This window comes from Leiobunum rupestre, chromosome 1 (assembly GCF_980474605.1).
Source record: "Leiobunum rupestre chromosome 1, qqLeiRupe1.1.hap1, whole genome shotgun sequence".
NCBI classification, from domain to species: domain Eukaryota; kingdom Metazoa; phylum Arthropoda; class Arachnida; order Opiliones; family Sclerosomatidae; genus Leiobunum; species Leiobunum rupestre.
This window is the reverse complement of record NC_143384.1, coordinates 59,188,191-59,332,369: the sequence shown is the minus strand read 5'-3', so window position 1 is coordinate 59,332,369 and position 144,179 is coordinate 59,188,191. Positions and strand designations below refer to the sequence as shown.

The 144,179-nt window shown below is 35.0% G+C and overlaps 3 protein-coding genes across 3 annotated transcripts; all 3 read right to left on the bottom strand.

Annotated features, from left to right (window-relative positions):
* Positions 1-34,099: 34,099 nt before the first annotated feature.
* LOC149963393 (uncharacterized protein F54H12.2-like) lies at positions 34,100-35,436 on the bottom strand. Its single transcript, XM_090166798.1, has 3 exons — positions 35,286-35,436; positions 34,768-35,232; positions 34,100-34,608 (listed from the first exon to the last, which is right to left on the bottom strand). The coding sequence occupies exons 1-3, from the start codon at positions 35,434-35,436 to the stop codon at positions 34,100-34,102; spliced, it is 1,125 nt and encodes a 374-aa protein (XP_090022924.1).
* An 8,007-nt stretch (positions 35,437-43,443) lies between these two features.
* Positions 43,444-103,980, bottom strand: LOC149963391 (ATP-binding cassette sub-family C member 1-like). The gene is made up of 25 exons (XM_090166788.1): positions 103,882-103,980; positions 100,575-100,751; positions 98,389-98,502; positions 97,718-97,855; positions 96,627-96,767; positions 95,635-95,696; positions 95,016-95,156; positions 88,334-88,483; positions 86,074-86,248; positions 84,707-84,961; positions 84,209-84,412; positions 81,844-81,990; positions 81,680-81,776; positions 80,844-81,031; positions 78,911-79,087; positions 63,586-63,753; positions 62,875-63,101; positions 61,366-61,633; positions 56,800-56,999; positions 56,163-56,289; positions 54,644-54,745; positions 49,422-49,568; positions 48,763-49,088; positions 47,503-47,697; positions 43,444-43,765 (listed from the first exon to the last, which is right to left on the bottom strand). The coding sequence occupies exons 1-25, from the start codon at positions 103,927-103,929 to the stop codon at positions 43,645-43,647; spliced, it is 4,095 nt and encodes a 1,364-aa protein (XP_090022914.1). The 5' UTR covers positions 103,930-103,980; the 3' UTR covers positions 43,444-43,644.
* On the bottom strand, positions 71,033-71,719 carry LOC149963392 (uncharacterized). Its single transcript, XM_090180487.1, has 3 exons — positions 71,470-71,719; positions 71,303-71,399; positions 71,033-71,246 (listed from the first exon to the last, which is right to left on the bottom strand). Exons 1-3 carry the CDS (start codon positions 71,592-71,594, stop codon positions 71,061-71,063), a joined length of 408 nt encoding a protein of 135 aa, XP_090036613.1. The 5' UTR covers positions 71,595-71,719; the 3' UTR covers positions 71,033-71,060.
* Positions 103,981-144,179: the final 40,199 nt, after the last annotated feature.

The following is a 144,179-nucleotide window of genomic DNA, read 5'->3' as shown; positions in this document are numbered from 1 at the left end:
GTTATAGTTTAAACAAACAAACATTTTAATACACTATAAGTTCCATTATTTTCCGACACATTTTAGAATTTATCCATTAAATATCTTAATATTAGTTAGTAATTAAAAAAAAACAGTTTATTCTCCATTAAAAGGCGAAGGTTAACTTCAGATGGTTGTAAAATATTTTCATTATTTTAAAAGAATGAAACAGTTGAGTGATCAATATGTTTTTCCTATAACAGACCTCACTCCCTCTTCAATCATCCTGTCACAATCCCACGATATTTTTTGTGTTAACTATGACTATTTTATTTTGTTTGTTTCACTTTTATTAATAAGGTTTTAAATATCACTTTACCTAAAAGAAATTTAGGATTTTGAGGGGTATGTTAATTTCGTGATAAAGCTTAGTTTTCTACAAAGCCTTGCCTATATAACATTATGCTCTTAAAAGGTAGACCGGTACACATTAACGTGTTTAAATAAAATATGTAAAAACGTTGTTAACTTACTTTATATTCCGCACATTTCTTTTCAATAAATGTGACACGTGATTCATATAGCTGGAAAAAAATCGAACCATGAAATTTGTGGTTGCAAACTTATTGTTACCCGTCGTCACCAAGAATTACCTTTTGGCAATCTTCGGGATAACTGCTTGGGATACCTTATTTTTAATATTAAATCATTTGAAAAATTATAAATATATTTAAACGTAATTTGACCACTAATCTATCTGTGTTTCTGAACCACAAATTGTTCAATAATAGAGAGTTTCAGCAACCCATTTGCAGGCGGAAACACGAACGTCTCTCTCCGACGTGTGGGTCAAAAATTTGTTCAGAAAATATGGTTTAACCTTTTTTACGTCAAGTGAAGTGAAATACAGAGCCATATTGGTTTCAAATAGGATACAGATAAGGCCACGTTACCACATGCGCCGGAAACATCTGTATAATTTTGAAAAATGGTAAGAAGGCCACGATTGCATATGCACCCAATAAAACATCATTTAGAAAAAAGTGACATAACATTGTGTTTGCTGTTCGTTCTAATTACTTAAAAAAAGGGATATTTGTTGTTAGTTTCACTCGTCGTCGGCTTTTTCAAAAGCCGGATTCCTGTGTTCCCGACGTATCTCAGATTAATTTCTTGCTTATCGCTAAACGTTCGCGTTTACGCCTAGAAATGGGTTGCTGAAACTCTCTAATATGACGTCCGTTACGAGGGCAGATCACTTTTTTAATTATAAGGCTACTCTTAATTTGATTATATAACGATTAAAAATAATTAAATTTTAATTTAATTTTCAATTATAATTTAAAGACACCCTTTACAAGAGTGAGCTGCCCCTCATTTCGCTTTTATAGTTACATAAATTAATTTCGTTATTTTAAAAAAACGTAATGATTTAAATGTCTATATACGAAAAAAAATGATTGCCTTCAAACTAGTTTGAAAACCTAATGTGTTTGGTACAATTTTTAACTTTACCTTAGTGGTGATAAAACTGATCGTATTAACACTATAACTAAAGACTGGCACCTACTTGTATTATTTAATTCTGAAAAACAGTAAGATTTCTTTGTTTTTTTGACGCAAACAAGGTTGAGATATTTTTCACGGCAATTTAGCTAGAAATTACAATTGCTTCATTGGCGTTTACTTTTTTTTAATTATTTCTTCTTATTCAACACGACACTTACTCTAGCAGATTCTGCCTCAAATGTTTTGCCAATCTAAAAATGATTCAAAGCAATTAAAGGTTTATCGAAAGCCCCATTGAAAAAAATATTTAATGCCACACATTTTAAGAAATCGAGTAGCTCAATATTGTCAATTTCAGAAAGCACTACAAAAATTGTCTTTTTTTTTGAACTGCTATTGGAAATTTTAATTTTCATAAAATATGAATTTTTTTGTCGTTTTTGGGATCATTTGCTGTCAACCTTTTCAACACACAACCGATCCGATCCATACTTAAGTTTACAAAATTTATCCAATTTTATGTACAGGGTGTTTCAAATGTTATGCAAATATTTGAAGGAGTTGAAGGGGGGGAGTTGAGAAGTATACCTGTTTTTCCCCCATTTTCCTACGATGAGTTAAAGAGCGCCAGAGAGCTTCAAAGAGTGACCTACTAACCCCTGGAAGTAGGCTGCAACAAGAGCAAAACCCAGCAGCAGGGAAATGCGAACATTAAGGTTTGGGTTCGTGTGATAGGTAAAAAAAGACTTTGTAAACCAATCGAGGTAACCCGCGTAAAAAAAGTAAACTTAAACCGTATTTAAAAACCCTGCTGCTTGGTTTTGCGCTAGTTGCAGCCTACTTCCAGGGGCTAGTAGGCCACACTTTGAAGCTCTCTGGCGCTCTTTTAACTCATCGTAGGAAAATGGGGGAAAAACAGGTATACTTCTCAACTCAACCCCCCTTCAACTCCTTCAAATATTTGCATAACCTTTTGAAACACCCTGTTTTTAAATATCAATAGTAATATTTTAGAAGCAGTTTTCATTCTTTTAAGTACTCTACTTACCTTCTTATATTCTTCGCAACACTGTAAAATAAAAATTCTTTAAAAATGTATTTCTTATTAAACAAATGAAGATGAAATATCCGTAGCAAATATGAGTTATATTTTTGAAAGTGTTTAATGCCGTAGGTAGTATTTGAGACTACTTTGGGCAAAAGAAGATAAAAATATACAGACTCAAAAGGTTTCTAAGGTTGCGACTTGATTTTTCATCCTCTACCTAACGTCATCCAACTGTTAAAAACATACTTTTTCTTCATCTTTGGAAGTCTAGATAATAAAAGCAATCAATGTTAAAGATATTCTTATTTAAACACGAAAAAATGATCACGTGAGAAGTGGAACGTTGTTTAAAATCACACAAGATCTGACGGTTTCTCAACTATTTACGTCTACGGTTAAAATTCAGAGAAGTTTTGAACACGGTTCATTACTAATCTAATTATGACAAAACTCTTTTTAATCAAATTGACGATAATTCACATTTCCTGAGCAGCCTGTTGCGTCGCGTATTACAAAGCATTAACTACAATAGAGTAACTTTTATCACACAGTCACCTCTTCTCCAAATGCCAAATATATATTTTGATAGAGTGAGTGGTATGTTCACTTTGACATATTTAAAACAAATATCAATCAATTTAGAAATGAACTATTGAAAAAACTGCGAAATTTATTACTATGTGTATAACTTTTATTTTATATGTTTAATATATAAAATGAATAAGACTACTATTAACAAATCCCAATTTTGCAATATCTAACACTCATGCTAGAAATAAACGCGTACGTACCTGGAATGCTTTGCAATTTATATCATCCTTTTCGAAAATCATTTGGTAAACCTAGAAAAAAAAATGGAAATGATATATAATTTTTATTTTATTCAACACAGTCGCGCAATTTAAGATTTGTTTTACTTTCTTGCACTCTGCTTCATACCCTGATTGTTTAAATGATTCTATAAAATAAAAAATAAACAATATAATTTTTGTATATAGAGACAGCTTGTGAATTGTTGGTCAGCATTTGACTTTGTACGTATCTCCAATTTTGATTTTGATTAGTTATCACTGTTTTATACATACAGGGTGTTAACTAAAAAACGATACAGAGCTAATTACTCAAAATGTTTTTTTATGTAATAATTTGAAATTTGCAGGTTACATAGAGGGTGCAGGGGGACAAATGACAATGGAAATTTCAATGACCTTGAACCAGGTCTTCAAGGTCATTCAAATTTTACCTCGAGAACCGTTAGGATTAGAAGAATGGTTCCAATTAGAAATGTGTTCTGCGTTTCATTTTACGTCTAACCAGCTTTGACCCGATCTAAATTGACCAATGGGAAGCCGAGCAATGTAAGACCAAAAACCATAAGGTCGTGTGTGATATTCTTATCATGACACGACATTTAAGGGCTTATAAATATAAAACTACCAGATCTAACGGATCAAAATAGTCGTGACACTCTAAACTGAGTGGGGGAGTTAGAAATTTGTAGCTTATGATGACCTTGAAACATTAGTTCAAGGTCATAAAAAATTTATCTCGAGAACCATTAGGATTAGGAGAATGGTTCCAATTAGAAAAATGCCCGCCAAGGTTTTAAGTCAAATTACCTTTTACCCGAGGTAAGTAAACCAATAAGACTCCAAAATAAACGTTAAATAATTGATTTAAAACGTACCAAGTATTTTTATTAACTTTTTTGAGTTTAAATGTTTTAAACACAAAATAATCTAACTAGTAATTGAAATAAATTGAATGACCTTGAACTAATTAAGGTCATTACGAACTCTACCCCTCAGTTTAGAATGTCACGACTATTTTTATCCGTTAAATCTGGTAGTTTTAGATTTATAAGCCCTTAAATGTCGTGTCATTATTAGAATATCACACACGACCTTATGGTTTTTAGTCTAACATTTCTCGGCTTCCCATTGGTCAAATTAGATTGGGTCAAAGCTGGTTAGACTTAAAATTAAACGTAGAACACATTTCTAATTGGAACCATTTTTCTAATCCTAACGGTTCTCGAAGTAAAATTTGAATGACCTTGAAGACCTGGTTCAAGGTCATTGAAATTTCCATTGTCATTTGTCCCCCTGCACCCTCTATGTAACCTGAAAATTTCAAATTCTTACATAAAACACATTTTGAGTAATTAGCTCTGTATCGTTTTTTAGTTAACACCCTGATATTCCTTTTATTTAGGGGTTAGCGATTGTCTTGCGCAAAATATAAATAATTAAAACTTCGTTTTCAATTTTTTTGTTAAATATACATTTATTTCCTATTTATACGTTAGGGTGAGTTTGTTCAGTTTTCTTTTTGGCCAACACGAACTATATCAGCGGGTCTTAAATGTAGAGTTATTATTTAAAATGATCTATTCCTTGACTGTCCACTGATTATTTAAACGCTTCAACCCTTTTACAGCAATTTGTGTAAAACAAAGGAACTACGACTTTATACGATTGAAATTTTGTTAATATGTTTACGCTCTATTTTCTAATTAATTTAATAAGTGTTTATGAGTATGTTAACGAAATGTAAAGAAGCCTTTCAAAAATTAAACTATCATGTATCGCCGATTAAAAAAAAAATTCAAAGAATGCCATATTTATCAATTACTAATTATGTGCAAAAATGTATAATTAATGAAAAATTCTGCAGTTGGTCATAACAACTGATTAATCACTTAATACATTTAACTCATCAGTATCAAACTATTTCGTATTCAGTATAAAATATTTGTTGGCTATCATCAAATTTAATTTAACATTGCACTAAGATGATAATAATAACAGTACCATTTAAATCAATTTAAAACTTTTACATTGATTAAATATTGTTTAAATATTAGAGTGAATTAAAGGAATTGTGTTTGTTTACCAAAAGGTAGCTTCGAGTTAAGGAGGTGCAATAATAGTTCTGTCAACTTGAAAGTTGAAATTAGCGACATGAAGAATTAGCAAATCGTCCAACCAAATTAAAAGTCCCCAAATAAAAGTAAAAAGATGGAACTAGAACCAATCTAATGACGCCCAATTAATGTCAAGTAACGTTAAAGAGAAATTGATGTAATCAAAAGGATCCCAAAAAACCTGTTATATTATTCTAATCAAAGGGATCCTCAATAACCATTATTATTTTCCAATTCAAAATTATCCAAATAATTTGATTTTATTCCTATCGAAGAGATGCCAAATAACCTGTAATATTATTATTCTTAACAAAAAGATCCCAAATAACCAGTATTATTATTCTGATAATAAAGTCAAAAAAACTGTTATATTATTCTTATCAAAAGGAACCCAAATAATCAGAATTTATATTATAATCAAAAGGACCCCAATTAAGCAGTATTATAATTCTAATGAAATGTATCCCAAATGACCAGTTATATAATTCTTCTAATAAAGTTAAAAAAAACTGTTATATTATTCTAATCAAAAGGATCCCAAATAATCAGAATTTATATAATAATCAAAAGGACCCCAATTAACCAGTATTATAATTCTAATGAATGTGATCCCAAATGACCAGTTATATTATTCTGATAATAAAGTCCCCAAAAAACTGTTATTTATTCTAATCAAAGTATCCCAAATAATCAGAATTTATATAATAATCAAAAGGACCCCAATTAACCAGTATTATAATTCTAATGAATGTGATCCCAAATGACCAGTTATATTATTCTGATAATAAAGTCCCCAAAAAACTGTTATTTATTCTAATCAAAGTATCCCAAATGATCAGAATTTATATAATAATCAAAAGAACCCCAATTAATCAGTATTATAATTCTAATGAATGTGATCCCAAATGACCAGTTATATTATTCTGATAATAAAGTCCCCAAAAAACTGTTATTTATTCTAATCAAAGTATCCCAAATAATCAGAATTTATATAATAATCAAAAGGACCCCAATTAACCAGTATTATAATTCTAATGAATGTGATCCCAAATGACCAGTTATATTATTCTGATAATAAAGTCCCCAAAAAACTGTTATTTATTCTAATCAAAGTATCCCAAATAATCAGAATTTATATAATAATCAAAAGGACCCCAATTAACCAGTATTATAATTCTAATGAATGTGATCCCAAATGACCAGTTATATTATTCTGATAATAAAGTCCCCAAAAAACTGTTATTTATTCTAATCAAAGTATCCCAAATAATCAGAATTTATATAATAATCAAAAGAACCCCAATTAATCAGTATTATAATTCTAATGAATGTGATCCCAAATGACCAGTTATATTATTCTGATTAAAAAGTCCCCAAAAAACTGTTATTTATTCTAATCAAAGTATCCCAAATAATCAGAATTTATATAATAATCAAAAGGACCCCAATTAACCAGTTATATTATTCTGATAATAAAGTCCCCAAAAAACTGTTATTTATTCTAATCAAAGTATCCCAAATAATCATAATTTATATAATAATCAAAAGGACCCCAATTAACCAGTATTATAATTCTAATGAATGTGATCCCAAATGACCAGTTATATTATTCTGATAATAAAGTCCCCAAAAAACTGTTATTTATTCTAATCAAAGTATCCCAAATAATCAGAATTTATATAATAATCAAAAGGACCCCAATTAATCAGTATTATAATTCTAATGAATGTGATCCCAAATGACCAGTTATATTATTCTGATTATAAAGTCCCCAAAAAACTGTTATTTATTCTAATCAAAGTATCCCAAATAATCAGAATTTATATAATAATCAAAAGGACCCCAATTAATCAGTATTATAATTCTAATGAATGTGATCCCAAATGACCAGTTATATTATTCTGATAATAAAGTCCCCAAAAAACTGTTATTTATTCTAATCAAAGTATCCCAAATAATCAGAATTTATATAATAATCAAAAGGACCCCAATTAACCAGTATTATAATTCTAATGAATGTGATCCCAAATGACCAGTTATATTATTCTGATAATAAAGTCCCCAAAAAACTGTTATTTATTCTAATCAAAGTATCCCAAATGATCAGAATTTATATAATAATCAAAAGAACCCCAATTAATCAGTATTATAATTCTAATGAATGTGATCCCAAATGACCAGTTATATTATTCTGATAATAAAGTCCCCAAAAAACTGTTATTTATTCTAATCAAAGTATCCCAAATAATCAGAATTTATATAATAATCAAAAGGACCCCAATTAACCAGTATTATAATTCTAATGAATGTGATCCCAAATGACCAGTTATATTATTCTGATAATAAAGTCCCCAAAAAACTGTTATTTATTCTAATCAAAGTATCCCAAATAATCAGAATTTATATAATAATCAAAAGGACCCCAATTAACCAGTATTATAATTCTAATGAATGTGATCCCAAATGACCAGTTATATTATTCTGATAATAAAGTCCCCAAAAAACTGTTATTTATTCTAATCAAAGTATCCCAAATAATCAGAATTTATATAATAATCAAAAGAACCCCAATTAATCAGTATTATAATTCTAATGAATGTGATCCCAAATGACCAGTTATATTATTCTGATTAAAAAGTCCCCAAAAAACTGTTATTTATTCTAATCAAAGTATCCCAAATAATCAGAATTTATATAATAATCAAAAGGACCCCAATTAACCAGTTATATTATTCTGATAATAAAGTCCCCAAAAAACTGTTATTTATTCTAATCAAAGTATCCCAAATAATCATAATTTATATAATAATCAAAAGGACCCCAATTAACCAGTATTATAATTCTAATGAATGTGATCCCAAATGACCAGTTATATTATTCTGATAATAAAGTCCCCAAAAAACTGTTATTTATTCTAATCAAAGTATCCCAAATAATCAGAATTTATATAATAATCAAAAGGACCCCAATTAATCAGTATTATAATTCTAATGAATGTGATCCCAAATGACCAGTTATATTATTCTGATTATAAAGTCCCCAAAAAACTGTTATTTATTCTAATCAAAGTATCCCAAATAATCAGAATTTATATAATAATCAAAAGGACCCCAATTAATCAGTATTATAATTCTAATGAATGTGATCCCAAATGACCAGTTATATTATTCTGATAATAAAGTCCCCAAAAAACTGTTATTTATTCTAATCAAAGTATCCCAAATAATCAGAATTTATATAATAATCAAAAGGACCCCAATTAATCAGTATTATAATTCTAATGAATGTGATCCCAAATGACCAGTTATATTATTCTGATTATAAAGTCCCCAAAAAACTGTTATTTATTCTAATCAAAGTATCCCAAATAATCAGAATTTATATAATAATCAAAAGGACCCCAATTAATCAGTATTATAATTCTAATGAATATGATCCCAAATGACCAGTTATATTATTCTGATAATAAAGTCCCCAAAAAACTGTTATTTATTCTAATCAAAGTATCCCAAATAATCAGAATTTATATAATAATCAAAAGGACCCCAATTAACCAGTATTATAATTCTAATGAATGTGATCCCAAATGACCAGTTATATTATTCTGATAATAAAGTCCCCAAAAAACTGTTATTTATTCTAATCAAAGTATCCCAAATAATCAGAATTTATATAATAATCAAAAGGACCCCAATTAACCAGTATTATAATTCTAATGAATGTGATCCCAAATGACCAGTTATATTATTCTGATAATAAAGTCCCCAAAAACTGTTATTTATTCTAATCAAAGTATCCCAAATAATCAGAATTTATATAATAATCAAAAGGACCCCAATTAATCAGTATTATAATTCTAATGAATGTGATCCCAAATGACCAGTTATATTATTCTGATAATAAAGTCCCCAAAAAACTTATTTATTCTAATCAAAGTATCCCAAATAATCAGAATTTATATAATAATCAAAAGGACCCCAATTAACCAGTATTATAATTCTAATGAATGTGATCCCAAATGACCAGTTATATTATTCTGATAATAAAGTCCCCAAAAAACTGTTATTTATTCTAATCAAAGTATCCCAAATAATCAGAATTTATATAATAATCAAAAGGACCCCAATTAACCAGTATTATAATTCTAATGAATGTGATCCCAAATGACCAGTTATATTATTCTGATAATAAAGTCCCCAAAAAACTGTTATTTATTCTAATCAAAGTATCCCAAATAATCAGAATTTATATAATAATCAAAAGAACCCCAATTAATCAGTATTATAATTCTAATGAATGTGATCCCAAATGACCAGTTATATTATTCTGATTAAAAAGTCCCCAAAAAACTGTTATTTATTCTAATCAAAGTATCCCAAATAATCAGAATTTATATAATAATCAAAAGGACCCCAATTAACCAGTTATATTATTCTGATAATAAAGTCCCCAAAAAACTGTTATTTATTCTAATCAAAGTATCCCAAATAATCATAATTTATATAATAATCAAAAGGACCCCAATTAACCAGTATTATAATTCTAATGAATGTGATCCCAAATGACCAGTTATATTATTCTGATAATAAAGTCCCCAAAAAACTGTTATTTATTCTAATCAAAGTATCCCAAATAATCAGAATTTATATAATAATCAAAAGGACCCCAATTAATCAGTATTATAATTCTAATGAATGTGATCCCAAATGACCAGTTATATTATTCTGATTATAAAGTCCCCAAAAAACTGTTATTTATTCTAATCAAAGTATCCCAAATAATCAGAATTTATATAATAATCAAAAGGACCCCAATTAACCAGTATTATAATTCTAATGAATGTGATCCCAAATGACCAGTTATATTATTCTGATAATAAAGTCCCCAAAAAACTGTTATTTATTCTAATCAAAGTATCCCAAATAATCAGAATTTATATAATAATCAAAAGGACCCCAATTAATCAGTATTATAATTCTAATGAATGTGATCCCAAATGACCAGTTATATTATTCTGATTATAAAGTCCCCAAAAAACTGTTATTTATTCTAATCAAAGTATCCCAAATAATCAGAATTTATATAATAATCAAAAGGACCCCAATTAATCAGTATTATAATTCTAATGAATATGATCCCAAATGACCAGTTATATTATTCTGATAATAAAGTCCCCAAAAAACTGTTATTTATTCTAATCAAAGTATCCCAAATAATCAGAATTTATATAATAATCAAAAGGACCCCAATTAACCAGTATTATAATTCTAATGAATGTGATCCCAAATGACCAGTTATATTATTCTGATAATAAAGTCCCCAAAAAACTTATTTATTCTAATCAAAGTATCCCAAATAATCAGAATTTATATAATAATCAAAAGGACCCCAATTAACCAGTATTATAATTCTAATGAATGTGATCCCAAATGACCAGTTATATTATTCTGATAATAAAGTCCCCAAAAAACTGTTATTTATTCTAATCAAAGTATCCCAAATAATCAGAATTTATATAATAATCAAAAGGACCCCAATTAATCAGTATTATAATTCTAATGAATGTGATCCCAAATGACCAGTTATATTATTCTGATAATAAAGTCCCCAAAAAACTTATTTATTCTAATCAAAGTATCCCAAATAATCAGAATTTATATAATAATCAAAAGGACCCCAATTAACCAGTATTATAATTCTAATGAATGTGATCCCAAATGACCAGTTATATTATTCTGATAATAAAGACCCCAAAAAACTGTTATTTATTCTAATCAAAGAAACCCAAATAATCAGAATTTATATTATTATCAGAAGGACCCCAAATAACCAGTATTTATTTAAATAAATTTACATAAATTCAAATCAAATGGATTCCTCATAGCAATTTATATTTTTATAATTAAAGAAAATCCTAAATAACCCGTAATATTGATCTTATCAAAATGATCCAAAATAACCAGTAATATTACACTAATCAAAAGGATCACAAATAGCATGTTATATTGTTTTGGATAAGTTTTACGTTATGTTATCGGTGTTTTTCGTTGTATTCAATAGCTTTTGCACATATATATAGTTTGTTTCGGCGTTTTGGATAGGTTTCGCGTTAATATAAAAACCTCTTTCGGTATTTTAACATAGTTACGGAGAATTTCTTGGCTAATTTTAGGGAAGTTTAACCTTGTGGCGTTCTTAAACCCAAGGCGGGTTTGGCATATTGGTAGACTGACCGACCCGGTTAAAAGGTTATACACTCCTTAAGCTTATGACGCTGTATTAAATCGCGGTTTTCGGTATTTTAAGAGAGTTTCGCGATATATTATTAGTATTTAAGACAATTTTTTAGTATTAGAAAAACTAAATAGTAACTAATTTATATAAATATATTACATTTTTGATTGGCGTGGATATGAATCCAATTGAAAACGTGTCGGCGGAATTGGTCAAAGTCTTTGATCAAACTAATGTCCGCAATCAAAATAGGCTTTGGCCAAAACTGCACGAGTCCTTGACGAGGAGAATCTAAAAAGTGCATGGAAAACCTATCCAAAACGCCCAAAAAAAACCGATATAGTAACTCGAACCCTATTCAAAATGCCAAAAACCATGGTTTTAATAACGCGAAACCTATTCAAAATGCCAAAAATCATTGTTTTAATAACGCGAAACCCACCCAAAACACCGATTTAATAACAAAATCTATCCAAAATATCGCAAAAATCTATATATGCGAAAGCTATTGAATACACCGAAAACGCCGATATAGTAACGCGAAAATAATTCAAATATCCAAACGCCGATATAATAGCTCGTATCTGATTACAAACGCCAAAAGACGCCGACATTACTCAAAATTAAAAATGTCCAAAAGCGCCGACATATTACCCCGAAACTAATTAAAAACGTCAAAAACGCCGATATAATAGCTCGTATCTGATTCAAGTGCATTCAACACGCGAAAATGGTGATAAAATACAGCGCAACGTTTCCTAAAATACCGAAAAAGCTATAAAATATGATTTCAGTATCCTGAAATTCCGGAAAAACTACGAAGAAATATCATAAAACACCATCAAAAACTGAAAATAGTCGTCTAGCCTAGCGTCGGCCGATTCATCGCTGCCAACTAAAACAGACTTAATTTGAAATTAATTTGTATTAGGCTTAAAAAACTCGTTTTTTGGTTTGGGTTTTTACTCAATATTTACGGAACCACTGGTCCAATTTTGAAACCGAAACGGATTCTGGAAAGGAAACAATTCCGCATCTATTGTTGTTTGTCACGGGTGCGAATTTCTCGAATTTCTTTTAGTGGAAAAGGTGATGTTTTACTTTAAGTCTCGGTCTAATTAAGAATTGAAACTTTCCAAAAGTTTGACCGTTTTTTAACCTTTTCAAAAAGGTATCATTCGTTTTCCTACTATAAACGGTTTTAGAAGAATTTGAAAAACTGGGTGTCCAGAAACTTTTGTCCGAGACTTAACCAAAATTACCAATAATACTATTCTAATAAAAAGGATCGCGAATAACCAGTTATTTTATTTTTATCATAAAGATCCAAAATAACCTGTAATATTTTTCAAATCAAAAGGCCACAGAAATGGTACGTGTAAGCATTCCATTTAGCATCGACGCCGATAATCAAAAATATCCAGAACATTCAAAACCAGTTTTACTACTTGGAAATTTTTTAGATTCCAGCTTAACATATGGGAAGAGTAATCAATCTTAAACGCGATAAACTTAATATAAGTCATTCTGTCTTTTCAATTTTATGAAAAATAAACCGTTTTTCGAGCGAAGACACGAAGACCAACATCGCAGATTTTATATATACTTTACGTTACTTTATCTTAAACTTCACAGCCTTTTAAACTTATAATTTAATTATTTCGTAAATATTTATGAAGCCACAATATACATAAGTTATATCGTATTTATCTCCAATTAAGTAGAATTACTAAAACCATAGTTTGATCAAATTTGGCTACATTTTAGATTTTGTGGCTTTCGGACAGACCATAAATAGCAAGTTACTCGTTGCATATTAGTTAAAATGAATCTCCATACCTTTTAATGCTGTAAAATTTTGTTCACAATATTTTGACAAAATGTTTTTATTGCACATTGCATTAGAACTTTTTATAGTTAGGAGAATTAAAAAAAATCCAAAAAGCATTCCCGTTTTCCATACGGACATTTTAAACACTCGTTACTTTTGGAATCAGAGAATAAATGAATACATTAAAATCGAGTTCATTTATATTGCCTATTTTTGTGGGTGTTTAGCAAAGACTATATATACGCTTCGCTTACTAGACAGGCGTCTCCATACAAAAAACCTGTTAACACTTTCGAAACAGGGGAAAAGCCTTTGACCAGCCATTAGAGGCACCGCTAGTAGCACTGCTGAAGCGCGGGGGAAATTTTGACCAGCGTCTGCTATCGTATGCAAGCTGAGCCATTGAACACGCCAGTCTATTTTGCGAAGCGTATGTATAGTCTTTGGTGTTAAGGTAGAAATAACAATATAAAACTCCATAACGTGGCTTAATGAGTGCTTGTATTTCTTCACCTGTTTCTTTGACCTAAATCAACTTTTACTCGCGTGACATGTATCATTTCCTTAACATTGGTGTTTTAAATGTTTAAAAGTCGCCGAAATCGAAGTATTAAAGTTTTCATCTAAATCAAGACTTTAAAAACTAGATCTAACAGGGCTTTGTTTTCCTATAAAATTTCAGTTATTTTCAGTAAACTTTAAATTATATGATCATTATAATTAAATATATTCTAGTAAATATATCGTTTTTTTATAAAAATTGTCCTGTAAAAATATTTTGGTCTTCTTTATTTTTAATGTGCATATGAAAATGTAGAGTATAAGTACTAAATATTTATTCAGTAAAATATTTAAATTTGCTGTAAGATTTATATATTTTCGGAATTTTTATTTTACTCCAGTTAATTAATTATAATTCAGTATTAAGGTTACCTTCCTGTTAATATATATTATATCAGTAATTGGATATTCTGCCAGTTAATTGATATTTTGGCAATTAATTGATATACGGCCAGTAAATGGATATTTTGGGTTAGACACATATGATTGAATTCCAAACGATCGACAGAGGGTCACTTTGATAGAAGTTCGTTTGATCGTAAGTGAAGTTCATTTGATCGAAAGTGTAGTTCATTTGATCGAAATTGAAGTTCATTTCATCGAACGTGAAGTTCATTTGATCGAAAGATTTTCAAGCGTAATCGTTTGATCGACAAGAGTGACATCATCCGTAGAATAATTTTTTAATCAGAAGATTTTTTTCTAAAATGTTTGAGAAAAATTCAAAGGTTGCAGAATAGGTTAGGTTGACTAAAGAAATATTTAATTAGTTTGTGTTCACCTATTGAATAAAAAAGTGGTTAAATATCTTTTGGTCCAATAATTGTGGTTCTGGGTTAAAAAACAATCATATATTACAGTATTAAGTTGGTTGAATAAAATTTTTCATCTGCTACCATACCCAATGGTGACACATAGACTAACAAAGATAATTTTTAACTATATTTAAAGGCAACTTCCCTTACATGTCACTGTTAAAACATTGAAACTTCCTTCACTGCCATAACTTTATTATATGCAGTTTTATTTTCCAGAATCACAAATATTGAAGAAAAAAAAATACGTAACCACCTTAAAATTACCCAACACAGGTATTCAGACTTAGGCAAGGTTGTTTCTAAGTGATGGTGTTCAATTTAAAAAAAATTACTTCAGCTTTTAAATAAGATTTTTTTTATCCACCCTATATCATTTATATAAAACCTGAAATAATTTTTTTTGATTATAATTTAACCATCAATTTAAAAACCTTGTGCAAGTCAGAATAGTTGTGTAGAGTACTAATAACGTAGATAAATATTTCTTTGTTCAGTTATGTAGCTTGTTTTAAGATTTGGTTAAAATGAATTTGGAAAAAAAATGCTTGTGCATTTAAATATATGATACAGGGTGGATACCAAAATTTCAAAATAGAATTTAATAAAAGCTTGCTAAATGAAATTTTTTCACTTCCTAACATATTCATTGGGTGAACAGACTTAAAAAGATAATTTTCAACTATATTTAACTTCCCTTAAATTTCACCCTGAAAACACTAAAGTTTCCTGCAATCCAATAACTTTGACTTATGCAAATTTTTCACTCCGAATCATCACTTTAAATGTGATCCAATTTGTATCGTAAATTTAAAAGCTCAAGCAATTTTTTTTTCCAAATTAATTTTTAACTTATCTTAAAACAAGCTTCCCTAAGTCTGACTAGCTCTGTAGGGTAATAATAAAATAGCTAAGTATTTTTTGGATTCAATAATTTTGATTCTGAGTGAAAACTTTGCATATATTACAGTATTAGTTTGGCTAATTATTTTTTTTTCATCTGCTACCATACTTAATGGGTGAACATAGAATAACAAAGGTAATCTTCCATAGTTATATTTAAAGCCAACTTCCCTTACATTTCACTATGAAAACACTATAATTTATATAAAAGCTGAAGTCATTTATCCATTCAATTCAACAAGCATTAAAAAACCAGGTTCAAGTTAGAATAGCTGTGCAAAGTACTAATGACGTAGAAAATGTTTTTGGTTCAATTAACCTGATGAAAAATTTGCATATGGTAAAGTTACTGAACTGATGGAAGCTTCAGTGTTTTCAGAGCGAAGTCTTCTGTTCACCCACTGAATAGGTTAACGAGTGAAAAAATTTCATTTAGCAAGCTTTTACTAAATTTAAGTTTGAAATTTTGGTATCCATCATCGTGTAAAATATACTTAAAAGCTATAGCAAATTTTTTCCAAATTCATTTGAATCATAACTTAAAACAACCTTCCCAAAGTCTGACTAGGGTAATAATATAATATAATATAATAGCTATGCTAAATATTTTTAGTTTCAATAATTGAGATTCTAGGTGAAATATTTGTATATATTACAGTATTAAGTTGGCTAAGTGTTTTTTAACTGCTATTTTCCTTCAAAGTGATAACTATAATATATTCAAATTTATCACTCAGAATCATAATTATTGAACCCAAAAATTAAAGTTTTAAATTATAGCGTTTAACGGGATAATTTAAAAATTGACGCGTTATTGAGTTAAGCCTAGGTGGTTTGTTTATACCAATCAAGCATTAATAAATACATTCTTGACCCAATACATAATACAAATATCTACTTAACTAATTATTACTTTAAAATAATGAAATTTAAAATTCTACTCACTATTTTGTATTTGATGATAATTTGTGGGCCGTGATACGATCATCTTCAATTGCACCACAGCAAAGCCGTTACAATTTGAAACTAGAGAAAACTGCAACCTCCACAAGATGGCGGGCTCAAGACGTCGGTTACACGGTATTACCGAAAATTTACTGTTAATATAATGGTTAATCGACGAACAGGACTATAGCTGTTGCGTACAGCAACTATCTAGTAACTCTAACGGTAAAAGTTGGTACTGGAATTTACCTGTTAAAATTTTACAGGAATTTAACAGGAAGCTACAGTAAAGATCTATTTGGTCCGAGTTTCGAGTCTTTTCGTTTGCTCGAAGACCTATCGGTACGAGCTATTAGTAAGTTTTTAAATGTCTTCAAATTTTTTTAGTGTTTAGCTTTATTATCCCTTTTCATTATGGACTTATCAAGTTATTCTTTACTCAAACGTGTACCACAAAATCGTTCCTAGAGTAAAGTATAAACATTTTATATTACTACGTCGAAAATTCATAGTACCATTTGGTGAAAGGTTTATTTAAATCTAGGACTCGTTTATATCATTCAGAGGCCAGATATATCTTAAATAAATATACATATAGTTAGCTCTCCTTTTTATTTAATGCAGAAGTTTAAATCTTTAAGACGATAAGGATACGTGGTGTAAGAGTATATTTTCTTATTATTCAACTTTCTCGTGTTATGTTTTGCGAGAGTTTGGTTTCTAGGCATTTTAATCATATAAAGAGTTTATTTGGCTTAAAGATTATTTTTACTCTAAGATCGTTATCTGTTCAGAATAAGGAATAATTTAAGTTATAAGACGCCAGTGCGCCGTCGCTAGTCAAAGTGGCAAATAAGAGTACATACCCTTCTGAAAAAAACCGTGAAATATAAGTTTATAAAGGTTTTGCGAAAATTCCCCAAAACCAAAATTTAGCTTTTTCGACTCGATATTATGAATCTCATATATTTTTCACGTTTAACCTATTTATGTAAAGGAAGCGAAATAATTTTTATATTTATTTAAAATTATATGGAAATTTATTAAAAAGAAGTTTTTAAACTTCTTGAAATATAATATTATCATATATTTTAATATAATATATATTACAATAATAATGTTGAAACACAAATCTTGAAATTATTGGCATGGGTTAGATTAATTTTTATTTCGATGAAATGAAAGTTTATCTATTTCTTTTCAGATTGGTTGATCTGATGTATTGCAATTCAACTGGAACCTTGAAATAAAACTAACAATATGAATGAAAACATTGGATATTACATCTCTGAAGTTAGCATTTTTTATGTTAAAAGTAGATTCTTACATTAAATTGTATTTTTAAATTAAATTTTTCTTTAATTGTATTTTTTATGTTACTATCAGGATTACTTTATAACGAAAACATAACTTTGGAAGTCAAAAAAGCCTTTTTATTGACCTTAAGAAGTCGAAATCGAATGATGTTGTACAATAAGATAACGATGATTTTTTTTAATATATTCAAGTTTAAATTTTAATGTTATATTTTGTTAATAAATCCCGTCATTCGAAAAATCGTGACAGTGTTTATTTTCAAAAGTTGAAATGAAAATAAGTTGTTTTAAATAATATTCAGAAAAATTTTATAACATGAAAATCGTTCTAAGTTTTTTATAAGTGGTATGTTTCGAGTAAGAAAGTATAACATTGATAATATAAAATGTTATAAAAATTACATTTGCATGTTTTCCACACTTTGCGTAGTTATTTTTTTACAATCATCACTGTTTTGGAAACGCTTCTTAAAGCAGGGAAAAACTATTTTTCCCCTGCAAATTAGTTTATCCTTTTAATTAATAAAGCATTTATATATTTTAAGTCACTACCGTGGATAAACGTACCTTTCTTTGTATTCGACGATTTAAAAATGGGTGGCGCTGCCAAAATTGTTTTAACGGTTTCATAAAGAAAATGAATATTAAGTAAGTAAATATCATTTCCCTTGTTAATATGACCTCTAATACCCACAAATTTAATGGGACGCTGTCCTCAATTACTCATGAAATCCTGTCTTGGACGAAAGTATTCCATGATTGAAAACTAGATGCTTATTTCGTCCTACATTATAAGCAGACGACCTTCAGGTGAAACTCAGTAATCCCCTCCTCAGTCCTTAACTGGAATTTATCACTATATCATCGAAAATGCTCCCCGAACCGCACCGAACTTAGTGGTGAAAAAATTTCCATCTTGATCAGCTATAAGCTAGTCCCTACGGTTTTTATCACAGGGATATACTGTTTTCCGGTTTACACTAACTTAGAACTTAAGAACTTAATAATATAAAACTTTAATTAATATGACGTGGTACTTCCATAAGTTAAATTTAAAATTTCAGCCAGTCAAAGAGGAGCTGATCAAATTCACTTAAAATATGTGGGTTAATCGATAAATTAACCACCAATAGTTAAACGTTTTTCCTTATTTGAATAATTATAGAAAGCTCGTTAAAGATGTTTAACAAACCGATAAAACCTACGCCGTGGGTAAAATAACAGAATTAAATAACGGCACAGGCCCGATAGGGTTTCTGGATAGGAATGTAAGTTACCTTTACTCACAATTTTATCAGGTTCTGTATTTTCCAATTATCAGATTTTTGTATGCTCAGCGTTTAAAAACATCTAACATTTGCAGACAATAGGTTTTTGTCCCTTTTTAAGAAAGATTTTGTTTGGTAGGGTGTGTTAAGACTCTACCGAGTAGCTTCCACAAGCCTTCCTAGCGGGAGGCAGTTTGTTCGAGGAGTAAGTTTAATCGGGTTTAACCCCTCAATTCCGAAAACAATTGCACACCCTTACTAAACTAACTCCTTACCCCTCCCCTCGTTAGGAAGGCTTGTGGAAGCTACTCGGTATAGTCTTAGCGGACCCTACCCAACCAGAGGGGTTATACACCCTTTTATTAAATAAAAATTTAAAGAAATATAAATTAATATGATTTGCTGATAAATTAGCCCTACATTTGACGTTCATAGCAATTAAATAAATATTCATTTTTGGAGCCTTAGATAATTTTAAATTAAAATGCACTTAATACGCCAATGCATTTTAAAATTGTAAATCGTATAAAACCCAAAAAAAATCAGGAAAATTACGCTTATTTCATCTTCGGCGAAACTGATTTTTCCCCATCGTGAAATATTAACAAACTCATATGGTCAACTCATATGGTACTTAAAAAAGTACATATTTTACACAAATTAAAAACTCCATGCTGATTATTCCTCAAGGCAAACGTTTCACTCGACAACCAAACGGTAAAGCATATAAATTATGGTACGCTTTAATATTCTCGACCTTTAAAAGGTAAACAGGTAGAAATATAACTAACTGACTAATATATTACAAGTTTTAAATAGTGGTTCCAAAATGTTTTTTGAAATCCTTAAACAAAAGTAATTGTTTACCCTTTGGGGGCCATGAAAAGAGGTGTGTCATTTTATTTAATGTTTGGTTTTCAGGAGTGTGATGTCACTTTCTTATCAATTCATATAAGATATAACATCACCTTTGCTGGATTATGTTGACTTTTCAGTACCAGTCTGGACGTTTAATTGCAAAATAATTCATTTTAAAGCAATTGGATGAGACAATAATGAATTTGGTAATTTAAATATATTTTCAACAATCGTGAGTTTTTATTTCATAAAAACCGTTTTTTTCACAAAATTTAGTCATTTTTATTATGTCTTTATAGACTTGGCTCTTAACTCTACTAGCTTTAATCCTGTTGGCGCTTATGCTGTTACTCAAAGATTACCACTTTGCCAAAAACGATTTCCTGGTTTGCATATTGATCGATTTAACTCAAAGTGTTAGGATTGCTTTTATTGAAAGGTGTTTTGGTTACAACAATCATAATTTTCGGTCTCGCAGAACGCTACTATACTATTTATGTAATTGGCAGAAGTTAAATATGCTGTGTAATCAAATAGCTATCCATTTTCCCTAAAACCAGCACCCTGTATAGTCCGTGCCTCCTGCAGGTAGGTTAAATGAAAACAAATCTCGTATATTCTCAATGCTGAGAGAAAACCTTCAACTCCTCGCACAATCAAAGAGATTGGTTTTTATCATGCAAGGAGAGGAAACTGATCCGGGCTAAACGTCTTGTTGAAGATAAACCGATGGTTTTCGTGAGAGATTTTGAAACGTCGTGGAAAGACTCTGAGACTATTTCTATGAAAAATAGTTGTTTTTTAAATCAAGGTGATTATTTCGCATGCACAGAAAATACACGAACACATGCTGGGATTAATATTTTTTACTATAAGTTACTTGAAAATAGCAAGTATTACTGCCTTTAACTTAATTATCAATAGATTCGACCATTGAGCAACGCCATTAGTCGTTAAATGAAAAGCAGCGTTCACACTAGGCACTTTGGAAACGTTTTAAAATGGTTCCGAAAGATGGTATTGTAAAATTTCCTAAAGTGTCTAGTGTGAGCGCGGCTAAAAGAATTTTTTGAGGTAATAAGCGTCGCTATTTGGAAACAAATAAAGAAGAAATTTCGAGGAGCTTTAGAGACAAAGATTAGAACAATTTTTAAAAACCTATTTTAAACAATCGACAGGTTAAACAAAGCGCACTCAAAATTTAAAAGACAACGTCGAAAGTTACGGAATCATTTTCAACGTTTTTAGTTTTGCCTTATATAATTTGGAGCTTAAAATTTCAAACATCAAGACGGCACTTTGTTCCTATTTTTATTATATGGTTGAGTTTAATATTTAGCAATTTTATTAAAAGTTTTCCAGCTCGACAAACCAAGAAAAAGGGAGTTGTGGTAATTTTTTCTTCTGCCAACAGAATGCTTGTTAGAAATTGTAAATTCTGGTTTAAATTAAAATTCGCCTTATCTTTCGACAATTAAGGCGAAACCAGTTCGAGTAACAAATATATTCGTTTTAAGGATATAAGGATACATGAAAAATCATTTATGTTTTGACAATACTCTATACGTATGGCAGGTTTAGTATTATTTAAAGATATTTTTTCGTCGTGTACCCTGGTTTAGCGAATATGTCTTAAATAAGATGAAATATAATAACAGGCATACTCGTTTTGTTTGGCCGTCAGTCTTAAAATTCGTTTAAGTTATTTAACTTAAAAATGTTAAATATTTCGCGGTTGAAGGGCAGTTGAAAAGAGTTTAAGAGTTAAAATAGTAAAACATTGTATTACGAGAAATATGCAATAAAAAATATATAATAATTACGCAATCAAACAACAAGGTAATTCAAATACTTAGAAATCCAGAAAATGTCAATCCATATACCCACGGTGAAAATAGTAAAAAAAAAAAAAAAAAACACCTTCCCGTTAACAATTCCCGGCTTATAACGCACACAAAAAACCTTAACTGAATAGTGTAGGCTTAACAACAGTATATATCTCAAAATATAAAACCAACGTAACCACATTAATGAAAGTGTATCACACATTTAAAGCCGATAAGAAAACACATAAAATTAATTAATTAGAAAAACGAAAAAAGCGTGTTGTATACCACTTGAAATTGTATTCATAAAAGACCGTTAACGGTTCAAAGGTACCGATAGACAAAAAACTCAGTGGACGCCCACGGGTTCTACCCTTAAACCCTCTTTATTTCTACTGACTGCTCTTAAACAAGATTGGACCTTCAAAATTTAAGACTTTAAAAACTATTAATATACTCTTCCACTTAAGCAGTGCTGGGCTTATAATTTTCAATAAATCGTAACGTGTATAGGTGGTTCTGTGGTAGAACAATCGCCTGTCGTGCAGGAGGGCTCGGGTTCGAATCCCGCCCGATTCGATCGCAAAATGATACTATGACGTATGCCGTCACAAGTAGACTTTCACAGCGCCTCGCTGCAGGGGAAGATCTCCTTTTTGTGATGACTTCACTCCGTTACTAGCTCTCAATAAAATATTCCCCCAAGTGTCAAACTTTTGGGGAAGTATAATAGACTTATGGTACTAACTACTGATGTAATTTTCAAACAAGTCAGTCTTAGTTAAAAAAAGGATGTATATTTCAAGTCGGATATCGCCAAAAGCACTTAGATGGGAAATTACCAACTTGTGGGACCTGATCCACCAACTTGCAGGCCCCCAATCCCCCAAAAGTCATAACGAGCTACCGAGGGCATGAAATTTATTTTCGAATAAGATATCCCAGGCCCTTCTAAATCTAATTCTAAGAGAGTTACAGTATGTGGAATACGGCAGCATCGACTACACTGTACGTGGGCTCAGAATACCCAAATCCTTTAGGATTTTTATAAATAAATTTTTCCATTAAACCTAAGACCATTTGTAACTAGATTGATATCTAGTGTGGCTTTTTCTGTTTTTTACAATTGCTCACCTGGAGTATCCAAAATAAATGGACCTTTTAAATTGCAAACATATGTGCTGTCATTGAACATTAATCCATTATATTTAAGTTCTTCTATTTCGTGAACAAAATTATTTCAGGTTTTTGTCACCATAAAATACTGCTAAAAATAAATGTTTTTCCTAGTATTCCCTCAGAGAAGTTACAAACTGCAGGAAGAATGGCCCCAAAAAGGAACTTTTATGCATATGAAGTTCATCAATGTTTACCGCAAAGGTAATTCAAAATCATTATCGGGATTGATTAGAATAAAGTCCGTTATTCCATCTTGAAACCCTGCATAACGAAATTCACTATACTTGCTATAATTGTAACATTTGTTTTTCTGGTTTTTTAAATATGGTTCTTCGTTGAGCGGGTAAATCATGTCCACTATTTCGAAGTATGCCAAGAAGGTTATTTATCATTACAGCATTTACGTTACACTTCAGAGCCCAGTTTCTAATATCGGGAGTAATGTTTGCGGGAGTGATGCTACTATCAGAACTGGCTGGATAGCTGATTTATTCAAGACCAGAGTCCTAGGCAGGTTGTCCATAATCTAAAAAGTCCTCGTTCTTCTCGGGAATTTCCTCACTGGCCTAAGACAATTCTGCAAGTTCTTCTTATTCAGAAGCTACTGAACTTACATTTCCAGTTTAATTTCCTGATCAATAAAAAATTTAACAAACTCCGACCCTAAAACGACTTTATGTGCTACAGGGGAAATGTTTCGATCACTTATTTGACGTCATAAATTTGATGATATCGAGCTTCAGCAGCAGCCGGATCTATGGGGCTATAGGCCTACAACATACAAAAAATGTGTTTCTTAATTTTTTTAGTTTTTTATTAAAAAATAAATAACTGATACTTTATATATAATGATTCGCTAATTAAAATGAGGGAAACTTTCACGCATTGTCCTTCGGCAGCCAAAATCTAAACCGAATTTATTTTCTTAATATTTCAAATTGAAAATAGATTTGGAAACTGAAAATTTAGATTTTCGATTTAAGATGTATAGGAAAAACAAGATTGAAATAACAGTATATCGGAATGTTCGGAGTTAACTAGTTCACACGGATTTTTGAAATATTTGTTCAAATAAGATTTAGATGGACTTAAAAGACTTGCTTGGAACGCCTAGATAGACAAAATATCAACTTTAAGAATACGCTTAGTTATTTAAGGCTTTCGAGCATTGCACCCGGATATAAAATAATTTTTTTTTAATTTTTAGTTTTTTTCCATGTTTGATAATGATATATACACCGAAGATAGTCTGTACAGACATTTAAGTGACATGATCGATTAAAACCAAAAAAATCCTATTTAATGATCTATGGTGCAGATATAGTTAAGACTACAGTAATACAATTTATCTCTCTGATTAAGTTCATAAGCGTAGGTGGTTTACCATTGACGTACATGGTAAGCTATTAACTGTTTATTTTTTATTAAAGGCTGAAGCAATATATATCAACCATCTGAGGGTTTTGTTTCCGAGTACAATTTCATTCGCTCTCTTTTTCATGTTTCCGATTGGAACTGTCCTTAAACACAATTGTTTTCGAAAGACCCTCAATGTCAAATAAATCCACGGTAGTAGGGTCAACATGCCGGTCCCATAGAGTATACAGTATAAGGTCACCAAATTGTATTGTGCTACACCGAGTGGAGACTACTCTACCCGGTGGAGGCCGCTCCACCGAGTAGTAAACATACAAAGGCAGGGTGGAGCTGGTTGAAGGCCTCCGCACGATACCAAAACATACAGTGGAAGGTATGAGTGGTGAACAGCCAAAGGTAGGGGTGATGATGAAGGGTAAATACTTAGTTGGTGAACGTTTAACGCTATAGAGAGTGTTGCATAAGAAAACGTAAAGACTGTACCCCGCTAAAATGAAAGGTTTATAGAAGGTAGCAGCCTTTCTCTGTATTATTGAATCCCTACCGAAAAGAAGAGTTTTAATCCTGATTGACAATCCCCGCTTTTTCATCACCGATATGAAACGCGTACGTTTCTCCAATACTATTGTACGCGTTCTACCGTAAGATGACCGTGTAAATTAGGAATTAAGAAATAAACATAATTTGAATATGCAAATTAGATTTTAATTTGAACCGCTGGTTTCCCCGGTATTCTTATCCTAGTGAGAGTTCTCTCTCAGAAATACTTCATGTACCCAAAATTGGACCGCAAGTTTTTTCTTTTTAGGGGAATCTCTATGGGAGTTTAACATTACAATAAAGCTAAGGGTACTTTTGATCCGAAATAGGGTACATAGGGCCGGTAATGGTGACTTTGATCGCTTTTAGGGTACTTTTGGTCCATTTTTAGTAGAAAAGCAGTTAGAAAAACAAAGGACCGTAATTTTACCACTCCTCCAACCCAATTATCATTTCGCTTAAAAGACTTTACGCAAACGGAACATGATAAATTTATATTACCGTGCATAGAATTAACATGGTGAACTAGACTTGGATTATGGTTGAAAACAGCAGAGCAAAATGTAAAGGAAAACATCTAGAGGTCGAATGTGTCCTTAACATTACATTCTGACCCTTTTTATACAACATGATACAATTTTTGGATACATAGTTTTTCTAAACTCTCATTTTGTTAAGCTTACGTATACCTAAAATTTGACATGATCAGTGAGTCTCGGAAAAAAGGCGTAAGGTGTCGCAACACAGTGGAGTTAAGTCCCCGATTTCCCCAAGTAGTCCATGTTGCGCAATTTACCGTTGAAAATAGTATTTCCCATTGACAATAACGCGAAGGTTCTTAAAATACCCCGATTTATATACTATAAAATAATTCTTATATTTCATGTACAGAATATTTATATAACATTCTTATATTTAAAAAAATTAGCGTAACAATATTTTTTGTTGTATATTTGGAAATAACATTTTATTATCTGTGAAATCGCACACTGTGTGATGTTAGTTGATTGATATGTTTTCGAAGAATGAGAAAAAAATTTCCCCGTTTTTAGAGATTCTGTAATTCAGGTTACCCATAGTACGTATAAGTAGAAGTTTTCTCGATGAATATTTTCTAACCCGGGCGACAAAGTTTATTTGAATATAATTTAGTAATAAATATTTTTTGAAGTACAAACAAGAATAGTAACCTAAGCCTACACACAAGAAACATCTTAACTCTACTTTAAATCCAATAAAATCTATTTCCGATATGTAAATAGGTAGAAACATATCACAAAAAATCTCTTTTTCTACTTTTAATATGGTAAAATACAATTACAATATGTAAATATAAGTATAAAAATACGACAAAAACAACTTACCTATATTTTAAATATGGTAAAATACAATTCTTATACACAAATATAGCCAGAAAGATACTAAAAAAAACAAAAAAATGAAAATAAAATAAAATTAGTGTGGATAAGATTTGTAAAGATCATTTTGAAACTAACAATTTTCACGCTTTATTTAAGTTAAGCAATTACATTTATAAAAATGAAAGACGTTAAACAAAATAAAATTTGTAAATATTGTAAATATTTTAAGACAATAAAGAAATTAAGAAATGTTTTTATTAAAATATCTTTTATTTTCCAGAATAGTTACCTTTTATTACTATAAATATTCCAACGTTCAATGGAAACCGCTGCCCTAGAAGAAGTGCATTCGGAAAAATTTTAAATATTGTAAATTTGTACAGAAATTATCTCCAATTGGCTTTAGACAGAATATTTCACCCAGCGAGGAATTGTTCACTAACTCATATACAAACTAAGACGTTAAACAAAATAATATTTCAAGTCAATAAAGAAATTAAGAAATGTTTTAAATAAGATATCTTTTTTTTCTACAATAGTCACCTTTTATATTTATAAATATTTCAATATTGATATATTATTATTATTGTTATTATGTTAATATTAAATCGCACAATTTTAACAGGAGTTAAGCCAGCCAATGGTATACAACATAACAAAAAGTTCTAATGGTACTGATTCACGATGTCAATTATTCTAGATTTCGTTTCGAACTGAGAGACTGTTTGCATGTTTTACTTTTTCTTTCTAGTTTTCTGCTCTCTTCCAACTATCTTGCAATATTCTCAATCCAATTATATCGGTTTTTATATCTTTAACTTTATTTCCCAGTACCATTTCTCTTTGACTAGCTTCATCTAGCTTAAATTTCCACTCTTCAATATGCTTTTCCATTTCTTGCACATCTATAGCCACGTCACATTATACTCTTCCACTATTTAACTCGCTTCTTCAAATGTATTGAAATCCATATGGTTATAAGGAACAAAACATAATGAATATAAAAGTTCAGAAATTTAGAATATATATATATACTTGACGTTCAGTAGTAAAATACAAAAAAACCTCTTACTCTACGTTAAAATAGATTTCAATACGCAAATGTAGGTGGAAAAATACTACAAAAACAACTTAACTTGGCGTTCAATTCGTTAAAATACTTTTCCGATACGTAAATATAGGTAGAAAGATAATATTAATACATCTAGGCATTACTTTTAATACAACAAAATACATTTCCGATATTCAAATATTTCATGTACTGAGTTCCGTTTAAAAGAACTTTTTGTAACACGAATTCATCCAAGTGTTAAACATAAATTACATATTAGATGGTGTATGTACATAATTGGTAAGACCCTTATGAGAAAGATGAATTCTTATGCATCTTTTATTTTTCTTTTAATACGGTAAAATACATTTCCAATATGAAAATATAGATAGAAAATTACTACTAAAATCCCTTTCCGATATGTTAATAGGTAGCATAATACTATAAAATTCCGGTACGCAAATATAGACAGAAAACAGTAGGGTCTTCGAGCCGGTCCCAAAACATACAGTGGAAAGTCTCCACCCGTCCCGCCCGCGAGTACAGTGGTGGTGAACAGCCAAAGGTAGGGTGAACTAGCAAAGTTATGTTTAACGAAAGAGTGACGTAATACTTAGGTGGTGAACGTACAAAGGCAGAGCGGTGTCGGCAGTGAACAGCCAAAGCTACAGTTGAATGGTGAACGTGTAAAGGCAGCAGCCTTTTGTGTATTAATGGTTGACGCTCATCCCTTTACCCCCTCGTCGAAAAGAAGGGTTATAATCCTGACTGACAGACCCCGCTTCCGTTGGGTGGTGAACTTGTAACGCTATAGAGAGTGGTGCATAAGAAAACGTACAGACTGTACCCCGCTAAAATGAAAGGTTTATAGAAGGTAGCAGCCTTTCTCTGTATTATTGAATTCCTACCTAAAAGAAGGGTTTAAATCCTGATTGACAGTCCCCGCTTTTCGTTGGGTGGAGAACGAGTAAAGATAAGACATCAGAGGTGGTGAACGTGTAAAGCTATAGAGAGTCCCAAAGTGTCTGGAAGAAACCCATTATCCTAACTGGACACCTTAATTTGGAATACGTCACTTTCAGCCAATAGGGAAAAAGAGAGATGCTCCTCAAAAATTGCTCAATATTGTGTTTGGGGTAAACATAGAATGCACCGCCCTCTCGGACACCGTTTAGGCATACGTCATTTTTAACCAATGAGAATCTTGGTGGCGAACTGGTGGTGAACGCGCAAAGGCGGGGTGAGGGTGAAGTTTTCAAATCTAAAAAGGGTATAAAAAGTCCTGGTACGAGGTGAAAAAGGTATATTCAAGATGTATTCGTGTAGTATTTGTTCAACCGTTTTCTCCCAAAAGGGTAAAATCAACCGTCATATGATATCAGTTCATGGTAATACCAGGTTAAAATGTCCCGTGTGTGATAAGTCATTTTCGAGACGAGACGTTTTAAATCGTCACCAACGTAATTTTAATCACGGGGCGGTCCCCGTTACGGTACCGAATTCTCCGCATCCACCGCCGCCGATGACGTTTCTCCAACCCGGACCGTCTTCGAGGACTCAACCGTCCCCGAGATCCGAAACGTTTTCCCGGTCCGATCTGACACCTCGTATCGTTGCCAGCCCATCATTCACTCGTTCAGGCACACCACATGAATTACCACCACCAAACTCGCCTGTAAAAAGGGTCTCATCACCAGACTCTTTTTATCGTAAACGAGTTAAAAATGGTAAGTTTCTTCAAGAAAATTTTATTATTTGTTACATAAAGTTTATTTTTTCTATAAATGGTCAAGAAGACAAAGTGATTCAACAATCGGATCCCTTAAACAATCTATTAGAGTCTCAAGCGGATGACGAGTGGCTTGGTGAGCATTGGGATAATATTCAAGCCCAACACCAACAACCAATCGCAGTTGGTTCAGCCGTTGTTGACCAGCAAGCCGTCGACGCTCCTAACCCATTCACTAACCCATCCGCTAACCCACCCGCTAACTTACCCGTTGCCCTTCCAGTTGGTCAACAACCACCAGTGCTACCAGCTACTCCACCAGCAGTGCTACCAGCCATCCATCCATTTCAAATAGAGGAGGTTAACGCGCTTGGTGACGCAATTTTTTCAGCTAGGATAACGGCACCAGACGGGGTTACCGACCCTGTGTTATTTATAAATGAACACCATGCTAAGGTAGAAACGTATCTTAAAAACAAACTAAATACCAATAAAGGTATAAAATGGTATATGGTGGTGCGGGCACGATATACCCGTGAACTTGGCAACTCTGGTACGGACGTTGAGGCAATGCCGTATTTCAGGGGATTTACACACGCGACGCTGTCACCCGAGGTAATACCCGAACAAATAAACTCTAGTCGAAACAAAATTGCCAACTCTATGAACAATTATGTAGGGTTAGGAAGTGGTTGGGTTTTGGATAAAATTTTGTATTTACAAATTAACATTATCCAATATTTACCTCTGGTAGGCGGTACATATTTTCAATTACCACCTGTAATTGAAAATAAACGTGCCACAGTAAATGTTGACCCTGAAGACCCAAGTGACAATAAATGTTTCCTGTGGTCAATCTTGGCTAAACTAAACCCAACCACTAATAATCCCAGTCGTATTTTACATTATAAACGATACGAGAACGAACTCGATTTGTGCGGTATTACTTCCCCCTTCGAACTGGATGCTTATAAACTTAAAAAGCTCGAAGAGGCGAATAACCTATCAATTAACATTTTCGCGTACGAAAAGGGTTATTTCCCGCGTTATGTAAGTGAAAAACGTGTACCCGAGTCTAGGGCAATTGATTTACTTTTGGTGACAAACGGTAAAAATAAACATTACGTCTTGATCCGCCACCTAAGACGTTTGTTCAGCGGATTCTCCAAACATGATCACAAAACCTTCTATTGTCGACGGTGCTTAAAAAGGAGTAATTCCGAAGACATTATCAAAAACCACATGCGTGACTGTAATGTTCACCAACCACAGCGCGTGGAGATGCCAACCAAAGAACCAATTTTAAAATTCAAAAATTTTGGTTGGTCTCAAATGGAAAATAATTTAATACTTCTTTTAAATTCGAAATATTTATTTATTTGTTTCATATAGGTTCCTTACACCATTTTCGCCGATTTCGAATCGATAATGTCCAAAATAGCGACATGTTTGCCAGACGCAACATTGTCATCGACCACGACCCTAGCCGTACATGTCACGTGTGGATTTTCATACGCAATTGTCAGTCCCACTGGTACGTTTGATCACTTGAAATTCTTTTAATTCTTTATCTAATATTTATTTACTATGTAGGAAATCTCGTAAAGCACGAGACCTACAGGGGCCAAGACGGTGCGTTGAAGTTTTTGAATATGCTTTTGGACGAGTCTACGGCTATATCGGAAGCGTTGAAGGAAAACATCCCTATGCAACTTTCCGTAGCTGAAGAAACCGACTATCAATCTGCGACTCATTGTTACGTCTGCGAAGAAGCGTTCACGAAAACTTCAATTAAAACACGTGACCATGACCATAATACAGGAGCGTATAGGGGTTGTGCGTGTCAGAACTGCAATTTGAAAATGAAGGCGCCAAAATTCATCCCGGTTTTCCTTCATAATCTGAGCAGGTAAATTAATTGACTATATTTTTTATAGGTATTTTTACTTATGATATAAAGCATTTGTAGATATGACGCCCACCTCATTATGCAACAAATTGCAAAGATCAAAAATAAGAATATAGACTGTATCGCTACCAACAGCGAAACATACATTTCTTTCACCTTGGGTAAACTACGGTTTGTTGACAGCATCCGATTCTTGCCAGCTTCTCTCGAGACCCTCGTTGGAAATTTATCGAAAGGTGGGACTGACAAGTTTCCGCTCTTAAACTCGGTTTTCACGTCGAAAGAGGTTAATTTACTCCTGCGAAAAGGAGTTTATCCGTATTCATATATGGATTCGGAAGATCGTTTTAAAGAAACACAACTACCACCTATCGAGTGTTTCTTCAACGATTTAACCGATGAGCCTCTGAGTGAAGCCGACTACGTGCATGCGCGAAACGTCTGGAAAACTTTCAACATCGGAAATTTGGGTATGAACACTATTAAATTAATAAATACGAATAATCTTTAATTGAAACTTTTATTTTTAAAGGACGTTATCACGATATTTATGTTTTGTCTGACACATTACTTCTGGCAGTCGTCTTTCAAAGTTTCCGTCGTATGTGCATGACGTATTACCGACTAGACCCCGCACATTCGTACACAGGCCCGGGTTTCGCGTGGCAGGCGGCTCTATGTATGACTAAGGTGCGTCTTGACCTTTCTCTGGATGAGGACATGCATCTTTTCATAGAAAAAGGGATACGAGGTGGGGTTTCAATGATCAGCCATCGTCTCGCACAGGGTAATAACAAGTACCTGGAAACACACGACCGTTCCAAACCAGATAGTTACATCTGTTATCTCGGTAAGAATAATCAAAATTTTAATAATAAATTTAATTATACAAAAAAAAATTATAATAAATTTAAAAAAAATATATATATATATATATTTTAAAAATTGTATAATTTTTTTAAATTTTATAAAAAAAAATATATTTTAAAAATTTTATTAAAAAAATATTTTAAAAAAATATTTAAAAAATATAAAAAAAAATTAAAAAATTTTATTAAAAAAATGATTTAAAAATTAATTTTAATGATGTTATTTTAAACAGATTGTAACAATTTGTACGGTACTGTCATGTGCGACGCGTTACCAATGAAAGGTTTTGAGTGGATTGAACCCACCCCTGACTGTCAACGCGAAATTCTAAGTTGCCCCGACGACGCCGCTGAGGGATTTATTTTGGAAGTGGATTTGGAATATCCGGACGCATTACACGACGAGCATAACTGCTACCCGTTAGCTCCAGAGTCCATGTCCATTAAACCGGAAATGCTTTCCGAGTATTCCAAAACCCAGATGACTGAACTGAAAATCCCTGTTAAAGAGAGTCTACCGAAACTGGTGCCCAACCTAAACAACAAAGAACGATACGTTGTACACCATCGCAATCTCAAGTATTACCTGGAAAAGGGCTAAAAATCACGAAAATCCACCGAATAATGAAATTCGAACAAGGTGCCTGGTTAAAGTCATATATTGACTTTAATACGGATAAAAGGAAGATGGCCGCCAACGATTTTGAAAAGGACTTTTTCAAATTAATGAACAACGCTGTCTTCGGTAAATAATTAAAAATTAAAATTAAAAATTTAAATTTTAAATTAATTTTTTTTTTCAGGTAAAACCATGGAAAACTTACGTTTACGTAAGGATTTTAAATTGGTTACGACGCCAGAAAAGGCTGTTAAAAAAGCTAGCTCGCCCGCGTTCGAAAAGTTCACCATCTTTCAAAACGACCTTGTTGGAATTCATTCCGCCAAGAAAAAGCTTATTCTAAACCGGCCCATCTATACAGGTTTCGCCATTTTGGATCTATCGAAACTTATAATGTATAGATTTCACTATGACGTCATAAAGCCGCAGTACGGAGAAAAGGTCAAACTTCTTTTCACCGATACTGGTACGTATACTCTCTTGTATATAGTATAGCTCATTTCTAATGATTGTTTGTAATTTACAGACAGTCTCACGTATCAAATCCAAACACCGGATTTATACGAGGATTTCGCCCAACAGAAGGAAATGTATGATTTTTCTGGATACCCCAAAAATAATCCACTGTTTGACGAAACCAATAAAAAGAGACTCGGAAAGTTTAAAGATGAAATGGACGGTACACCTATTGAAGAATTTTGCGGACTGAGACCCAAAATGTACTCTATATTGTCCGCCAAAGGTGAGAAAAAGACTTGCAAGGGTGTGTGTAAACGTGTTGTGCAAAAGCGCGTCCGTCACGCGGAATATCGCGAGTGTCTTCTGAACCGTAAGTTAACTATCGCGGAGATGAAGCGCATAGTGAGTAATAAGCGTATTGTGACGACTGTGCGACAAAACAAATTGTGTTTAAACCCGTGCGATGATAAACGTTATATTTTAGACGATGGTATATCAACGCTCGCGCATGGACATTATAAAACGAAACAATAAAATATTTTTATGACAAATTTATTGAGTATTTCTTATACATAAATTCTACAATCATACGATCATTAACATTTTTGTTTTTTGAAAATCTTCGCAATACGTTAAACATTTTTATTCCCTGACACAAATTAATTGCAAAATATATACAGTAACCACCGCAAGCTTTACTAGAATTTCCTTGCAATTGAACAGAATTATACGTGACAGTTAAGCTGTTTTTCTCTATAAAATAGTTCAATTGAAACAAATCAGGGCTGTTCCCGAAAATCTCGAAGAATGTACAATTGAGTGACCTTGAGATATATATCAAACACCAATGTTCTCCTACCCCATTGGACGTATCAATGTTCACGATGTAAAGTGAAGGATACGTTTTCACATTCTTGGGAAGTTTGTCGGCAGGGAAGACTCCTCTGAACAAATATTTGGTATACGGGTCATTCTTAAGTATGATTTCAAGTTGTTGCGAGTCCATTATGAACTTTGATCACATAAAACTGCTCTGTTCTTGTCGATCTCGACCAAAGATTGATATTCGGAATAGTAAATCACGCTTACTGTTGACGGCAACGATTCTCCGAATATTAATTCGAGACGAACGCTCCCGTTCTTTACCAGGTTGAAACAGTCAGTTGAACTTTTGTTGAGATCGGGAGTTAAATCGAATACGAATAGTGCATTTCCATTGGCGAATTCATCACGGTCGATAAAATTTCCTTCGTCAATATTCCATTGACCAGTTTGAAGAAAGAGATTAACGTATGATCGCATAAGCAACTTATCTTTGAAATTTGGGTTTAACGGTTTTGCCGGGACACTACTACCATCAAGGTATAGGGCGATTTGAGTTAACGAAAAATTTTTGAAGTTAAAAGGTGACATTTTGTAGTCTCCCAAATACGCATTCTGGTCCACAAATCCGATCACCACCTTACTCGGTATCTGACCATTATATAAGTTGTCTTTGACGCATATTTTGTTGCCTTGGGAAATTGAAAATGAATTACATTCCGTACGGGTGATTGGATATTTCATTGTTGCCAGTTCCAAAGTTTTAGCGTGGGATAACATAATCTCTGGCGTCAATCTAACTTTTCTGAGAAACATTGATGCGTGTGTGAAAATGACTTTGCATTTTTCACCGTCTGTGTGTAAACAAAACTCGTTTGAGCTTTTGATAAACTTGAAATTTAGATCTATCAGGTTAGGAATAAGTCGATTTTGTTGACAAATATCGGCTCGTACAACTCCTATCATGTCAATAACACCTTCTTGGGCAAATTTTGCACGTTTCTTAAATCCGTCGTTATTGGAAAATTCGTCAAATTTCCCAGATTTGTCTTTATAGAATAGAGACGCGGTTAAGAAAGTTTCCTTGGCTGGTCCACCATATGTCAAGAGCGTTTGAATCATACTCTTGTAAGGATACTGTTGAGGGCATGATGTAACTGATCTGTCACCCAATGATACGTGAACTTCGCCAAAGAGACTATGTAAAAACAAATTTTCCGGACCAACTTTGTCCGCGGGAGTTGTGGTTTTAGATACAGCGTCGTAAATATCGGGTTTTGGTAGAGTTCCATCTGCTTTCACAATTTTCACTTGAACTTGAAGTAAGTATTTTTCAAATCAATGTAAGTCTCCGAGTTTCCAGCGATACTAAAGATAATTGCTTGGTTTTCATTTATGTTCGATGTTGGATTATATTCAACCCATTGACGTCCTATTATACCAGTTTGAGTATAAGGTACGTGAAATAAATCAAGTTCCGAGCTAATGCTGTTTTGTGAACTGGGGTGAGCTAGAGACATTGTTCAATGATTACGAGAATATATCAGACTGAAGCAGAGAACGTCTTTTCTTCTTCCTGGTTCGAACTGAACTGATGATGGGAGACCTTTTACGTCCATTTCCACTAAGTTTACTCACTGCTTCGGCGGCTCTTCTTAAGGTTTCTTTCCCCGCCTCTTACCCCCGAGATTTTAACGCGTCTTTAATAGACACACCACTCGAGACGTCGGAAGCAATTTTTGCCCCGGTATTTAAAAATTTTCGACCAAGGAATGTGGCACCTTTTTTGAGTAAAGGCATGGCAGACCGAAATGCCGAGGCTAATATATTTCCAAGACCATATCCTCTTTGCACGGCTACTCCACGGTATACCGGAATTGATCCGTGTCCAATTTGATTTAAGTAATAGTTATTATAATCGTTTACAGAAACGTGATCCAGATTACGTGGAGACATATTTCTCCTTTGACCCGCTAACCACAAATGAACAGAAGAAAGATTTTACACCTGATTTTATAGATAAGTCCATGTTCATTTAATAGATTTGTGGTAGTTATTATTGTAAGCTTCCAATAAATCTGGTAAAACGTCGATATATTTGTGCGTATCTTTCTCCGTAAAATATCGGTACATTCGAGACTTCAATGTTCGATTGAATCGTTCTATAATACTAGATTTTACTTCGGAGTGCGTTGCGAAAAACTTGATTCCTCTACGTTTTAATTCACCTTGAACTTCTTTGCATAGAAACTCGTTACCATGATCAGTCTGTACAACCTTCGGCTGTCGACCTGATTCTAAAATAGATTTGAATGACTTTACCATAGTTGATCCTTTCTTATCCTTTGTAGCCACAGCGAATGCGTATTTGCTAAATACATCGATACAACATAAGATATTGCGGTATCCACTATTGTGATTTTTTATATCTGGCATGTCTGCCAGATCTAGTTGCCATTGTTCGTCTATTCCATACGCTATCGTCTTGTTTCTTCTGAATTTATGTTTTATCGGCTTGTGTAACGTGTACGTATCTTGTCGTTTTAAAAATTATCTCACATCGTTTATGGTCACTTTAATTCCCTTTGCCCGGGCAGCACGATAAAGACCGCGAATGCCTCCGTAACTACCGGCGTCCTTAACGTTGAAGTATATTTCTTCTAACTTATCCATTCATCGTACAGTTCATTTTCCGTTCGTGATACCAGTACGCGAAATCAAATAGTTCAAAAACGATAATAATAAATAATAACAAAAACGCCGTAATAACTTTGGGTGATTTTAAGTATGTTATCGATAAAGAGGTTATCAACCCAGACGGAGTAGGATCGATGACACCTTCCATGTTGAGGTATAATTCGTGAATGAAAGAACTGAAACCTGATATATCCAACTCAATAATCCATTGCCATAAATTGATTCGGGACTTGGAGGTAAATAATCTGAATCATCGTACACCTTCTCTGGTAGATCGTTAGAAATAATAGGTACATTTTCAATAGGGGATTCAAAGGGGAATTTATTTTTTACAAGTGATTTGGGTACATTTTCCTTGGCCAACAATTCATAAAATTTATCCAATCCAACAATTTCATGTTTCGGTTTGGTTTTGTATCCTTTAACTGATTCGTGTAAAATGTCCATGATATTAGATCTAACTATAGGGCGTTCTTTATAAATAAGTTCACCACTGGTAGACCAATCAATTTTACTGTTTCGTTCAATCCACTTGTACAAAGCAATGACGGGTTTCAGATGTGAATCTGGTATCGCGATAGCTATTTCCGAATACCAGTCTTTCTTTCTTTTCGGTTCTTCAACGAGTTTCGCTTTCTTAGTTCTTTTGTTACGTTGTAATAAATGGTTGTACAACTCTACTTTTTGTGACTGATTAAGTTTCTGATTATTTAAAACAGTTTTCGTATCCAAGTTTTCGTCATGTTTTGGTTGCGAATTGAGCCGTCGGTAAACGTCTTCGGGAACTAAGATCATCTTTCTAGCCATTTTTGATAGCTCTACTTATAGCCGCGCCTGCCGCACTGCTCACAATTGAAAGAAGTGGTGCTAAGAGTAACGGTAAAAATCCTCCCTTCTGTATTAGAATCTTTTTCCGTTTTGCGATTGTAGTGGGTTTAGATATCTTCCGCAAAATATGACAATACACACATAGATAAAGAAATACTACAAAATTTAAAAAGGTAGAAAAATACTACACATTAACCATTATGAATTTAAGCTTACAACATTCTTCCCGTAGAGTAAAACATATAAGTTCAGAGTTAACTTGGTTCCTCGTTATCTATATCTCATGTGTTTTAAATAGCGTATGGAATAAGTTAAGAATGTATTGAAATGGTGAATGTTAAAACGTCGTAGAATAAAGAGTAAAACATATGTTCAGAGTCAGCTTGATTAATAAAGAGAATAACACAGACGTTTCCGGTGTAGTCACGTAGGGAGAAAAATACTACAACAATCTCTATACTCTACATTCAATACGTTAAAATATATTTCCGAACTGCTAATATAGGTAGAAAAATACTACAAAATCTCTATATTTTACCTTTAGTACGTTAAATGACGTTCCAATATGTAAATATAGGAGGAACAATACTAGAAAAACCTTTTTTCTTGGTGTTCAATATGTTAAAATAGATTTCTGAAATGCAAATATAGGTAGTAAATACTACAAAACCCTCTTACTCTACGTTCAGTACGTTAAAATAGATTTTCAATAAAGCAGTTGACGTAGAATGTAAATATTTTTAAGCTTCATTTTAATATCATTAAGTGCGTAAGTAGTACTTGAAGGAGCATCCAAAACTGGACCGCAAGGTTTTTTTTATTTTTAGGGGAATATCTATGGGATTTTAACATTACAATAAAGCTAATAGGTCCAGTTTAGGGTTTTTGTCGGATTTTTATACCTATATTTACATATGGGAATTGTATTTTACCATATTAAAAGTAGAAAAAGAGATTTTTTGCAATATGTTTCCACCTATTTACAAATCGGAAAAAGATTTTATTAGATTTAAAGTAGAGTAAAGATGTTTCTTGTATGTAGGCTTAGGTTATTCTAGTTTGCAATTCAAAAACTATTTATAAATAAATTATATTCAAATAAACTTTGTCGCCCGGGTTAGAAAATATTCATCGAGAATACTTCTTCTTATACGTACGATGGGTAACGTGGATGACAGAATCTCTTAAAACGGAGAAATTTTTTCTCATTCTTCGAAAACATATCAATCAACTAACATCACACGTGCGATTTCAGAGATAATAAAATGTTATTTCCAAATATAGAACAAAAAATATCCACACGCTATTTTTTTTAAATTTCCGATACACAAATACAGATAAAGAATTACTACAAAATTTAAAAAGGTAGAAAAATACTACACATTAACCATTATTAATTTAAGCTTACAACATCCTTCCCGTAGAGTAAAACATATAAGTTCAGAGTTAACTTGTTTCCTCGTTATCTATATCTCATGTATGGAATAAGTTAAGGATGTATTGAAATGGTGTATGTTTAAACGTCGTAGAATAAAGAGTAAAAGATATGTTCAGTGTCCGCTTGATTAATAAACGTTTAAACCTACACTTCTTCTAGGGCAGCGGTTAAAATTGAACATTTGAATATTTATAGTAATAAAAGGTAACTATTCTGGAATATAAAAGATATTTTAATTAAAACATTTCTTAATTTCTTTATTGTTAAATGTAATTGCTTAACTTAAATAAAGCGTGAAAATTGTTAGTTTCAAAATTATCTTTACAAATCTTATCCACACTAATTTTATTTTATTTTCATTTTTGTGTTTTTTTAGAATCTTTCTGGCTATATTTGTGTATAAGAATTGTATTTTACCATATTTAAAATATAGGTAAGTTGTTTTTGTCGTATTTTTATACTTATATTTACATATTGGAATTGTATTTTACCATATTAAAAGTAGAAAAAGAGATTTTTTTTGCGATATGTCTCTACCTATTTACATATCGGAAATAGATTTTATTGGATTTAAAGTAGAGTTAAGATGTTTCTTGTGTGTAGGCTTAGGTTACTATTCTTGTTTGTAATAATTAGAAACAATGTAAACACTGTAACGGAGAATCACACAGCCTCCTTGTAACTTCTTTGCCATTTAAATAAAACCGGCGAAATTAACGATTAAAATTTTAATTTAATTTGCAAATTAAAATAAGGTTTATTTCTTATATCATAGTTAACTCTATCCTCGCAAGGAATAACATATACCGTTTTACTGGAGTGTTTCAGATAACGTTTACTTATTCCACACCTTCAATCCATTTTTTTTCACATTAATTTGATATAACCTTGTATCCACTAAATTATAGAGAGTATTGGAAGATCATAGTAACAGTGAAAAAGCATTGCTTGGAATTATAGATATTGGGGTGGAGGTGTGGTAAAATTACGGCTCTTCGTTTTTCCAACTGCTTTTCAGGTGTGACCAAAAGTACCCTAAAAGCGATCAAAGTCACCATTACCGGCCTTATGTACCCTATTTCGGATCAAAAGTACCCTTAGCTTTATTGTAATGTTTAACTCCCATAGAGATTCCCCTAAAAAGAAAAAACTTGCGGGGTACATGAAGTATTTCTGAGAGAGAACTCTCACTAGGATAAGAATACCGGGGAAACCAGCGGTTCAAATTAAAATCTAATTTGCATATTAAAATTATGTTTATTTCTTAATTCCTAATTTACACGGTCTTCTTACGGTAGAACGCGTACACTATATTGGAGAAACGTACGCGTTTCATATCGGTGATGAAAAAGCGGGGATTGTCAATCAGGATTAAAACTCTTCTTTTCGGTAGGAATTCAATAATACAGAGAAAGGCTGCTACCTTCTATAAACCTTTCATTTTAGCGGGGAACAGTCTTTACGTTTTCTTATGCAACACTCTCTATAGCGTTACACGTTCACCACCTAAGTATTTACCCTTCATCATCACCCCTACCTTTGGCTGTTCACCACTCATACCTTTGACTGTATGTTTTGGTATCGTGCGGAGCCGTGTGGAGGCCTTCCAGTGTATTGTTTAGTATCGTGCGGAGGCCTTCCACCAACTCCACCCTGCCTTTGTGTGCGAAGTGGGGATTGGTCCACCCATTTCTGCACCTTCTGCTGGTTTGAGTGGCTCCGGTCAAAGGTGAGACCATCAGTGGTAGGGTTCTGCTACCCATGCTGGATTTGTCACCTGTCCGGGCTAGGGGGACGCTGGCGTAGGGCACTATGATGATAGGCCTCCGGTGGTATGGTCTCTGTTACTAGGTACACCGGGCTATAAATTCTGACACACTGCCTTTGGCTCTCTTAAATCCTGACTGCAAAGCCTCCTCGTGGCGAGAGCCGGGCAACGTATGGCTAATAACCTGCGGCTGATTTGCACAGGTACACAGTTCCTATCCAGTGGTTTGATGGGGTCACTGGAGCTCTTGAGGGGCTCCATACCCGGCGTTCGGAGTCGCTGGGCTCTTGGGGGCGGTTTGCTGGGTCACTGGAGTCCTTGGGGGTCTCGTGCTCGGGGCGCTGGGTCACTGGAACCTTTCGGGTGTTCCATACTAGGCATTCAATATCCTTCTGGGGAGGGTTGTTTGGCGGTGGAAGAGGAATTCACTCTAGTCCTCAGCTGTGCGAGGGTGGGAATTAGGGCAGCCCATGGGGTCGCCTTTTGATGGGCCATGATGAGGGCGTTTGTTTGCCATATGTGAGCCTGTCTTTATGGTTGTCTCAGTTACCGAACGTTTGTTTCGCAAAGTGCATTTTTGTTGGCATGACTCTTTGTCTTGTGTGCCGCCGTAGTGCTCAGCGGAACGGCGGGGTACAAGTACATAATCTAATGTACGTTTACTAATCGGTGGAGCGGTCTCCATCTTATGGAGTAGGTTCACTCGGTGTAAGCCTTCTAAAGTTTATTCCCTGGGACCGGCATGTTGACCCTACTCACGGTTAATAAATTGACTTTTATTAATGTTAACGAATTTAAAATTCAAAAAAGAAGTGCAACATAATTCGACTAAGAAGCTTTATGTAACAGTAGCTAAATATTTAATTACGGCTTTTACATTACGACACAATGACCCTGTAGCTGTATCACTTAAGAACTAAATTTATTTTTTCAAACTTAAATAATTTATAAATAGATCTTTAAGTTACGTAGAAAGAGTCCTAATTGAGCCATTATAATTTCCATACAAACAATGATATAATTAAAACGGTTGATTTAAGTATATTTTGCTGATGGCGTCGTGTTATTGCAGTGCTTTTATCCTTTTGTAGTTGATACATACCAAGCATAATATAAGTGATATTGTTCTCTCGTCATTCTTATATATCTTGAGTTCAATTCAATTCAATTGAATTAAATTTTATTTGTTTAAGGAAGAATTTTACAATGATGTTAGAGGGTTAAAAAATCTGGCGACTTGTAAGCCCTCTTTTTATTTTAATTAAATTTATAAAATTAACAGATTTATAAACAAGAAAGAAAAATTCACTGAAAAAAAGTTAATAAAAGCAATAGTTTATCGAAAAATTAAAATAAAATGCATAATAATAAAAAAAAATTATTAACTATTTAAATTTTAAACTAGTAAGGGCATTTGGGATATCTGGTTTTAAAGAATTATACACTTTTGCACAGTGGTAAAAGCATCAGTTTATTTTTTACTGGTTTAACATTGGGGATTTTAAAAAAAATTAGAAATGAGCTCGTATTAATGTTATAAATATATATTGATAACATTAATATGTTACGTTTGGTTAATTTACACCCATTTTTAATATCGTTTTATAATAAAATTAGGCTCAAGTAATGAAATTGCTGTTTTGCATTTAGAATAATACAATTTACTCGAAATTTTTTTTGTAATATTTGAATTCGATCTTGGTTCTTATTAGTTTTATAACCCCATATACTTATTCCATATTACAGAATAGAGTGAAATAAAGAATTGTATACTTCGAGAAGAGCTTTTTATGGTTTTGTAGTTTTACAAATATAGAAAAGGCCCCCAATCCTTGATAATATACGTGATTGTCCTTTGAGAGGTTTATATAAAAAATTAGGCAAAGGTATTAATAATGGTTTACTCGTCCTAATGGGTGGGTGATTATTTATATATATAGTTTTCTGTTTAAATTAATATTTTACCTTGGTTACTAAAAATGATATATTCTGTTTTGTCTAAGTTTAATTGGAGCTTATTTATATCTAGCCAAGATTGGATCTTAGAGAGGCATAAATTCGATATTTTGGTAAAAGTGTCTAAACATTTACCTCCAATTAATTGGAAGCTAGGTATCGTAAGCATAGAGATATAAAAGTCCTATCTGAATTAAATTTGTTAAATCGCTAATTTAAAGATTAAAAAGGAAAGGAGAAATGATAGAACCCTGCGGACACCCATTTTTTAACTAATTGGTTCGGTAAATGTATTCCTTTCTCGTGTGTAGCAATGTCTATCGGAAAGGTAACTTTGGATTCAAAGCCCTGCTTTGTCTCTTACACTAAATTTATAGAGTTTATTTATTAAACGCTCATGTGCGACACTTTCAAACGCTTTGGGAATGTCTTAGACGATATTTGCTTAGGGGTAGTCTATGTCTTAAGGGTTCAGGATTTTAGCTAGAGCATTCTCAGTTCTTCGGTCGCATCGGAATCCAAATTGATAATCTGATAGTAAGTTATATTTTTAAGCGAATGAGTTAAGTCTATTAAACAATGCTTTATTAAAAAAAATACAAAAAGGGAACTTCCATTTAAGGATCACTGCTATTTCAAACATCGATCTCTCCAAAATGGAGAACATAAAATAAAAAAACTTCAAAATAAGTTTGATCAAAGAACGCTCATTGCTTTTCGAATGTATTTCATAACTACATATGTTTCTCAAACAAAACGAGCTTACATTCAAAAGAATATATATATATAACAAAATTCTATAATATTAAGAATCATATATGCCCTAATAATAATTATAATTGGTTATAATAATGTATACATCAGCATCCTACATGCTTTTCAACGGAATATTCTCCGTTAGTCTAAGGTAGTTGATAAAAATACTTTAGAATGTATCTTGGATAAATATTAAACGAAAAAGACTCAACTAAGGTTTCAAATTGATTCTTAAGATATTGAGTATAGTTTTGGCAGAATGATAGAGTTTTATAGACTTTTCATTTAGCTGTGGCTTTGAAGTTCCGCATATTTAGAAAGTTCAGCAAACCGAGACTCGCTATCTCTTTTAAGATTATGAGGAGCGCCAAATTCTGCGATTTTCCCTTGAGAGAGGACCAACACCCTGAAAATAAATTCATATTTAATTCAAAGTTTAAAATATAAATGGAGTACATCAAAATGTCTTAAAAGCCGAGTTGAGTGGTTCAAACCTTCCGTCTTTTCTTAACTCTTTTTGGGAGAAAATGTTTACTGCCCCAACTCTACTACCAACAGAAAGTAAAAACTGAATATATTCCAAAATAAAAGCGCCACCCAGTAAAAATATTATATTCTAACTCTAAAAAAGCTAGATTCAACTCTTAAATGAATTTCTAACAGTGAAATAGTAAGATATTTTAACATAATTACCCAATGACTTGGTTTTGTAATTTAAATGGATATTGGCCTACGATTCACGGAGGGATTGGGTGACATTATTTCACTTCGATAGACCATGTAACCTCTATAGCCGCACTACCAGACATTGTATTTTATAATTATTTATTTTGGCCTTTAATAAGTGAAAATGAAAATTACATAAACATGTTTGATTTTAAAACCCGGTTGATGTCTTTGGCAGTTCATGTGATTAATATTCTTTAACGGGTTTTTTTTTCAGGTAATGGAGCTACATTCTAAAAGTCTTAATATTAAATTTTATATAATTATTTCTCGAATCATGCCCGATCGTTTTCTGAATATATCATTTCAAAAAAATTCAAAACTTATATTTTTAATTTCATAGATTATAAAGATAGTTCAACTTGGGAAACACCTGTTTAAATTCATTAATTTTTATTTAAAAACTCACAAATTTCGATATATTTAATATCTGGATCACCTAGAAAATTATAACGTCTTTGGCGCTGGGAGGAAAGCTCCTGCCTTATAGTTTCATTTAGCAAAGTGGTAGTTTATTTTTTAAAGAATGTCTAAAAGTTACTCCAGAATATGGATTTGATTTGGCAAATTGTGTAACTTCAGAAATCATCTGCCCCGTGGAAAGACTTTTGCCTTCTCGCAAAATGCGACGGAACTGCAGGATTTGGGAATACAGAATATCATTACAAAGTAGGTTCTTCAAACCGACGGAGAATCTTCGCCCTGCCATCAGTATCGCCAGCACTTGAAACATTTGGCTAGGACGGTGCTTTGACTGGAGCCGCTTGGCCACGGGGTTCATTTCGCGAACCAATTGCAGCTTTTAGTTAACCCGGCCAACTGGGATAAACACACTTAAAACTTACTGTTGAAAAACCAGCAAATACGGTTTATAATTTACAGAAAGGTGCAGTTGAAGTGGGTTAACAGCAGTTTGTCGTAAAAATTACAGCTTTCTGCTGTATTTTGAAGAAAATAGTAGCGACTGTAAAAATTCATATTCGTACTGTTTTTAAAATGACAGTTATATTAAAATTAACAATATGAAACCGTGGTTGACGTTTTACTTCAAAAATCCGTAAAATTTACCACACGTTGCAATTTTTTTCTGTTATAAACGGCAAGCGCTAGTATATAAAACAACTAATTATTATTTAGTTGTCAAAACATTTTTTAAAATTGCACATGTTTCATTTTAGTTTTAAATATAATAATATCCGATAAAACTATTTTAATATGCTCTTTTGTATAAGTAGCATCCCACGCAAAATACTATATTAATTACAACCCTTGTTCATCGTGTGCTTAATAATTTGAAACCAAGTTATTAGTTTACTTTCCTTTGGTTTTCCCTATAACTCTAAATTACAAAGGCTCGAGCTAAATATGATTAACTAGAGTAGTAGTCGTTTTTGATAATTTCTTTTGGATTATGGAAATATTTTGTTATAATAATTTTAATAATTGATAAAAATTATTAGATATTTCTATCATGAGTTGATAAATAAGAAATTTGAAAATTTTAATTAGACCAACGTGATAATGGTTTGTTCCGTAAGAATTTTGATGAAATTTTAAGGTTGTGAATGGGTTTTGTACTAAATACGTATGATAACTAAAACTACGGCAAACACTGGAATTTTACAAACATTGGATTTTACTGTAAAAACTGCATGCATTTACCGTATTAAATACGTCTGGAATGAAGGTTAAATAAACAGCAATACTCTGTAAATATAATTTTTTCTTGCTGTATTTCTAAACAGCAGAGTGTCCAGTAAATTTAACAGGAAGCATGATAATAAAAAAACAGTCAGAGTTGGTTGTAATTTAACAGCATTCTGCTGGCATCTATGCTGACTGCAGCTTACTGTAAAATTTACAATAATATTTTTCTGTGTTAAGGCGATAAACGTTGCTACACACAGAAAAATATTATTGTAACATTTACAGCAAGCTGCGGTCAGCATAGATGCCAGCAGAATGCTGTTAATTTCACAGCCAACTATGACTGTTTTCTTATTGTCATGCTTCCTGTTAAATTTACTGGACAATCTGCTGTTTAAAACACAGCAAGATAAAGTTCTATTTAAAGAGTATTGCTGTTTATTAAACCTTCATTCCAGACGTATTTAATACGGTAAATGCATGCAGTTTTTACAGTAAAATCCAATGCTTGCCGTAGTTTTAGTTATCAAACGTATTTAGTACAGAACCTATTCACTAACTTAAAATTTCATCAAAAATTTTACGGATCAAACCATTATCATATTGGTTTAATTAAAAATTTCCAAATATTTTATTAATCAATTCATGATAGAAATATATAAAAAATTTATCAATTATTAAAATTATTATAACAAAAACTTTGACAAATATTTTCATAATCCAATAGAAAAATTTAATCGTAAATTACTACAACTCCAATTGATCATGTTTAGAAAACCAAAGGAAAGTAAACTATTAACTTGGTTTCAAATTATTAAGCACACGTTGAACATGGGTTGTAATTAATATAGCATTTTGCGTGGGGTGCTACTTATACAAAAGAGTATATTAAAATATTTTTATCGGATATTATTATATTTAAAACTAAAATTAAAATAATAATAATTAGTTGTTTAATACACTAGCGCTTGCCGTTAATAACAGAAAAAACAGCAACCTTTAGTAAATTTTACACATTTTTGAAGTAAAACGTCAACCACGGTTTCAAATCGTTAATTTTAATATAACTGTCATTTTAAAAACTGTACGAATATGAATTTTTACAGTCGCTACTGTTTTCTTCAAAATACAGCAGAAAGCTATAAATTTTACGACCAACTGCTGTTAACCCACTTCAACTGCACCTTGCTGTAAATTATAAACCGTATTTGCTGTTTTTACAACAGTAAGTTTTGAGTGTGTAGGTTACTTTTACCTAGGGTGATGAATTGGGTTGTAACAAAGCTGAAGATTATTAGCTATAGGGTACCGTTGTATAAATGGACTTGTTAATGCTTAATCCCTAGCAAATTCATTTTCGTTTCTAACGCATTCTTGGTAAATCAACAAATTCGACAGATCCAGGTTAAAGTAACCATTGTTAGTTGTTTTAATGTGGTAAATTCTATTAGAAATAGCAAAAAATATCTTCAAAAGCTAAGCTTGTTTTTAATCATGCAGCCGTATCGTGTTTGTTTGGAAATATGATAATTTAAATTTCTTCTTATAGCCGGAGAGGGAACCCGTTGAATGAAACGTTTTTCTTGCTAATTGCGGAGTCTCGCGCCTTGTCCCCGTTCTTTCTTCGGAGATTCTGTGAAATCCCTTATGCTGATTGAAGGTGTCACGCAGTTATATGTCTTTGAAATTGTATATTTGAAATAAAGTGTATGTCTTTGGTTTAAGGATATTCGAAGAACATATTAATAAGTCAATTGCGTGTATTTTTACCTGTCGTAGTCCATGATAGTGTTTATTCTATGCGCAATGGTGATTATTGTGCAAGATGCAAATTGGTCCCGTATCGTGGCTTGAATGAGATCGTCCGTTTCCATGTCAACAGAAGCCGTCGCTTCGTCCATCACCAAAACCTTCGTCTTCCTGATAAGCGCTCTTGCCAAACAGACCAGTTGACGCTGTCCAACGCTAAACAAATAAATAAAGCTATCCTTATTAATAATTATTATTTTGTTGATATCAATATAGCTGAATAAATCAATTATTATTATATGACGTTATGCATTATGTGCCAAACGAGTCCATTAAATGAGAGACAGAAGAGTGTTTCATTATTTTTAAAATAAATATTTAAAACAACTATGTATCATCATAGAAGACTTTTAGTATATTAACACCAACTAATGCGCCTCTAGAGCTAAATTATATTTTAATATTTTCTTAAAAGATAAAATAAATTGATGAGAGTTCGGTAAATACTGTTCTCCGTATTTGAAATAAAATATTTAAAAAAAGTATTTAAAATTAAATCATATAAACTTTTGTAAATTTATGATAATAGGAAAATTAATATAAAGTTTGCAATTTTGTATAGCCTGCAAATGGTGTTTGCTAGGACGATACAAAGCATAAAATTTTTAAACTCGTTATGAGATAATGTGACGGATTGGACAATTCAGTCCGCACGTCCATCTGATTAATCAGGGGTGGGATATGTGTAAACGCCACGCCAACGGGGGGTACTTGGAAACAGGGGTGGGACACCCGTGGCGGAAGTATTCAGACAACCCTTTGGGTGATCGGTGGTTGTCCTCAAACGGCTATGTACAAAGAAAGAATTAAATACAAAAATTTAAATAAAACAAATGAAATCCAAAAACGAATTTAAATAAACTTGGTCAAATTGTGCCAGGTTAAAGGCACTTTTAAAGAAAAATTAGTTTTAGAAGGCAAAACATACAAATAACTTCCGTTAGTATGTAGCGCGGGTACTTAAGTTCATATAATCACTAAGATTGAACGTCACTGCATTGAAATTTTTATAAGCGTTTAAAGAAAACTAACAAACAAAATGCGGCTAAATATGAAAAGTTTGAGTCGAATATCAGGTTGAAAATATGTCTGGTTTGAACTGGTGAAATTTCACTGGACGAGTTCCAACGCCGTAATATCCTTTTATTAAATGGATTTTCAAACTGAAGACCCGTATCGAAATCGGTTTTCTCACAATTAATAAATTCGAATAAATCTGACCTGAAATTCTGTCCACCTTCCATCATTTCGTGACTTAACCCATTTTGATACGTCTTCACGAGAGTTTTTAAATGAGCTAATTCTAGAGCTGTCCACAGTTCGTCGTCACTGTTTAAGTTGAAAGGGTCCAAGTTGAATCTCAGGGTTCCGGAGTAGAGAACTGGATCCTGTGGAATGATGGTTATTCTGGATCTCAGATCGTGTAGGCCCAGTTTGCTGATATCTTGTCCGTCGATAATGATTTTACCGTTTGCCGGCTCAATCATCCGAAACAGAGCCAATGCCAAAGAAGATTTTCCAGCGCCTGTTCTTCCTACCACACCAACCTATTTAATTAAAATATAAATTACTTTGACTATTTTGAAAATGCTTACAATCTTTGTCAATTTTATAACCAAGTAAAAAACAAATGAGAAATTTTATAGTAAAATCAACCATTTATATTTCAATAATATTTTGGGTTAACTTTTATTTTATATTTATAGTTGTGTTTGGTTATAATAAGCAACTATTTTTAAAAAGACCGAAGATAGTTATTTTTTAATGATGTAAAATGTTTGTTTCAACCAAAATAATTCCAACATTTCCGGCTTTCAGTGGTTCTGTAGACCATGAATCTTTATTCTTAATAATATTTTTTAAACTGTGTAATTTCTTACTTTTTCCATTGGATTTACAACGAACGATATGTTGTTTAAAACCAGGTCCAATCCTTCACGGTAGCGAGTGGAATAATTCCGAAATATAATTTGACCTTTCTCAGGCCATTGCTTCGGAAGATGCGCCTCTGGCTTATTCCAATCTGCCTGTTTTGGGAGAAACACGTTCATGAAATTAAACCGGAATTTTTAAACTTTGTGAAGCTTGTGCAAAAGACTAAGGGCTGGTTGTAAAAGTATGCTTGGCTAGAATGTTTCGTCATTATTCTAGACAAAATAGGCGTGTGTATCCGATTGGCGATTCTAGCTGAGAAACGCGTTGCAAAACTATAATTTTCAACTCTGCTAGCGATAAATATTTCTATCCGATTGGCTGGTTTCATACATGTTATCTCTGCTGTTAATTTGCCTAGCCATTATGTTTTCCATCAAACTATAAATGTAACTGTCAGACTTTGGCTCTTTCAGTCTTGCGTTCCATTCATTTGTTGCGTTCGAGAAGTAATTCTCAAAATCTAGTCCCAATTGCATAATGGTTGTGATCAAATATTGTTAATATTATTCTAACCTCCATAATTGAAAAATCAAAATCATACTTTTTGAACAATATTTGTTCATCAAAGTATGGTAACATTCTATTGCAGATGTATGTAAAAAATGTTAGATTCGTTTCAAATCTTTCAATAGCAGTTTGTTGTTAACAAGTTTAGCAACATTATTGTGTGGTGTGCGGTTCGCTTTAACCCGTTTTCTCCTCCTTTCACCATCTTGTGTAAACCTAGCATGGCCACATTCTGAAAATTTTTAAAATGTCTGAAAGAGTGCTTGTTAATTAAGTGGTAGGGAAATGATTGCCACATCTTAATCAACTTTTCTGAATCACTTTCATAGTTTTGTGCGCAATACCACAAATGTCTTGACTGTGCCTGCACCCACGGCAGTAGATCTTCGTTGCATATTAATTTAGCAAGTGCCCGAATTTTTTAGCCAACTCCTTTGGCCAAGTGCCAAACATCAAACTGGTGGTCTTTTTGACGGTATTCTTTACGTAAATAGACTCTAATTTGAATATGGAAATCTGTGGTTATCTGGTGATTCTTTACGATGCCTTTTATCTTATCCAAGCATTTTTTTAGCCCCAACAACTCCATGTTGGTGGATTTGTATTCAACTTCTGTTTTCTACGTTAGTTTAAAATGCATACATGTGTTTGTCCTTTGATAACAACCGTAGCAGGCACAATGACCAGGACTGTCGCAACGTCCATACGCTGATAAATGATACTCCGGACGTATTTGCATTTCTTTAAAAAGTGTTTCTTGTTCTCTTTTCCAAGCCTGATTTATTTCGGGAACTTAGGTTTTCTTTTCTTCCCAATACCGTTTAGCCCTAAATACTCAACAAACGTGTGAAATCTGGGGAATGTTCCACCGATAAGCAAAACGGAAGCAGCAATTAGAAAATTCCCAGCGGGCATTCTTCCAATGAGTGGTTGTGATTTCCAAATATCTAAATGACCATTTAAACAAAAGAACTTTACTGTCAGAAGGCTTCCTTCAGGTTGAGATTTTTTTGTATTAAAATATCAACTGGAGATGAATATCCAACATGGTCACATAAGACTCTTGATAAAAGTTCATTCAATTGGCTGTCAAAGACAATTTATTTTTTCTACTGCACTAAACTGTGTGGTAATGAAATGTTTTCCATCTCACCAGAGGACACATTTTTAATGGAAAATATGTGGTCTGCTTCGGATTCTTCGAATAATGATATGTTAGCTACAGGAGTGGTTTGTACATCACTATACATTGGAGAACATAAAATACTACTTAGAGAGCTCGCAAAGTTGTTTTTTTTTGTATCGTTGGCTGTTGATTGACTTACTGGCAGAAGCGGCTGCGCTAGGTTTAAGATTGAACTAGAGCTTGCGTTACTTTTATGTGATTGAAATTTATGACTGGCGTATGAATGGTCAAGATGATCTTGAAACTTTACGTTTTCTGTCAATGCTTCAATTGCTTTAATAATATCTGCAAAAGAGCACGTTTCGGTTCCAAACACTCGTGAAATTATTTCATTACACTGCACAGCTACAAAGTGCTTAATTTCCGAAAGTTCACTTGGCATAGTCTGTGTTGCAACATAATATTGCAATTTTGCATTTTCACAGAGCACAGTCTGCACTGCTAAGGTTTTAATCTGTGTCGTATTTTCCTCTTGATTAACGCAATCATGAATACTATAATTTTTTTCCAAATTGTTTGATTCTCCTTGGTCTTGCACGCAGTCACCATCCAATTTATCTAAACAGTTATCTTTACTCTTAAGGCACAACGTTTCAGAGTATCCTTGATTTGTTCCTGAATCTTCATTTTTGATTTGTGATGGTGATAAACTAGAGAGCGATAGCACTGAGCCTCTCCGAAGCTTTTTTCACTGAGTTTCATTAGGCTTAGATTAAACAATCTGGTTTAAAATGTTTCTCACAAACTCGATCAACATTGTTAATGAAATTAGGTCTTCGCAAAGGGTTACACTCATACTCGGCTATGGCATTATGAATTTTATCCTTTGCCACTTTATTGGCATGTTGGGCCCATTTCTTGGTAAGATCTGTATCTTTAACAAAATCCGGAACAGTAAAATAGCTTAATGTTTTTGCAACCCAACTGATATTTTCACAACCATTAATTTTGCACCCTGGCATTCTGATGATATATCCAACTAGGCCTAAATCGGAGACCTTGAAGTTGAAATTAAAAATAAATATAAAATGTACCACGTGATCTATACACTGCCTACTATTGGTTCATTTTAGAGCCAATGATGTCGCTGTGGCTTCGTGTTAGGCGGAGAAGTGTGAAATACCAACTACCAAAACACGTATTTGTGAAGATATGGAATGAACTACGACTTGTTCTAGAGCCTGAAGTGCTGAGAGGTCGATCTCCGTTGCATTCTGCAACTGAGGTATGTGTTCTGCTTTTAATAAAACCAACTGATTGAAAGGAGAAAAGGCATCGAGTCGACCGTTCCAGTTCTTTCAAAAATACATTGAAAGAATATCGAATATGGTTGAAAATTCACTTAATATATCGTGGACATGTCATGTGCTACATTTGTACATACAAGATGGTCATTCAGAGCGAAGGCGATAATTGAACTGACGTAGAATGATGTTTCATCAAAATAATATGGGCTTAATGGTGGCTCAGGTTTACCTAATCCCGTTTTCTTTAGGCTATTTGGACATTTAGTACCTTCTTTTTGGTTTTAATTTTCAAGTCAGTCCATTTGTCCTTAATTTGTCCTTAAATTATTTTCCATTTCGGAAAAAACAGAACAACTGCTGACACCTCTTTAGATATCTCTTCTCAGCCTTTGTAAACTTTTTCCATACCGCATAACTCGATTTATAAAGCCTTGCCTGACTTCCAGACCAGAATTTAGTGCCTTTTTTCCTCTTTCACTATAATTTGGTTGATGTCCTTCCCACGGTGCCATAATTATTTACCTTTCAACCACCAAACTAAACATAATTATCAAAAATTCTTGAAAGCAAACTTCACATGAGAGAATTTTCACCGAGTTCACTTTCTGTCGTCTGCCTAAATAACTCGCGATTAACCGCTAAAATAGGACTCTCCTATTGGTTATTAAGTATGCGGGGCGTAATTTCGGCTAGAATTATTTTGGCTAGATCTCATTTTGCGATTTCTAGTTGATCGGCTAGAAATTTGCCTAGGACTTTAACAACGGGCACTTATTATCTGTGGATTATTAAATCTTTTGTATTACCCTCTTGTTTCCTAACATACACATTTTCCATTCAAAATCAGGCTAATTTTAAACATTCATCGTATATAAAGCAATGTATAGTGATGAATCATTAAAATATGCAATTTATATTATTTACTAGTACTTGAATGTTTAGCTCTATTAAGAGCTAAACATTCAAGTAAAACCAATTCGGAATAGAATATCCGTAATAGTTTTCGAAATAAATATAAAAAGAACTGGAGTGCTCATTGCTCAAATATTTTGTCCACTGTTCAAGAGTTCGGTTACCTTTTTCAGAAATAAGCAATATTGTACCTTTTTTTAATTTGAGAGTCAAATTATGCGGATTAAGGTTGAGCAGCATTGCCCTTATTTTCTTGTAGACGATGACCACCTTTTTACAATTCAAAATAATATAAAATAATATTTCCCCGATTAAAATTCATGTTGTCTGTATTATTTTAAAGAAATGAAAATAAATGATAAAGAGACGTCAATTGTTATTTTTAATCAGTTGGCTAATTTAGTTAAATAACAATGACCTTCAATAACAAACCCTAGTCTATATTTAGCATCATTACAGACCCTGGTCTTCATTCGGTGTTGTTACCCGTTCTGTTCATTATCTGGCGCCATTACGAACACTAGACATCTTATTCCATTTTTAATCCATATAATTTTGTTAGGGATCCTGAACAAAAATGAGCCTAGCAAAGGGCCATTCAAATTATAACGCATTGTTCCGGGCCCTTGACTTCTGTTACGGAGCTGAAATTTAATCGAATCTTCTCATGCGGCACAGACAACATTTAACTCGAAACGTTGCGGGTGTCAAAGCCATCGAGAAGTCCAGTTTGTAATTCTTGTTCGTCACAAGTTTATCAAAAATTTCGGGCCCATCAAAAGTGCGAATCGTTCGATTTTTCACAGTAGGGTCACCAATAAAGGTTTGCCTTGAAGCAAAGTCTCTTTTCTGGAGGTTAAATTAAATTTCAATTAATAAGATTGCATGTTTTAATAAAACAAAACTTGCTAGATTTATATGGTAAACTGGTTATTTCCAAAACATTAGCTGACATGGGCCAATTCAATAAATAATTAACTTCAGCACTCTTAACTAAACCATTCTTCACATTTCATTTTTGCCACATAGCTTAATTTACGGCTGATTTCAGAAACTTCTTTATTCGGAGATATATTTTCAGGGTGCTGAATTTTTTAAGGAATATTTTTTAGTATAAATAGTGTTTAATTTGTAAATTGAAATATAAACAAAATATGTACACAGTTTAATAATTACATAGCATCATATTTACTATCAATTATTCACTCACTTAAGGATTAAGTTTTCATTTTAGCAAAGGAGCGGAAAATAACTTAAGAACCTTGGAATATAATTTTACAAAAAAGAAATTACTGTCGATATAAATTTAGCTTACTTCAGGATTTAATTTGAAATATTCAAATATCCTCTCCAGACTCACAAGAGAAGCCTCAACAAGTGTTCCGTTAAATAAAATCAGCCACACTAAAGGTACAATCTGCAAAAGTTGGATAATTGAATGATGAACGATTTCAAAAAATAACATTGGGAGCTTACATTGATAGTCAATAATATTTAAATAACACAACGGTTACTTCATGGTTTTAAAAACATTACTTTACTGTTGAATACGGTAAAATTCTGCGAGCTTTCGGGTACGTGACCCCTTGTCAAGCACTAAATCATTAATAGTCATTGGAAACTTAAACTACAGGATGATCAATATCAAACTCGCGAAAAACGGCCAATGGCGCAGAAAAAAAACGATAATTATAATTGAGATATGAAATTATAATAGTGATATTTCATTATATTTGTGGTATTTTGACAATGGCGCAATGTTCTACCGAAACTAGTCAGTTAATAAACCTTTGTTTTTACTTACGCAATTATACCGTGGTTTTAGTTATTTAGTTTTATGTTTTCAATGTATAAAAACAAAGATTTTGGAAATCAGAAATTTATAAATTAGATGACGGGGCCTAGGGTGGTGCTTTGGATATTAGCCTAGCTGATTATTAATTTTATTATTAACTAACTCGCTAAATATAAAAAACTTTAAATGCCCTTGGTTCAAATGCTAAGATATGGGGAAATTTCAAGCTCATTGCGCTACCTCGAAATGTTTTTCAAATTATCCCAATGTTTTATGAATTATGTTTTCTTACATTGGAACAAATTAATAAAAAATTAAAATCAGTACCACCTTGAATTCACATTTCTTTGGCTCAGACAATTTTTAAAAAAAAATCTGTTTGGGCTTTCTCGGGTACCCGCAGAATCCACCTTACCCGTAGTACAAATTTGCCTAAGAAACCCCTTAAATTCACCCTACTGTAGTCCCTACATTTTAACTACCACCATAACTCCTTACCGTAACTTAAATAAAACCCTCTGTTGTACTTTTTTACAATCGTGTTACAGCACAGCTTAAAAGTGATAACTTCCTCAAGGTAGACTGGTCCCAAAATATTTGGTTATATACCAAATGTTTAAGTACCCAGAAAATGTCAGGAAACTCTGGACTTGTCAGAAATATTCTACATAAAGTTCAGACAATCTGTCCTTTTTTCCAAGAATATAATTTTGGAAAATATTGCTTGGATTATTATTATTTTTTTCGTATTTCTTAATTTACTGCTTTTATTTCTCACGTAAAGAACATATCTGTAATTGGTATGTCTGAACTTAAGATTTTCTTGCGTCTGTGTAATAGGTTCCACCGAAAAATCATGTTAATAAGCTTGAGTGAAGTCCAACAATGTATTTCATGTACTTAGGCATTTTCTATGTTGGCGTGCTCATAAATGTGTTCAATACTTTTCCAATTAATTAGTGAAATGCATTTTCTAAAGGCGCCATGTGTAAATTGAACTCGAATCGTTTTACTGAGGTGATGATTAAATTACACGAACCGTGTTCACGTTGTTAAAAATATATCCAACTATTCCAGGTGAGAGGAATTCTTTGGACAGTATTGCCCAGAGAGAAGCAGTGAGTAACAGCACGTTAAGTAACAAATTTATCCGGAAGGACATCCATCTGAAAATAAAGTTATTGTAGTTTCAGAGTTGTTATTAAACTGATTAATTAATTTATCTAAAAAGGGATTTTTCTGAAAATGAAGACGTAGATTCATTGTGTACGATCTACTATCCAACAAGAGGGTCGGCTTTTCATGACAATTAACTAATATCAACCTTGATAGACAGTGTTGAAAACCATTTCCTATTCGTGTTTCCTGGTTGAGTAAGTGTAGAGATGAACCGTTACAACAGAAATTGACACACGAACTTTAAACTAGCATGAACGACTTTGCTGGGCATTACGCGAAACAAGAAATTTGAATAATTTACTTTACTCTACTGTTGTCCTAATTCAAGCACAAAAAATGAATAAAAAATTTATTCAACGCAACAAGAACATTAATAATAATACAACCGTAAAGAAGTTCAAGGTTAAATGTAAATTAGTTGGGTAAAATAAAAAAAATCAAATTGTGCACTATAAGTTATTACACTTTGTTTAATTTAAATATATGAAATTTCTAACCTCACACTCATTATCCAGGAATAATATTTAGCTTCGTTATCCTCAATGAGTGAAAATGCTTTTTCGGTGAATATGTCTGTAGCTTTCAGAGATCTGATGACGCTGGCCCCGGCCAAAGTATCAGAAAAATGGGTGAACAGAGGAGAATTTGAGTTGACGAATAGGTTCTTCAGCTGTCGATGAGCTTTCGAGTAATACACCTAAAAGCATTGAAATTCCTCAAAAGTTTAGTTTTGCAATAAAATATATAATCAAATCAGAATGCTATTGACAAGCTTCAAATGAAACACAGATAATTTGTCTTGCCATATCCGTATATATATTGTTTATAATTCTACGATGTATCAATAATAATTAGCTAGGCTTATACCCCAAGCACCACCCTAGGCCCAAGTCATTAAGCGACGTTTAATGACTTAATCCCAGGTGGTCGAGAAGGTGGTGGAAACACCCAAACATTCTTAAGCACCGCTAAGCCAGTAAGTTAGCACGAGATTTTAAATACTGTCGCGTGAGACATGTGTGCGTCAAAAAGGGAACGTGAAATAAAGCAAACCAATACATTGGACAAGCTAACGTTCAATAGACAGATAGAATTAAAGAACATTAAATTTGAGTTAAAAGCCGTAACATGACAAATGTAATTGCAAATTATATGACTCTCTTTCTATAAACGGCATTATTTCATATATATTAAGAGAATAAAATTGGTATAAAATGAAAATATGTATGTTCATTAGAGAAAACGGTTATTTAAATTTAGACAAAGGCTGTTCTGAAGTAGCTATTTAAAGTCTCTTTAATGTTTTACTTTTTGTTTTCCATTTATTTTATGTTACATAGTTATACCTTGGTCGAATATTGACTGGACTCGAAACCTTAGCAAAATCCCCACAATTTGCATCGCTCGTCAGCGCTCCTACCGAGAGAATCGCGAAATATTTCTATCCAAATACAAAACAAGTGCGTAAAAATGTCAGATGACCGGCATTCCGTCGCCTGCTCCGCTGTTTTTAATAGAAGTGAGGCTTTTGGCATTTTAATAGGCTTTATATTTTTCAGTAATAATTGAATTGGAAGGAAAATGAAAGGGTAATGATTCAATTAATTCAAATAGGAAGTTCGCTTTAAGGTTTTTGCATATATAGTTTGTGTGAAGGTTGAAATAGATTATAAATTAAAAAATGCCTAGTCAAAATGGATATAAAGGTGTAAGCTCTGGCGACAGTGATGAGCTAAGAACACTAGGCCTAACGGCGTCTACTAAAATTGGGCTCGTCTTTATTATTTGGATTGAAATCTTTTCAATACTTGACACAACGGCACTACAAGCGGCGCTGCCGTAAAAGCACCAAGCGCGCCATTTGGTTTCGGGTCCAGTAATTATTCGTTCAAGGTTAAACCATGAAGGAATTTATTTCAACCACGAATATCGAACTGCATTAAGTAGTCTAGCCTCAGTCGCTAGGATGGGAGGGGCTAAGTTATTGTAACGTTGGTCACGCGTCAACCCTAAAAAATCGTATTGGGCAAAGTTTTGAAACTTGACCAGCATGAAATTTAGTTTCTAAAATTTAAAACACATCTTTTTATTTGAACGAAAATAGATAATATTAATGTTAACTTTTTATTTATGATTATGAAGTATTTTTGTTAAATAACTGGTATTTTTAAAGAAATTACCAGTCACTTTCTTCGCCGGTTAAACAAACACATGTCTCCTGATTGGTTCAAGTGATTAAGTAAAACGTAGAAAGACACCGCCCATCTTAGCCCCAGATGGTAGTAAGGGTAATGATATAGTTCGATATTCATGGTTGAAAGGAATACATTCATGATCATACTTATTAATGTATTCCTTATTGTAGTCTTATTTTCCATTTTATATTTGTTTTGTTTTATTTAACGTTCCCTTTTTGACGCAAATGTCTCTCGTGATTTTAAATTTATGTTAGTAGCCTTAAAATAATGGTTATATATAACTGGCCTCGGCTCGGAATGTCCGCAATTATTGAAAAAAAATTGTTTTTACTGTTTCATTTTTAATTTATAAACGTAAATATATATTTTTATTTTTACCATAGAATTAATCTTCGTATTGTTCAACGCATTTTGTTAATAAGAAGCATATACTCTTAAAAATTTATTTTGAAAAAAGTTGTTTCTTGTCATTATAGCAGTGATACTTGCTACAAATCAAGTAAATTGAAATGCTTATTTTTTCAAAAACGGGGCAACGTTTCCAACATTGACATTCATTGTGTATTATAACGACCGATACTTCAGATATTCAACATTTAACCATAATTGAAATGTTATTTGTGGACCAGTTGTAAAACCTAAAGAAAGTGTATAAAATCATTTAGCATTTACAGAAAAATAAGAATTTAGCAACAAGGTCTATTTCAATTTCAATTAAAATTAATGCGTCGTTTCAAAACCAATTTCGCGTCGTATATTCGCAGCCGGCTTAACGGCCGAATCAAGGAAAAACAATTCATTTTTAAAGCGTTTTGGTTAAAACAGTTATCTCATTTTACTAGATAAAATTATTAAGTAAAGTCACCGTTTCTTACTTTTATTTACATAAATTAAAAATACCTAAAATAAATTTACTCAAATAAAACACTTTTTACTTTTTTTAAATATTATGGAATTTTCCTAATTTATTATCCTTAACCTTATAACCTTAATAAACTAGCAAACTTGTAATAACTAACCTAATTTATTTTATTAATATTTACCTAATTAAACACCCGTTAGCCCAAATAACTTAACTTTACTAAATATTTAAATTTAACTAGATTACTGAATAAACAAAAAACATTTGTAATACTTATTTCAAATTTTTAATTTTTTTCATTTTTCTTTAAAAGCGCTGATTTTAAATCACATAGAGAAAAGTTTGTGTGTTTCAAAAAAATTATCCGTTTCACTGGCAAACTATAGTCAATTTGAATATTATCATTCGGGCATTTTCAAATTATATTGAGATCTACTTCGGCTCGTCATTTTGTTTCCGTTTGGCTTCTACATAATAAAACTCTAAGATCATTTCGTCGAATTTTTCCCCCACTTTCATTCGTGACTCTAACGTAACATCTACAAAATAAAACTATAAGATCCTTTCATCGAATTTCCCCCCAACTTTCATTCGTGACTCTAACGTAACATCTACATAAAAAACTCTACGATCCTTTCATCGAATTTCCCCCCAACTTTCATTCGTGACTCTAACGTAACATCTACATAAAAAACTCTACGATCCTTTCGTCGAATTTTCCCCCACTTTCATTCGTGACTTTAACATAACATCTACATAATAAAACTCTAAGATCATTTCGTCGACTTTTCCCCAACTTTCATTCGTGACTCTAACGTAACATCTACATAATAAAACTCTAAGATCCTTTCGTCGAATTTCCCCCCAACTTTCATTCGTGACTCTAACGTAACATCTACATAATAAAACTCTACGAACCTTTCGTCGAATTTTCCCACAACTTTCATTCGTGACTCTAACGTAACATCTACAAAATAAAACTCTAAGATCCTTTCGTCGAATTTTTCCCCAACTTTCATTCGTGACTCTAACGTAACATCTACATAATAAAACTCTAAGATCCTTTCGTCGAATTGTTCCCCAACTTTCATTCGTGACTCTAACGTAACATCTACATAATAAAACTCTTAAGATCATGCTACCCACTGTGACGTGTCTTATAACGCTCCGTGTTTTAAAGTATTTATACAGGTTAAAGTGCCTCCGGGCGGCGATTTTTATATTATTCTGCTCCTTAAACTATCCCGCTATCGAATTTGGTAGTTGTTTTCTAGTTCCGACCGATTTTTTTCGTCTTTAGGACCGTTTTTCGGTTTGCCGAATTTCACTTTTTTGGGACTTTAGGCCCGATTGGCTTTTGAAACATCTTTTTATTTTAATTCCGCGCGCGCGCGTGAATTATTATTATCATTTTAAATGTCGCAAACACTCGTAACATCATCATTGCGGTCTCGGCTAAGAAGTCACGTGGAAATTGGAGCTCCGACGAAAGGGAACAGTGACTATAATGTAGATCTATCGCTTAGCACCTCTGCAAGTACTGTCTCAGACTCTGTTTCCGCCGTAGATAATTTTGATCAGGATGACCACAGTTCTAACACTATCCTTTGCATTCCTTGTGGTAATCCTGTACGTGTCGATGACGAAACTCTTACTTGCAATGACTGTGGTCAGGTTTTTCACATTTATTGTATTGATATGCCCAAGGAAGTGTTTCACTATATCTGTCAAGATAGTTGTTTGCACTGGTTTTGTTCACTGTGCAATCCTTATGCGGATGCCAAACTTCGGGAAGTCGCCGAACTACGAGCTCTGTCAAAAAAGGTGGTGTTAATTGAAGAAACTCTCCAAGCGTATCAATCCGAAGTTGTTGGTAGTTCCTCATCTACTAGGATAAATTTCGACGACATTAACTCAAAGATCAACGACATGCATATTGCCAACGTAAATGACCGTAAAAACCTTGCTAATCTTCAGTCAAAGTGTTCTATTCTCGAGGAAACCATCGCCTCAACATTTTCTACTTTATCTAAAGCCCAAGATGACCTCTTTGGGGCCTTCTCGAACAACCAACGCTCGATTGACATGATTTCGCAACGCCTCAGTGCCATTCCTGAGCAGCTGACCAACAGCGTTACCTCGATGGAGACTTCTTTGTTGAAGTCATTATCCATTAAAATAGACCAAATGTCTTCTCCGGAAGTTGCTGAACGGTCACCGGGTGATATGATAGAAGCAATTTCACAAAATAATCGTCGTTTTAACGCTATTCTTTTCGGTTTAGCGGAAAATTTACCTCCCGAACGTGAAATTGGTATAATGGTTGATCTTTTCACGGCTAGTCAGGCGCCTTCTACGACGCAGTTTTTTCGCCTTGGGCGTCAGCCGTCACCGAATTCACATCCCAGACCTATTAAGATCATTTTCCAAACGATCTCCCAGAAGAAAGCTTTCTGATTTAAATTATACTGTTTAGAAATAGTTGAAATATTCAGTCCCAAGTATTTTCTTTTTTAAAAAGCGCTTGAGTCGAGTAGCTAACATTTATATTGTTACATGTACATTGGTTAAGAAGCGACAGTAAATGAAAATGCTGGGGGCTATTAACTTCGTTTTGAGGATAAATATGTCGTATCAGTTCAAAGACTGTCATAGGCTGGGAACTTAAGAATCACTCTTTCAGAAATTTATGATGACAAGATTTATTTCTATAACCGTGCTTTTTTGACCAAACAAAACTAAATTTCGTTCCTTTTTAAGATTGAAAGTCGGCCCGACAACATGTAAGAGTCAGGTCAAAGGTCCATTGGACATTAAGGATCAGTCGACAGAATAATTTGCCCTAGGATCGAATTTTCTGCAAGGTACGCGGTCAACCAACAATTTCTTAGTTTTTTTTTAAATTAGAAAATGCGTTTAACGAATAACAAAACTGGTATTATCAGTTTTTGAAGTTGTTTTCATCTGCAAGCCCAGAAAAAAACATTGTTTCAGCTTTTCATTATACAGGAGACCGTATTAGAGGTACTGAGATGTCTAGATGCTACCCTGTTTAGTACGAGTATCACCTCACTTTTAACGGTAATTTTTTTCTAGGATTAGTTTACTGGTCTAACCGAATTATTTGAGCAAGTGAAATTAAGTCTCAACATATTAAAACTTTAAATATAATTAACATTTCATTCGATAGTGTTTATTTAATTAATATTAAAAATATTGAATTAAAAGGCGTTGCTTAGTTATCTTATAATTTGTTATATCTTCTAACTCACAAGAATTAAAGCGCTTAAATGAGGTTAAACCCTGTACTGCAGTTTTCCGTTGCTATAGCGTAGTATTTAATACCCATCGATATAGGGGCTGCGCGTTTCTTGATCATCTAAGCTTCGTTCAGTGTTTCTAAGAGCAAATAAGCTTGAAAAATGTGGCAGAACGCCTACTTTTAAGGAAGTTGCTGGAAAACGTAGATTATCACCGTACTCTTTAGCTACAGAATAGAACATTGGAATTACCTTTTTGAAGTATATTTCGTTATGTCTGATTTCAATTTTTCTTTCTGAACTACGCCTTTGTTTTTGATTCCTTCTTTGTTCAACTCATTCAAGAGATCTTTGAATGGACCCTCTTTCTCTAGCAATTCTTCGTATGTCCCTTGGCCTTCAATTTTACCATTATCCATCACGTATACAACATCGAAATGCGGAAGAAGAGACAAATTGTGGGTTACCACTATTCTCGTCTGAGCCAAGTTATAAAAATGAAGTTATTCCATGAAAGTTTGAACACTCATGTTATAATTGATAAAATAATCATAATGAAATTTTACTAAAATAATTGTCGCTTTACTATAAGGTGCTGTTTATCCAAAAGCTTATTTCAAAATAATGCTTAGTTTCACAAGTGGGTACCTTGAAACTGCCCCTCTCGAATAAGGTCCTCGACTAGGCATTAATCCAAGTTATAAGTAATTTCTTGGGATAGGGCTTAATTGGATTAAAATATTAACTATAAAATTTCCTTTTTTAATTGACAAACACAGTGAGCGTTGACTCCGCTATGAATTTATTTTATATAGTGCTTACAAAGTTGAATCATTGCGGAATTTCAGATAAGTTTTAGATTTTTTCCCTCGGGTGTATCCGGGATTAAAACTAATTCAATGAGTGAACGGTGTCTGCAATGTAACCCTAAACATAGTATAAAATACAAAATGTGTAACTTACTTTATTTTTAAGAAGTCCATTGGGTCCAATCACCCTCTCGAATAAATAGTTAGCGGTGTTGGTGTCTACTGCACCCAAAGGATCGTCCAACAAGTAGATGTCTCGATCCAAGTAAACGGCTCTGGCTAAGCTCACTCGTTGCTTTTGCCCCCCACTAAGGTTAATTCCCTGCAAAAATATTTAAAAGTTAACAAACAATTCAAGCGATATTTGTAGTTAAGATGTTAGGTTTTGAACATGGTTATTATACAGATATAACCAAAAAGAACATACTTTAAACTAAAAATATTCGGCCGATATTCTTAGCGCAGTTAATTATATAATTGTTTTTGATAAGCTTCAATTGCATTTAAATTTTCAGAATATTTCAAGAGTCAATACAAAATGTACATTAAAATTTTTTGCACTAAATTTATAATGATTTGGTGGTCGCTGTTAATTAAAAGGTAATACATTGTACCTTTTAATGTTCAAACTATTAGTTTCATTTTTGTTTCAAAGATATAAAGTGTGTTTCATAGAACTCTGGCAAAAATTAACAGGCGTGTATTATGGGTAGCAAGGTCTGAAAAAGTTCCTAAGAAACCGTATACGAGTAATTGACCGTCAAAATTGACCTCCAAAACATCGATAAACTCGCATATGTGCAATTTCTAATATGCCTTGAACCCAATAGTTTTATCTTTTTCGATAAAAAACAAAACTTGTATCAAAAGTACGATGATAAAATGACAGAAGTAAGCTACGAGTAGAAATACGTTTTAACAAAAACAAGATACTTGTAAGTGACTACGCCTATTAAAAAAGGTTATTATTTAATTTATTTTTATATTATTATAATAACATAATTAAAAATTTAACACCTTGTGAGGCGTTTTGGAACGTATCCAGCTCATCTCCGTGTTTTTTTCCCGAATGCTAGTACACTCAATGTCACCCCGAGAAATGTTTTTAGTCGAAAGCTTTTGTCTATACCACAGTCATGTACTAATAGTTTTTTATGGAAGGGTATGATGCTTAAATTTGCCATAAATTGAGGGGACACAATAATTAAATTCACATTTCGTATCTTAAACCTGCTATGATATGCAGAATATGCCGATATGCATCTTATGTATAGACTCGCTCAGGGAAATACGGTGGTAGCGCGGCGCTTCTATCGGGAGCACTTTCCACAAAGAAAGCTTCCAAATAAACAAATAATCAAGGCGGTTAAAAGGCGCTTAAGGCAAACTGTAAAACTACAACCAACGGAACATGTTACTGCAGAAAGAGCCTTTCCAGTAGACTTGTAGGAACAAGTATTTAGTATCTTCGAGGATGGTCCTAAGACAAGTACGAGGCAAGTTGGACGTCAATTGCGAGACGACCATATACTTGTCTGGCGTATCCTTTGAGGACACCAGTACCACCCATTCCATTTACATAAGGTACAATCTTTAAATGAGGCCGATTATCCAAGACGGGTAGAATTTTGTCAGTCCTTTCATACGTCAATTGGTTAAATACGCTCCTAGTTTCTGACGAGGCTAACATTTTCCGTGACGAAATCTACAATTTATATACTCGTCATGATTGGAAGCAAGAAAATCCGTTCGCGACTACCGTTAGATCATATCAAGTGCAGTTAAGTCTCAAACTATGTTGCTGAATTGTTAACCACCATTATATTGGACTTTATTTTTTACCACCAAGACCAACTGGTGAGTCTTACTTAACCTTTCTTCAAGACACTTTACCAGAGCTACTTGAAGACGGTAAGACAATGAATGTCGTTTATGCACGATGTAGCACCGCCTCATTTTCGCTTTCGGGTTAGAGCTAATCTTGATGCCGAGTTTCCTGAGAGGTGGATAGGTCGAGGCGGAACTGTTGCATGGCCAGCCACATCTCCTGATTTGAACCCTTGTGATTTCTATCTTTGGGGTCATATCACGGATTTTTTTTACAAGACAGAAGTTTGAGACGTTGAAGACCCACGTCAACGCATAATTGACACTTGCGACACAATCCGTGATAGGATTAGCAGAAACTAATACCTAATACGATTTTATAACGAAAAAATCGTGAAAAAGTTATAATGACGAGGCAGAATTCTATAATAAAACTTGAACGTTTATTAGTATAACATCATAAAAGAGTAACACGGTGAATGATAAAATCACAGTAAAATGCGACCTTTTAACAGGACCGCTAAAACATTTATACACTGTTATAACACTTTGTACTGACATCGGTATTCTCCAACACCCCTTTTCGATGATAACAAATGAAACCTAGTTTAAAGTTTAGAAACGCTGTCCTGGGACCCGGGAGTGGCTTGGTCAGGACGTCGGCAATCATCTCGTCGATTGTCCCCTTCTCTTAAAGATCTCTTAGAAGGTGATGTTTCACATCGCTTTGTTTGGTAGGACACTGCATTTCTCGGATAGACTGAGTTTCATGCAGCCCTGGTTGTCCTCATTAAGAGTCATCGGTTTCGCAACTGGAAGGCCAAAGTCGTCTAAGAGTTGATGAAGCCAGAGCAGCGTGGGCTGCAGCTACATACTCTGCTTCTGTGGACGACAACGCAACTGTACTTGGTTTGCTGCTGGACCAGGCCACAGTCACGCCTCCCAGCTTAAATAAATATCCACTACTTGATTACCTGTTCTAGTGATCCCCAGCCCAGTCAGCATCCACGTAGCCGAGGAGAGCTTGATCAGGATCTGATAGAAATTTCAACGAAAAGTCAAAAGTATACTTAAGATACCTCATGACTCGCTTCACTGCTGCCCAATCTCGCTCCCATTGTACTGACACCTTCTGGCTTAGGGTTGAAATGCTGACTGCTATGTCGGGTCTGGAGACTCTTGCTACGTGGAGATGAATGCCATTGCTTTCCGATAGAGACTGTTCTCCGGCAGCTTGTTATCTTCCTCTGGCAACTTGGTGTAGGCTAGGTCCATCGGTGTCACTGCTGGGTTAGCATCTGAAAGCTAGTTCGAGCAAGTTCCGGATTTTCATGGGCTGATGAAAAGTGAAACTCCCATCTTTCATAGTATGACACCTCTCCTAGATCCTATATCTCAAAGTAATTGTTGAGATTGGTTCGAAGTACCTCTAGCGTTGCCAATTGAGGACTGACGGTAAAAAGATCATAGACGTAAAGAAGGATGTATGTCCAATGACCATTGTCCTCTCTCGTGCCATAGAGCCCAGGATCTGACTTGCTTCTGGTGAACCCCTCCCTGAGGAGAGCTTCATTAGCTTTCTGGTCCCAGGCTCTGGCAGATCGCTTCAGACCATAGATAGTATGTTTTGGCTTACATACTTGGTGTTCATCTCCAGGTTTGATGAAACTAGGTGGTTGTTCCATATACATGTCCTCCGAAAAATCGTCATGGAGGAACGCAGTCTTCCGGACAAAGTGTATGCCCATCATCTTTTTGCTTGCAGCGACGCCCAAAAGGACCCATATAGTCTCAATCTTTACGACTGGTGCAAATTTCTCATCGTAGTCTTTTCCGTACTTTAGAAGATTTCCGACCTAATCCACCTTCGGTTTGAAGACCCATTTGCAGCCAATGGTTCTCTAGTCTACTGGGAGTGAAATTAGCTCCCAAGTATCTCTTTCTTCTAACGAAGAAATCTCTTACTCCGCTACAGCAACCCGGTTGGATTTATGCCTCTCTGGTAACTTAATGACGTCAGACCAGCTGGATCATTATCTGATACAGACTACGGATTTACAATACAGTCTGACAGGTGGAACTCCCATGTTCTCTCTCTGGGATACTCTGGGTAATGGTTGATCTTGTTGTTTAATTGGTGGTTGTTCGGTTGCCCCTGGTTCTGGCTCTGTAGGTATAATCTCTGGACAAGCTGATGACTTACTCTCAAGATCTTCCTCTAGGACTTCCGGAATGACCCCTGCATCTGCTGTATCCCGTCGATCTGACTCCAGGCCTGTAGTGTAGACCCCCCTCTGGGACCTTCATCGAACTGGACACTTCTGGAGAAAATGATCTTATTCTTCTTTGGAATTAGAATTATGTACCCTTTACTGGCGGTACTGAAGGAAATAAGAATTTAAACTTGCCCCGTTTCGCCTTGTGAACGTATGCAAACGACTTCGACCCGAAGACTTGAATATGGCTCAGATGTGATTTGACACCATTCAATATTTCATACGGAGTGTTGTCGAGGACGCTGGTTGGCAGTCGATTCTGAAGGTATGTCGCAGTTATAACAGCTTCTCCCCAGAATCGCTTGTTTAGATTGGCATCCAACAGCATATATCTTGTCATTTTTTGCAGAGATCGGTTCTTTCTCTCTCCTAAGCCATTCTGTCAAGAAGTAAAAGGTACTGTTAACTGATGTTGAATACCTTTTTGTTTCAAAAAATCTTTGATGGCTTCATTAACGTATTCCCCCCCATTGTCAGTTCGTATGATCAATGGATGTCGGTGGAACTTGCTTCTGACAAATGCGACATATTCCCGGAAACGATCAAGATCTTGGCTCTTGTTCTTGATCAGGAACGTCTCGGTATATAGCGAAAAATCATCCATGAAAATGACCAAGAAGTGGTGACCACTCGTCGCTCCTGAGTCCATCGGACCGCATACTTCGCTATGAACAAGATCCATAATAGCCTTCGTCTTCACTTCAGTGGAAGTAGTCAATTTTCTTTTTATGCAGGCCTCACAGTACAACCGTTCCTAGCAATCCCTTAGTGATATACCATCAGCTAAGCCTTTAGGTTTTCATGGAGTTGATTCTTGATCACCACTGGGACCCAGTGCCCCATCCTCCGATGCCAGTGGTGAACACACCCATTAGGAGATTCGGTTTAAGCTCTCCTTACAGACTCTTGGTATTTGAGACGATACAGATGTTTATCCATCTCTGCTGTAGCTACAATCTCTTCCCCTTCAATGATGGGACATCCTTCACCCTAAAAGAAGAATTTGAGACCTCTCTGAGTGAGCTTATGAATAGATAGTAGACTTCCCTCTTGATGAGGAACGTAGAGTACGTCAGTAACCTCGTTGTTCTCAATGTCCCTGATTAGAACTGGACACTGCAGGAATCCATAGCCAATACCCTTCCCCTTGATAACTGACTTGTCAGCTAGAAATACGTCTTGTGACTTGCGTTTGAGCACCTCGAAGAATGAGCGATCACTGGTCATGTGACTCGTCGCTCCTGAGTCGACATACCAGTAACCTTTGCAGAAAGTTTGCAAAGGAGTGCTTTGTTGTTGCACTTATTCAGGAGCCTTGGGTTGTCAGAGGCCAGATACTTGATCTCCAAAGCGCAGGTAATATATTCTTCGATTATAACTCTGCTACTCCCAGAGCTTGTGTGTTGATACGCAGGGGTCTACATGCCCTTCCGCTCTTACTACATACATCTAGGGATATTGCTCTAGGGTCAAAATTACCACCTCCTCTATTAACGGGGAGGTTGAGCTGACTCTGGCATCAGCATACTTCCCATATGACGATCCTCTTCCCCCACCCCCGCGGTAGGTAGCCAGTCTCGTCAACCACTGCGAGGGGACGGGAAAGAGGCTGGTCATTGGCTGTGATACTAATGCTCAGACTGCAATCAGCGTGGAAATGAGCTTGTAGAATATCTAGTTAGCACTAAGCTTAATATTAACAACATGAACAATGAACCAACTTTTGATAAAATTAACAGAAGTGAGGTCATTGATCTTACACTGTGTACAGAAAATGTCGCAGAATCGATGACTGACTGGCATGTGTCCAAAGAACCGTCTCTGTCGGATCATAGACACATTTGCTTCAATGTCTTGGTCAAACTCGTAGTGGCTTGTATTGAAGTTCGTAATCCCAGACGTACAAATTGGTCTGGTTATAAGGAAGATTTAAGTTTCTTTTTCAAGGATGATAAGCCAAAGCTTTCATCCGTATTGGATTTCGATTTGGCTATTGGTGGAATGCAACATGCCATTAGGATTAGGTATACAGTCAGTAAATCATGGGGCCTTAGTCCCAGAGTTGTATACTGGTTTTATATTATGATCATCAGACCAATTCTGTCCTATGCAGCTGAGGTCTGGTGGCCAAGGGTTACTTTAAAAACTGCGCAGACTGAACTGCGCACCCTGCAAAGGTTAGCCTGTATTGGCATTACTGGAGCTATGAGAACAGCCCCAAGTGCTTCTCTAGAGGTTCTCCTGAACATCTTACTCTGCATCTTTTCATAGAGGAAGCTGCTGCTTTTGGTGCCTATAGGCTTAACCAAAATAATTGATGGAAGGCTAATAATTGGGTAAATAGTCACACCAAAATCTATCATGATATTTCTTATCATTTACCCTAACTTAAGATCGGTTCTGACATCTCGGCTGCTAAATTACACTTTAGCAAGCCCTTTGAGGTTAACTTCCCGAGCCGCACAGATTGGGCTAATATTACCCTCGGTGCCAGAGGTGAGGTGGTTTGATTTACCGATGAGTCTTAGACCAATTCTGGTACAGGCGCGGGGACCTACTGCCTTAATAACAACTTTGGTTTTTACGAAAGCCTAGGGGAATACGCTACCGTTTTCTATCTGCTTCTGGGCCAAATACTGTTCGGAAAAGAAGCATCGTGGGAAGGTTATCCAAATCTACACGGATAGTCAGTCCATTCTTAAAGCTTTTAACTAGTATAGTATCACTTTTAAACTGGTTCTTAGCTGCTTAGATCTTCTTTCTGACCTTGGGATGTACAATAAAGTTTAACTTTATTGGATACCTGGTCACAAAGGGCAGTATGGGAACGTGAAAGCTGACGCCTTGGCCCAGGAAGGTGAAAGAGCTGGGTTTAGTTGGCCTGAATCTGCTCTACCCATCCCCGTGGCCTGGTACGCAGCCTGGTCTCCAAGTATATGTCGTATCGTCAACTCAAGCTTTGGCTTGAGATGGATGGTCAAAGGCAGGCCAAGCAAAATAGTTACTCTCGCTCTCTTAGACGAATATAAGATTGGTAACTGGCCTACTAACAGGGCATTGCCAACTTAACAGACACCTAAATCTTATTGGTGTCAGTGATAACCCAATTTGTAGAGCTTGTCTAGCCGAGGAGGAAACTGCCTCACTTATTCTTTGTAGCTGCGACTATTATGCGGCTCAAAAGTTGGAGCATCTTTGTATGCATCGGTTGGAGACGCATGACTTCTTCAACATCCCGGCCAAACAGATTTTTAACTTTGGGTCGGAAATAGGTCTTTGTACCTAAAGTCATAGGTTGGGGGTTGCACAATGGAGCTAAGGTCGAAGTGCATGGCTTGCCACCCCTTTCAATAATTATAATACTAACCTTGGGATTTCCGATTGGAAACCATTAATAAATTGTTTCCACGAGCTGATGACCCTGTCATCTCTGCTGGCGACCTAAGAACTACATCACTGGTCTTTTCTGTCCCCTCAACGGTTTCTGGGAAGCTTTGAAATTCTTGCAGTCCACCTTGAAGTGCCCTTACTTACCGCAATGGAAGCAGCATCCCTTATTTCTGCCAGGCTTGGATCGATGTCTGTCGGCTGTGGATTTCATAGCTTTACCCGCATCACCACAGTCGCTTTTCATCCTTTCCTGACGTCTGTTGGATTTGCCGATCAGCTTACATCGAACAAACTCCAACATGAGTTCTGCTTCCGGTCGCACCTACAAAGCAGTGATGATAGTGTCATAGGTTTCAGGAACACCACCGAGCAACATACATGCGACGTAACTGTCCTGTACGTTCTCACCGATTCCGCGTAGACGATCGACGATATCCAGCATTTCTGAGATATATTGCTGCTTGCTCTGACCTTCCTAAAGTTTCATCTTATGAACCTTTCGTAGGAGATATAATTTACTTGTCATGTTAGCCTGACTGACTCACCCAATCCGCTGGCACCTCCTTCGCCGGTTTAACTTTCTCAACGACCTCCTACAGGTTGCCTCTTGACAACAGCACAACCACAAATGGTAATTCGTCGTAGTCAACTTGGTGGCCCATGTCTTCATTTTTCCCCTGTTGCCATAGCCAAGGAAGCTGACTATACCATCGAATTTGTAAAACCAAGCGTTTGAATGCTGTCCGCTGTTAAAGCTGTAGAACAAGTCTGTTGATACAGAGGCTCGGTTACACGGACTAGGTAGCTTTACAATACATAATACATAATTACCGCAGTGTAATCGATGCTGAGCCTATAACCTGGTAGAATTCACAGCAACAAATTGCTAGTACAATTGTTTAACGAAACTGCCCCTGGAAGATAATAACTGATTTTACTATCGTGATAATGACGAGGCAGAATTATATAATAAAACTTGAACGTTTATTAGTATAACATCCTAAAAGAGTAACACGGCGAATGATAAAATCACAGTAACACGCCACCTATTTAAAGGACCTCTAAAAACATTAATACACTGTTATAACACCTTGCATTTTGAACTGCCGGTGTTTATCCGCTGACATCGGTATTCTCCAACAATCCGAAGCCCGCCAGAAATATTTTTTTTTCGTTCGAGAATCTTTCCGAACCCGCAACCAAGCTTGCCCACAAGCCAATGGGGTCATTTCGAACAACTTTTGTAAATACAATGATCCATGTAATGTGGTTAGTTAACAGTACGTATAACCTCTGAGAAACCATAAAACAAATAAATGAATGATTTACTGTGTCTCTTGGTAATTAAATCACCTTGTCATAATTTTAAATCGTAACGATAGCCTACTTCTAAATGCGAACTCTTAATAAGCTTTGTGTTGTAGAAATATTTATTTTCTTATCTCGTAAGACGATTTAAAATTCAAAGATCACGAATTTTTACCCATATTAAACTTTTAGTTCTGGAGACATCTTGAAAAATTGTCACACAAGACTGTAGTCCGAAACATTGAAGACCTACGACAACGCATTATTTAACGCTGTGAAACTATTCGCGACCGAAACGGGTCTAGATGACGCAACGGTGCCAAACCGTATAAGGGGTCTAATTACGTCAATTTTCTGTTTAAGTTTCTAACTTGCTAGCTTTCACAGTGCATTAAATTTGACCTCCGACGAGTAGTTCCGCCCGCCACCGTTAGGGAGTGTATCGATAGTTTTCGGTCGCGAAATCGTACACTCTTAAAAGAAATTGTTCAAAGTTGAACAATTTAGTGTGCAAAGGCTCACCACAACAGTAGCACGTATTATTGTTCAAGTTTGAACGCGATTTATTGCGTGCTACATCGCACACTAAGACGGTGTTCAATGGTGATCACTTTTTGTGGAATGTAACACGTTTAAATGTTCAATAGTGAACGGTTAGCTTGACTCAAATAACCGATTTGGTTGGAAGATTTGGTCACCAGGTGTGCAAGAACAAACGAAATGGTTGGCATTATTAAACGTATTAGTTACCTAAATCAAACGCATTAGTTGGCATTATTAAACGTATTAGTTACCAAAATCAAAAGCAGTAGTTGGCATTATTAAACGTACTAGTTACCAAAATCAAACGCATTAGTTTTCCAAATGACACGTATTAGTTGGCAGAATTACGCGCATTAGTTGGCAGTATTAAACGTATTAGTTACCAAAATCAAACGCATTAGTTGGCAGAATTATACGCATTAGTTGGCATTATTAAACGTATTAGTTCGCAGAACCACACGTGGTAGTTGGCAGAATCGCACGCATTAGTTAGCAGAATCAAGCGATAAAATTGGCACAATAAAACGTTCTAACTGGCGCAATCGTACATTTTGTTTGCTGAAATAGGACGCTTATTTAGCAAAACCACACGTTGTGGTTAGCAAAACCTAACGTTGCTGTTAACATAATCGCACGCTGTGCTTAGCAAAATTAATTTTCATTGTTGACTAAATGGAACGCAATAGTTGGCGAAATAAAAATTTCAAGACATTTTAACCAATTCGTGAAAAAAACGAAAGTGCCTTTGACAGCCGAAGTTAGTTTCGTTATTTAACAAAATTTTTAAAATGTCTCTTGAACATGCCCGTATATTGTAAAATTGTCTTGTTAATTTGAAATATGTTATTCGGACGCCGTTAGTTGTGAAGCCAAATTCAGTCGTAACTTAAGTTACGACTGAATGACGTATTTCAATACGACTAGGCCTCTCTTGAAAGTCCCTTTAAGTAATTTTAACGATAGGTTCCTTAGATTGAACATTAGGGTGATAATTTATTTTGAACCTAAAATATTATAAATACATGATTAATTGATATTTTAATGTTTTGATATCGATTTACAAATTAAACAATATTTACTTATTCAATTTTAAGAAAGTTTGTTTATCGTATTTATGATAGACGTTGACACATTTTTACAATGAATTTTAAATACAACTTTTTGCAAATATTCCATTGTCTTCGATAGTTTCTTTGAGTACTGCAATTGGAAGGTGTAGAACCCAGAAAAAAATGGAGGCAACTGCGCTTTCTATAGTAGTAACTTCACAGCTGGCCTTCTTAATTAAAATTTCAAATGATGATGAAAATAAATCGTGAATGCTTTCGCCATTTTGAGACCGTGTGACGTTTTACCACTTCAGTGCAAATAGTACAAGAATAAACCTTGTTAAATATGACCACTCTCTCCGTATTGTAATATATTTCTGAAAGTAATTTCCTAGTCACCTGACAGTTATAAAAAAGAAAGTAATAAGTAATTTGGTCTTGCGTAAAACAGAAGGCCCCCAAAACTTCAAACACTGACGAATTTTGGGTTTCTAGTTCTAAATCATTAACCTTAAGATCGAGACTCGTGTTTTTTAATTACTTATCTTTTCAAGTAACATCTAGAACTAATCGATAGTTTTAAATAAAAAAATAGACAATCAAACAAATTATATTAAGCTCTGATTGGGTGTTGGCGAAAGCCTTAATTAAAAAGGGGTGGAAACCTACGTTGCATATTTGAATTTCTAGGTCCTTAAATTATTAGCTAATGATTCCCTCTGCGTAGCTTCGCGCCTACTTCGTATTCCCACTATACCCAACTTTTCACAAATTTCTGCAATACAGGTTGAGGATCCCTTTAATAAATTTAACTTTGTTAATAATCTACCTTACTATTTAATACTTTTTACTTTTAACAAAATAACAAATGCAATAAATGACTGTAGTTTACATCTGACCCATTACCAGTTTTGGGTGACGTAGGGTACGCGACGATTGTATTAATAGTTGTAGACTAAACTAAGATTTTAGTTTCTTATTATCTTAAAAAATGTTTTATATTTGTCATTGTTAAGTTAGGTTAGGTTAGGTTAGGTAAGTTTTAAGTTAGGTTAAGGTTAGGATAGGTTAAGTTAGGTTAGCAATTTCTGGTTCTTTTGTAGCTGATTCGTAATTAATTACCTTGTTATCCATTGAAACCAGTCATCTTTGGCTCTTTTTAGCTTCTCCGAATGTACATTCCCTGTTTTTCATTGAAATAAGAAATTTCTGTTTCTTTGTAGTTATTCCGTATTTAATTACTCTGTTTTCTATTGAAACAAGCTATTTCTCGCTCTTTGGTAGCTGATCCGTATTTAAATACCCTGTTTTCTAATGAAACAAACATTAATTTAATCTACAACTATTAATACAATCGTCGCGTACCCTACGTTACCCAAAACTAGTATTGGGGCAGATGTAAACCAAGGTTGGTAAAAATACTGTGATGTAAACTATTTCCCAATAAATTACCTTCGATTTTAACTGGGTCTCCTAACGTTAAATCGAGTTGTCTCTTGGACCGTAGATTTTTCTTTAAATCCCTTGCGTGGCTTTGCCGAAATTGCCGTTGACCGTCTCTTCGCGGAAGTTTCCGAACATTCTTAATAAACCTTTAGACCCCGTAGAATATTTCGGGATGGGTGCCCAACGAACCCGTATTAAAAATAATAATTAATAATTTAGTAATATCAATCTTTGAATAAATTAATTTTATATACATTACCTGTAGTTATATGACAAGGCCTAAAAACACAATTATCACCAGTTTCACCACGACTTACGGTACGAACCATAGATATAGGAAACGTATATAAAGGTCTAGATAAAATATTTCAAATGGAGTGAATACGGAGGTGACAGCTAGCAGAAACGCGTAATTTCTGCAGGCTATCCTTATAAGGCGCTATCTATCGGTAAGAAAGCTTGTGCTATCGTCGCGAGAGCCATTGTCTCCTGCTTAAAAATTATACTAAAAGTCACCAACAGATGGTGTCTAAAGACTACGGCCTGCGAAAAGGTCAAGCACTTAGTACTAAAATGTTAAGAGAGCTCGCGCTCTTGGTCACGTGCCTTCCTCGGTGTCTGCTAGGTCAGACTTGGAAATAGTGATATTTTTTTCCGTTTTCGAAAACAGTTTTTCCCCATAGAAATCTTATACTACTACCTAGAATGCTCCCGTCTGCGGGAGAACCAGACGCCAAGACATTTTTAGCAACGACTACTGATTATATAGTCTTTGCTTAGGCTTCAGCCAATCAGCGGCCATTCATTGACTACGGCAAGCCGCTAGCACCATAGCATGGCGGTTAAAAATAGTAAAAGATCAGACGATTCTTACAGGATCCATCCGATCCAAGCTCGTAAAATTCCCATAGGTTTTTGCTGGAATTTTTCACATGAACCACTTCAACGTTTTTGGATTTTTATTTAATAATAGTGTTAAGATTTTTGAACTTTTAGTTTTGTTTTCATATTTACTTATTATATGGAATATTTAAATGCCATTATGAGGAACATAAATAAGATTTCGTTTAGGTTCGCTTTGAAAATATTTAAGCCTAGGCCTGACATGCTACATGCGTCGGAGGGGTTGAAATTTCCCAATCAAAATACGAGCTCTACTCTTTCACGAGACGCGGCTGCTCCAAACTTTCAAACCCGTTTCCGTTTCTCTCTAGCCCTTAAATAAGGCTGCGTTCGGTGACGCTCAACGGAGGGGAAAGGGTTTATTAACCGTTGATATCCGTTTGTAATCGTGACGCAACATCTGCTGAACGCTTTTTTACGATTGTTATAAATTTAAAAAAATATCGTCTGCCGTGTCGCCTTCCCGCGTGCTGTGACGTCACGATTGCGTTCATCAACAAAATAACCGGCTCTTCCAGCCGCTTATTTCGTTCTCTCTCCGTTTGGAAACGTGACGTCACTCCCGGAAGTAGAAAAAGTGTATTCGCAGTCAACGATCCAATCGTTTGCTGTTACTGAACGCGGCCCAGATTTTTGTTAAATAGTCCTTGTGACCTTCGGACCCTACATTTACAATTATTTAAGTGGTCCTTGGTACCAATGACCCCTTGCTCTTATTTTTTACTAGTCCAATGTATTTGTCCCAATATTAGACACAGTAACAGTGGTAGTGCCAGACCTTTTGGAAATTATTAATTATTCCAATTTTAACCGTGAGCACTGTACACCCAACAGCCTAGAAATCATAGCACTACTGATAGAAATCAATGTAGTTCGAATTTAAAGCTCAAAACACAATTATTATACTTTAATAACAAAAATGAATTCGGCGGCGAAATATAAATTTAATTTATCGGTGGCGGGGCCTTTTGATCAGCCAGGCTATCGTCTAGTCATGAGTCCAAGAGAGGAGGGAGAAAGAGAATGCTGCTACTTTTTCTGTTCAGGATTACACACTTTTTTCTTTTTCAATGTGTTTGAACGCTTGTCTCTGGCTGAACGCTAAAATATATTGCTGTGTTCAACAATGAACGCGAGCGTTCAAATTTGCACACCTTTTGAACGGTTTTTTCTAAGAGTGTAATACGCCTCGAATATTCTTACGGGCTCCAGAATAATTTGCGTGTGCCCCCGGTGATCAGTTTTTAATTTTTTTTTAATTTTATTAAATTTATATTTATGGCATTTAAAGAGAAAAATTAAATTCAATAAGTAACTTCCTTACGATTAACGTGGTCACTATCAAACACCTTGTTATTGTTAAAATCTACACGTTGAATACTTTTGATACTAGTGATCGTTTTCTTATCTTTTACGATAAAAAACCAAATGCTTAGTAAAAGGAAACAAATGGGTCCAATGAATAATAGAAACTGCGCGTTTTCGACGTTTTGAAGCCCAATCCTTGTTACACATAGGACACGCCTGTAGATCTGTGCCATACGTCTTTGAAACACCCTGTACACGATTCCATTTGCAACCAACAAGCTCCAAATTTACACATATTTTTGGCCAAAATATCTATCCGGAAATTATAACATTAAATTAAAACATTAGGCATAAAATTTTTGTATTTCCACAATTATGTTTGGTCTTTTGGCGGATATAGTTTATCTATTATTGATTTATATAACCGCGAACTGTCGAGTTAACGCCATAAAAAAGAAAGGATCACTCATATAGAATATATACAAATTGTTTCTGATATACGGTTCTTTCCAAAGCCGTGGCTAAAATTATTTTTTATTGAAACTGTCAGATATGATTGAACGTTATTTCTAAATGTTGATTTCGGAAATTTATCTTGTTCACTTGATAGGGATAATGAAAAGCCTATATAAAATATATTATATCGATTCCTACTCCTAAAAGAAGTACAAAAATTATACTCACCTTACGAGATAATTTCAATTCAATTTTCAATTTCTTTTAAAACGGGCCTTGGTCATAGCGCTCGCTCTCTCTCTCTCTAAATGTGTTTATCAAATTCTCCGGCAACGCGAGGACGGAAAATTGGAAGCGATTTTGGCGCCACGCACTTCTGGCAATGGGAGAGCGCATTTTATCTTCCTTTCCGGAAAAGACGGGAGCCATCCTAAAAGCCGCTGCAGTTCGCTAAGCTTTGTGTTTTGATATTTTTGTAGGTTATTGAATTGTACTTTTAATTTCTCAGATACTCGTATCGTGAGTATCATTTATGTACTTCTTTTAGGAGTAGGAATCGATAAAATACAGGTTATATAGGCTTTACATTATACCTTTAAAGAATTCAGTTACCTTAAAAACTAAGAGCTTTTCGTATTTTAATTAATGTATAATTTAAGTTTTGAATTTGCTTAAGCATAAAATTATCAAAACATTTGCAATTATTTATTATTTTAAATAATCTATATAATCTAAACCTTAATGATAAGAATTCTGTTATTCATCAGATTTTCCACTATTTTTAAAGTCCTATTGCATAATTAATGCAGTTCTATTTCATAAACAATTTGATGTACGCTATAAATTGTTTTCTTATTTTACTTTATTATTATTATTATTAGTATTAGTAATAGTACTAGTAGTAGTAGTTAAATTAAACCACTCAATGCAATGATGAAAGAATTGTGAATGAAATCAAATGGAATGAAATTACTTTTTCGCCGATTTCTGTTTCGTCCAATGCTGGTAGAATGTTAATGTCTTCTTCTAAAGCACACGCCTCAATAATTGCCTCGTACTTTTCTCGGTCCATTTCTCGGTGAAACAAAATGTTGTTCTTCAAAGATACATTCTGAATCCAAGCTTGTTGGGGACAATAAGCCACCGTTCCCTTCGGTGATTAAATTAAACCAGTAAATATACAATGGAAAGTGAAACCAGTATATTCAAAAAATTTAACTTTTTAAAAGCTTTTCTGTATTATATTATAAATGAATAGGGTAACAGGGAACTTTACGTGATGAATTAAGCCGGGTAATTCTAGTCGAAATAATTAAAAAATGCCTTATGGATTTACCAATTAACTGGTGCTGTTCGGGAGATTCACACAAAGTGGTTTAACTTAAATAGCTCAATAACTAAAGCCTTTATCGTGGTTTACCAACAAAGAAACCTTAATTTGATTTTGCTCGTGTGTTGCAAAACTTTAAGTGGTAAAAGAGACACCAGAAATTATTTAGCACGCAAAGACGGCTAAACGTGCATTACATAGTAATGACGTTACATGTATAGCTAACTTAAGAACCTGTGTTATTAACACGACGGTTCTGTTCTACTCGCTTACGGATTTTCCACAGGTTTTTGAAGGGTGGCCTTTTAGCCAAGGAATTATTTTAATCGACAATGCTCCCTTCATTAGGGATGAAATGAATCACAACCAAACCCACATTAGCGTGTTATTACACCAACACCCTCACGCTACTCACCAATCTTATTTTAACAATGCTTTTCCGTTTTGGCTTGTTTTGTAATAATAAATTTGGTCATTCTCGACGCAAACAGACAATTCAGATCGCATAAGCCGAGTGAAAGTGCGCCATTACCGAAATAGAGTTTAATCATTAATTTTAAATGTTTGATAAACCATGGCTTTGGAATTTAAAAATAAAAACAACAGTATTTTAAAAGCCAAGATACTTCATGGTTAATTTTTTTTTTGTTTATTTACATTGGCGAGCTTTCGGACCGCGGTCCCTTTGTTTGTAACTCTCGGCTTGAAAAGGGACCGCGGTCCGAAAGCTCGCCAATGTAAATAAACAAAAAAAATTTTAACCATGAAGTATCTTGGCTTTTAAAATACTGTTGTTTTTATTTTGAAATAGAGTTTATAATCTTTCAGCTAAATTAAACGAAGTGATGGTGCCAATTTTTAAGATGTCATTTTTTTAAACATTTTGCGTATACCCCCTTGTCGACTTTCTTTAATTCCATTCAAAGTAAATTGCCTTGTGGCCGCACAAATTTAGAAGCTGTTTTGGGAGCTTTCCAAGGTTAACAAAACGTAGGAATGTTGCATTAGTTACGTACCGAACCCATAGCATGTATATTCCATTTAAATAACATGAGGCCCCTTTGTGGCACACTCAAGCAGCTAGTCTAGTCTGTAGCCGAAAAATAATTTATCGCGATCAAATTGTGCCGTTGATAGAGGGAGGCAAAAAAGGAAGGACAAGTCATAGAATAAAATTATTATGTTAAAACACATAACAATAAAACGCCCAAGGTGTTATCAAAATTATCAGTGTTTATTAATTTATTATAATAGGCTATTATTATTTACAATAAATACATGTTTATAATTAGTTAATCAAATCACTGGGGAGCATATTTCTATATATCCACTAGCTACATTCAGTACAGAGGGAATCCACACGTAAACTCAATATGAGCTGTTTCCCATTTGCCACTAGATGGCACTACCTATGCCTAATAACCTTTAGCCCACTGTCCTCTGCTAAAGTATCTGAATTCTGATTCATACACCCTAGATGTCCTAACAATGAATAAAATCTAATGAGATTTTGGTGACACTGCGACATTCAGTCAGGGAATGACCAGGAAGTGAATAAGAATCGAATTTTTGTTACGTTAACTGTGATCTCTCCGCGGCATTTTTCCGTTTCGCCAAGAACAGACGACAACAGAGAGGATTTCCCAGATCCGACTTTTCCCACAACAGCAGCCAAAATGCCTTTTTCGAATTCCAGACTTATGCCATGGACAACGGGCTCGTACGAAGAATCCCAAGTGAAATATCCGTCAATAAATTTGATTGCTTCAAAAGAAAACAGTAAATAGCGCATAACCAATTGCACCCTAATAAAAGGAAAAATTTTACAGAAAAACTCTGTTAAATAATAGACAGTTCACTTTATTTCCTCGAATTAGGGTAAATCGAACAGTTTAAATGATAATCACAATTTTGAAATAGAGCAATTAGGCGGTTGCCGTTTTCTTTTCACCTCCTTTAAATGTGCACAAGTATAAAAATCTATACATTTTGTATATCCTGAACAATACATTTATTATTATAACGTTTATCCCATATAAAAGCTTTTCCCCCTGAATTTTGTATGTTTTTTAAGAATAAATCTTTATTATTGCTGTGGTTTCACCGTAAAAGTTTCTCTTTTTTCTTTTTATTTAAACAATATTATAACCACGTTAGGTTTTACCAAGAACATATGATTATATTGTTTTTTCTTTGTTAACCACTTACTGATTACCAATAATTGTATATTTTCAAAACTAATTTAGACAATCCTCATATCTCAGATTTTAATTTTTGGCGTTTGTAAGGTTTGGCCACTAGGAAGCTGTAGTTAGTAATAACGTTTGTAACATAACGTATTATCTCACTATTTTCTGTAACCATCTCTAGATCGAAAAGCAATTATTAAAAAAAAATTAAAAATTCTGTTACCAGTGCTGTTTTTATGTTTTGAATGGCCAGTTTGAACGTATGATTTTATTTCACTGCCGTTCAGAATTCCGTTAATCCGTTTCAATGAAACCCTTAACTAAACGGGAAAGCAAATAAATTAATATTTTAAACGTAATAAAAGTATTCTAGAATGATTAGTTTACCATTGAAAATTCGTTTATAAAATTTGGCAAAAGGAACGAATTGGCAGTGATTGCCGCAAATATTTGCAAAGTTGTAAACGCAATTGAAGGTGACAAGACATTATCATCATCCAACAAAACGAACATCGTGAAAGATAGAAACGCTCCCTGCAAAATATGTTCTTAACATTAGACAAAAATATAACTCTGTAAATAATAAAATAGTTTTCAGACCAAGTTACTTAGGAACCTCGATAAACATTTATTAACTAATATTTAGCTTAAACTCTCGATTAAAATGAAACTATAATTAAAATTTGTAATACATTTCTGTAACTGCGACTCGAACACGTATGAGCTATATTATAACTGTAAAGAAACCTTAAGCTTAAAATTCATATTAAAACTAAAATGTGTCGTCCGCCCAATAACTACGTCTTAATGTTTTAGCCCATGAACGCCAAGAAATCAAATTATGGGCAATGTCTCAACTTTTGCGTCAGTAAACGTTGTCAAACAAGAAATATAGACTAGTTCTTTATTAGTCTGTCCATAAATGATGTTATAAAAAGCCTACATAGGCCTATAACGCTACTTGACATCAAATCTGTTAAACCTTACGCGGCCTGTTTTTTAAATGAGTTATTTAAGAACTACGACCCATATAGAACTTGATGATATTAATGATTTGACAACGTATACTGACGGAAAGTTAAGACTTTGCCCATAATTTCCTTTCACGCCGTTCATGGGCTGAAACCTTAAGACGACATATGTTTTATTAACGCGGACGAAACATTTGTTTTTAATATTTGCGTAATTTAACCTTTAGATTTTTGGCCAGATAATATATATTTTTTAAGTTCCATAACTTTTAACTGAAAATACCGATAAAAGATAATTTGAAGTGATAGGTTAAATCGATTCGAAATACGGCATTTAGTCGCCACTCATTTGCGTGGTCAAAACCAAGTATTATTCAATTCGATTTTTTTTCATTTTAAACTTATTTCATAATAATGTTTTATGTTTGATGGAGAACATTTTATTTTGTGTCTCACATTTTGACTAAAAATATCGTTGGGTGAATATCAACACACCAACGCATGTCCGAATTTTATAATTTATTTCGTTTTGGATACTCTAGACGATACTGAACATTTCTGTGACGAAATTATTTTGCGGAAATAAAAATTCACGGAGATATTAATTTTTGAAAATTAACTTTTTCTATTGAAAATTGACGTTTTCTAGCGTTACTTTTGCGTTTGTGGTGTACAAAGACTATACAGTCTTTGGAGGTGTAGTAGAATACACGAAATTTCCCGTTTGTGGAATATTGGGTTTAGACAAAGTATTTATATTTCTTTCTTCGTAATATGTCCTCTAGGTCGCGATGCTAGACGGCCCATCGGGATAGCAAGGATAGGGTTGGGGTGGCGCAGCGCGCCCCCAGCACGTTCGCTTCACTCTCGTGCGGCGCCGTCAGGCGCCAACACTTGGCTTATTATTATATTTTGGTATTGTGTTAATTCCGAAGGCCGTGTCCCTGGTCACATTCTTTGACTCGAGGAGGAATCGTTTTATACCGGGGTATTTGGCCTTAGTTATGTTCCTCAGTTGCGCGAAAAGTCTAGGGGAAAATTTGTTTTTGGCATTTTTGAAGGCAGCAGCTACCTTGCACTCGCCTGCTCCTTGACCATGTAACTAACATTTAACTTCCGTAAATAAAAATTGGACAGTGCTAATTCACCTACAACTATGAAGCGAGCCGAATAATCCAAAAAAGCAGACATGCGTTTGTATTTTGCCCTCATCGCGTATCCTACATCAATTCAGCAGCCCGCATATTAGCTGAAAATAACGCTAAAAAACGTTAATTTCAAGAAAATTAATAAAGTTTTTTACTACATATTGGTTATCATCTACTTCTTCCCATTGTTAGGAAAACGACCTCGTGATAGTTTCAATAAATGTATGTCGTGTGCGTATGGCCTTTCCAATGGTATACCACTTGTCTCGCTGCTCTGATTTGATGAATATTTACAATATGGTGCCTCGGCCCTTAGTTTCTTCGGCATAATATAGCTTGGTGTCGGGAAGCTATGGTTGAGGATTTACAATGGGTTGAATATGTTATTTTGACCCTGGCTCTTCTCAGAAATAAATATTCCGGTTACATTAACCAATCTTGTTAACAATATTAGTGATTTAAGGGATCTGTGGACTCGCGTGGAATAAAGGGCTTGCCACCACCTTCCTACGCAATGTAACCTTGCAGCCTGATTTTAACGCACTGAAAGTCGCTAGGTGAATTGAGCCTAAGATGGAGCCTTAGGTATTAGCCAAGTTGATTATTGTTATCGTTAGCTAAAAATCTACTTACCAAGTAGGGAGTAATCAAAATAGCGCGTAGACTTATAGCTTCTAAAATGGCTGCTTTCCTCATTAGTATCACTTCTTGATCCCTGAGCTCATCAACTTTCGCCTGAAATGACTTCTCCCAAGCGTACATCTTCAGAACACGAGCTCCGTTCAAAATCTCGCTCATCAGTTTTATTCGTTTGTCTTTGTAATTTATTACACGGCGCTTAATATAGAATAACAAAGATTATAAGTAACTATATTTGTAACTTTATTGTTCTAATAATTTCCTTCTTTCATATCTGCTTATTTTAAACCTTAATAACAGCTTATTTATTCTTACTTTTCTCACAATAGATCACTTATAATTTTAACTTGTCTAACGAAGGTGTCGCAGTTCCTAATACATTAAATAATTGTATAAATTTGGCCAAACAAACAAATTAATTGGTTAACTAAGGAAAATTAAAAGCAATATCAATCACTGTATTGTAGTGAAATTTATAGCGCATTTGATTACCAGGTAATCTTTGGACGTATTTGCCAGTAGTTGAAGGAATGACACAGATAAAATGAAAGTACTGATTCCAACTAACGCTGATACTCCCAATAACGTCCACAGAAGATAGGTTGCGATTACAATTGTAACGGGAAAACAGATTATTAGATGGTAAGAAATGGCCACAACCCGAAATCGTCCTGAGTCGACTGACATGCAGTTTAGTATGGTTCCACTGGCAAAATCACTTCGACTCTTATGAGACAGTCTGAGACACTTTAAAAAAAAATATTAACAAATTGAATTGAATTATACCAACGTAATTGAAGTTATCCCAAAATCTAGCAAAAACTTTTGTTATAAAGTTAATTTTCTGTAGGCTATACAGCCTTTTAAAGTCAATTGAAACTGTTTGCCGATTTCTCAAAACTTGCGTTGATAATATCCCATGCAAATTAAGTTCTTTCTTTCCAAAGTTTTTTATTATTACTTAATGTTATTGACTATACTAGTAAGAGCTATAACAATATAGCTTTGTCTTAACAATAAATTTGATTCTACATGTTACCGAAATGTAAAGATTTCTTTTGGGGTAAAATGGTGTCCAAGATTCTTTTAATCTGTGGGGTTTTATACAACTTAATCTTTTCCGAAACATTTCCTGTTATTTTGATTGATTTAAATTTAAAATAATTGAAATACTTTTTCACACTTAAATCAATAAATAACCGAAAATAGAGTTTCATTGGTTAGCCGTAGAAGATTCAACTTAGAAACTGATTACAATTTAAATTTGTCACCTTTTAATTTTTTTTCAATAAGAGATGGCGGAAAATGAGAGAAATAAGGAATTAGGGATATTGATTAGATACACTAAAGTTGTGGATGGAATGCTATTATATATTAAAAAACTGAGACTCTCGGGTAGAGCTTCTAACGATTATCTGAATAAGGCAAACTGATTACAATTTCTCATATCAGATATATTTCCGATAAACAACCTGATTTCTATGGCTACCTGTACCCTTTTTTATCTGACCCGCGACTATCGGGTTTTTTATTTGGTTTCGCTATCCGACGAGACCACAGATAAAGTAGGAGGTTTTTTCTCAGATAAGTGAGTAGATATCGGTCTTTATATTGTCTACCTTTCAACATCTAGTTAAATGTTTTTCATCCTCTAAAATTTTTGTACGGCAACAAAAAATTGGCTTAATTCCACCAAGACAATATAAAGCTACACTAAAATAGTATATCCGCAGTTATCGCGGATTAAAGATACAATTTAAAAAGCGGATCAACCCGTGAAAATCATTTCGGTTTGTCTGATTTCTCCGTTTGCTCCCGTGAATCAGTGCTCTTGGGTACAAGTTGTAAGTTTTGCTTACCTTTTTATACAAAGAACTGACAGTTGAAGATCGTAAAGCGGATGCTATTGTATAAGCAAGTTTATATCTATAGACGGAGATCACATTTCTAATGAAGGAAATAATAGTAAGAAGTATGACGAAAAGTATCCCATGCCACATTGGCGAATCAGATGAGGCGAATTCAATGAGCCACCTAGAATGTAAAACAGTCTTATCATTGTACTAACATTTCATTATAAAATATTATGCGTCAAAACGTCAACGCCGCCCATTTAAAAAATACGATAACCAGCAATATTTATCTCGCAAGATAAAAACATTTTGTATCATCTCGATATTCATAATCAATTGTAGTTGTAATAGGTGGGGTGGTGGAGTGGTTATTACTTTCGCCTCCCAACAAGAGGCAATGGGTGAAAACTCGGAAAACACTCCTGCGTAGAATTTGCAAATTCTCTCCTCACTGGTTGAAGTGGTTTTATCCCGAGTTCTATGGTTTCCCCCTTTCGTATAAACTTGTAGAGGTTAACAGCAATAGGATGGCGGTAGGATAATTTATAGGTTTGGGGTTTAATAACAGCATTTATAAGTAGTGTAGGATGCAGGTAGTGTAGAACGTACCACTTTAATTTGTTAGTTTTAAGTTAGTTTAGTTTAAGTGTTTATTTTAGTGTTAGTCTTTAGTGTTTTAAAAATTGTAAAAGAAATGAATAAAAATGCACAATTAATTTAGTATAAAAGCGTATGTTGTATGAAGTGTAAATAATATTTTTGTTGTAAGTTTTGTAAACTGTAAGCAATGAAAATGCAAATATTCCGTTGCAAGGCGAAGAGAGCACTCCTCGGCAGAGATATTCTCGTCCCAGCCGTAAAAAACCCACAGAGGACTAAGGAATCCTCGTTTCCTCGCTGGCCCCTGTGGCGCCTACGTCACTGGGGCCGAACAATATGTTTTAACCCCCTATTAATACCTCGGCCAAGGAGTGGTCAAATTAGTTGAACGGAGAAAATTCAATTCTAAACCCAAACTAAAAGGGTCTCCTGCCAAAGCAGGCAATAGCTGGTCTCGAAAGGCAAAATGTTTAAAATTAATGTTTAAATAAATAATTTTTGGTTCGTCAGAACTTAACTGGTTGTTTTTTCGCGACAAACCGAGTATATTGTTTCAGTCCGATATACTCGGTGTTAAAACGCTCTCCTCAAAAAAGAACAACCCAGTTTAAGAATAAATTAAAATTATTAAAAGTTAGCTTTTGCGGGGTTTGCCGAATTTTATTTCTTCAGGTAGGATTACGTAGGTTTGGGGTATAATAACCGCATTTATAATCACTACTACTCTCACCTACGAGTTTCACAATAGTAAACAATAATGGTTGCGCACAATTGTTTACTTCGTAAATAATTTTATTTTACGTTATCGAAAAATATTATAACTCTAAAATGTGTAAGTTAGAGTGTCTTATGACCCTTATAGAAATCTCGTTATTAAATTTCTACAATTTAGCTTAGAGTTAGAAAACTAAGATAATCTTAAAATATCCAAAACCAAATTCGCTTTGGTCTTATAAAACTACCGTTAAACGGTGATTAAATAAAGTTTAATATGTTATTTTTTCTAATCACTTACGTCACTAAGGTGCTGCCTGTGAGCGAAAGTCAAGAAATTAAAAAAAAAATCCTAGAGTGTTTTCAATTAAGGGGACTCAGTACCAAATTTTAAATATATATTTTCAGTCTTTTATTATCAATTTTCATTATTATTATTATCATTGCTATTATGCTAGATTTCGAAAAAAACTGATTTTACTCAAATTGGGGTATTCAGGCTTGCTTGACTCTTGCTTTAAGGTAGCGAAGGGCTACCGAATGCAACAGCACAAATCCCTTTTATTTTTGGTAATTGATAAAATAAAATTTAATAAATGATCCCATTGATGGGTTATGGCAAATTGCCTCACGTCTAGTGTACGTATTTATAATTTTTTTCCTTTGAAAGTGTGAAAGTATTATAAATTTCATTTAAATTAGTTCACATAAAGGTTTTGTAGTAATTTATTGATTAAATGCATAATAATGAAATTGTAACATGGCAACTGAATATTTATTAAACTACTATAATGTATGGGCTTTGGACAACATATATACCCGGATTTTTAAGAAACGCCATATGTTAAAGCAATTATAGTAACATTATAAATTGCATTGAACTGCTGAAACGTAGAAAGAAAATAAATTTATATAATAAAAATTGATGCATATTAATAAAAGAAAAACCTACTTGATAATTAATGGTAAGATCAAAGAAAGAATATCACCGCCCATTTGTACAAAAGCAATAAATAGCAACGATGGCCCAAACGCCTTCAATAGAGCGCTTTCTATGTTGAAAATTGGTGTTTGATTTTTTAATTCTTCTCTTTCATCTGCACTGTTAATATAAAAACTTTATCAGTCAAGCGTTCCCATTCCACGTAAACTTCAACTGTATAAACCACGCTGAAATTTTGAAACAGTTATTGGTGATGGGGTACTAGTTCTTAGCTGTGGCAGAGTTAGCCCCAAAACTTCTACTCTGTTCCAATTCACCTGTCCTGCTGGGGAAAAGGCTTCTGTCCTGTTGCCATTTCCGGTTTTAAAATATATTATTAAGGGTAATTCCAAGGAAAATTTGCCCACCTGGGGCACCCTATTTCGACCGATTTCGATAGAAACTTGTATTTTGGGTTATTTTGGTCGGAGAACCCAGATCTGAAATTTTCACGACGATCTGATGAGTAATTTCGGAGATACGGGATAGGCGATTTTATGAAACTGACCTTGACCACTAATACGTTCATATAATTTTCTCAGTTTCCAGTTATCGTAAAAATGAGGTCTTATTTTAAGAAAACGGAGAGACAAATACGATGAAAAATACAGATTGAAGCAGTAAATATTGTTACCAGAGAAAAACGAGTTTAATTATTTGACCCTTGACCCTGAAAATAGCTTTTTTTATTTTTCTTAATTTTGTTTTCAATTTCTCCATACAAAATATAGAAGACAACGAAAAATTGCGATAGTAAAATGTTTAATTTTTGAGGAAATTATTATTTATCTACCCCCTCCTCGGATTTATTACCATAACAAAATTAAAGTTTTGTAACTTAAATATTAATTTTTTAGACAGAAACATAAAAAACGCGGTTCTATTTTTATCTTATCGGCATCTTTTATGTTGTATTTACAGAATGTTTTATTAGTGAAGAGCATTGAATTTTGCATAATATATTTTCTAGTGGAACCCAGCATTTATCAATTTTTTAAGTCAATTAAAATTATTTAACACGTTTGCAGGGTACATAAATGAAACAAGTACATCATCAAATTCTGACGATGAGTCCAAAACCTTTCCGATATAATAATCTTCCTCGTACACAGCAGTCAAGAACTCCCCTTTCTTGAAATTTTCTGGGACAAATTTATAAAATCTTAGTGTTCCTTTTATAGTTTGAGCACAGGCGAATCACTCTTGTAAAGCAGCTGAAGTTATATTTATTTCGCTGTCAGTCACGTATATAAATTCAATGTTGGAGAAGGAATTTTTCCTTCTCCAACATTGAATTTATAAACGTGACTGACAGCGGAATAAAAAATAAACATTTAAGTTACAAAACGTTTATTTTGTTATGGGAATAAAAGCGGAGGAGGGTAAATAAATATATTATTTTCTCAAAAATGAAACATTTTACCCTCGTAATTTTTCGTGTCCTTCTATATTTTGTATGGAGAAGTTGAAAACAAAATTTTAAAAAATATTAAAAAATAGCTATTTTCAGGGTCAAGGGTCAAACAGTTAAACTCGTTTTTTCTCTTGGTATTAATATTGACTGTTTCAATCTCCATTTTTCATCGTACTTGTCTCTCCGTTTTCTTTAAAATAAGACCTCACACACATTTTTACGACAAGTGGAAACTGAGAAAACTAGATGAACGTATTTGTGGTCAAGATCATTTTCATAAAATCGCCTATCCGTATTTAAGAAAATACTCACCAGATCGTCGCGAAAATCAGATCTTGGTTCCACGACCAAAAAAACCAAAAATACAAGTTGTCATTGAAATCGGTCGAAATAGGGTGCCCCAAGTGGGAAAATCTTTCGTGCAAATACCCTAAAATTCAATGTGTATATGCATCTGACTGTGATCGATCAGTTCCCTTAATATTAATCACGTTATATTAACTAAGATGTTTTAATTTCCATAGAAATAGTAGCCATAAGTTGCGCGATTGATCTATTTCTATTAAGGTGTGTCAGAATAATCTGTGATAAAAAACGCGAATAAGTAGAATAGTCCATAATGAAAAGGATAAAAAAGCTAATAGTCCATGAGCCAGCCTAACATTCGGGTACCAACTCGGGTGGCTTAATTCTAAGTTTTTTCACTATCATGGGTACTTAAGATATAGGAAAAACGGTGCTGCGGGGTTCTAATGCCGAGCTATCCAAGACGGCGGCTTTTTCAAAATGGCGGAAATAGAGAACATTAAAAGTCTCATATCTCGGCCGCTATTTGACGTCTTTTCATGTTTCTAAAATCAATCGAAAGACTAATGTGCTCCCTATATTTCGTGTCTTTAGACGATTTTTCAAGTATTCCGCCATCTAGCGGTAAATTAAAAAACTATAAATTTACGTTATTTTTAAATCTGCTTTTTGACCCTTTATGAGTAACATTACTTTTAGTAATTTTTTATAACAACGACATGCATCTAGCTGATCATGGTATCTATTTATTCATGTAAGTACGAGCGTCATAGGTGAAATAGAAACAAAGTTATAGTAATTTACGTAATAGGGGACGCCGTGTAATGGTCGTTTTAGAAAGATTTTCGCTAGTCTCTCTCTATGGCTCTTGCAGTGACTACTTTGTTTCCTTTTTGTCAACTCTCTCGTATATCTGACAAACAATGCAGTGGTGTTCTATGTTTTGGGTTCCCAGTTACCGAGCTGACGGTCATAAAGGTACCAAAGTCCAGCTAACGAAGCTCGTTTATATAATTTAATTAAGTTAAAAAACGAAATAAATAAAAATCAGTAATAGTCAATAAAATACGTTAAATTTCGTTTCTGAAAGAGATAGTCGATTCGATTTCCCTTAAGCTACTGGGAAGGCTGTTCCATAAAACAATACCTCGGTGTTTTACACTTTTCTCAGAATAAGAGAAATTAGTATTTACAAAGTCTAGACCGCACCTTATTGTGTTACTTTTTAATAGTTGAAAACGTTCAGATATGTAACTAGGGACTGGTTTATAACGTACAGTATGCATGAACATAAGTAAATTAACTTTATTTAATACGTAATGATTTCACGTTGCATTTGTTTCTGGCGGCCGTGGCCGATGAATGTCTGCCAGTTTTTGTGGCGAATTTAGCTAAAAAAATTTGGCATATTTGCAGTGAGTCTAATTGTTGTGGCGGCTAGTTAATTGTTTTTAGGGTTACTTATTTTTAACTCAGAGGGGTTAAAGAGTAATTTAAAGGCTGCCATTTTTTTTCGACAACAACATTTTTTTCAGTCTGCGAGATGCGCATGTAGGAGGAAATTGATATTTTTCCTACCGAGTTCTTTAAAGAGTTGTAATCTATTTAAAAATGTGATACGGTACCCACGATTTGCACAATTAGGAACAAAAGATCAAATCAAAGTGACTTCTCAACGTTAATAATTCTACCATAGACAATGTAGAAATAGTTTCAAGTCGAAAACAAACCTTGCCATAATAGAAAAACAAAAAACATCGAGTTCCCAAGGTAGCAGTTCTTCCGCGGATTTAAATCCAAGACGTTCTTTAAGGCAAGCTCCCTCAAGTAGCACAGTTCTTAAAATAATTTGCATATTTTGCCAAAAACAAATAAGTACTTAAAAGGTAAAAAGACTTGAGAACCATAAGTTCAAGCTGTAGAACTAAGATCCGACAAAACTGTTCGAGAAATTGCCATCGAAAGATGTGGTGAAAGAATTTTAGCCATTTCATCGAGATAAATTGTCGCTGCTGAAGCGCATTATCATAAAACATGTTATAGGATTAAAACCTACAGGTGCGGTTTCGGAAAAGTTCGAGGAATTAATAACAAAGGGTGGTGAATACCAACAAGCAGAAAGAAGATCTCTCGCCCAATTATTTCACAATCTTAGATAAGAAATATTTTTGTAAGAGCCGTCTGTTCTTTTTTATATCTTACTAACAAAATGGTTTCACAGATGGGGTTCCAAACACAGAAATCAAAGATTCGAGAAAAAAGCATTTGAGAAAGAACCTGGAAGCAGAATTTGGCGAATCTTCACATTTCTTTGACGTAAACCGAAGATATAACTTCTATCATGGATAAACTGGAGAACAACTGGACCAATAGTTTTGCAGAAGACCGGACAGATATTGTCAGTATTTCAACCACGACCCTAGCACCTCCGGATGTCGCAAATGATCTGTTGTCTGCTCGGAAAAAAGGTGAAGCAGCTTATAAGTCATTCCAAGAGGATTGTATGTCAAAAGGAACAGTTTTTTATGACCCAATCAAAAGTTGAAATTAAAGACATTCTCGGCCATAAAGAAACCAATACGAAAAGGAAAAAACAAAGAAATAACATTGAGAGCTGACCATAGACTCTTTGCAAATATGGTTCTTATATCGCAAAGTCAAAAACTAGAAGACTGTTTTCAGTCACCCTCTCGGTCCTTTACCATGGACGTTGGCGAATGCCGACGGAACTAGGAAAAAGACTAACAAAGCGGTCTTAGCCAAACATCTAGAAAACAAAGTAGCACCCGTTTCGGAGGTTCCTAATCCAAAAGCTATAATAATTGACGCTATTGGACTAATTCAGAAACTCCAAGGGGAAAATCATACGCTTGATGAACTATCAAATAAGATTTTTGCTCAAATTCTTCATGGTGGGCGCGACAGTGACCGAATGGACATAGTTTTTGACGTCTATAGAAAGCTTTCAATAAAATCAATGGAAATTCTTCATGTTGGGCGCGACCGTGACCGAATAGACATAGTTTTTGACGTCTATAGAAAGATTTCAAAAAAATCAATGGAAATTCGACCAAGTCACAAAATAAAAAATTGGCGTAGTCTCTTAACTTGCATTGAAATAAAAACAACCTCATTAAATTCCTCGCAGACAGCTGGCAAGACCCAAAACGAAGAGAAAAATTATGCAACAAAACATTATACGTGGCTTATAACGAAAAATTCATGGAATTAACCAAATGCAGTATTCAAGAGGTAGTACAATTACGCACGAATCAAGTTGAATCCGACACGCGTTTGATATACTGCAGGTAGAACATGCCGGGGAATTTTACGATAATATCATTTGCGTTTCCGACGACACTGATGTTTTCGTTTTATTTCTGGCTGTTAGTCGTCAAATAAATGCAATTTTTTTTCACAAGAGCCCAAATAGCTACAATTAGAATTGTAGATATTTCGAAATTGGTTAGCGCAACAGGAAGGGAAACGAGCGAAGCATTGATAGGACTGCGCGCTTGGACCTGGTGTGATACGGTTAGTGCTATAGCTGGTCAGGGAAAATTAAAAGCTCTAAAAATAATTACCAAAACTGAGAAGTATCGACAAGCGGTCGATGATCTCGGTACCAATTCGAAGCTGACCGAAGAGACGTCTAACGAAATTCAAAAACTAACCTGCCAAATGTTCTGCAATAACGCAAAGGAGAAAGATGTCAATACACTACGATACCAAATTTTTCGTGCACAAAAGGGAAATGTTGAATCGGGACTACTTCCACGATGCACTGACACGCTAAGGCAGCACACACTGAGAGCAAAATACCAAGCTGCAATTTGGAAAAGAAGTCTCGAAGCATTTCCTGTAATTCCTGACCCAACATATGGTTACGGACGGAGAAATACTGGACATACTGTTAATGACAGGTACACCAGCTGCTGCTCCAGAAATAGTCCTATCTCTAATTTCTTGCAAACGCGCCCGTTCTTGCCATCCAAACGATATCACATGTATACAAAATAACCTAAAATGTACAGCAGCTTGCAAAAATTCAAATTGCACAAATATGGATAAAGATGTCGAAGATTATCATCGCGAAAAGAGCGACAGTATTATTCGGATTGTGAAGACGACTAAATTTTTGTCATTTTGTATTCTAAATAAATGTGAAATATAAAATAAACTATAAGATTACATCTACGCTTTAAGTATTATTATTTCAGCTAATGGTGAGCACAAGGGAGAGAGAGAGAGAGAGAATACATGAAGAGAAAATCCTTCTTGAGCGACCATAACACGGCGTCCGCTATTACGTAAATTACTATAACTTTGTTTCTATTTCACCTATGACGCTTGTACTTACATCAATAAATAGATAACATGATCAGCTAGATGTTTCTCGTTGTTATAAAAAATTGCTATGTATAATTGTACTCATAAACGTTTAAAAAGCAGTTTTAAAAATAACGTAAATTTATAGTTTTTTTAATAGATCGTACCAATAGGTCTTCGAGCAACAAATTCCAATGGTAGACCGCTTTCGTCTTATTTAAGGCTATCAGAACCGTGCAAAAAATCTAGCTTGCGACTTACACCGAAAAGAGAAACTAAGCCTAAACATAAAAAATTTAAAACGCGCTGCGCAGCAACGGAAAGCCGAAATGCGAGAGAGTGGTGGTCTATAGGTGGTTCCTCATAGCTTAACATGTCCTACATATTTCTATCCACCACTTTCCCTTATTTCAGCTTTCCGTTGCTAGATATATTAGGTACGAAATTCGCGTCTTTTTGTTTGCTCGAAGACCTATTGGTACCAGCTATTTGTAAGTCATTAAATTTGTTTACGATGAATAGGTAAGTCGAAATCCTTCAATGTGAATAAACTAGAAATACCTGTCTGCATAAAAATTGGAAAATGACAAAAGCTGCTCTTACTTTTTTTCTTCTTTGGAAATTAGCGAATGACTCGACATAAATTTCTCCAGTTGAAAATTTGTGTTCTTAACCTTTAGATTTCGTTGTAATCTGGGTATGTCGGAACTTTTTATCGCTCTTCTATATCCGATATATATTAACCTAAATGGAAAATGAAAAATTACCGAGAAAGTGATTCCCAAAAAGCCAATTATCTTTTTATTTCAAAATTCAAAATTCTGAATGTTAATCGACGTATTTCATGAACTTTGTTGAACTAAATTAATTATTTTATATGCCGAAACTTTAAGTGCTGGGTATTAGGATTTAATCATTACCAAGTTAAGAAACACAGTTTGGTTATCAATTCTAATAAAGAATTAAGATTCTATCTAAAGATTTGACATTTTATACAACAATTTAAAGAGCAACGTACTCTAGCGATGATTTTAAAATTTGACCTGGCTTAACAGCATTAAAGAGCGTTTTATCAGTACTTTCTTACTTTCCAGTTTGTATAGAATTCTACCTAAATTGTCACTACCATAGGTCATTTCAAGCCCCTAACAGAAGTATTAAGCTGGCTGTCGGAACTAGAAAGCCTACTAGGTCTCTGCTTACTCAAAAATTGTACACCTACTTGCTCATCCATGAAAAAGAACACTGTGAAATGAATGAAGCCTGCTCTTCGGGAGATTCAGTCTGTTCCAAATAAATGAAAAAAAATTTTAACCGTGCTTATTATAAATCATTAATAAATAGAAACAAAACACAACTAAGTTATATCGAATAAAAACCGTAAATATATATATCACGATAGTTGGCTTGAAGCCACTGTTTTTCCAATTAAATATAAGGCGTTATTCACGGAAATAAATGCGTAATCGAAGTTCTAAGAGGATTCTTTTTTTGTAATTTTGGACTCTGGAGGCTTGTCCTATATCGGACGGCTTGTTTTAAGCATTCTGTTCAACCTCTGTGCTCTAGGGTGAGGGCGATAAACTGCACATGGTCAGAACACAAAATCAACACTAATCTGCTTTGAAGATGGTAGGCAAACCAATAACAACGGAGAAAACTACAGCTTCCATTTTATATTGTTTCGGTTCAAGGGGTAAGAAATTACTTTGTTCAGAAATGAAAAAGAAGCTAACGTATGGGCATCAGGGGCTTAAATGAGTTTTAGTTATCAAGAGCGCAGAGGAAATTTAAAGGGGCGGGTTTGAAAACAGCTTTAATGAGAGGCAACTAGCGTGTGTTCTTTAAATTTATTTCAAAAAATAATATTTGAAATTTTTTTCACTGTTGACTTCCCAAAATGTATATTTTTACACGTACTAGGCTTGACTTAAAAAAGTTGATATTATTCTATTTATATAAATGGGATGTTTGATGTGTATTTTAAAACATATAAGGTTTAATGAAGTAACTGTTAACGCGTACATAATTTAGGCAAATTCCTAATAGGGCACCAAATTACATATTAACCCGGGCCCACAAAGTCCAAAAGACAGTTCGTAGAGATTTTCAATAAAACATCATTTAATACGTATTTCGAGTAAAACGATGGCAGGAATTGGTAAATGGAAACCAACGCAACATAAATCTATTACGAAGTTTATTATAACGTACCTCATCAGGAAGGAAGTCAGTGTTTGGCGTTTTTTCGTATTTAGGTTTTGCGTCTAACAATGAAGACAGAAAAAATAGCAACGCTACTGAAAACAATTCGGCCATAGTTAATGAAAATGTAGTAATATTTTCTATATGCCCCTAAAATAAACCAAATTCCATATTAGTGTAATTTATTTGGATGTATATAAAATGAATAAAAAATTATATATCTTTAAATCAAGTAAAATTCTATTAGAAATTTAGTTAAAGTAATATTTCTTCTTGCTCTATTAAACTAAGTTACTTCTTTTAATATGTTTAAAACACCTTTTTTTTTCAATATTATCAGATTAAGCAATATTTAAAGTTTAATGAAGTATACCAAAAAATTTAAAAAGGATAAAAGTGCGATATTTCTGAGTGAGGTTATAATAAGAATAGTTATAATAATTAGCTTAGATACCTAAGGAACGGTCTAAGTCAACTAGTGACTTGTAAAGCCAATCACCAGTGGCCACGTTAAGTTGCGTAGGAGGGTGGTGGAAAGCCCTCATCCCTATCTGAATTATGAAATGGATTTTAGCGAGTAAATTCTCTATCGCAGTTTGCCCAATTAAAATGAGCAGCTTTTAAGAAGTTTGAAGCTAACATTTTGAAAGAAAATCGAGGCCAAAAACAATAATTACAATCAGATTGGCAAATACTCAAGGAAAACCTCCTCAACCAGCAAGGAGAGGACTTATAAACTCAATGCAGAAGGAGTGGTTCCGAGTTTTCGCCCAGTGTCACAAGCTGCGAGGTGAGAGTGCTAACCACTTCGCCACCCCACTTTTAGCAAACTGGGTATCCGATATTGAAGCCAACGACGACCAGCCTAATATATTAACCACATCAGCGAACCTTTTTTACGCACTTGCTTTGAATTTGGGAAGTAAAATCGTAAGGTTTTCTCAGTAAGAGCACTGGCGGGCTATGATATTTGAAAACTGGCCTTTTTTCTTTTGATTCGGGTACATTGCTTAATTTCGCCACATTTAACTGGTGTTAACGGGTTTCCTCTAAAATTTTATTCGATCATTTGAATCAAATTAATAAGAAAGTAGTCATACCTTATTTAACGTTAAGGAAATTATGGATCTAAATGATATTATTCCGGTCAATGTTGAGAGACACCAATATACAAATAGAAGTCCTGAGCGCCGAATGCCACGTGCACGCCCCATGAAAACGAGAGAACATGCTAAACCCTCAAACGAAAATAACGTGTAAGTGTCATAGAATTCAAGATATAACAAAAAGATATATTTCAACTGAAAGAAAATTTGCTGAAAAGATTTAAGAATTTTTCTGGCCTCACACACAATCTGTAAGAACTTGAGGGTAAAAGATAAACATGGAAACAAGTAATAAACTACAGAAAGACTATTACTTAAAAATTAAAAAGTCAAAGGTAAATTATCTTTCTCCAATGATGAAAACTGACTATCTAACGATTATATAAAACTATTTAAAATAGTAATAAATATGGCGAAATATTAAGGGTTAAATCACGACACCACGAGTTTAATAAAGATTTTGTTTGGATCGAATAAAACAAATTCATACATTGTAATTGGATGAAAAAGAACGCATTTTGGAAAATGCCGGGAAATTTCGAAAAATTATTTAGACGAATTTTTATACTGCTCTAATGGACCATTGTTTTCTTTTTAATTAAATCATAATTACATTGGATTTTACTTAAAATTCTGCTCTTTCGGAACAAAGCGTAATAACTTACTTCAGTCAAAAGTTTGATCACCGAAGGAAGACTATGTATCAGGAATGGTTGTTTCTGGTAAAGGTGGTAGGCTATTTTCAGTACATTGACGACTAAAAGTGCAACATTTGCAATCTATATTTAATTAAAAAACATAAAATTACGAGAATGCCAAAAAGTTATTTATAAAGACGTACAACTATTCCTTGTCAATTATACATTTATTGTTAATGTGTCATGAATCAAGTTCTTGCCCACCTAATGATTGCTAAGTGATATTTTTCGCCTAAAAGCATTTTGGCTAAGGTACCACGCATAATCTCAAATAGAGTTTGGTTCCCAAATAAAAGAAGTTGGTCTTTCTGAGGTTTACTAGTTGATCGGTCCAACGGTGGAACTAATAGTTAATGATATGAGGACCACTTCGGATGGAGCTGTATGCAATCTTCCGTGAAGTACATCATTAGTGAAACGTCAACATTTTGTGTTGCTATAAGTTTATTACTGCGGGGCTAGCCATATAGTAACGGAGCAATGAAATGGTCTATTCGATCAACAAGGAGTCCTTTTGTTCAACGTGCATTTGATCAAAAATGTGGTTTCATTTTATCTACATGTTTTCTAAAGCGGACCGTTTAGTCGACAGAAGTGACAGACTTTTTCTTATAATGGGGAAAAAGTCATAAGTTTAAGGTTTTAGGGTGTGAGTGTTTTGTGTATAAAATTATTAGTTTCAGCCTTTCAATGTTCATTTTTAAATAGTGGCTGGACGATATCGTTTTGTCGGCAATCCAATTTGGATAGGTTAGGTTGGGTTTGTTAAGTTTAGGTTGGGTTATGTGGGGTTGGGTTGAGGTTATTTTATGATTGAACTCTGGTTTTTAGATAATAAAAAGAAGAAATACACTGAGAAAAATTAAAACTGCGATTTCTCGATCATCTGGGCTTTCAATATAATCAAAAAAAATTCGGTTGTCGATCAAATGCACGTCAATCAAAAGGACCCCTTGTCAATCACTTAAAATTCCAAAAAATGGACCAAATCCAGACCTATATTGTAAATCGGTATAGTACTGAACCAGTTTAAACTAATTTAAATTGAAGACATACTCAAATGAGATGTAAATCAAATTACATTTCTTAGATAATTTGCATATGCAACCGATGAATAACAATATATACCAGTTATGTTCTCAACAACGGAAGTCCACATTGATTTCCACTTTTCTTACAATTGCTGGTTATAATTTATTTCCACTTTTCTAACACTTATAAAATTGTTAGTGGTCATAAAATACCTAATTTTTCAGTGCAGCATCATCGCTTAAGTGAGAATTAGAGTTCTTAAGCCTATTAAACGTGTTTCTCTTGAACGGATATTTAGAATTTGAGCGCCCTCTGTCGCCTAAATGATAAGGCTGGCAATCAAATAATTTATTTCCAGAAATCACTACATATAACTATTGTCTTCTTTATTATTACGGATGGCTAGACATAATTAAGGCTGATTGGCGGAGGTGTTGTGGAAAGCTATTGGTATAAGCTTGGAAGTCTATATTAACTTATTATCATAAACCATTTTATTAAAGAAAGTAATAAAGTTTCAACTCTTTGTAATCTATACATTACATTTAAGGGGACCGTGGTTAATTGATTTGAAGAGGGGCTGATTAATACAAACTGCGGCCACACCCAAAAAGCACCTAACGACGCCACGGGAATTCACCTTCAAACAATTGGCGCTTGCTATTTCTATTTGGCTTTCATGGCTGCAGGCGTCATTAAAAGTACGATATAATGTAGATTGCTGAAAATGTATACAACCCTTTAATAAAATCATAATCGTTATTGAAATGACCTAAAAAGATTGAAAGTTTGAAGAATTATACCAAATATGTCAGTCTCTATCGTGGAAAAGCGTATCGGTTGAAATCGTTACCATTCCTTTTTTATAAGCGCGAAACTTGAAAGCGAAACTATTCGATCGCGGTACCCTAGATAATAATCGCTTTTTCTCTGGTTTATAGCGCAAAAGTGAATGCAGATATGTTTCAAATTTCTATGGGCCTTTAACGAGTCCTCTGTAACACTCTCAAATTAAACTCAATATTAAGATGTTAAACTCTAAACGTAATCAACACCTATAACATCAGGAATTATCTCGCTTCGCCTATTCCCACAGTAAAGCTGTTCAACGCACCACTTACCATTTTAGAAATATTCAGAAAAGTCCATGGAATATGAGTTCTTTTCGATCGCCTGAACGTTTGAATTTCCGTGATAAAGAAAATCCACAGAAATGCGCAAGGAACCCACACCAGAACGGTGTGTTGGAAACATGGCGTGAAATCCGGATTGGAGGTGTACCAAGTCAAATTTGAATCCTGAAAAAATTAATTCGCGTTACTGTTCTGTCGAGTTCGAAGTATATGAAACCGTATAATACTATAATTAACAAAATTAATTGGAACTATTTTGTTTTGTTCAATCGCGTCGTCACCCTCTTTATCAGTAAAATTATTGTGATGGTGATAAAATCTAACTAAAGAGTTCAGACTTCAAAATTAACTACAGATTCAATAATAAATCAGCATTTACCAAATAAACGTAATTTTTAGCTTATTTAGCCTGTTTCAATTTTAAACAGGCATTGGCTTTAACGCGCAGCTTCCGAAGAACTGACAGTTTATAACTAGGACCAAATTTAAATGGTAATTCGCTTTACAATAATTGCGCCGGCAGAAAACGAAGTATCATTCGTATTCTTTACTGTTACTTATGCTTATTCTAATATCGGTGATTTCCTATATAAGGTTATCTCTACTCCAGCCCATAAAATATGTTTTATTACTATCAAGTTACTAGTTTTTAAATAATACTTGGAATAAGTAGACTGTTTTCCAACGCAAAATTGATATAAAAATATTTTTCTTACTGTTAATCTTAAATATTTTTCTTAATTAAATTTATATTTGCAGTGTAAAGGAGTCATAATTTTAATCAAATGCTTTACATCGCTGACAGGTCGCAAGCGTGAGGGGTTTTTTAAAATGCCTTGGACCATGTTTACGGTTCATTGCAGAAGTACAATTTTTACAAAACATAGATGCATTCGAATTTCAAACGTAGTATACTTATTTTATCTCATTCTACAACCAAAGGGTCATCAAGTTAACGAGACAAGTTACTACGCGTGTAGGTCTGAGATTCGTAACATTCGGGTAACTACGCTTCGCGGTGTAATTGTAAGTGCAGTTCCTGAGTGGCAATCAGCCCACCAACCGGATGAGAAGTGTATTTAGCGACTAAAACAATGGTCTTTTAAGAAACTTACCCAGGAAACACATGTTAAAGAGTACGAGTGGTTTAATTGGAGGACGTGACTGAAGAGAAGAGAAAAGCTACGAATTCAGGTACGTTCAAAATCACTTATTTCTATATACGTTCCACGCGAATTATATATTGGCGTTATTTCTTTTAAGGCCTAGATGAACTCGAAGCGCAAGCGATGGTACCGGATAAAGTCAGTCCTTTCGACTCTTTACAGGCACCAATCGAAACATTTAACTGCTAATCCTAAGAAACGAAGCGACGTTTCCATAGGAAGAGATTGAGCCATAGTTGGCTTTAATTTAAGGTTGCCGGTTTTATTTCTCACAGGAAATTTGGAGAGCAGTCACTGCGCAGTCTTAGCTCAGCTTATAGCAAGAATTCAGAAATCTACAAACGGTTCGTCCCGTAATAAAACTGAAGCTTTGGTTCCTCTAGCAACGCACGATGACCTCTGATGTTTCATAAATAACGACTACTCGCACGATGTACCGGGAGTAACGAACTTTACCGACTACTTTGTGGTATATTGGTGATATTTCATTCTACGTCCGCAATCAATGTGGAATTACTTTGGAATCTTTGGAAAGATAACGAACAACCTCCTCCAAGAGTTTCCTCCCACGTAAAATTAAAAATTCGGTGTCAAACCTTCGTTCAATAGGTATTTAGAAAAAATTCAAAATCTTCAAATTGAATAGAACAGCGAAAAACTAGATCGCGACCTCGGAAAATGTCGCAGAATTTAAATTGATTTCTAAGAAAATTCTATTCTACCGTTAAGACCTTTATTAATTATATTAATTTGTGTTATAATTTTGGTTTATAAAATAATCTTAAATATTTAATGTAGATGACTTTCGATTGGTTCGCATTTAACCATTGTAAGAATAGCTCGTGGAGTTGGTTAATATTAAAATAATAATTTGTTCGGAAATATTTAATATATTCAAAATATACCCGGATACAAAGATTTCAAAACGTTTGGCGGCCACCACCATTTTGTACCGCATGTTATAATACCCAAGGAAATTGCTGGCTCTCACAGCCGATAAACGAATAGAGGTGTCATCACCGAATACATATTCGCGCACCGGTGCCCGTGGTCCTTTGTCAATAATGAATAGTGTATTTTTCTCGACGAACTTTGCTCGTTTATTACCGTTGAGGTGAGAGTTATGCCTTGGTTCATATCCAAAGCTAATTAGATCACAAATGAAGTAATTATATGTTATGAAAAATTTATAAATGACTTACTATATAGATAGTATTCCTAAAAAAATTGAACAGTGGTAATTCATTAATAATTAGATATAGTGTCATATTCGTTATGAATTTTAACATAACTCGCAGTTCGCTGCCTTTTTTTTTGCCGAGTGCCTTTCTTCGGAAAAAAACGTCGCCGTTCTAATTTTCTGACATGAAATGGTTTCTATTGTCTAGAGCTCTTGATCTGTTGTTTTCCATCCAGCTTCCAAGTATATAAAAAATTGGTCGAAAATTTACGCTCAAAAAACAGTTAAAACAGTGTTTCAGACTGTAATTACGGAAATTTTATATTCTGCGCTATGGTGCTAAGAATTATTTTAATGAAAATATAAAAGGATCTCTGAAATATTCATATTAATATATGGTTAAAATCATACCATTAATAACAACTTCGTGTGATCAGTTACACCTTAAAATATTGCGTTGGCTGAGACTAGCCTCACCTCATATATAATTTTTAGAGACCAAGCGTGCGCAAATTTACGAGATCCACGATTTTTAAAGGTGGAGATATCATTTTCAAGGTCTTGATAGGTAGATATTTTTTGAAGGTCGAGATGGCCATTTTTTAGATTGATATCAGTCAAGATCTCCCAATTGAACAACCCTTTAATGAACCGTTTAATACTCTAAACCTATTCCATAATAATATTTCAACTCTTATACTTCTTCGAATTTTTATACGACAACGGTTGTTGTTGTCTGTTCTCTTAAGCTTATTTATAACTTGGTAAATTAATAATAAAATTATCTCTTCTATATTGTATCTAATTAAGGTGGCTAGGATCTGAGACATTTTGAATTTCAAAAAAAAACCTAATGATTAAATTCGGTTTTAGTGACAAAATAACATACATTATACTGAAACGAGTGATACGCGACCGAAATGGAATTAGGAAAACTCTAGAAACTTACCCAGAATATCGTTTCGCACAACCCATAGAAACCATTATCTTCCTCCATTGCAAGAAAGTAGGTTCAAATCCTTCCAGACATTTCTAAACCATATATTAACGAGTCAGTTTCTGAAATATAAAGAAAAATATTAGAGAGAAAGCTAGAAATGACCTTTTTTTTCGAATTATCTTTGCTAATAATTGTAAGATGATACAGTTAGATCTTTACGTTTAAACATTTAATACCACAATGAACATGTACCTCCTTATCTTTGCTATTGAATTGAGACTCAAGCATTTATATTTCTTTATATAACCCTGAAGGTTCAGTAATGTCTCTTATATTTCATAAAAGATACGGAGAACGTTGAACTGGCGAATATTTACGTTTTCATAAACAGATAGGATTCTGATAGTGTCTTTGACTTCTAATGAAATAACGCTTATGCTAGAGACCATTTAATCCCGAAGGTCACCTTTGCATGAAGGACTAAAGAATTACAGGCAGACAGACGATTTAATTTATGTTTACTTTATTTATTTAAAGAAACCAACAATACATTAAAACTCCGTTGTTTTTACTTACAGTAAAACAGATGAGAGGTGTTTTTCACATCTAAAGCTCCACTGTACGTTGTACGCGTAGATGAGGACGGCTAGAATGTCGTTTACCTTTTTCCAAGCCATATGGAGCTTCATGATCGGTAACACTTGGGATGTAGTAGTAATACTTCAAGCTATGACGCTTTTAGTACAAGGCAGACATAATGTAAAGGTAACCAATATGGATTTGTTTTTCTTATGGCTCATTGCTGGCAATATTGGGTGGATAATAAAATTTCAAAATATTGTTTTATTTCGTCAGTTATTAGTCGGAGCGCGACTAACTAGAACGAAGCGAAGTGTTGTGTGAAAAACGTCGATAGCAGAATTTCTTATTACGTTTTACAGTAGTAACAGAAGCTTGGCCTTACCTCTTAGGGTTGCACTCTTTTTAATACAGTGATATATTGATAAAGCTTTGCCGTCGAGTTCTTATATATAATTAGATAGATATTGTATTATTTAAATTATACTTTCAAAGTAATGCATTGACTTAATTTCCACTAGAAGGAATAAGATGAAATTAAATTTCCGTCATTTAGGCTTGATACGCTTCAGTTGTTATTTACAATAATATAAAATTTTTAAATTAGCCAAATACTTCATTAATACCAACCGTGTTTTTTTTTCTAATTGTGATATTGATTCAAGTTTATGAAACTGATACCGTAAAGTGTTTTACCTATTCTACCAAATTGCGGTTTTAAATCTTCCTTGTTTCGGTTTACCATGGGACGTCACGTAGTAACAAGGGTAGATAGAGGGCAACGACCCTCCCAAATAATTGACTGGGAAAAAGGCTAGTATAAAACAACAAATTAAAGGGATAAAATATTGAAGGATTTACGAAGAAGATTATTATTCCATAAAAAAATTAAAAGATACTAATTTGCTGATCTTAGGTATATCTACGTGTATGTTTTTAATTTTTTTTATTATTCAAATATGATTCAAACTTCTTAAATTATCTACAATACCTTTGTAGAATAAATTTAAATCCATCGTACATAACAAAAATACTTAATCTTAGCATTCTTAGATTTTGTTACAATACGTTTCTAGAGTATTGGAGCCAATTAACATCTTTCGTTAAAGGTACCGTGGTATAGAAAAGAGCTGCTGAGGAAACTTGATATTAAAATCCCATAAATTTTCTTACTTTTAGCAAGATTCCGTATTAGCGCGTCTAGAAATATTGTACTCGTTGGAAAATATATTTGTCAAACTGTACGGTTCTTTGCTAGCCAGTAGAAATATATCCTCAAAGCTTCACTCTTACCGTCAACCTCAGCGCTATACATACAATAATTGGATAATTCGAGGAGAGTAATTAATCGTCAGAAAATTGAAGCAACGAGTCGCAACATTTATAGCATAAGTGGATGGGCAGTTTGTGAGATTTAAAAGTCATATATCGCTAAAATTTAATATAATTTGGGAACTAGGATGACAAGGTTACTATTCCATCACCCTGCATTTATATCGTCTTAAAATATTACCTTTCGAATATAGAAACATATGACGTTGTTACTTCCGGAAAAATATCTGCACATTCGTATAACATACTTGTGCTATAGAATTTTTTTAAGGAAGTATTTATTCTAAATGTCTATATCCCTACTGCATGTAGTTTCAAATCTCTTTGGGAAAACCTTTTTTTCGTGGACGGGCTACCATCCAATGTCTAAGTTGTGGAAACTGTACGAATGAGGAAAAATTAGCAAGAAACTCCAACAGTAGACAGGTTTCACCCTTTTCGAGCGTCTCAGTACATTAGGCCTACTGCATATTCATCATTATTGGCCAACGTTTCATTATCTAATGAATTATTAATTAAAATTTTGCTTCTTCACGAGAATGGAGCGTGCTTTAAATTGAAATATACATAAGCCAAGTTATGTTGCAACCGATGTAGATAATTTTAATTTACCGCCATTGGCTGCATCAACCAGATGGCGCTACGAGCTCTTTCTTCTGCTTCCGCCGGGAAGGTTCGAGAATATGTGACTCCCGCGGTCAAAGGGTATAAAAGTCAAATAGCCACCAACTGAGTATCTCAGTCAAAAATTAAGATCAACTCTCAACTTGTCGGTGGAATCAGAAGAAAGACGTCAGCCATGGAATTTATGGTAATAAATGTTTAAATTTGTAAAAATAATTTATAGTTTCTAAATTCAAACTATATTTAAACTGACGGTCCTTAGTGGTTATTTCTTCTATGCACAGATTTATAACTTTTAACTTCTTAAACTTCTTTAATACGATTACAAACGATTTATGCTAACCTGAGGTTAAGAACTGGTTTATGTAAGCGAGGTTGGTAACGATTTCAAACAATTCTGGTTCAGGGACCCGATTCTGTAACTTTACTCGATTTCGAAGTATCTGATATCGAACGAAAACGAAAACGAAAAGGCGAATTCTATAACCAACGATTTCGATTTTGTTATGAGAGATTTCGATTTTCGATACGCGAATACAACTCGATTTTATGACGTATTTCCGATTCTTTTACGATTGAAAATAAAAACCTATAGGTAATCACGTGATATAACCAACCAATAAGATTGCCAATTTTATAAGTAGACGACACAACAAAAGCACGTTTTGGAACTATTCAACTAGGCTGCTATGGCAGAACGTGGGTTTGGGATTTGCTTTGTTCACCGAGTTACTTTCCAAAAAATCACTTGAAGAGTTTAGAAGTACCAGGAAGCACTAATTAGAAAGTATGGCAAGCTCACAAAGGCAGAAAAACGTTTCTAAGAATCAACAGGAAACCCTTATTGAATATTTAAAAACAAATAAAAGTTTTAAGACAAGGAAATTTTCATCAACCTTCACTTCCGATGGTGATGATAAATTATGGGAAGAATTACCTAATAAGCTGAACTGTGATGGAACTGGGCCTTGCAAACCTGTGGATACATGGAAGAAGGTAAATAATATTTATTTATAAAAATATTACTATTTAATTTTTACGATGAGTTTGTGAACCTAATTATAAGAGGTTTTGCTGTGATTTTGTTTGTCAATGATCAATTTTGCAAACTATTCATAAAAAATTAAGCTTCCCGAATCAACAAATCGATGTGTAGCACCGGAGGAGGTGAAAAAACCACTGAAATACTCACCGAGTTAGAAGAAAGAATTTTGGCAGAGTGGGGCAAGGAGCTCACGAATAGGATTGCTTAAACCAAAGAATTTGGCATTCCTGTGAGTATGAACATTAGGGTAACTTAATATTATACTATCAATACCTTTTAGCAATTAAAGCGAATTGAAAAAGTAACGTCAAAACCAAGTTGATTAAATGAAACTGAGTCAGAAACGTCAAGTAGCACTAGTCAAAAATCAAGCCCTTGTTCTAACACCATAAATGACGACATTTCCATGAGTTTAGAAGATTATATCGTAGAAGAAGATAAGTTTATTTCTAATGTGGAAAGGAAAAGATGAAGTAGAATAGCTTAGATTTTAAATTGCATATTTGGGTTTTAAAAGTTTTTATTTATTTTATAACCCCAGGGCTCCGCGGTACGTACGTTGAAAACCTCTGCTTCCGTTTATGATATTTAAAAGAAAGCGTTATAGAATATTTTTATTTCAAACGATGATTTTCGTACATTATTAAAACATTTTAATAAAGGAATGTGTGTTAAAATGTAAATTCGACCAGACTGAGATCCTCAAAGTGCATGGCCCTGAAGTAACAAAATTTTTACCTTTTTAGTTAATTTTTGTTTTTCAATTGGAGAATAGCTTTTGTTTTAATATTTCAAGCAAAAGAAAAAAATTTCACCATTGAAAATTCACATCTTAGATGAATAAATAGCCCTAAAAAGTAACTAATTGATACGTCTTTGTATGTCAAAATATTTTTTTAGGCTGAGATAATTTATTATTTGGGAATAACTGACTATTTTACATTGAAAAATTGTAGAAACAGTAAGGTATAACCAGGTAAATGATCATATTGATAACTTAAAGTAAATAGCTTGTGGGTAAATATTAATAATATTTTAAGATTTTTTAAGGTAATGTAGAAGTTGAAAATTGGAAACCACCCCAAATTAATCAACTATTTCCTCGTGTAATTATTTCATTAATTTATTTAAAATTTCGGAGTAAGCGCAATTTTCGCAAGGGTACGTTAAAAACTTAACATATATTTCCAAATCTTGTAAATTTTTAAACTTATATTGGTTATTTAATATCAACAACGCATATGTTTGTATTAAGATAGGAGATACGCCAGGAAATCTTATTATTTTTTATGTTTGTGCGTGGTCTGCTGGACTACCCATAAATTATATTTTTCCTAAAATATATTCTCCATATTGCCATAATTAACAAAATATAAAAATTAATTTATATATTTTGGGCCTAAAGGGCCGTTCCTTTAGGCGCAAAGTAAACAAATCTTCTCATCGCGAGTATGATACATTCCCATTAAGGTTATTTTAAGTAAATTTGTACGTTGAAAGTGTGTGTCTGTTTCCTTCCTTGTCATACCATTATTTTTATATTCGTTGTGTTACGTATCGTAAACATTTAAGATACAATTAGGTCTAACATGTATTCATGTCAAATAATACTTGAAACCCCTTCGAATATTCTGATCCTATTGATATAAGGTATCCCTAAAATCCAATTAAAACCAGTGATAAAGGTAAAGTGACCATTATTAAGTATGCTGGGAATCCCCATTAAAAATTCGACTTCAGTATTAATCCAGCTACGGTTTAGTTAAAGATACCTTTCTCGTGGTTTACCTTTTTCACACCTCCCCCGAAACTTGCGCAACTAGTGCCAGAGAAATAAAAAATTAAGTCGAAGGAAACCACTTGAAGGTCGATTGCAGCTCAGAAATCCAGCCCAGCGTGCTTAGGAACCTGATCACGAAAGGAGGAGCCCCAATTATCACCCCCTTGGTGGAAACAATACCCATTCTGCAGCCTTCACTTTTAGGAGCCAAAATTCACGAGAACTGGGAAAGTGACAGAGCTACAGTGCAACCGAAGAGAGTCGAGCGACCAGCCGAGAGATATCCTGGAAATGCGGGAAGAGTTTCCTTTAAAGAAAACCCTAAGCCAAGTAGTCAGAAGAAAACCTATTTAGTGATTTTCCGTCAAAGTTATATGAAAAGATGCAAAGTGCACAAATAAATATCGCTTAAAGTTCATTTGGAACATCGTGTCGCTATTTGATCGCCAATATCTTTAGATAAAGACCGTTGCTGTGTTATTAAGAACTTCCATCAATGACAACTCGCCAAAAGTGCCCTATTAATGGTTTCATCCCTTCTTTGCGAAGTCAAAGTCATCTAAGTTCTTTTTTAGCATCATAGTATCCAGAAAAAATATAACAAGAACGAGAGACATAGTATTAATAATAAGAAACAGCTAGGCTAATACCCAAGGCACCACCCTAGGCCTAAGTGATCTAGCGATTTATAATGACTTTAATCCGGTGGCCGGGTTACAATTCGTATGAGGGTGGTGGATAGCCGTAATGTAGAAAGCCTTTCTTAAACCTTCCCTCGCCTGGATAAAAACCAGCCGTAGTCATATTGAGTTTCTTCACTATAGATCGTTTAAGGTCCCCCAAAAAGAATAGATAACTAAACGTTGTTTTTAATTTTGCTCCCATCATTGTTAATCTTGATATAAAAAGCGTTTTATATTTTTGTGTCAATATAAAATTGTTACGTTTCCAAAATTTATTTCAGAAATCAGAAATTGACTAAAGGCCTTTTCACACGAGCCAACTTTTCAAATCAAAATGCTGAGTCAGCAAAAATGGATCAGTGATCCATTTTTTACTCGCGTACTTTTTTGGTGGATCAACTCATCGAACTTTTATTCACACGAACCAACTAGTTGACTCAACTCAAGTTGACTCATCTAGTTGGGTCAAAAAGTTGGCTCGTGTGAAAAGGCCTGTAGACTTTCATATTGATTTCTGGTTCTGTTGACTGATTTCGAGGTTTCGGGATTTTCACCCAGTTTTTAGGATTTACAAGTTGATTTTCATATTTCTAAAATAATTCTGGTCGAGTGTACGGGATTTTTACAAATGTCGAACCCGTCGGTAAGACTTCGAGTTATCGAAGCGCTTTTGATTAAAGTGTACTTGGTAGTTAATCATCTTTAACTTAAGAAAAGCTCATAACACATTACAAATTCAAAATATCTTATTGGTAGTAACGTATTTAGGTGACTTTGAAACTAGGAGTTTACTATCCCTTTAAGGCTCATTCTTGAACGTGAAATATCGTGTAATTTTAAGGCTTACGATTATATTGCCATGTTTAAATGGTACACGGACAACGAAATAATATGATCACCTTTTTGCCTAAGAAAAAATACTGTAACTAACCAGCGGGGGTGGTCGTCCCCCACATTCTTAGCTCGAGGGTGACCATTGAGGCCATCTTCATTGTTCACTCTTTTTTAGGGTCATCTCTCCATATAGTCAAATGAAACAAGATATTTCAACTTTAAGGGCAACCTGCCAAGGTTAATGTTTTAGAATTGGAAAAACATTAAAGTTTATGTATTATAATCATTATTTCCGGTTGCGTCGCTTAGGGAGATAGGGGGGGACTCACCACCCTGACTATCGGATAGTCTGTTAAGTGAGGTCTTGCCTCACCTCAATCAAACCCCTTCTCTACTCCCCTGACTATTTCCGTAGAAAATAACACTATTCTAACAAAAGTTTGGTTTCTTAAAGGGTCATGTGATGTATCAAACGGAAAAATTACAAAGTTGTTTTTCCACTTCTGCAATGACGGGCTTGCCACCACCGTCCTAAGCATTGTAACCCGGCCACCTGAATTAATGTCTATAAAAGTCGCTTGATGAATTAGGCCTAAGGTGGTGCCTTGGGTATTAATTGTTATAGTTAATATTGTGTACATTTTTGTATACATCCTCTGATCCGCGTTTAATTTAAATTTTAGAGCACACAAACCGTAGATAAATTAATTAAAAATATTCATCCGGTCAACAATTAACAAATAAAATATGATGATAAAAAAGAAGTATTTCGAAATGTAGGCCCCGCCCAGTGAGCGATTGTTGTTAATCAAAAGAGATCCGTCAGCTTTAAAAAAATAATTCATTCTCTCGGGTAGATCTCTCGCGGCTCTGCGTTTACGCTTTCTAGTGAACGAACTATTTTGCCGCTAGAGAAGGTAGCGCTCAAAAGTGAGAATGCTAGCGCGTCGAGCAGTTGAGCTCGTTCAACGCACCGTGACCGATCAATGGCTGAGATAAATTTTTGCTGCTTGGTCTGATCAGGCTCCGTTGAAGAAAGAGAAGAGAGGTGGGGTGGCGGAGTGGTAAGCACTTTCGCCACGCAGAAAGAGGAGCCTGGTTCGATCACAATTTGTGGCACTGGGTGAAAACTCGGAACAACTCCTTCTGCTTTGAGTTTCCAAGTTCTGGTTGAAGACGTTTTCCCCCGAGCTCTTCGGTATAAACATTTGTTGAGGTTAAAGAAAATAGTAAGTGTAGGGAGCTGTTGGCTCGCGTGGCATGAAGGGTTTGTCACCAAACTCCTTCACATTGTAATCCGGCCTCCTGAATAAAAGGTTTAAAATTTGCTTGATGGGAAATTCCTAAGGTGGTATTTACAAAAAAAAAATAGCGTCACCTGTATTGAACACTCGTTCACTCAAATTAAAATCGTCTGAGCGTTTATTTCGGAATTCAATCACAATTTTTGACCACCTTTGTCTAAAAGTCCTTTTTAGGCGTTGGACGTTTCGAAATAATGTGAGCAAAGAATTAAGATTTTTACGTTCATAATAGTAGTACACTGTCGAAGGACGAACTCATCTGGATTTCGTTGGGAATTAAATCAATATATAATTCGAAGGTTGTCTCTTCTTAAGGCCCAAGGATACGGTCCACGGCACTGCTCCTTCGCCGAAAGTTGGGGAAGGTTCTTTAAAATATAATAACAGATGGGGTTTCCAGCTTCAATTCTGGGGCCCGATTCTGTTAGCTTCGAAATGACGATTTCGATCGCAAACCTTTTCGATTTCGAACAGAGATTTCGAAAAGAGCCAAAGTCATATTCTGTAAGAATCAACTCGAAAAAATCACTTCGAAAGGGTATATGCTGTTGAAAACGTGTTCGATTTGCATTTCATCCAATCACAGATCTAGCAGACTAGAATATTTTAGCCACAGGAAAATGGCCGCGATCAATTTGGCTCGTATCGAGCTACTCAATTTAGCATTAAAAGTAAATAAATATGATTTACGAAGGCAGCGTGTAATCAGAGATAGAAAAAAATTTTGAGCTTTGTGGTATTAACTTTAGGCGCTTATATCGGCTTGACAAACCGATAGTTTTGGAGCTATGCGAAGAGTTACAGGGGCCTTTGTCAGGACAGAGATTAACAATTCGACCAGTTGATAGCAAGGTTTGTTACTTGGTTTATATTTACAAGATCTATTTTTTATATTCGAAATGTAATTTTTTTGGTACAATTGTGGTTTAAGATTTTTATTGCATTACGTTTCTACGCCATTGGATCATACCAGACATGGGGTGAAGTGTAGTACAGCGGCCTCATCGAATTTGATATTAATTTTAGTTGCGCCTGATAGACCTTGTCACGTAGATGTCGAGGTTATTTTTTATTTTGGCCGCAAATGATTATTTAATTGTTTAACTTAATTTTTTTAATTTTAAAAATTTCTCATTTTCATTGAATTTTATATTAATTTTGGTTGCGCCTGATAGACATTGTCACGTAGATGTCGAGGGTAATTTTTATTTTGGCCGCAAATGATTATTTAATTGTTTAACTTAATTTTTTAATTTTAAAAATTTCTCATTTTCATTGAATTTTATATTAATTTTGGTTGCGCCTGATAGACCTTGTCACGTAGACGCCGAGAGTAATTTTTATTTTGGCCGCAAATGATTATTTAATTTTTTAATGTAATTTTAAATTTCTAATTTTTGGGTATTTGCACGTGTTTTGTTGTACTTATTTCCGTCGTGTGTTCGCCGGCAACACAGTTTCGGTGTCCTAATGAATTCCACGTGATATTCCCTTTTTGTATAAAATCAATTACAGTTTTTGTTCATTTTCTCGGTGTTTTCTATTATTGGGCCACTTTGTTTCTGGTTGAGATTAAAAGTATATACTTGATGCGTAAGGCTTGGTACTGTCCTCTAGGTCGCGTTATAGATGGCCCATCGCTTTTTTTAGTATGGGGTTGGGGAGGCGCTGCGCGCCCCCAGCGCTTGAGCGAAGCGAGTGCGCGGCGCCGTCAGGCGCCAATACGGGGAGTTTAGTAACGTCTTTTACGTGTTTTGGAAGTAATTATCTTCGTCGGGTTGTCGCCAACACCACGGCTGGTTACTGTTTGTTTAGGTTTCCACTCTACTAACTTTTTAACATTAAGTTAATTAATTTAATTATAATTTTCGACCCAAAAACAAAAGTTTCGTAATCAACGCGTCAAGTGCTACATTCTCCGCCACCCAAAAATACAAAAACACGGTAATTTCCTACAATTAGTACATTTTTAACATTAAGTTAATTAATTTTATTATCATTTGCGGCCCAAAAAATTGTTTCGTAATCTACGCGTCACGCGTCAAGTGCTACATTCTCCGCCACCCAAAAATACAAAACCACGGTAATTCCCTAAAATTAGTACATTTTTAACATTAAGTGAATTAATTTAATTATCATTTGCGGCCCAAAAAAATTAGTTTCGTAATCTACGCGTCAAGTGCTACATTCTCCGCCACCCAAAAATTCAAAAACACGGTAATTCCCTAAAATTAGTACATTTTTAACATTAAGTTAATTAATTTAATTATCATTTGCGGCCCAAAAAAAATTAGTTTCGTAATCTACGCGTCAAGTGCTACATTCTCCGCCACCCACAAATACAAAAACACGGTAATTCCCTAAAATTAGTACATTTTTAACATTAAGTTAATTAATTTAATTATCATTTGCGGCCCAAAAAAAATTAGTTTCGTAATTTACGCGTCAAGTGCTACATTCTCCACCAAAAAAAAACACGAAATTACATGAGGCCGCTGTAGTGCAATTTTGCCCAGACATGTATAGGGCAAGATCTATTTTTATAAGTTAGCCAAGCAACAGTATCAAGAGTGATTCCTTGCGTTACAAATGTATTTGTTAATCATTTGGCTGAGAAAACCATGAAATTCCCATCAACAGAAGTTGAAAGAATGGCTGTCCAAATGAGGTAATTATTTTTTGTTTTATATCCCATTTTCCAGGAGTAATTGGCGCATATTGCAATTGTTCCACCAGTAAAAGCCAATGGGGAAAACAGGGAATACCTTCTCGTAAATCGCAAAGTTTATCATTCCATCAACGTACAACTGGTACATAAATAGTATAAATGGTGATTATCGAAATTCGGCATTAACATTTTTTTTATTGAGAATAGATCTGTGACTATGATCTGGTCATTTTGCAAGCTAATGCAAAATTTCCAAGCTCAGCTAACGACTCGTATATATACAAAACTTCCATAATATCAACTTATTTAGAGCAAAAATATATAGATTGGTCATTAAGAGGATGTTGGGTACTAGGTAAATACTAAATAGCTTTTATTAAGTTTTTCTATATCTAAATGTGTCTTCTGCTTATTAGGAGACACTGGCTACCCGCTATTACCTTGACTGATAACGCCAATTACAAGACCAGAAAGGAACTCCCCTCAAGTAAGGTTTTCTCGGTGCAACGGAGTACTAAAACAGATTTAGATGTCTACTCAAAGACCGTGTCTTACATTACTCCCCTGAAAAAGATACAAAAATTATTATGCGTGTGTTGTGCTTTATAACATTTTTATTTTGAGAGGCGTGCCCGATGACTTTAATGATTAAGGACCACTTGAAGCGGGTGAATATGGACATGAAGTCAGACTTTGGGTTGATGACGAACCATGGAAAGATGTTGCGGAGCCCACTGCTAATCCAGCTGATAAGTGGAGGTTGGCTGGACAACAAACCAGAGACCAAATTGTTCGAAGGCGCTTTACGAATTAAATGAATTGGCAATTTGGCACTCAAATTCCCACAATGCTTTTATTAAAAACTAATTATTAACAAATATGATTTTGCTTTTGGGATGGGAATATTTGGTTGCTGTTTAATGATAACATTAAGTAAAGATTGTATTAATTCATTGTTTCTCCTTTGCGCTGCGAGGCTGCAACATCTTAAATATGTTGCTTTCTTTTTTATTGCAACAAGTTCCGCTTGTGCTTCGATTATTTCATTTTGCCCATTTGCTTTTTCTGTTTCCTTTGTCGAGAGTATTTCTGTTGCTTCTGCCAACCAAGTTACTGAAACACCTATATCTTTTATAATACTGTTTTGTAATTCTTGCATTTTCTCAACGAGCTTCGATGCACACAGTAATTATCTTTGCGACTTAGGGCCTGGTGCAGAGACGTTTTTAAGAATCGCAAAAAGCAATTCCTCGCTAAATTAACAGAAAGGGGGCGCACTATGTTTTATAAACCCGTTTTTGCGGTAAACTCTAGATGGCACAAAGAAAAATTATTTTTATAAAATTAGTTTCTTTGTAAAATTAGACATTTTTGAAATCTAAAATTATTTTTATACGCCACCTAGCAGACAAGTTAGCCTTGTGATACTTTTTTGAGCAAATCAAGCATCGAAATCAGTTATGAATTAGTTCCCTATCTTATATAAAAAATTTCATTGCATTATGTGCTTTACTTTTGAAGTTATCGAACAAAAACCACTGAAAAATGCACCAAATCCGCCATTTTCGTTTGGGTTTAACTTGAGAACCCACCGGCTAATTTCAATTTCGTTTTTTGAAATTGATAGAAAACAAGTGATATAACTATAATATTTTGAAAAAACTTTGCGATCTCTGACGCAGTAGCGGCAATTGCTTTTAATTTTCAGTAAAACAATTTCTGACACATCCCCATACGGGAGCAGGCTCCTACAGTACCTGATACCGAGGATGACCTGGCAATGACTCTAGATGAATTAAATAACATCGCTCGTAACATGCCCCCTAACAAGGCTCCGGGCTTGGACGGTCTGACTTTGGAAATAATCCAAGCTCCTCATAATTTTATGCCTTTAATTATCTTAAGACTATTTAATTCCTGTCTCAAATACTACCACTTCCCTACTGACTGGAAGTTGGCACATGTTATTTTGTTACACAAACCCGGCAGAGATCCCTCTTTTCCTCAGTCATACCGTCCTATCAGCCTTCTCGCTGTGTTAGGCAAACTTTTTGAGAAATTTTTGACTCAACGCCTATACCTGTTCTTTTTGCTAACGGCCATCTCAATGACGCCCAGTATGGCTTTTGCCACGGCAAATCAACTACTGGTGCTATTAGAAATCTCGTCAACCTTATTACTGAGGCTGACTCAGAAAAAGAATACATCTCGTTGATCTGCTTGGACATTAAAGGGGCGGTTGATAACTTCTGGCCACCGGCTATATTACAGCGACTCACAATTCAGAACTGCCCTGCTTATCTTTACGGTTGCTTTTACAGCTTCCTTACACACCGGCAAGCGACAGTGATCACCGCGGAAGGTCTAATTTCAAAAGGCATTCCACGGGGTTCTTGTGCCGGCCCGTAACTGTGGAATGTCATCATGGACACTTTTCTTTCTATACCTTTACCGAACCAGTGTGAGTCGCAGGCTTTAACCGATGACTCTGCGTTGGCTATTCATGCCCTTAATCGTCGTTTGCTAGAGACTTGAGGTAACCATGACTTGAGCTTGCTCGAGCATTGGAGTTCCGAATACAAACTGTGCTTTTCTCCTGAAAAAACACAGGTCATGACTTTTCATGGTTCGGGTGCCCCTGACAGACTCCCGCAGTTCACCATGGGTGGACAGAAATTAACACATTTCACTATATTTAAGTACTTGGGTGTTGTCATTGACAACCATCTTAGCTGGCTCCCACACCTAGCTTCGGTTAAAAAGAAAATTATTACTCTTACCCAAAACATTGCACACTACGCCCACAACACTTGGGGGATCAATTGCTCCGCCCTACGCCACATTTACAAACGAGGGTTGGAAAGAATAATTGTTTATGGGGCGGGTGCCTGGTGGAAAAAAACTGGACACGTTAAATTGAGTTTAGCTCTCCGTAGAATACAGCGAGTTTTCGCGCTACGTTTAACCAAGGCATATCGCACTATCTCAACTGATGCTCTGTTATTTCTGACCAGGCTTACCCCAGTGGATCTGGTAGCCAGTCAGGAAGCGGCCATTTTCCGCTTACATTCAATTGGTGCCTCTGTTTCCCACTGCTCGTCTTCTTTTCTTCCCAACAACTTAGATAAACCTCATGATATTTGGGAGGTACATCCGGCCTGCCGTTTGTCCTACCCTCTCACTACTTCCGACCCCAAGGGTTATTGGTACGAAATTTACACCGACGGATCGTGGTCCGAGGATGGGGTTGGGTGTTCGTTCACCGTTTTCTGGCACGGCACTGAGACTCATTTCGAACACTATTCCATAAACCCTGAAAGTGATATCTACGCGGCTGAAATGCTTGTTATCCATAAAGCCCTGCACTGGGTTCAATTCCAACACATACAATCCCCTGTGACTATTTTTAGTGATAGCTTGTCCTCACTACAAACAATTCAAAGCTCTGACTCCCGCAGCCAACTTGGCTTCGAAATCAAATCTATTTTACACTCCTTTGCCCCGCTGCCCGTCACTCTGTCCTGGGTTAAGGCTTATGCGGGGACTATTGGTAACGAAAGGGCTGATACGCTCGGTAAGCAGGTGCCTGCGGGTGTGGGGATCAATGTAGTTTTACCTCTTACGAAGACTTACCATAAAAAGGTATTCAAGGACCTGTCCTTGGATGCCTGGCAACAACAATGGATGGCCTCTACGAAAGGTCGCTTTACCTATTCTCTTATTTCTACTATTAAATCCTTTAAGGATAATGTAGATTTTTACTCAGCTTAGGCCCTTAGTGGACACGGAAAATTTCGCGAATACTTGTTTCACTTAGGCCATTGCTTAGAACCGTCATGGGTGAGCGGTGAATTATCTGCACCCGTCACACATTTTATTACTACTTGTCCGATAACTGCGAGGTTTCACGGCCTCCTCACTAATGCTGCCGACGAACCGGTACTTACTCCTACAAATCTTAAACACTTTGCGCAACTAATTAAAATTATAACTTTCCATTTTACTGATATTATATCCATGCATTCTTCTAATGCTTTCAGCACAACTTTTGAGTCCCAGGGTGTTGACACTACTCTGGACTATAGGTGAGCTGTGCTGTTTGGTTAACTTTTCTGCACTTTTTGATCAAAACTCTTACCGTCAATTTTCCCTCCCAATTTAACTTTAGATCCCATTTTCTACCCTTTTATTTAATTTCTACGAGTGTCTCCTTCTGAACCACGATTTCCCCAGGGAACTTCGCACTGTTCTCTCCCCCTTTTTCTAACTTCGCCCCTGTAGTATGGAACTTGTTCCGTGGAGCAGGGGGGTACAAAACACTAAACTAACTGTCACCAAAAGTATTAGGAGCTTCTGCAAGCTACAGAATTGAAGGAAAATCCAATTGAAAAAGCATTTTCAAGAATTGATAAAATTGACCTAGAATAATTACAGAAAAAGTTATGATTGTAAAGGAAAACTTGCCATTCTCAAAATATCCAGCTTTATGTTTAGAAGTACAAATTAGTGTCAGTTAGGGGCTTCTGTATATCATGGAAAAAAATTGACTCATCAAGCTTTTTAAAGATAGTTCACCTCACAACTTTTTATTTGGAGTTCATTGTCTAGCTCACAAGTTGGAGCTTCAGATCCAGTTATCAGTGGAAAATATTTCAATCACAATCGACTTAAACAGTGTGGTTAAAAAGATTGACAACTTTTATTCAAATTATCCTCTTAAGACTGACTCACTGAAACAGATGGCCAAAGAACTTGAGATTCATTTAATTAAATTTGGATCATTGTCAAATCCAAGGCGCATGATGTTTTACCTTAGAGCCTTCACTGCTGTTGAAATATCCCGCCTTGTGTTTATTGCAAAAAAGAATGATGTTGATTTAGGTGAATCCTACACTAGTCATTAAAAAGTAGTACCGGAGTTTGGTAATTTTATTTGCAAATCTATCATTGATGAACAAATAGAAAAAGTCAAAAGTGCCAAATACATCTCTCTAGTCATGGATGGATCTACTGAAAAGATCAACATCGCACAGGAAATATGTCAATGTTTTAGAAAGTGCCTGTTCTCTACCATTTTTCCTTGGATTTATTCATCCTCCAACTGCGAGGACAATTAATATATTTCAACGAACTTGAAGCTTTTTTTACATCTCTTGGCATTGGTGACTGGAAGTCCAAATTAGTGTTAGTAACTACAGATGGGGCTTCTGTATATCATTGAAAAAAGAATGGACTCATCAAGCTTTTCAAAGATAGTTCACCTCAAAACTTGTTAGTTGGAGTTCATTGTCTAGCTCACAAGTTCTAGCTTCAGATCAAGTTATCAGTGGAAAATATTTCAATCGCAATCGACTTAAACAGTGTGGTTAAAAAGATTTACAACTTTTATTCAATTTCTAATCTTAAGACTGACTCACTGAAACAGATAACACTGCTGTTGAAAAAGATTGGAAGGCTGTTGTAAATCATTTGAAACAAGTCGTTGCAGAATAGGGTAATAGCAAAGAAGGGGTAAAATCCAAAAAGCTTTTAGAATCTGTAACAAATGCTAGTTTTCTAGTCAAGTTAGCTTTCTTTTCTGATGTATACAGTGTACTAGGAAAACTTTCAGAAACCATACATAAAAGAATCCTTTTTTCTACGAAGCTGCAGAAGAAATTATTTCAACAGCTGAAAAAATTAAAAATAATATTTTCCATTGGAGGAGAACTCACAAAAAAGGTCAATGAGAAACTTCAAGAAAAAGAAGGGTCATATTTGACGAAAATGTAAAAATGATGACTTTGACCGAAACCCAAACTTTCTTAAAAGAAACTGAACTAAATTGCAATAACATAATACATAATTCCCAAGAAAAGTTAACAACATTTTTAAACCTCTCCAAGATTTTTGAAACAAGGCTCTAGCCAGAACATATTAATATTATGTCTGGAGTGTCCTTAACCACCATAAATTTAACCCATTCCGTGCCACGCTCCACCAAGTACTTCACGATTGTGATCAGCGCCTAAGGTTGGATTTCGGTAACTGGTTCAGTACCATGGCGGATGCTAACGAAGATTTCCTCCGTTTGATCATGGCGTCCAACGGGTGTTCCAAGATTTTTGAAACAAGGCTCTAGCCAGAACATTGGGATGACATAAACACCTTTGAAAATTAAGAGCTTGAAACACTGCATTCTCATATACCGGGTGTCTTCCTTAAATCGGCTCAGGCATCTTTCTTAAAAACTATACCTTCTAGAAATGTGAAATTTTCGGAATGTACTCTTTCAGTGAAGATCGTAGTTATTTGTGAATTTCAGAAAAATCGTGAAATTTTTCAAGGTTTTAGAATTTGTGGTTTTTGAACGCTAGGTGGTAGACGAAAAGTTTTAATGAGTAAGTTGTAGAGCATACTCGAAAACCTCTAATGGAGTTGGTATGGTCACAATCGTACATTTTGTCACTGAAATAATAGGTCATGAAAAATAACATGTTATTGTAATGATTGTCAGTGAAAATTGAACATGTTTTGAGGGAAATCATTGTTTTACCTTTACAAATTAAGTGTTCGAACGAGTGCAATTTTATAAGGAATCATAGTAGAACCACGCATAGGTTTTCTAGGGACAAAAAGTTGATGTTTTTATATTAATCAAGAAAAAGTAGTTTTTAGGGTCTACAAAATGTCTAATTTATGTCAACTGAATTTAAAAAAGCTTTTTTTTGCACTACTGATTCGTTTAAAATGTGGGTCCGTTTTATTATTTAAAGTGCCACCGCTTTGTTTGAAAAACATTATCTCTACGTGATCCGGTAAAAAAGTATGAATCTCCGAGCTGTTGCTTACTTCGAAGGAGACGGCAATGTGAATGCCAGATTCCGCGGACATGGCCGTCATAACACTTATATGGAAGACACAGTCATCGCTTACTTTGTCGCTTGCCCTCGAAAAAGTATAAGAATGGCATACTCCGATTGAGACTTGTCAAAATATTATGTCTGGAGTGTCCTTAACCACCATAAATTTAACCCATTACGTGCCACGCTCCACCAAGCACTTCACGATTGTGATCAGCGCCTTAGGTTGGATTTCGGTAACTGGTTCAGTACCATGGCGGATGCTAACGAAGATTTCCTCCGTTTGATCATGGCGTCCAACGGGTGTTCCAAGATTTTTGAAACAAGGCTCTAGCCAGAACATTGGGATGACATAAACACCTTTGAAAATTAAGAGCTTGAAACACTGCATTCTCATATACAGGGTGTCTTCCTTAAATCGGCTCAGGCATCTTTCTTAAAAACTATACCTTCTAGATATGTGAAATTTTCGGAATGTACTCTTTCAGTGAAGATCGTAGTTATTTGTGAATTTCAGAAAAATCGTGAAATTTTTCAAGGTTTTAGAATTTGTGGTTTTTGAACGCTAGGTGGTAGACGAAAAGTTTTAATGAGTAAGTTGTAGAGCATACTCGAAAACCTCTAATGGAGTTGGTATGGTCACAATCGTACATTTTGTCACTGAAATAATAGGTCATGAAAAATAACATGTTATTGTAATGATTGTCAGTGAAAATTGAACATGTTTTGAGGGAAATCATTGTTTTACCTTTACAAATTAAGTGTTCGAACGAGTGCAATTTTATAAGGAATCATAGTAGGACCACGCATAGGTTTTCTAGGGACAAAAAGTTGACGTTTTTATATTAATCAAGAAAAAGTAGTTTTTAGGGTCTACAAAATGTCTAATTTATGTCAACTGAATTTAAAAAAGCTTTTTTTTTGCACTACTGATTCGTTTAAAATGTGGGTCCGTTTTATTATTTAAAGTGCCACCGCTTTGTTTGAAAAACATTATCTCTACGTGATCCGGTAAAAAAGTATGAATCTACGAGCTGTTGCTTACTTCGAAGGAGAGGGCAATGTGAATGCCAGATTCCGCGGACATGGCCGTCATAACACTTATATGGAAGACACAGTCATCGCTTTTTTTGTCGCTTGCCCTCGAAAAAGTATAAGAATGGCATACTCCGATTGAGACTTGTCAAAATATTATGTCTGGAGTGTCCTTAACCACCATAAATTTAACCCATTCCGTGCCACGCTCCACCAAGCACTTCACGATTGTGATCAGCGCCTTAGGTTGGATTTCGGTAACTGGTTCAGTACCATGGCGGATGCTAACGAAGATTTCCTCCGTTTGATCATGGCGTCCAACGGGTGTTCCTTAGGAAGGGAGAACCCATTTAACCGCCAGAATAACCAGGATATCGGGAATAGAACGTAATCTATCGCCCGTCTTTTTCGATTCAGGTGGATAGTAGTAAATGTCAAGTTCGGGTCCCCCGGGGCGTACGGTAGCGCGACGGCATATCTCCCGGACCCAACCAACACGTAAAGGTTTTTCCCAATTTTCTCGATGATAGGTTCTGATGGAAACAGAATCTCCACCCTTTTGGGAATAGTTGGTCGTGTTCCAGATACGGATTCAGTTACGATTTCATCGTCATCCTAATCCATCTCAGTAGGATCGTCAGAAGAATCTGCAGGGGGAGGGACATATTCTGTCCGGGCAGACGTTGAAAGAGCTTCCAGATCCTGGATTTCATCACTCTAGTCAACGACGTCTGTCATATCGGCGGACGGAATATTCTCCCAATTTTCAGATTCAACGTTAACGGGTCGTGGTGCGAGATCAGATTCTGGATCTGATTGGACCTCCTCAATGATGTCCTCGGGATTTTCGTCGTAGCTTGGGATGCTACGTGTATATCAGTGATGTATAATTTCAATTGGGAAACTTTCCGGGAACTCTTTTTGTCACAAGCGATAGCATCTTCCAGCTCGTAAACTAATGAGATAGTTTAACTATTCGAAAAGACCTTCCAATTTGAGATTTAGTTTTGCAGATAAATAGGTATAGCTACTTGTGATAAATTATGAGTTTCTGCTCACACTATAGTTCCTACGGAAAATTCAATATTTTCTCGTCGCGTGTCATAATACTTTCGCTGATGTTCCCGCGCTTTTCTCAGATAGTCTTTTGCCAAAGCTTTATCTTCGCACAGTTGTAAAAACGAACGATCGCGTTCTTCAAATGCTGGAACATCATCAATATCATCATTGAACCGAGGGAGTCGGGGCTCTCGGCCGGAATTTAATATTGAAAGGGGAAGGTCCAGTACTGTCTTGTGGAGCGGAGTTTATCGCAAACTGTAGGAATGGCAGATGCTGATCCCACTGTCTGTGATCATTTCCGACGTATATGGACACCATTTCTCCTATAAAGCGGTTTTGACGCTCAGTAAGATATGACTGTGTTAAATTGCGCATACTTCGTCCTAACTCGAAGAAGTTTACTAGTGTTTTTCCAGAGGGTCGAAAAAAACTGTTTCCCCTGGTCACTGAATACTTTCTTTGACATTTATCCGAAGGCTAGGCAAAAAATATCTATACTATGCACGTCAAACCGGACTAAATTCGTTTCATTGGTTGCTGCTGTATTTTTGTTTTGGTTCTCCCCTACTTTTTCGACTCTTCCGTAATTAGAAAGCGTTTGCTATCCTACTTGGAAATAGGTTGTTACGGTACTTTAAAAAACGACTGCTACTGTACCTTGAAATCAGATGTTAAGGTACTTTATAATCGCTTGTTACGGTATTTGAAATTCGATGTTACGTTACTTTCAAAATGGGTTGTTACGGTACTTTCGAAATGGGTTGTTACGGTTGTTACGGTATTTTAAAAATAGGAGGTTAATGTACTTTGATTTTTTCGCAACCGAAAGCATTTACCACTTTTCTGTCACGCTACTTACTTATGTCTATTCCCGCCCACCACCATTTAATAAGTTCCTAAATATTGTTTTATTTAACCAGGCTAGTTATTATTAATTCACATCAAAACTTTTCAATAATCCATGTATACATTCTATCTTAAATGACGGTAAAAATGTTTGTTTTTGATGTTTCAGGGTATTAGATTAAGTTACCGAATATGTTTAAAATTTTCAAGAGGCATTTTCCCTACCGTGGACCGGGAGGGTACAGAATTGGCGCCAACTCCGCTTTCATCCCCCCGCTTACTCTCAACAGGCGGTTTCACTGCTGCATCGGTGGCTGTCAACCCCTTCTTTCCCCCTATCTGTGTGAAGTGGTATTTTTCCAGAATTCGCAAATGGAGGGGACGTGAACGCCTAGAAAGAGGTCACCTTACACACTGTTCCAGAGGCTCCGAATTTCGGAATACATTCCACGAACAATAATGTGGAAATGTTTTTACATATTATGCTTCAGTACGCTATAAAATTTACGAAATTATAAGAACGGAAGCGCTGGGACCTCTGACGGCGGAACTAGCCTCACTGGAGGAATATCAAAAAATCGTCGACGGATATTGGTAGCTCACCGTCAGATTAATCAAATTGGATAGATCTTAGTATATCCAAACACTCTGCACAGACGAAATAAAAGTGAAAAAAAAAATGTATTTCTCATCTCTAACTTTTATCAACAATTTGAAGAACAATACCTCTAGTTTTAATTGCATTTACCTAAATTTGTTGATCTGCGCGGAAATTTAAAATAAATGTATCATAAACCATTAAATCCAACGTACCAAAAATAAAAATCTGGGATAGATTAAGTTTTATCATAACACATTATCACGGTTATACTAGTTGGCAATTATTGAAACAACATTTACGTATTAAACCTTTTAATTTACTTATAGCTTTTTGAAAATTTAATTTATTAAAATTTGAAAATTTAAATATTAAATACAAAAACTACATTTAGATTTAGGCGGTATAGAAGATCAGTAATAATTAATATAAACGTACCCCACGTTCCAACTATACGTTATAGAAGATCAGTAATAATTCATTTAAAAGTACCCCACGTCCCAACTATAAGAAGCGAGAAAAAGGTTAATATTAAATCTATATAATTTTAATTTACTACCTCACGTTCGAACTCTTAGAAGGGAGAAAACTGGTATCGCGGGACAATTACAAGAGGCGAGAAAATGGGTAATATGGTAGGTTTTTAATTACTAGAAAATAGGTATGCTTATGTTTAAGCGAATAAATAAAGGATAGATGTCAAAATATTTTTATGGCTTTCCAATGGATTACAAAATTAACGTTTTTTGTAGAATTTTTCTATTTTTTCGGAGGTTTATAGTATCGCATCGTGGCACATTTGTTGGGTGGTGCATTATTAAAAGGTAACCCTGTTCCAATCCAATTATTTTATTTGGTATGCGTGAGTGTCTCTGGAGCCTAACATCTCGGTGACGCAATAGGAATTGGCGTTCTTGGCAGAGAGATACCGAAGCGATGGCCGCCATCGGCTCCAAGTCGGGTTCATTGTCCTTATGTTCGCCGATGTGTTCATTTCCGTATCTGTTCACCAACACAAAGATAAGACCGTAGTTGGCGATTCGCGAAACTAAATTGCATATTTCTTTTAGCACTTGGTCCCATGGTTTGGCACGAAAAGTGTTCCCGCTAAAACTGTACGACAACCCGATGTCTCCGTAGGCCACTTGTTTTCGGGGAACGCTTTGCCATTGTCCCGATTTATAAATTTGGGACATTCGCCCCGTGAAATAGGTAACTTCCTTTGCCAAATGCACAAAAAGGTTGAAGTAAGCTAGTTTTAAATTGTCGTCAACAATCATAGTGGGGATGACTTAAAGAAACACTTCTTTTTCATTTTTGAAAACTGATGTAATGTCCTTATACGCCCCTTTTCCTTGACATTTCGGGGTTCAAATTTCCGCATACAAAAATTTTGTTCTTAAGTATTTTGCCTAATACAATGAAAAGAGGGTGGAATTAGTATCGATTTAATTAAAAATTTAATTAAAATTAAAATGTATTGTACATTTAAAATTAGAGTTAAACAAAATAATTAAATTTTAATAAGATTAGTTTAAATTAATGCTTTTCGAAAAATCTAGATGAAGGTTATCTTACTTATGAAATTGGGGCCTAAATTTTCAATGCCTTCTTTACCGAAAATGGCGTAGTAATTGTTTTTTCTTCGGTTGTCGAAACAACAAATTATGCCCAACCAATATGAGCAGGATTTGTTGTTAAGAGTCGAGGCGAAAGTTTCCTGTCTCGTGTAGCACTCCACAGAGCTAGAGTTGTCTCGTTGCCGTGGATGTCATCAACTACTCGTGCCCTGGTCCACACAGACCCCATTTTCAAATTGACGTCCCTAAAGGAGAAAGTCATCTATAGTTATATAGATTGTAACCCGGCCACCTGAATTAAAAGCTTCAAAGGTCGCTTGATGACTTAGGCCTAAGGTGGTTCCAAGGCTATTAGCCTAGCTGATTATTATTATGAAGGAATTAGTAGTTTTGACACTTCCTTCACTCCAATTAGTGCCAAGTAAGAGTTGTTTTTCGGAAAAGTGAAATTAAAATTACAATTGGATTTCAAAATAAATCTAAGTAACACCTCGACAACTTATGAGAGTTTGATTGATGGCCAAAGGTATAACAAGTCGACCAAGGCCGTAATATTAGTTCCACATCGGGATCGTGAAATCTCACGCGGGAAAGAAAGTGGGAAAAATTATTTTACATCATATGCTGAAATCATCAAAATTCAAGATGAAAAATCGAATGGCAACAAGACTGCTCAAAAAACCTTTAATTTTTCCCTAAGCCTTCGCACGTGTTAAAAATCGCATACCCCCACCAAGCCTTTTTGTGGGTTATATAAGATTCCAGCATAGTTAACCAAAATTCAGTGAATTGTTCGAACAGACCCTTTCCATAATGAGCTTACTGAAAACAGTTAAAAAAATTTGTTGACGTTTTACACAATGTCTATGTCAGTCCGGCTAAGGAGGTAGTTCTAAATTCTGAGTTATCGGAAAATCTGGTTGAATCCTCTAATAGAGTCTTGAGTGCAAAGATAGACGATTCAAACGTAAGACGATTTATTGCTTTAGACATTGTTGTAAGTTTAGTTCTAGTTAGTCAATATAGATAAAGAAGATCTGAAAAGACTTTATTACATTCTGCGTACTTGTAGGGGTGGTAACCAAAAAATGGCTGCACTTGATGATACAAAAACGAGACTTAGCACAAATGTTCTACAACTTATTTCGAGTTAATTTAGAAGTAGACCCCAAAGAAATTTCCCTTAGGATTAAAAATGGCCGCCATTTCAAAATGGCGGCTTATGATAATTTTAATTGAATGTATCTCAGCCGCTACATACGATACCGCGCTATGTCATACCTTATATGAAAGGTTTTTGCACGCATTATAATTCGTCATTATTACATTTGCCAAGAAATGGTACAGCTTTGCTTTTAAAGGCCAAAATGTGTTTTTCAACCATCTTATGATCCCACACTTGGTTTCTCTAACGCAAAGCTATAGTTCTTTATTTTTTTTACTTATCGTTCCTAATTACGTACCGTAATAGCTTTATGTTAAGGTATTACTCTTCACTATACCTTAATTCTACAAGCAATTATGTTTAAACGCACATCCCCCCTCCCTTTCTATGAGTACGATTGATAGTGATCGATGACCGTCTTAAACTCAAAACATATTTTATTTTAAAAGAGTTGCTTCAATCTTAGAATTAGTTTACATATAGGAAGGGGATATAATTCGGGAAAATATTGAAGAATTGTTTAACTATTTGAATTTATCACTGGTTTCTTGGTAAATTGGTGAGATAAACATAGTGATCTGTAAAATACTTTCTACCAAGAAATAAAATATTTCAAGTGGCCAAAAATCTGTTACATATTGACAAGGGCAAACAGAGATGATGGAACTGATGTTCTCTGACATTGTTCTTCGAATGACCCGGTGAACGTGACTTTTGTCGTGGACATCTCCTTACGAATACGTGTGAGAAACCTTTCAGTAGCTATAGCGTCGTCATCACAGTTTTCTGGACTAACATCTTGAAAAATGTTAGCCGTTTCCCGCACGAGCGTATATTCACTTCCTGTTTTCTCGGCTCTTAGTTGAGGGAAGCTAGACAAATTTCTTTCTCTAAATCTGGTGCTATGCACGCTTGGATATTTGTCTATTCCTTCTAGTTCTGTTAGTTTCTTTTTATATTTTTCGGTGAGCATGCTCATATTGAATGCATATTCATTTTCATTGTCAGTAAGTTTGCTACGAATAAAATATATCACGTGAGAAAATGCCAAAGATTCACATATACTAGAATTAGATTGAGATTGAAGTGTTGAACGAATACCACGCGCTCTATTTCTCAGGCGTTTCAAACATTTGCTATGATATTTGGCTTCCTGCGCAATCAAATCTATAGATCCTAGCTTGGCAAGAAGTTTACCGTCGTCCAAATCTTTCGTCATATCACGCACGCTCTGGTCCAGCTCCAAAGTGGCCACTTGCCGTAAAACATCATTCCATGCTGGTTTCTTGCCACAAAAAAAAACAAAGTAGGCTGGCCTTACTTGGGTGAGAAACAGTTGTTCGAGTTACTCTACATGTATATTGTAATGTCGATTGATCCGCATATGACGCCGTTCCAGAAACTGATTGAAGACGATCACGAGCTCGTTGAAGATTTTTGCCGTTAAAGCGCAGGGCACAATATTTATGCCAACAAGCACCGCGATGGTGGGTTGTTTCTTCAACTCCTTTACCTTCATCGAGACCAGTAATATCAATATCCGGTGGCAAGGCCCCAAGCTCGGCAAACTGCAATAGATTTGTTGCCAGAGTCTTGTACCCAGCATTTCGAGTGCTAACATTCAAATTGCGTGCAGGACACTCCAATCGACCACCATCTTTCTGGCACAGACAGCACTTACTCCAGTCAATTGGTCTAGGGGAAGAATCTTGGGGCGTTGCTAATCGTATTTTCTTTCGACACGACATACTGCCTCTGAAGAAAATTAGCTTGTGTTTTGGAATTTTATATTTTTAAATGTTCCAAGTAGACTTGTATTTTACTTACGACTGAGAGCTTGCAAGGTTTCAATTAAAATTTTTATTTAGGCTTAGCTTCTCTTTAAGGCGTAATAGGCCGATTTCAAAATTAAGTTTTTGCACGATTTACCTGCTTTTATGGTGGCGTATTTTCACGCGCAAAATGAATTTTAAAATCCACCAATAGACGCAATCCAGATTTCCCGCATGGTACTGATGAGTCCCAATTAGGACAACACTGGCCTATCGTTGGAATTTCTGTATTTTTTATTTATTTTTAGATTTTTTTACTCGATCTATTTGGTCCGATTTTCGCGTCTTTAAGTATACTCAAAGACCTATTGGTACGAGTTATTTGCAAGTTTTTAAATATTAAAAGAAATTAGGTTGGGGCCACAGTCTAAAACTATTCTAAATATAATAGAGTTGGTGATAAAACAATAATAAAGAGGAATGGTTTTGACTTAATAGCAAAATGGAATAGTATTTTAAAATTTAAATATGTTTTGAGTATAAGACGGTCATCGATCACTATCAATCGTACTCATAGAAAAGGAGGGGGGATGTGCGTTTAAACATAATTGCTTGTACAATTAAGGTATAGTGAAGAGTAATACCTTAAAATAAAGCTATTACAGTACGTAATTAGGAATGATAAGTAAAAAAAATTAAAGAACTATAGCTTTGCATTAGAGAAACCAAGTGTGGGATCATAAGATGGTTGAAAAACACATTTTGGCCTTTAAAAGCAAAGCTGTACCATTTCTTGGCAAATGTAATGTTATTAGGAGTGAATGTTTTGATAATTCTCAAAAAGACCTGGGCTACGAAATAGTTCTTAAAATCCCGCAAAGCTGCGGCACTAGGTGATGGAGCAAAAAAAAGGTCTTCATAACTTCAGAAGTAGATTTGATTCTGTTCTATTTGGCGCAGGTTTTGGTTAGTAACGTCCAGCGTCTGTATGGAATTCATTTGGGGGTGTAGTCTGGTTTTCGTGGGAATGAAGATTGTCTTTTCGGCGTATAAAAACAGCATGCAGAAGAAGCTTATGGTCAGATCAAGATTGGTAATCACAATTGTAACCTGAGCTCCTGTGAATAAACTATGTTTTTTAAAGTATTATAGAGAACTCTTTTGTTGAAACTCGACACACCCTTGCAGTTTTGGAGGTACCGCCGAGAAATTGAAAGTTGTGAGTCATGGGGTTTTCCCGAGTTTTTTTCCCCATCATGTTTTTTTTTCCTTTGGTAAATGGGCCGGTTTAATTTTGGATTTTTATCGTTAAGGGGTTTTTAATGTAGGTTATTTCCTTTGGTTTTTTGTTTTATCGGGGTGTTTCCTCATTTTATAATGTGATTTAATGAGTGGGGTTCTTTTAGGCCTATTTCTACGGGACGGGATAGGGGGGCCGGTTTTTCGGGTTTTTTGGACTTTTTTTGTATGTTTGGTTTATTGGGATGACTCTGGTATTGGAGCGGGTTTGACTGAGAATCCAGGTGGTTGTTAGGGCTTTGGAAGGGAATGGTTTCCTTTGGGCGCACGACAAGGGACCGGGATAATTCGGGGCCGTCCCTCTACGAGGGTGCGGGGTCGAGCGAGAGCTGAGGGTGGTTTCCCGTGGCGGCCTGGTTGGCAGGACGAAGCGAGGCCCGGAATTTCTTGTTGGCGGTAGCTTAGTGGGGCGGAGTTTGCGGGGTTGTCGTCGTTTGAAATGGGTACCCGCTGATCTTGGGGACGGAGCTGATTGGTCCAGGTGGTTCGGACAGCGGCGTGACATCTTGGTGGGCATCCTCAAACTGGGGGTTTAGCTGATGCCGGGGGAACGTCGGGCTGCGAGCCTTCGAAGGAATCAGAGAGTCCAAGGAGCAGGGCTGAGGTTATTCATCCCGCTGGTAGTTTCCTTACTGGTATTGTGTCCTGATCTCAATTTACCGATAATGTACGACTTTGTCCTGCTTTTTACCGTTCTGGGATCCTAGGTGGGATTCTTTGAAGATTCAGGGTTTTTTGGGCCTTGGTTACAGGGGTCTATTAGTCAGAAACTGTGGCGACGGGTGGGAGTTGCTGGAAAAGGCCGGAATTTCGGGTCGAAACCGACTCAGGAGATGGGAAGTAGCGAACGGATGGTTTGGTTACCCGGTTGATCTCAGGTGCTATCCTGGTGGGCACCCTCAGACTGGGGGTTGGAAGCGGAGGCCGGGGGACGTTGGGCTGCAGGCCTTCGAAGGGATCAGGGAGTCTGGGGTGGGATCTTGGGGTATTAATCCCATCGGTGACCTGATAGCGTTTTGTTCTCTTTTCGGCTTGGTTGTTAAGTGGGGTTTTTTTTCTGGTTTGGTAGGAGTATCAGGATCCTGGGGATTAGTTTTGGAATGGCTAAAACGGGAGGGGACGTTCTCCTATTGGACGACTCAGATTATTACGATTCAGGCGGTGAAGCGTCACCAGGGTTGTTGGAAGTTCGGGCTGGTCAGGAGGTCAGGAGTTGGAGTGAGGTCTTCCTGGAGGAAATAATGGGTGCATCAGCGGCTGTTGGTGGCGATGCAGAAGTTTGGAATGCGTCTACAGCGGTTTCAGTCGGCTTGTCATCGAGAACTGCGGCCTTGTCTCCGGCATTTTCAGTCGGTTTGGCATCGGGGGTGGAATCTTCATCTTCAGCGATTCCAGTCAGCTTGGCATCGAGATCTACGGCCTGGTCTCCGGCAGTTTTAGTCGCTTTGGCATCGGTGATGGAGTCGCAGTCTTCAGCGGTTCCAGTCAGCTCGGCATCGGTGGTGGCGTTTTCGTTTTCGGCAGATTCGGCTGGCTCAGCGTCGGCTACGGCGTTTTTTCGTCATTGACTACAGAGTTCTTCGGGTGTTCCGGTGGACATGGTTGGGCCGTATTTGGATGGATTTGGCTACGTCTCTCAAATAACGAAGCGGTTTGCTCTTCCTGTGGACGTTTATTTCGATCGGTTGGTCGAGTGGCGCCCTGAGTGTTTTCCTGGGGGATTTTTAGGGTGCGTATCGAATCTGGCATTGCCTGCTTATCTTCCGATCGCGTTGGATCGGTTGGTAATGAATTCTCGGGTTTGGGTAGTGGTGGGGGTTCCTCCTTGTAACGCGTTGGACGGTCGAGTGGAAAATTTTGTGGCTACGATGGAAACAATCCTAAGGTTCCGTAAGGTTGTAGGGATCGGGGCTTGCGGACTTGATAGTGAGATAGGGAGAGCAGTGCCTTTTGTTACTCAGCGCGCGGTCTTTGTGGTTCAGCTTTCTTTGGCGGTGAAATATGGGTATCCTGTGGTGGTACAGTGTCGTCGGGCGTATTCGGAGGTTTTCCGTATCCTGAAGGACGGGGTTCCGAGGGACCACTTCATCCTGTTGCATAACTTTGGGGGTAGTTGCTGGGATGTCGATCCATTTCTGGCACATTTTCCGAATCTGTGGTTAGGCTTTGGGCCACTGGCCACCTTTCCTTCTACGGGTCCGTCTCGCTCAGTGTTTAAATCGGTTTCGGAGGCTAGGATTATCGTGGAATCGGCTGCTCCTCTGTTCGTTCCTGAGGGTTTACCGAGGGAATATTTAACGGGGGTGCCTATCCCTTAGCCAGGGGTAACTCATTTCCTAGTGTCTCGGCTGGCGGCCATACGAGGATGCGCGGTGGGGCCTTTGGCGCAGGTTTTGGTTAGTAACGTCCAGCGTCTGTATGGAATTCATTTGGGGGTGTAGTCTGGTTTTCGTGGGAATGAAGATTGTTAAAATTGGAAGATCAGTTGTTTTTGAGTCCTTTGTTTTCCCGAGGTTTCCCATAATGAAGGGGGGGAAGATGTAACGGGGTGCTAAGTATGGGAAACCTCGGTAGGCCTTTTTACTCCTATTCCTAGGTATTCTGTTGGGTCGGATAGGGGGCGCCGCGGTCGGGTGGTTAAAGGTCGACAACGGCGCGGTCTTTTCGGCGTATAAAAACAGCATGCAGAAGAAGCTTATGGTCAGATCAAGATTGGTAATCACAAAATTTTGTAACCTGAGCTCCTGTGAAAAATCTATTTTTTTTAAAGTATTATAAAGAACTCTTTTGTTGAAACTTGACACACCCTTGCAATGGTAATCCCGAAGAAGCTGCCGAGTGTCAAGGGTACATATTGCAATTAAAAAACTTCCCTAACTTGATTTTGATTACGGCTTTAGATGAAATATTAGGTATAAAAAACTCCTAGTCGGAATATTTACAAAGTTAGAGAGCCGTTCTAACTGAATCTATCGATATTTGCAAAGCTATCATAACCACCTTAGAGGAAGTAAGGAACTTCGAAAAATTCGACTTAATTTGGGACGAAGCTTCTAAGTTAGCAGAATCCGTTTTTATAACGGTTCTCGATCGCAACACTGCACCTTTAGCTTTAAGAAAACGAAAAATAAATCCCAAATCAAAGACTGAAGCATAGTGTGGTAACGTGTACAACAGGAAACCGAGACACTGAAGCAAAGACCTTAAATGAACAGTTGAGATCAACTTACTACCAAATAAACGATAAATATATATCAGAAATGAAAAACCGATTTTTAGAAAATAGCCTAATTAAAGGAATAACTGCGTCTGACCCCGACTCGGAAAACTTCCTCGTAGAAAATAACGTACTAACCCACTAGCTTTAATTTCGACCAGGATTCATTGAAAGGTCAAATAAAAATAGCAAGAAATTTAATAAAATCGAAAAAAATTAAAAGCGTAACAGACTTTTATCACTATCTAATGACGACGGAAGGTGACTTTCCCGACTTAGTTAAGTACTATAAAGTTGTTCTGTGTATTCCCGTGGCCAATACTATTTCTTAAAGGAGTTTCAGTTCCTTGAATAGAATTGAAACGCGTCTACGGACAACAATTCGAGAGGATAGACTTTCCAACCTGGCCACATTATCCATTAATCGAGATTTATCGAATCATTTAAAAGAACATCCGATGTTAGTGGTTGATGAATTTGGGAAGAGCTCTAATCGGAAAGTGTCATTCATTGAGTAAAACGACTTAAATATTTAAAATAAGGGATTATTGGAATTGGGGATATTGGATATCTAAATGTTGGATAAACTGGGGGACAAGTGAAAAAATTAATTTAATTTTAGCTTTACATAATTTTGCAATAAGAAACACGGTGAACTCTTTCAAAACTGAGAGCTTAGTTAAATTATCGATTGAAATTATTGCGTAGAGGGGGGCCTCTAAATTTATCGGTGCCTACTACTGAAAGCATGGCTGGAAAGTAATGGAATTATCATCACTAGAGATATATACGTCATTTGAAACTTAGATGTACCGCTCCTAAGCATAGATGCTAGTGAAGAATTAGGGTTATGGAAAAAACTACAAAACGTTTAAACGACAAATGTGTTAAGTGTTGATACAAAGACTAAATTTCCGAATCTTTTTAAAGGCCTGGGAAATGTTGGCAAACCGTACAGGATTAAACTTAATCCAGACGCTGTGCCATATGTCAAAGCTACGCCACATAGAGTAGCGATGCCATTACTTGACAAAGTGAAATTTGAACTTGAGAGGATGGTACGTAAAGGAGTTGTTTAACCAGTGAAATAACACAGAATGGTGCGCTCCCATGGTTGTTGTTTCTAAGCCGACCACCGACATAAGAATTTGAATTGATTTCACCAATTTGAATAAACATTTTCAACGAGAGTTTTTCCAACTCGCAGCGGTAGATCATACCCTTGAAAGATTGGCTCGAGCGAAAGTATTTTCTCCATTTGTCCGATTTTATTTTAATGTGTTGCTATTTGGTTTAAGTTCAGCTTCTGAACATTTCCAAGACGCATGAGTTCTTACCTCACAGGGATTCCTTGTGCCGTAAATTTCCAAGATGATACCCTAGTTAGGGGCAAAGATTATGAAGGACACGATAAAATCTTACGGCAGGTGCTTAAGCTATTAGAGGATAACGGAGTTACCTTAAATGAGAAAAAGTGCTCATTTGGAGTTAAGTCTATCAAGTTTTTAGGTCATCAAATTGATCAATAGGGGATTAAACCTGACGAAGATTAAATTAAGGCCATAACAGAAAGGAGTCCACCAACTAACGTCACAGAAGTAAGACGATTATTTGGTATGGTGAATTACCTGAGCAATTTCACCCCGAATATGACAGACAAACTTCAACCCCTAAATAGTCTACTTTGTGAGAAAAACGCCTGGGGACCACTTCAAAAGACGTCATTTGATGAACTCAAGAATTTTCTTTCTAGCAAGCCAGTACTAGGCATATTCGATCCAAGGAAGCCAACTATAGTTTCGGCTGACGCGTCGTCTTACAGCGTTGGGGGTGTTCTTAGACAAGAACAAAATGATGGTTCGATTGAAGTCATTGCTTATGCATCCAGGACGTTGTCTGAAGCAGAACGGAGATACGCCCAAATAGAAGAAGCGTTGTCACTGGTTTGGGCATGTGAGCGATTCAGAGATTTCGTCTCAGGACTGTCTATTGTTATCGCAACCGACCACAAACCATTGATTCCTATTCTACAAACGAAGCAATTAGACGACTTATCGCCGCGTCTTCAACGTCTACGAATTCGTCTTATGCGCTATTTTACTCAGTCAAGTACGTACCCGGAAAAAGTATAGTTCCTGCAGACGCGCTTTCGCGCAGCCCGCTTAAAGAAATTGGCGAGGATGAAATAGAAGACGAAGTAGAGCCTTACATTCGTTTTGTAATTGCCAGTTTGCCTGCAAGAGCCAAAAGATTGTCCGAAATTTGGACATGGTTTGTCAACGGTTGATTCAATATAGCCAAAATGGATGGCCCAAGAAGAGTGGTCTCGAAGGTTATCATTCGAGATATTATATAATAAAGAGATATTATCACTGTACAAAATGGGTTACTTATGATGGGTTGTCGCCTTGTAATTTTAAAAGTAATGAGGACAGAGATTTTTGATAGAATACACGAAGGTCATCAAGGTATTACGAAATGTAGGGCTCGAGATCACGCTTTGATTTGGTGGCCAGGTTTATCTCTCTCTATTGAAGACATGGTACGAAATTGTACCACATGTATCAAAGAGTCAACCAATTGACACGAGCCTTTGCAGCAAACCCAATTTCCAAGTCTTCCTTGGCACGTTGTAGCCATGGATCTCTTGTATGTAGATGGAAAATGGTACGTCATCATCTCCGATTACTATTCTCGTTACGTGGAGATTGCTCAACTACCCAACAAACACAAATCGTCCCTGGGACGTCCCAGCATGGTCCATAGAGCCCAGCTTGGTCCCGTCCAAAATTCGTCCTACGGGACGAATAACGAACGTCCCATTTTAGTCCTCGTAGAACCAATTTCGCGACATCCGATAACAGCCCAATCGACGTCGCATGGATCTCCACTTTTCGTCCGAAATGTTTCGTCCATCAATGCTATCTAGAGGTGCGTTTATTAGCAATTAATTTTAATTTTTTTCACCTGTATTTGTATTTGAGCTGATAATGATTAATGAACCACAAAATATTAATTTTATTAAGAATATTATTATTTAAATTTACGAGTTTATTTAACGTGAATTAATGAAATAACGTGTTAAATAAAAACTACTTAATTATTTAATTAATTTTATCGGTTCTTAATTTTTATGTTTTTTTATTATTATTTTCTTAGTTTTTATTTCCATTATTTTCACTTGATGAATTATTTCTACAATCACAGCCAATTACTGCGAAAAAGCTGATCTAACTTGGCCGAGCTAAAGTCCTTTTAAAATATCTGGTAGACCAGTTTGTAGTTTCTTTTGTACGACGCCATTAATCGATAGTTTTGGAATCGGTCACCATAAAGTCCATAATGCGTTCTACACAAACGTTAAAGATTATAACATAGTAATCTCTAGTATTGCTGATAATATATCATAAGAGTAAGTATTTTATTAAAAAACTGTTTGATTTTTTTAATGATTTTAAATCGATTTTTTTAATGTGTATTTTACAGAGGTAGGAAGAAAATATGTTTGATCAAAGTCTATTCATTTTGGACCTGTACATGTTTCAATTTAACTTTTTAAGTTTATTTTTCATTACTCTAACTAAACGGTTCGCCTAAAGCTTTATTTCATGGCTCACTCCTGTAATCCCAGGCAGAGTTTGTGGAAGGCCGTGTGAGGACGACTACCAATCCCCCAATGGATGGTCGGGATACTTCCGCCACGGGTGTCCCCACCCCTGTCCCCACGTATCCCCCCGTTTGTGTGGCCGTTACACATATCTCACCCTGATTAATCAGTTATTGTGTGTGTTCTGGTGTCTAAGGCCTCGGGTCGACACCGATGTTTGTGTATCTAAAAAAAAAGCTTTATTTCATACTGCTATATTTTATATATTGAATTTTTATTTCCAAAAGTAAGATTTGCAGTGTATTCTCCGAAAGTTAAGGAAGGTTCGCTGTTTTTAAATTTCATTTTGGACCTGTACATGTTTCAATTTAACTTTTTAAGTTTATTATTCATTACTCTCACTGAACGGTTCGCCTAAAGCTTTATTTCATACTGTTATATTTTATATATTGAATTTGGAATTCCAAAAGTAAGATTTGCAGTGTATTCTCCGAAAGTTAAGGAAGGTTCGCTGTTTTAAAGTTCATTTTGGACCTGTACATGTTTCAATTTAACTTTTTAAGTTTATTCTTCATTACTCTCACTGAGTGGTTCGCCTAAAGCTTTATTTCATTTTGTTAGATTTCATATATTGGATTTGGAATTCCAAAAGTAAGATTTGCGTTGAATTCTCCGAACGTTAGGGAAGGTTCGCTGTTTTTAAAGTTCATTTTGGACCTGTACATGTTTCAATTTAACTTTTTAAGTTTATTTTATATAGTTAAATTGTAATTCTAAAAGTAAGATTTGGATAGATATTAAAATTAAGCTTCGAGAAACAGTAATTTCTAGAGTACATTTATCATCCGATGGTCTTAATTTTTTTTAAGGAATAGAATTAAATGGCTTAGTTTTATTTTGCTTCTGATTTAAAAATTAATTTTATTGTTTTTAAATCAGAAGCAAAAGGAAGGTTATTTAATTTTTTAATAGTTTAGTTCGAAATTTATTTTGTTATATAAAAATTAAATAACTATAGAAGTTTTGTAATTTATATGTTAACTGCTAATACTTGCAGAGTTCGTGCTATTACAATCAAATTGTACACTTGTTGCTGGATTTTTTCCATTATCTTGTATTTTAATGTTTTGAATAAAATTTTAATATAAAGTTTGGCTTTTTAAATTATTTGTTCAGAATTCGATATCCAATGAACGTCCTAGTTTCATCCCTATTGAGCCATGAATGAACCAAATTAAAGGCCTAAACACATCTCTAGGTTTTATAGAAAGACATCCAGGGGACGACCGCCGTAATCGTCCCCGGGACGTACTACGGCTATGGACAAACCGGACATTTGAACGTCCTTTAACGTCAACCCCGGATTTTGGGATGTCCTACGGACGAAGGCAAGATCCGAGTGTGACGTCTATCGGATGTCCATAGGACGTGTTTGTGTTTGCTGGGTAACAGATCAGAAGGCGAGTACTTTTATTAATATCGCTAAATCGGTGTTTGTAAGAAGTGATAATGGTCCACAGTTTGACATTACAACTACTTCCGAGTTTAGTTGAATCGCCGAAGAATACGGTTTTAGAAATGTGACATCTAGCCCCAGATATCATCAGAGTAACGGTTTCGCAGAGTGCGGTAAAGATCATCAAATCGAGGCTTAAGAAGTCTGAAGATATTTATCTCGGACTGTTAGCATGTCGCCCAACACCACTGAGTAACGGTTTCAGCCTAGCTGAGCTACTTATGAATCGGAAATTACGCACCACTGTACCAATGTCATCGTCTCTGCTTGAACCACGTATTCCTCCTCGACAAGAGATATTGGCTTAAGAGCAGCAGTCGAAAGCAAGACAAAAGATCAATTACGACCGAAGTCATGGAGTCCGAGACCTGCGAGAATTAGAGCCCGGTGAAAGGGTTAGGGTAGTTGACCTTCGACGAGAAGGAATAATTGCTGAGAAAAACGGGAAACCAAGATCGTACACAGTTTCTACTCCAAATGGTGTGATACGTCGGAATCGATTCCATATGATTCCTCTCTGTTAAGCGAAGTTTTATGACGGTACGAAAGTATTTGAACAAAGTTAAATTTAATTAAATTAAATAAACTTGGTTAAAATATATATTTACCATACTACGAGTGCCATGAGAGACCATAGTTAGTAGTTAACTTTAAACATAATACCAGGCAGATAGGCAGAGCTGAAGTGAGTGTCTGAAGCTAGAAGTTAAGAGTGAGTTGAGTAGCTGTGTCTGAAGGCTTTATATACCAGAAAATACTCATGGTAGCGCTACCACGCGATCGTAACGCGTACTGTTTTTAGAAACAAATATGTTCATAAGTAAATTAGATTAATATAAGTAGGTAGTGGCAGATTTTGTGATGCCAAAGTAATTGAAAACTATGTTTACCAAAGATACGATTTCAGGAACGTAGTTGGTATAAATTTACACAGTTGTCAAAGTTAGCGCGATTTAATGTCTTCGTATAGATGTCTGCACCGTTCTTCTTTGATTCGACGTACTTCAGCTCGAGCAGACCGTTGTCCAAGACATCACAGATAAAATAGTATCTCACGTCGATGTGCTTAGATCTCTGCTTCTGGACATGGTTCTTTGAGTAGAATATTGCAGATTGACTATCGCTGGGAATGGTTGGTCGATCAAGAACAATGCCAAACGGTTCCAGCTCCTTGAGTATGGGTAATAGCCACAGGAGTTCTTTCGTCGCCTCTGATAATGCTACATTTTCTGCCTCCATTGTTGATAATGTGACAGATTGTTGTTTCAATGACCGCCTTTCGACGGAGGAAGAGCCGAAACAGACGATATATCCACTGATCGATTTTCTGGAGTCTCGATCGGAATCCTAGTCGCTGTCGCTATAAATAGTAATATTAGGTTTGACGATTTGATTATATGCCAGACCTTTCGTTGATGTGGTTAAGAGGTAGCGTGTCAATTGGACTAAACGACACCAGTGTACGTATCCAGGATTGCTGTTGTATTGTGATAACGCTATCACTGGGTAAAGGACATCTGGTCTCGTCCGTTGAGCTATGAAGAGTAGGCTCCCAATCAACGACCGATAAAGAAATGATTTCATCCTGTCTATTTCCTCTTCATCAAATGGGGAGTCGTTCCTGGTCAGCAGTGCTTCCACAAGCGGGGATTTTTTCCCTTTTCCGGGATTTTTCAACCTTCCAAAATGCTAAAAGGGAATAATGCAATTTAAGAGGAAATACGGGAAAAGTGAGGGAAAACGGCATTTTGCGGGAGATAAATGAGGGAAAAGTGTTCTTAGCACGGGAAGAAAGGGATTTTTTAGCTTTTCTGATAACAAAGCCTGTTGTAGTCGTACTCTAAATGTATATTTAGTCCATGGATATGTTATTAGTCACAGGTGTAAAAAATATTTCCAATACGTTAGATAATAATGATAGTCTAGATCTACATATCCATTTGCGACTTTTGAGGATATATTTTTTAGAAAATTATTCAAATGTAAGTAATTTTGTACAAAATAAAACTTTATATTTGGAATTCTTTTCCGAATTAAACTGAATATTTTTATAAATTAGTACTTAAAGCTCCAAAATATAGAGAGGTATAAAAATGGGTATTTCTAATCCAAAAATGGAATAAAAGGAATTTTTAATTAAATGAAATTATCGCCAGAGGGAAATTTTGGATATCAAATGTGGAAGCCCTGCTGGTCAGGACAGTACCCACAGGAATTGTTAGGTAGACAGGTGTTTCAGTCGTTATCCCGTATTTTTTCCCGACTTGAAATATGTAGTTTGATTGATGCAACCAGAATGAGCCGTCCGCCCGAAAATCAAATTTTATTCCCAGCAACTTCCGTATCGGGCTGAGTTGTTTGGTTTCGAATTTCGACGAGAGTCTCCCGGACACATCATTTAGGTAGTCTTTGTTCTTAGTCAGCACAACCTAGTCGTCAACGTAGACCAGGACTATTGCTTACATTGGTATGTTATCCTATTAGTGACCTAAATCCCAACTCGTGAAAAAATTTGTCCAATTCAACAAACGATTGGCGCCCATTCTGTGGTAATCCATAAAGAGCTTTCTTTGGGCGTAGGCAATGCGTTGACATCTCTGCTACTTCGAAACCAGGTATTTGTCGCATGTATACCTCCTGATCCCAGCTCCAATAGAGATATACATTCTTCACATCTAAGTGGCAGTATTCTCAACCTAGACAAGTAACGAACAGAACCAGGAAGAGTCTATCAGGCTGAAGTTTACGACCGGGGCAAAGTCATCTTCGAAGTCAACTCTTTCAACCTGGTTGTACCCCTGGGCTACCAGCCGTGCCTTATATCGGGTAATGTGCCTCTGACTATCTTATTTCAGGTTGGAAACCCAATGATATTCTTTGAAGTCGGTTTCTGGACAACTTCAGCGACGTCTCTCACGTTCAGAGTGTCCACTTCGGCCTCCATGGCCTGCTGCCATTGTTCCGCTTGGGGTGATGAGATAGCTTCGTCATAAGTTCTTGGGATCTGTACGTCGGCGTAAAAAATCTAAAACCTCTCACCGGATGTGTCTTCTAAATGGCTCGGGTGAGTAGGTTTGTTTTGATCCTGCTCGTCTATGAGGTAAGAAGTCAATGACGCTGTGATTGTTTTTTTGGAAACATCAAACAATGATTTATCATTTGCCAACCCATTTCCGCGGAAATATTCCTCCAGTGAATTCCAGGATCGGAACTGCTTTCCATCGGGAGTGTAGTAGTACACATCCCCTAGTCCTACGTATACGGACTTCACGTCTCCAGCCCTGAGGAATCGTTACTTCGGGCTTGTCTTCCATGTCAGTGGGCTCAGGACATATATTGGTCTCGGATGTTTTTAGAGTAAAATAAGGTTGGTGATTTCGAAAAATTAGGTTTGAAGTTGATTAGATTACGTATTTTTTGGTTAGGGGGCGCTAAATGCAATATGGCGGCAGCGTTAGAAAATTTGAAGAACTACTTAATAATAAAAGTAAAAGTAGTTAAAAGTAGTTCATAAGTAAATCGAAGGTGGATAGTTCGAACATCTTGGTCTTAAGTTGTTTAGAATATTAATTTTTCGCTAGACGCCGGTTAAAGAGTCTTAAATATTAAGTTTAGTTATTTAAATTCGGGCTGAGGTTATATAAAGATTCAAAGCAAAACACAATTTTTTGTTTCTATACCAGCAACGTTATAGTACTTATTTCCAAATATGTAAATCAATATTTGATAATAACTATACTACGTTTGACTACTTTTTAACACACTTAATTATGAAGATTATAATGGCGACGAGGTGCAATGTACTTCAGAGGATTCTGATTCTGAAATTGAGGATTGATGGATAGGTTTTTCTGTAAAAGATTAGCATTAAGTCTTTATTAAGTGTGTTAAAAAGAAGTCAAACGTAATATAGTTAATATAAAAAATTGTTTTGCATATTTGGAAATAAAAGTATTATGATGTTGCTGGTATAAAAGCAAAAAATGTGTTTTTCATTGAAACTTTATTTAAACTCAGTCCGAATTTATATAACTAAAATTAATATTTACGACTGTTTAACCCTCTAGCGAAAAATTAATATTCTAATCAACTTGAGACCAAGATGTTTGAACTATCCGCCTAGGATTTACTTACGAACTACTTTTACATGGTAATTTAAAGTAGTTCTTCCAAAATTTGAAATCTGCCGCCATAATACATTTAGCGCCTCCTTAACAAAAATACATTACATGTATCTAATCAACTTCAAACCTATTTTTTCGAAATCACCACCCTTATTTTACTCTTAAAACAGCTATGTTATGTAATCTAAATTTTATTTTGAAAATGTCGACAACGACTCCATACTGTTATAATGGCCCTCCAGCGGCCATTTGCCACCTCAGAATCATTTGGATACAGCGTATTTTTTCATCTAGATTCAATCTTTAAACATTTTGCACTCAATGAGGTAATTAAAACCCTTCTGACTCCCAGTCTAACAGGGCCTCTTTCATACCAAATAAGTAGTAGGGACATAAACCAAAACCTGTAATTTACCAAATTAAAAAGGACATATTGAGAAGCTTTTAGCATATGTTTCAGAAAAAAATAATAAATAGCACTATGATACTTTGATAAAACTGACAATGTGTTTTAGAAATTATGTGTTAAGGTCGCTCCTGGTATAAAGGATGTCATATTTCTCGAGTTTAATACTGAATATTGCCACAACAGTATTCCTATATTCCTTTCTTTATGTCTATATATTTGGGTAGAGAGAGTGTAACCATAACTTTCAGACATTAAAAACAATTAAGAGTTAGGTTAGAAACCAGTAATGTTTCAATGGCAGTTTAGTGTTAAACATTGTAGCATTTTCAAACCTTAATCCAAAACCACTTAAAATGGTTTTTTCAAGTTTGAAGGGGCTATTACAG

Excerpts from the sequence above, each read along its gene's own strand:
- LOC149963393 (XM_090166798.1), bottom strand. The coding sequence starts at position 35,436 with ATGTCTCTAGCTCACCCCAGTTCACAAAACAGCATTAGCTCGGAACTT. Across the intron at positions 35,233-35,285 it reads AAACCAAGCAATTATCTTTA|TTCAAGTGAAAATTGTGAAA; the intron begins GTATCGCTGGAA and ends ACTTACTTCAAG. Across the intron at positions 34,609-34,767 it reads GTTTTGTTTACACACAGACG|GCAACAAAATATGCGTCAAA; the intron begins GTGAAAAATGCA and ends CAATTTCCCAAG.
- LOC149963392 (XM_090180487.1), bottom strand. The coding sequence starts at position 71,594 with ATGAAGACATGGGCCACCAAGTTGACTACGACGAATTACCATTTGTGG. Across the intron at positions 71,400-71,469 it reads AGGAGGTGCCAGCGGATTGG|GAAGGTCAGAGCAAGCAGCA; the intron begins GTGAGTCAGTCA and ends ATGAAACTTTAG. Across the intron at positions 71,247-71,302 it reads ACAGGACAGTTACGTCGCAT|GTGCGACCGGAAGCAGAACT; the intron begins GTATGTTGCTCG and ends ACTGCTTTGTAG.
- LOC149963391 (XM_090166788.1), bottom strand. The coding sequence starts at position 103,929 with ATGGAGGAAGATAATGGTTTCTATGGGTTGTGCGAAACGATATTCTGG. Across the intron at positions 79,088-80,843 it reads GCGGAGAGATCACAGTTAAC|GGAACGGTGGCTTATTGTCC; the intron begins GTAACAAAAATT and ends TAATCACCGAAG. Across the intron at positions 56,290-56,799 it reads TCCTGGATAATGAGTGTGAG|ATGGATGTCCTTCCGGATAA; the intron begins GTTAGAAATTTC and ends CTTTATTTTCAG.